At 42.5% G+C, this 131,718-nt stretch overlaps 6 protein-coding genes across 7 annotated transcripts in view; 4 read left to right on the top strand and 2 right to left on the bottom strand.

Moving 5' to 3' along the window:
- Nucleotides 1-12,101: 12,101 nt before the first annotated feature.
- eaf2 (ELL associated factor 2) lies at nt 12,102-16,490 on the top strand. Its single transcript, XM_079170875.1, has 6 exons — nt 12,102-12,256; nt 13,196-13,290; nt 13,683-13,819; nt 14,339-14,508; nt 14,875-15,162; nt 15,367-16,490. Exons 1-6 carry the CDS (start codon nt 12,154-12,156, stop codon nt 15,408-15,410), a joined length of 837 nt encoding a protein of 278 aa, XP_079027001.1. The 5' UTR covers nt 12,102-12,153; the 3' UTR covers nt 15,411-16,490.
- A 949-nt stretch (nt 16,491-17,439) lies between these two features.
- cyp27a3 (cytochrome P450 family 27 subfamily A member 3) lies at nt 17,440-30,638 on the top strand. Its single transcript, XM_079170860.1, has 9 exons — nt 17,440-17,714; nt 19,597-19,787; nt 21,527-21,726; nt 24,569-24,766; nt 25,692-25,855; nt 26,811-26,977; nt 28,207-28,288; nt 28,375-28,581; nt 29,584-30,638. The coding sequence occupies exons 1-9, from the start codon at nt 17,499-17,501 to the stop codon at nt 29,698-29,700; spliced, it is 1,542 nt and encodes a 513-aa protein (XP_079026986.1). The 5' UTR covers nt 17,440-17,498; the 3' UTR covers nt 29,701-30,638.
- A 5,172-nt stretch (nt 30,639-35,810) lies between these two features.
- On the top strand, nt 35,811-53,364 carry slc15a2 (solute carrier family 15 member 2). The gene is made up of 22 exons (XM_079170859.1): nt 35,811-35,899; nt 36,903-36,990; nt 38,840-38,981; nt 40,415-40,507; nt 41,067-41,166; nt 42,277-42,367; nt 42,444-42,521; nt 43,513-43,595; nt 43,717-43,800; nt 44,619-44,708; nt 45,345-45,389; nt 46,476-46,511; nt 46,771-46,859; nt 46,994-47,075; nt 48,238-48,363; nt 49,491-49,649; nt 50,278-50,324; nt 50,424-50,531; nt 51,265-51,364; nt 51,597-51,740; nt 52,158-52,262; nt 52,795-53,364. Exons 1-22 carry the CDS (start codon nt 35,894-35,896, stop codon nt 53,005-53,007), a joined length of 2,109 nt encoding a protein of 702 aa, XP_079026985.1. The 5' UTR covers nt 35,811-35,893; the 3' UTR covers nt 53,008-53,364.
- A 1,037-nt stretch (nt 53,365-54,401) lies between these two features.
- Nucleotides 54,402-61,295, bottom strand: hspbap1 (hspb associated protein 1). Of its 2 annotated transcripts, XM_079170866.1 has the most exons (8): nt 61,268-61,295; nt 59,932-60,130; nt 59,110-59,297; nt 57,794-57,930; nt 56,933-57,104; nt 56,366-56,449; nt 55,468-55,569; nt 54,402-55,245 (listed from the first exon to the last, which is right to left on the bottom strand). In XM_079170866.1, exons 2-8 carry the CDS (start codon nt 60,125-60,127, stop codon nt 54,808-54,810), a joined length of 1,317 nt encoding a protein of 438 aa, XP_079026992.1. In that variant the 5' UTR covers nt 60,128-60,130; nt 61,268-61,295; the 3' UTR covers nt 54,402-54,807. The 2 variants fall into 2 exon arrangements, with proteins under 2 accessions (XP_079026992.1, XP_079026991.1); XM_079170865.1 differs by lacking the exon at nt 61,268-61,295 and having other exon boundaries at nt 59,932-60,695.
- A 240-nt stretch (nt 61,296-61,535) lies between these two features.
- On the top strand, nt 61,536-93,304 carry slc49a4 (solute carrier family 49 member 4). The gene is made up of 9 exons (XM_079170861.1): nt 61,536-61,934; nt 64,585-64,678; nt 67,162-67,436; nt 68,310-68,439; nt 72,918-73,026; nt 77,524-77,591; nt 84,271-84,398; nt 86,205-86,387; nt 92,218-93,304. The coding sequence occupies exons 1-9, from the start codon at nt 61,640-61,642 to the stop codon at nt 92,331-92,333; spliced, it is 1,398 nt and encodes a 465-aa protein (XP_079026987.1). The 5' UTR covers nt 61,536-61,639; the 3' UTR covers nt 92,334-93,304.
- Nucleotides 93,305-110,667: 17,363 nt separating this feature from the next.
- sema5ba (sema domain, seven thrombospondin repeats (type 1 and type 1-like), transmembrane domain (TM) and short cytoplasmic domain, (semaphorin) 5Ba) overlaps nt 110,668-131,718 on the bottom strand; it is a gene marked incomplete at both ends in the record, with an annotated part of 79,089 nt that continues 58,038 nt past the window's right edge. Inside the window, 11 exons of the mRNA XM_079170475.1 lie at nt 110,668-110,844; nt 116,936-117,141; nt 117,860-117,904; nt 119,252-119,389; nt 122,183-122,353; nt 123,990-124,202; nt 125,203-125,428; nt 126,082-126,229; nt 128,367-128,510; nt 130,359-130,543; nt 131,078-131,195. Of these exons, the coding sequence (XP_079026601.1) occupies nt 110,668-110,844; nt 116,936-117,141; nt 117,860-117,904; nt 119,252-119,389; nt 122,183-122,353; nt 123,990-124,202; nt 125,203-125,428; nt 126,082-126,229; nt 128,367-128,510; nt 130,359-130,543; nt 131,078-131,195 (1,771 nt within the window). The remainder of the gene's footprint in view (nt 110,845-116,935; nt 117,142-117,859; nt 117,905-119,251; nt 119,390-122,182; nt 122,354-123,989; nt 124,203-125,202; nt 125,429-126,081; nt 126,230-128,366; nt 128,511-130,358; nt 130,544-131,077; nt 131,196-131,718) is intronic.

The following is a 131,718-nucleotide window of genomic DNA, read 5'->3' as shown; positions in this document are numbered from 1 at the left end:
CCGCGTCGCTGCTCCGGGCGACACCAGCTTCTATAATTCACGAGGACTCCACGGTCGGTTTAATAATTCACAGGCCGCTCGCTCTGCTGGTGAGTCACGGACGAACCTTTTACTGAGACCAGAAGACACGAGGAGGGAGCGAGGGAGACGTTTGAGGGGTGCAGCTTGCCTCAGCGTTACCCTTTGAGAGGAGCTATATTTAGCTCTGCTTCCATGACTCAGGGGAGGAACAGAGGCAGCTTTTAGTGTCGAGTAAGAAACTCTGGGAGCCCGAAGGCCCCGAGCTCCCTGCTGCAGTTTAGCTGACCGGACGCTCTGCGGTTCAGGAAGTGAAACTGTCGTTCATTCATTCACGTCTCAGGAAGCACCAGACTCTTTGAACTCTGGTGCTTCCTCGTTGTGTTTTACTTAAAAACGGTTTCAAAGCTTAAAAAGAAATACCGATGAGGATGGTAAAAACTCAAGATGACTGGGACAAAAAACAAGATGGCGACTGTTCTATACAAAGATGTTGACAACCAAAAACCAAGAAAACCAAGAAAACCAGACGGTGAAGGCCAAAAACCAAGATGGCGACTGACAAAAGGTACGTCTCAAGTCTCTTAGTTGCATCCTCGTTTCCCTCACTTGGGTCCTTTCCTTGCGTCTTAGTCCCTCCCACCAGGGATGCACGGAGGAAACCATGCGAGGAGAGAGGAAACAAGGAAACATGTTTTAAGAGACACGAGACGTTCTGTCCTCTTTGCATTGTGGGGCGTCGTGGGGCACAGCGGGTCCTGTGACCCCCACAGTGGATAGAGAGGTGGGTGGCTGAGGCTGAGGTCAGGGTGCACAGAGGAACACAGTGACACACATTCAGTAGAGCAGACACTATATTTAGAACCATTAACCATAGAACCATTAACCATAGAACCATTGTCCGCTGGAACAAAGCTTAACCAGAACAACGTGTGTGTTCGGTGCTGTTCTCGTGTTTGTGGTGGAAGCCTGCGTTTGTCGAGAAACACAACAAAAACCTGCAAATGCTTGTTGATTAAATCACAGCGAGCGTCTTGATGAGAACTTTACTAAAGTAATATTAAAAAACAATTCAATTACAACCTAGAAGCATCTAAAGCAGCTTTAGAAAGACTTTTAAAGGATGTAAATGATTGAAGGAGGCGGGACAAAGATGTCAAAGGCTGGAAATGATAGAATTTAACATTCCAAAAACAGAGTCGGTGCAAAGTCTATCTCCTGTTTGTCGGGTGATCTCTGACTTATTCCATTCCAACATCATCATTTTATTTTTCATCCAATCACGTTGATAATGTGTAATCCTTTGATGTACGATCACCTGCAGAACATTGTGTGTTTAGCGCTAAGCTAAATGCTAACGTGGAGCTTTGTTTCTGCTCTTCTACGTTCTTCCAGCAGAGCGGAGTTGAGTCGCATCATGCATGTGAAAAAGCATCATGACACACGTTGACCCAGCGGGCTGAAGGGACGGGAGGCGGCGGGTGAAGTGACCCACATTCCTCTGAAAGCAGAGAAAACTGCTGCTTCATCCGCTGACGAGCGCTCAGACTCACACCACTCATCTGTGCATTCAGTTCATCTGTTGGTTATTAACGCTTTCATTTATAAAATATCAGATGTAGTCAAATGTAATTTCCTTTTACATTTTCCCAGACACCGCGCTGACGTCTTTAACTTGTTTATTCTGACCAACAGTTGAAACCCAAAGATTTCAAAGAGAGAAAGCTGGAAGCAGACAACACACCGCTGACGTGTAGTCCTTCAGCACGACTGGTGTCCGCTGATCAGGAAATCAATTCACGGACTAACGTCATCATCGCTGACAGCAGCAGCACTCAGAGCCTCCGTTAGTCTATTCTCTGTCAAACATGGACGCCATTTGTAAAAAAAGGCCAAATATGCAGATACGTGGAGTCATAGGAGCGCATTAAAAATAACAAATCTGTAAAAGAAAATAAACGTGGAAATATAACAAAATATAAAATAATAATTAGAAGCTTTTGCATTTATTTGTTTCTTTATGTATTTATTCTTTTTTAGAAAATAAATATTTATTTCTTAGCATCTAAAATGTATTTTATCCTTTTATTTTCCTTATTGTGACCAGCAAAAAGACTAAATAAATGACATTATACTAAAATAAATAATTACTTTTTAAATACGCAGTTAATTGATATGAAAGAAATGGAAGAATTAATTTACACAGAAATAAATGTGAAAATAAATGAAAATGCTAAAAGAAAGAATCCTATTATATCTTTATATTTTCAAACTTATTTGTTTGTTTTTTATTTCCACTTTTATATTCGTTTATAAATGTCACTGTGTTTTTATTGCACCAGGAAGGAAAACCGGGCAGCACGTCATCCATTAACCTCATAAGCTCTAACAGGTCTGATGTGTAACTGCAGAACCTCTTTAAACTCATTTACATGTCGGATGTTAAAGGAAACTCTTCTTTCCTCTGAAGTGTTTGTGAATGAGTGAGTGTACACGATGTGTGTGTCTCTGCACATGCTCCCTCCTGAGCTCCTCATTGGCTGGTTTTAAGCTCAACAATCAGTCCGCCAGCAGCTGCACAGCACACTGAATGAACCCAGCGCTCCTAATGGGAAGCTTTAAAATCCAATTTGACTTCCTGCTGCACAGTTTAGCACACAGGCCCTCTCACAGCTGCATCGCTGGTCCACACATCGACATGTCTCTGATCATCAGGCTGCTCTCCTCCACATGAAATATCACCACAGAGAGAAAATACAATGCATCGGAATAAAAAGGAGCCAAACACGAAGTCTGCTGCTCTCTCTGCAGAAACACCACTTATTCATCTGCAAAACGGACGTCTCTCTCTTATTCAGCCGAGATGAATCCTCTCAGATATCAGTGCCTCATATCTGCAGATGGACTGGACGTACTGGGAACACTGGCTGGATCACATTCAGTCAGAGCACGATTAGCCTCCGAGAGAGATCGATGTAACTGTGACATCTTGTTGAACCAAGATGGCGATCAAACACCAAGATGGGACGGACGAAAACCAAGATCGCAACTGCCAAATACGAAGATGGCAATAGCCAAAAGCTAACATGACGACGACCAAAAACCAAGATGACAACGGACGAAAATCAAGATGGCGATGACCAAATACCAAGATGGCGATGCCCAAATATGGCGATGCCCAAATACCAAGATGGCGACAGCCAGAAATGAAGGGGTGACAGACATAAAGATCAGCCATCAAAATTCAATCTTCATAGCAGGAAGCTTCAGACACGTCAGCATTTACACATGAATACAGGAGGCTGTTTGAGAGGTTTTATCAAGCAGAATATTCAGCCGAGGCTTTTTGAATCTCAATGACTTAAAGGAGAAAATCACTCTGCGTGAGCGGGCGGTCCGTGTGAAACATTATGCAGCGACGGTGAACAGAGGAGCCAAAGAAAGAGCAGGAAGCCGACAAGAGCGCTGCTCTTTGACTAACGGCTCATAGCCAATAGGAGACCTCGGTGTGTCTCTGGATGAAAGGGTGAAGCTGTGGTAATACAGAAAACCAGGACGGAGAGAAGTGCTGTTTATCTGAAAAGAAACATTTTCTCCTTTAACTGTAGGAAACAAGGAGCTAGTTATAGGGTCAGGATGGCCCATTGGTTCAGGGCTCAGGTCCTCAACCAATCAGGTAACGGCTACCTCACACGAGCATGGACGCCCGGCCAATCCCAGCGCTTGAATGCTGCGCAGGGCGGGTCTAAGATTTGAATACATAAAACTCAAAAATGCTAAATAAATTTGACAAGAGAAAAGAAGAAAAGAAAGACTGTGGAGGGAGAAATACTCTGAATATACAAGAAAACACCTCATGAAGTCTTAAATTTAAGATAAAAACTAAACCGCTGGTGAAGTGATGTAATTCCTTTTTTTTCGTCACAAGTTTTCTTTTGTAATTTTGTGACTTTATTCTCATAAATGTACCGTTTTAATCTCAGAGATTTGTACACTTAAATGTTTGACTTTATGATCTCAGAGAACATTTGAGAGTTTCTTCTCATAAATTTGTGTTTTTGTTCTCGTAAATGTAACATTTAATGTCCACCAGCTCCGTCATTAGTTATTGTTTACGATGGCTGTCTATATTGAATAAAGCGTAGAGTAGAATCTCTCCCAGTTGATGAATATCTTCTGGTATCTATTATCATAAGAACCATTTAACTCCACAGTCACCACTGCAGCTACAACCACACGGTTCCACCAGGTTTGTTGTAACGCCTTCGTCTCTGCGCATTCTAACAGGGAGTCACTTTATCTCTATATCTCCTTTTAGTTCATCTTCAGTGGGGGAAAGAAGAACAGAAGAGACGGATGAAGGTCTGGACGGACAGCATCATCGGAGCGTAGACCGAAGAGGAGGGTTGTTAGTGAGGAAGAGGAAACGGGGTCGATGTGGACGGAGAGCACAGCTGGAGACGGATGGAGCTCTAACCGCCGTGTTTTTTAAACGAGGACTCTGCTGAGGAAACGCCACAGTCTGTCGGCCCCTGAACGCATCACAAAGCCAGGTGACCCGGTGATGCAGCGAGCGCTAAACACACATCAGGTCAACGTGGAGACATTTTCAGAAATATTCCAACCTGCTGTAGAAGAGATTGAACTTTAAACACGCCTCTTTATTTGTCACTGCTCACGAGCCTCAGCTGCAGGTTTGTGTTACTGTGAATGCTAATGCTATAAAGCTGAGGGGATTATTCAGGCTGAGCCAGATAATAAAATGATGGGATGAAGGCCACATTACAGAGGCTTTCACACAGACATTACAAACGAGTGAGATAGTAAAACACTCCTCATGTAGACAAGTTAATGACAAACTGAACAGAAAACAATGAATTTAAAGAGCAGAGCAGAGACGATGAGCGTCCAGCTAAAGAGCTCCAATGGGCAGGTTTATACCCTCTGAGATTATATGTTCATTGATTCCTTCTATTGTGTTTCCTTAGAAAAGCAACATGTGAAGTCTGCGTATGGTTATATGACATCTTACCAAAAGTTACTCCTCAGTTTTCATACAAAGGTCCAGCAACACGTATCAGTTCCAGCTCTAGATGATGAAATAAACTGATGTAATGTTCTTCATGTATTTATGACTTTATATGCTGCTGGTAGTTTATTCTAGAATATTACGTCATCATTAATAATATATATATATATGATATGAAGTCTGAGCTGCTGACCGTGAGAGACAGACAGTTGTTCAGTTTACCTGTCTCACTGACAGCATGGACTCTCATTAGCATTGTAGAAGTGACCTTCCTGCTCTCCAGTCGGCCCCTCGTCTTCTTCGCTCCAGTAGAGACACAATAAGAAGCCGTGTGTGATCTCTGAGTGGGAATGTCTTCGTTAATCACCTCCAGCAGCTGCAGCGCTTTTTAACAACGACGCAGTTTATCGCTTCCACAGCTGCCTGATTCTTAATTACTCTGCTGGTAATTAGAGGTTGTCCGTAATTGGGATAGGGGCCGTCATCTACCCACAATGCTCTTTGTTGATGGTTTGTTTGTAAAAAGGGGGGGCGGGGTACTCACACACAGCAGAGGACAAAGAGGGTTCAATGTAAGAGATCGGATGCTGATTCGCTGCTTTGAACAAGAAGAGTGAAGTCAAAGCTTCACGTGTTAAAGCTGCATTCTCTCTAGTGTCCACCAGGGGGCGACTCCTCTGGTTGTATAGAAGTCTATGAGAAAATGACTCTACTTCTCTCTTGATTTATTACCTCAGTAAACATTGTAAACATGAGTTTATGGTCTCAATCTCTAGTTTCAAGTCTTCTTCAATACAGCATGATGTTCATTTAGTAAATGATGGTCCATTTAGAGTCACACAGACCATAAAGCAGGGGATGCTTTAGGGGCGGGGCTACACAGTGATTGACAGGTCTCTACCAGAGACGTATACGCCGTCTCTACGTCACTCCTCCTCAGTCCACATATGGTCACTTCCTGTTCACCGGTTGCAAAAAAACAAGATGGCGACGACCAAAATGACGAACTTAAGGCTTCAAAACGTCTTCTTCTTATATTCAGTCTATGACTGAAACGCACTCCCGTCATCATCATCATCATCATCATCACCACCCTCATCACCACCCTCATCACCATCATCATCACCCTCATCATCACCCTCATCATCATCATCACCACCCTCATCATCACCCTCATCATCATCATCATCATCATCATCACCCTCATCACCACCCTCATCACCATCATCATCACCCTCATCATCACCCTCATCATCATCATCATCATCATCACCACCCTCATCACCACCCTCATCACCCTCATCATCACCCTCATCATCACCCTCATCATCATCATCACCACCCTCATCATCATCATCACCCTCATCACCCTCATCATCATCATCTTCAGCTGGATTCCTGACGTCCTCCTGAGCAGCTATCAGCAGCCTGAACACCAGAGACCTTTAATCTCTGTGGCCTTGAATGGAGCGGTTTCCACATTCTTCTTTCTATTCTACAAAAAAAGTTCATTTTCCTGCATGTGAACAAAAAGCTGCAGCTGGAGAAGTCTGAGGTAAACGCTGATTCCAGCCAGGACGAGGTCTGGACCCTCGAGAGGACCGGAGTCACTACAAACAGCTGGAGCTGGCTGCTGGAGGCACACAGTGTGTGGCTGAAAGCGTCCACTCATCATCTTCAGGCCACCGTCTCATCATGAGGAAGATCATGAGGAGGTCACCAGTCTGACACAGAACTCAAGGTCTTTTGAGAACAAATCAAATCGCTCAACAGAACTGTAAAAGTTCTAAACAAAGAATAACACAGAACCTCCTCTATGAATACTGTGTTCATGTGTTCATCAGTGATAAACAGAATAAAACACGACTAATCAACTAAAGACAGATCAGGAAGAAGAGAGTGCCGCCCTAATTACATTATTAATATCAACGCTACAAGCATTTTAATAAATCATTATGTTGAAGTTTACACTGCACTCATAAACAGCTCAGAACCTGAACACCACACTGATCTCAGCCGATACGCTGATGGAAGGTAATTAAGCTCCGAAGCAACACCAGTACATTAAGATGTCCGTCACGTGTTCTCGTTAGCCTCAGAGAGAAACCAGCAGCATCGACCCGACTCATTACATCTAGTGTTATTGACTCCTGTTTACAGTAGAGGGGCGTGTGTGTGTGTGTGTGTGTGTGTGTGTTAAGCTAGCGGGAAGCTGTAGTTTGACCTTTTCATCACCTCGCTGTTGAGATCAGATTCTACAACATCTCCCGTCTTGTTCAGTTAAAGGTTTAAAAGTTGATTTATTTACGTTACGTCTAAAATCATGTCATGAGTCCAGATTCCCAAACACAGCATCACATTCCTGAGAGATGTTTGTCCCGAGAGCAGCAGACAAACCTCCAACGCGTCAGTGTTAAAGCTGCATTCTCTCTAGTGTCCACCAGGGGGCGACTCCTCTGGTTGTATAGAAGTCTATGAGAAAATGACTCTACTTCTCTCTTGATTTATTACCTCAGTAAACATTGTAAACATGAGTTCAGGGTCTCAATCTCTAGTTTCAAGTCTATGAATAAAAACATGCAGGACTTGTTTTATGTCTGTTGACATAATGTGGTACGATAATGCCTCATTTGCATATTTAAACATAACATTTTCAAATAACGTGTTAGCATAAAGAGTCTTAATGTAGGTTAATGAATATGTGGAGTGTCATGGTGATGTCACACATAGCCCTGAAAATAACCATGAAATGGTTTGTCCGTGAACGCATCACATTCCAGCGTGCTGATTTCAAATAGCAGAGACAAGAGACGAGGCCTTGGTGTGAAACAGACCATAACTAACACAATAATCACATTCTTCTTGATGAAACATCACGTTTCTCTGTGACAGCATCACTCCAGAAGGTTTTCCAGTCACGTGACCCTCTAAACACTCCAGGTCTGTTTCCATCAACTATTCATGCTCCCGACCTGACGTTTCACCGTTTTCCTGGAAAACAAAGAAGCTGCTGCTCCTGCGATAACTCGCTGTTTTTACCGTAGATTCATGAACATTATCTGATGTGCAGACTGGAAGTCAGCCAGCAAGAACTCCCATCAGCCCCGGAGGCATTTCCAGTCACAGCTCTGGATGCACCTGCCTGCTGCACAACCAGTCAACCCCAAAGCATGCTGCATTAAAGGACTCCTGGGAGACTCCAGAGACTCCTCTGAGGATCCACTACTTCATTCACTGAAACATAGAGACGCATTCAGGGGAAGCTGGTTTTTTAAGAGCTATTGTCCTAAAGGTGTGCAGGCTGCAGAGACAGAGCTCCACCTGGCAGCGAGCTTCAGGTGAGACGTTCAAGTGATTTAGTCAGAAACCAAACTTTAGTCTGACGTCCATCAGAAGAGATTTAATAATCATTTATGTCATTGTTAAAAGACTAAAATAACAAATATTGTTACTTTAGTGTACGTGTTTCATTTAATTTCACATGTAAATGTTGAGACTGGCTGAATAAATCCATTGAGTAGCTGTTCTGGAGCTTTCAATCACACTACATGGTCTTCCTCAGCAGATATGAAGCTGTAAATAATCAGATTTCCACTTTTTTGTCCGTTAAACGTTGATATTGAAGGTTCAAAATATCTTAAAGCAAGCTCCATAAAAGAGCCAATGCACATATATATACATACATGTAGAAATATATATATACATATATACATATATGATCTTATTATCAATATATCTCAACAAGTCTGAGGTTTTATTGGATTATTAATCAGATTTGAAGACATTTCTTCATGTTCACAGTGTGATGAGCATGTTTGTCCTTAAACAGATTAAAACCAATAATAAATCATAAAGAGATTAAAACCTTAATATCTGCAGCTTCTGCTCCACGCGCTCACATAAAGAGAGGAGATGATGTTAAACCGAGGCTGCTTCAGGTGCCTCGTAAAGCAGAGAACTGTCTCCATGAAGCAGGTACATCGCTGTCTGTGTCTTTTTTCATTATTATAATAACATAAATATCACGCGTGTCATTCTGCGGCTCACTCACAGACACTTTCAGGACGCTTCGCCCTCCATCAGCCCGTCAGAGAGGAGGATCTCTCGGTGGATCCGGATCCAGGTCCTCACCGCTCCTCTTTATTCTAGAGACCTGATGATGATCCTCAGACCGGGATCTGACCCCCCACAGACCGGACCGTGATGGATGGTCCTCCGGTTACTCTCGTGCCGGTCTAAGTGTTTTCTGTGTTATTACCGGAGGATCCCGGTTAACGACCTCGATCCTTTGCGGGGTTCTCCTTGGGAACTGTGCTGCCTTCACGTGCTGCTCGGAAATTCAACACTCCTAGTTTTACGTCTTCTGTCTCTGGTTGTAGTCTGATTACATCGTGTTTATGCGATGACGTTTGATTAGTTTCTAACATACAGAAAGATGAACCTCAGGATCTACTGAAGGAATCTCACTCAATGAGCAGATACACTATATATACAATATATCATACATTCAATACAATAACTTCATCTCAACATAAATTAAACAATAATTCATATCCAGTAAGAAGAGTGTTCTCAAATAATAACAAATCAAATAAGATCTGAGGAACAGAAACGTGTTTATTAAATGTGTGAGGTGTGATGTGTGTTATTATATTAATGATAATAATAATAACAATAACTTTATTTATAAAGCACTCTTCTCTGACAGACAAAGCAAAGAATAAATATACAGAATACACTTCTTATATTTCCGACAGCCGGTGAAGGCAGCACTAACCATAGCACCATCGCTCTCACTCTGCTCCTGATTGGCTCAGATTAAAGACCCCCCCCCCCCCCCCCAAAGAGCCCGGATCACGGTGGTCTTCATCACTCAGTCTGATCCGGATCAGTCTGATGGATCCTTTTCTTTCACAGAAACCTTGAGATGATTCTTTATTCACAACCAAACAAAAAGTAATATATTAATATAAATATTATTGATATATAAATATATAATAGTGTATTTATACCATAATGTTTGACTATAATAATAAGTTATGTAGAAATAAGACTTTACATGTAAACACAACAAGTGAAACTGATCAGATATTCTAATATTTTATAACTATTAATAATCTTCTATAATTCTTCATGTTCTCTTGAGGATGAGAGGTTTGCTGTTTCTTTATTGACTTTCACTGTTTCACTGTTTTCTTTTCTATATTTATGTTGTGGACAAAATAATAGAAACACCTTCTGATAGACAAAACATAATTAAAGGATTAAACCTGAAACCTGCACGTTTACGTGTCTTGTGTAACGTTTCTATCTGTTGTGTAGTTTCATGTCTCGTCCTTTAATCGTCTTCATGACATCATGATGAAGAGGGTTTCTATGGTAACAGTGGAGCAGTACCCCCCCCCCCATTAAGATATGCAAGTCCTCATAACTTTATTATATTAAGGAGAGATTATGGTCTGTTTATCCTCCGTAACTCGTCTTCTTTCAGACGAGAGGAAAGAAAACATTTATTTCACACTTTGTCTGTAAACAAACCTAAAGTTACATCACATAATGCCTCATTTGCATATTTAAACATCACATTTCATTAAACGTGTAACACAGTAACTCCTCCTCTTAGTGTGAGTGATGAAGTGGTGAAGCTTCATGGTGATCTCTATGAGTTCATGTGTTAACTCTTCACCTGTAGAGTCTCTAAATGTCTGTAATGAACTAAACGTCTCTTTAAAGGACGTTTTCTCTCAATGAGTTTGTTCTCAGACTCTGATGATAAATCTCCTTCAGCAGCTCTTACACACACCAAACTTCACACGTTCACTTCTCTCTATGTGCTGAAGGTTCACACACACTCACACACTCATTCATACATTTAATAATAACAACATGGATTTATTCATCTACAGTAGAATCCCTCCTTTGACTCAAATGAAACAATAAGAATGAAGCTGGTTTTATCCAACGGTGACTTCTATGTTGTGAAAATGTATGAAATGAGCACACATTTGATAAGATAATGCCTCATTTGCATATTTATAACATAACATTTCCTAAAACCTGAAACACAAAAATATTAGTTTTAATGTCAGTAATCACAGTGATATCTATTGTTTTCTATTGTTCATCTTTACACTCTGAATTATTATTATTATTATTATACTGGAGGTGAAAGGTTTCATTAGCTATTGTGTTTCATTAGCTATTGCGTTTTATTATCTATTGTGTTTTATTATCTATTGTGTTTTATTATCTATTGTGTTTTATTATCTATTGTGTTTTATTATCTCGTGTTTGTTGCTCTATAATCTCTAATATCTCATAAACGTCTCTCCTGCACACGAACACGGAGATGAAGCTCGGCGTTGATCCTTTAATGCGTCTGAAGATGAAGAACATTCAGAGTTTAAAGCAGAGATTATTCTCACGGTTGAGTTTGAGCTTCACAGACATTCAGTCTCGCTCACAGCTCGTGATGCTGCTCGTTCATAACGTTTTTGCTGCAGCAGCATTTATAGAAGCAGGTACAGAAATACAAATAACAGAGTCAAAATATTAAATATGAAAATGCACAATACAAGAAATACAATAATATTAAACTGAACTAACTAAACAATACTGCAAATATTTAAACAAACAAACAACAACAACAACAACCGTGTAACGGTGTTATAGTCGTAATTATTATTTGTTATTTTTATTATTTGAATAATACATTTATTATTATTTATTTAAATAATACATTTTATTTATTATTATTGTTTCTCAGTGAGTTAGCCTGAGTTTCATTAGATGTTTAAATCTAAAACATTCACCAGTAAATAGTGCGAAAGTAAAACATTAATAGATTTATTTTCTCTGAATAAATATTAATATTAATAGTTATTTCTGGTTTTATTAGATAAAAGAAATACTAAAAACATGACATTTCCCTTGTAGCTGCCTCGTCATCACAAACTCTTTGATTGACAGACGTTGAACCAATCAAACAAGTGGCTAGACCACTTGACCAATCATAACGGAGAGGAGGCGGGACTAGAGCTCTGCCGTACATGGACGTCGGATAAAGAAGAAGAAGCAGAAAGTTTACAGCTCATGAAACTCTCAGAATGAACGGAACGACGTATTCAAACTTTGACAACCAAGAGCACGTCTTGAAGTTAGGAGAGACGTTTGAGAAACACCCTAAAAGCGGATACCACACGGTGCGATGTAAGTTCCGGGGTTTTGAATCTCTGGGCTTTTTTTACAGTAGCTAACAGTAGCATGCTAACAGTAGCATTAGCTACAGTTAGCATGCTACCAGTTAGCGTTGTAGAGTTAGCTTTGTAGCTACAGCCGAAGGCAGCTGTTTTCGACGTGTAGCCCGGTTTACGTTAGCCGCGTTGACGTCGTCGGTCTGTTTTCTGTCCTGCTGTTGGTGTGTTTTAATAATATATATAATAAGATGACAGTTCTGTCTGCTCTGTGTCGTTTTAATTAAGTTAAGTTATTAACTCCAAAGTAACAAACAAACCGCTGATGAGCGAGCTGTCAGAATGTTAGCTAATGTTAGCATTGCGTCTATCTGTACACTACCGCCATCTGCTGGTGACGGTACGCAACTGCAGCACTGCGTTTTATTTAGTGTCTACATTTAAAATGTATTTTCAGTTTTATTTTACTTAATTTTATTAAATATTATTGTTAATATTCAGCATATAATGTATTCAAATATATATAAAATGTACAAATACAACAACGTACTTTTAAATATTGAGTGCATAATTTATATTTAAATATGTATACTATTTATAAATACAACACACTGTTAATATTGAGTACATTATATATATATATATATATAATTCTCATAAATACAACAACGCTACTGTTGTCACGATTGAGTATTTGGTCTATATATTTAAATGTGTATAATCTTTATTGGTCTATATATTTAAATGTGTATGATCTTTATTGGTCTATATATTTAAATGTGTATAATCTTTATTGGTCTATATATTTAAATGTGTATGATCTTTATTGGTCTATATATTTAAATGTGTATAATATTTATTGGTCTATATATTTAAATGTGTATAATATTTATTGGTCTATATATTTAAATGTGTATGATCTTTACTGATACTTTGTGTTCTTGTCTGGTGACAGATGACTTCAAGCCGGCCTCCATCGATACGACGTGTGAAGGAGAGCTTGAAGTGGGGAAAGGAGAGCAAGTCACCATCACTCTGCCCAACCTGGAGGTCTGTGACGCCCACTCACTGCTTTACTCCTCCTCTGTGTTCAGGGACCAAGATCCCAATGACGACACGTTAATAACTGCTCATCATGTTTATAAACATAAACATGAATAACTGTTAATAATGTTCATAAACATGAATAACTGTTAATAATGTTCATAAACATGAATAACTGTTAATAATGTTATTTATATAACATAATATATATTATTTTATATATATATTTATATTATATAACGTTATTTTTGGTGTGTGTGTGTGTGTGTGTGTGTGTGTGTGTGTGTGTGTGTGTGTGTGTGTGTGTGTGTGTGTGTGTGTGTGTGTGTGTGTGTGTGTGTGTGTGTGTGTGTGTGTGTGTGTGTGTGTGTGTGTGTGTGTGTGTGTGTGTGTGTTAGGGTTCGAGTGCTCCGGTGACCGTCTTCAAAGGGTCCAAGAGGCCGTACATGAAGGAGTGCATCCTCATCGTGAACCACGACACCGGAGAGTACAGACTGGAGAAACTCAACAGCAACATCGCCGTGAAGAAGACCAGGTGGGTTCTCTGTGGTACTGCTCTCATGTTCCTGTTGGACCAGGTGGGTTCTCTGTGGTACTGCTCTCATGTTCCTGTTGGACCAGGTGGGTTCTCTGTGGTACTGCTCTCATGTTCCTGTTAGACCAGGTGGGTTCTCTGTGGTACTGCTCTCATGTTCTGGTATCTTGTGTACACGAGTCTGTAAAGACATGTTAACAGATGAAGAAAGTTTACAGCGTCAAAGTCAACTTATCAGTGAAACAAGTTATTGTAATCTTTGTCACATTATCACGATACCATATGTTATTATTTTATATATATATATATATATATATATATATATATATATATATATATATATATATATATATATATATATATATATATATATATATAAGCTTCAGAAGGTATTTGTGTTGCACATCAGTCTCTGAGCGACGTCTGGCGCAGGAGGACGTTTGGCGCTCACAGGGACACGGTGTGGTAGTCGGCTGTGTGGACGTGTTTGCTCAGCCATCTGTGTTGATGCGTTCACAGGGCTGAGGGCAGCAGTAAGATCCACTCTCGTCTGGAGCAGCAGACCAGCCGCCTGAGCCAGCAGGTGAAGACCAACACCAGCAGCAGCAAGACCTCCACCAGCTCCAAGAGTCCCCCCCCGAAAGAGAAGACCTTGTCTCCAGCGTCTCCCATGGACGACATCGAGAGAGGTAACCTGGTGTAACATCTTCACCTTATCTTAACGGTGTCATTATGTGGTGGACTTGTACCAGTGAGCTGCATTCTCTCTAGTGTCCACCAGGGGGCGACTCCTCTGGTTGTATAGAAGTCTATGAGAAAATGACTCTACTTCTCTCTTGATTTATTACCTCAGTAAACATTGTAAACATGAGTTTATGGTCTCAATCTCTAGTTTCAAGTCTTCTTCAATACAGCATGATGTTCATTTAGTACATGATGGTCCATTTAGAGTCACACAGACCATAAAGCAGGGGATGCTTTAGGGGCGGGGCTACACAGTGATTGACAGGTCTCTAGCAGAGACGTCATGCTGTGCGTCTGCTTCCTGTCCTCAGAGCTGATGGCGGAGGCTCGGGTCATGGACCAGCTGAGCAGCGGTGACAGCTCCTCCGACTCCAACAGCTCCTCGTCCTCCAGCAGCGACGACAGCAGCAGTGATGATGAAGGTGAACGCACTTCTTCTTCTGCTGCTGCTGCTGCTGCTGCTGCTGCTGCTGCACCGGCACCAGCCAATCACAGCATGCCCATCATCACCAGCAGCACCATCAGCAGCAGCACCATCAGCAGCAGCACCATCAGCAGCCGACACCAGGAGAGCGGAGGAGGACTCATGAACACTCTGAGTGAGTATCTCTCTCTTTGAACACACGTACTGTTGCTCTGTTGCTCTGTTGCTCTGTTAATGTTTCATTGTAGGTTTACTGGAGAACACGTTGGTTGACGTGAGTTGTGGACGGTGTAGCAGCTTTATCTGTGTGACGAGGACGAGGAGGACTCAGTGTATCGCTGTGATGACAGGATGACGTTTTTATCTGTCTGTGTTTCAGAGAGCGACCTCCAGCTGAGTGAGTCCGGCAGTGAGAGTGACTGAACCATCAGCAGGTCTCTGAGGACCCGGGTCCAGACCTTAAACTAGCTGCACACTCGGTGTCGGTGATTTCCCACTAAAGACCGACGCTCGTCTGTGGTTTAAACCGACCAATCAGAGGCGAGCGTTCGTGAAGCCTAGACGGATGTTTGTGTTTCAGCTTTTGCAAAATTTAGGAAGTTAAGTTACGTTGTGCCTTTAATAGCTTCAGTTCAGCCAAACGGTTCCTTCAGGAGGAGCCGCTCTGATCTCAGTCGTACATTTAAGTTATTGTAAAGTTTAGCTGTTGAGCCTTTTCCACTGAAAGCTTTAGGAACAAAACAAACCTTCTGCTCTCATCACAATGTTCATGAACTCAGCCTGAGGTTCAGTTCTCACTCTTTAGCTGCTCCACACTGGCCTCCAGCTGCTGCAGCACTTCACTTTATCTGGAGACAATAACGTGTTTCAGGTTAGCTGAAACGTGTTTCAGCTAAAATGTTCTGCAGCTCTTTAAAGAGACAGACGTGTGTTTGCATGTGTTACTTCAGTAAAGTTCTGCTGTGGACGTATTTTAGACTCCTAAAAGATTCTATATCAGTTTAAGTGAACGTTCTATTTAGAACATGTTCTCCTGTTCTATTTAGAACATGTTCTCCTCTTTACCCTGCGTGTGTTTAATGTAACGAGGTGAACATGTTGTGGATCCGCTCACTAGTGATGGATCCTCGTGCAGCAGCACCTCTGCAGGACACGCTGTGATGAGTGATGTTAATTATTAATTTTGCAGCTTTAAGAGTGAAGAAGTCAAACTTTATTTGATGGTCTTGTGTTTGAGTGAAGAAGTAGAGCTCAGTGCTGCGTAGCTTCAAACCTGCAATACTTGAATCAAATTATTTATATTTAGAAATATACTCGACCAACTGAACTGCTTAATATATTTGATATGTATATGAAATATATATTAATAGTCAAAGCAATTGGAAGTGCAAGTTTGTGTGAAACCAGCAGGATGCGTTGAGCCTCGTGAGCTCTGATCTACTTCCTGTTTAGCTTCATGTCGCCTGAAACAAAGATGGAGTCGTGAGACGTTTGAGCCTCGAGGACAACGAAAAATAAAGATTTTAATAATTTATTTGGGTTTTTGCATTCTTCATTTTGCGTCTTTGTAATTATTCTGAGCGCAGAGTTCACTTTAGTCTGAACAGTCGAGTCCTGAAGAAGTTACTCTGACGCCTTATTACGACATTTCTGCTTTAAAGAAATACTAATGATGTAGATATATATATATATATATATATATATATATATATATATATATATATATATATATATATATATGTATGAAACATACAGAATGTTAAAGATTAAAGTCGTACGTTCATGTGAGAAAAAGCTCAAATCTGTATTTCAGGTCAAAGTATTATTGATGAACCTAAATCTGATGATGTCAGCAGAAATAAAACAGAATGACGCAGTGGTTCCTGGAAAATAACAAAAACTTCGTTTTAATAAATTAGTGATTTTATAATTATAACTTTCATCTCAGAGAATTGGTGAGTTTTCTTTTTTCATGTTTATGATTTTATAATAACTTTGATCATAAATGATTTTAACCTAAAACAAATACATTGTTGATGAATCATTTGGTGAAATATGATCTAAGTTTCTCTAAATGAGTGTTGTGATATTAAGATATTCAGTTTAATACATAAAAGAATGTCTCAGGAATAATGAAGTTCAATCTTATTAAAAGCAGAAAATCTCAAAATAAAAGTAAAAACTGCATTTTTTGACATTTCTGCATGAAATGTTTTCTACTGTTAAAGGTTTAAAGATGTAATTCAGGATTCATTCACATTTTAATTAAAAGAAAAGAAACAAGGACCTTTGTGCTCTGTTTATGATCAGTAATCTGTTACAATGTGTCAGTTAAACATCAGTAGAGTTTATGACTCAGCAGCCAATCAGAAGCCAGCTTGTCTCAGAGGCTGGACTCATAAGCGCGCTGCTGTGAGCCTGCAGCTTCATCATCATCATCATCATCATCCGACAGACCGGGACCTGCTCGGACCAGACTCCGCAGACTAACGGACCGTTTCCCCGGTCAACATGCTCAGGAGGACCGCGGTGAGCGTCGGCCTCAGACTGACGGCGGGACCGAGTCCTGGACGTTATGGAGACCGACACGCGTCCGCCAGCAGCTCCACCGTGATGCGCCCCAGCAGCCCGCTGAAGACCATGGAGCAGCTGGGGGGGCCGAGCTTCCTCACCACCCTAAACTGGCTCTTCGTGAAGGGATATTTCCAAACTACGCAGCAGTTGCAAGTGAGTGAGAGGAATGTTGTTTGTGTTGCACCTGACCTATATTCCCCTTTCAGCCGCTCACCCACATAGATATTATTCATATTTATAAAGGATCAGTTCACCCAGATTATTTTACAGCTAGGAGATAGTGTGTGTGTGTGTGTGTGTGTGTGTGTGTGTGTGTGTGTGTGTGTTTGTGTTTGAAACGTGACATTTTGAACAGGTAGCCTACAGAATCTCTTTAGCTTCTCTGTGCAGAAATGAACCAGAACCTAATGTTCTCAACAGTCAGCAGAGTAGAAATAGAAAAGAATAGAATCTCTTTATTGTAAAACAAACAGTAATAACAATAAAGAATATCAAATATGTGAGCTATGAAAACAATAAGATGTTGCACATTTTGAGTTGTATCGACTCGAGAAACAGGTTATGAATAAATATGTATATTATAATGTATTATAATGTACAAATGAATAAAGTGCAAAGTGGTGTCTGAACGCATGAAGGTGGGACTGAATGTTATATTATATATATATATATAATAATAATATATTATATTACACTTTCACTGTTTCTGGAAGTTAAATGTTTCAAAGACCTTTTGATCCTGTTGAAGGAAGTTTCTTTCAGGTTCAGTTCTGTGAATGCTTCAGATCACTTTTATTCACAGAGACAGAAGTTCACAACAAAGCTGTAGAACCAGAGAGTCCATGATTATATACAAGTAAACTTACATTTAAACAAAGCTGTAGAACCAGAGAGTCCATGATTATATACAAGTAAACTTACATTTAAACAAAGCTGTAGAACCAGAGAGTCCATGATTATATACAAGTAAACTTACATTTAAACAAAGCTGTAGAACCAGAGAGTCCATGATTATATACAAGTAAACTTACATTTAAACAAAGCTGTAGAACCAGAGAGTCCATGATTATATACAAGTAAACTTACATTTAAACAAAGCTGTAGAACCAGAGAGTCCATGATTATATACAAGTAAACTTACATTTAAACAAAGCTGTAGAACCAGAGAGTCCATGATTATATACAAGTAAACTTACATTTAAACAAAGCTGTGGGTCCGGCTGAGCTTCTCAGGTGTGTTTGTTTTCAGTCCAGGAACTGGACTCTCAGGTCAGTCTGGTGGATTTGCATCGGATCAGTGCAGGTCTGTCTGGAGATGAAAGGCCTTTGATAGGTTGAGGTGAGAGCTCTGGTCTGGTTCTCTTCACACGACACTACAGACAAGATATAAAATGTTCTACCATCACATTCACCTCCATTGTTTTCTTTGGTTGAGGCAGAAAGGTCAATGAAATAGTGTTAGTTTAGCTGCTGGGTTGAAGTCATATTTTCATATTTTCATATTTTCACTATACCGCTGCTGATAAACCTTAGTGATCAATCCCAGAGTGATCAGAAAACAAGACCGCTGCTGCTGGAACTTTGCCTGGTTTATGAAATACATATTGTTAAAACTATTTGTTTGTTTTGCATGAACACAGTTGTGCCGTCAGAGCGTTTTATTAAAGAGTAAGAAAGCTATTTATCCTCATTACACAGACATTTTAAAAAGAGTTGAGAAAACTCAATGAATGGAACCATGAACCGATCTTAATAAGTTCAGCATGCCACCATCACCACAGCAAACATACATGCAGTGTTTTAAATGGACTCATATTTAACTAAATAAATGGGAGAACATTGAAGACGTCTTTTGTCCAGTCGGTATAAGAGATGTCCCGTTGGAATAAACAGCAGATCATTCTTCACCGTTTACTAGAAGTTAGTGGTTCATGTTAGCGGGCTGTGGTTTGGGTGAACTGGCCCTTTAAACCGATCGTGACCTGATGAGTAGAACTGATCGCGTTATTAAGAATCTTTGTCTTGTGACTGACAGATCGAGCACAGCCGGATCTACGGGCCTCTGTGGAAGTCAACGTACGGCCCTCTGGTCGTGGTGAACGTGGCCAGCGCCGAGCTCATCGAGCAGGTTCTGAGGCAGGAGGGGAGGTTCCCGGTCCGGACCGACATGCCCCACTGGAGGAGCTACAGAGAGCTCCGGAACCAGGCCCAGGGACCGCTGACCGAGTGAGTGACCCACATCTTCAGAGTTTAACAAACTAGTTTAAACAACTAAGAAACAAGGTGTTGTAGCTTGTAAGAAGTAATACGATCTGCCAATGGAACAACTGATGATCTGCTTGTTAAGATTCCTTTAATTAGGATTTTATATTTCGGCCTTTCAAGATAACATGTGGGCCTAAACTTAGCTGTGAAAACTCATTTTGAGCTTCTTGTTTTTCACTAGAATTAGGAATTGTTGTGACGATGCTGCAGTCGTGGAGGACGGACTGTAGCTGTGTTTGCTGTGTCACTTCTGTGCTCATCTTCAGAATCTAGCTTGTTGTTTTCTGCTGTTTTAATTGTGTCGTCTTTGTGGTAAGAACATCACATCTCAGTCCAAAAACACTGAAACTAAAGTATTTCACCATCTTTTATTAAACAGAACTAAGTTTTATTTTGAAAAGACTGTTTTCATGTAACGAGCAGAAATTGACCCGTGTTGCTGGACTTTTATGGGAAAACACACTAAAAATTCGGAGTAACTTTTCGTTAGATATACAAAGTCTTGTATGAGGATCCGTTGGATGTACTAATACATGATTAGCGTTAGCTGCTAGCGCCCTCCCTCCTCCTCCTGGATTCTTCTCCGGCGCTCCCGTCTGCTCGGTAACAACTAACCAGCCAGAACCAGCCGCAGTGCTTTGAGATATTCTGACTAGTAATCATACAAAGACAGGAAACAGTGAAACACATGAGAGCAGGAGGATCCTAAAGGAGCAGAGAGTTGAGGCAGAGAGCTGCTTATTTAGCTGAGTTATTGAGTTATTGAAGTGATATTTGGATGTGATTGAGCTGTGTTGAGCTGTGATTGGCTCATAAAGGCTGTCCTCTGCTGGTTCTTGCCCTCAGACTTTGATCCGTCTGAATCCTGAACCTTAAAACAATAACTCGTCTGTTATATTCACTATAACTATAACAATAGTTTAGATTAAAGATTAAAGACGAAGAACGTCCCCACTTCATACTGAGAGAAACTAACTAGAGTCCACATGAAGACGTCTCTAGTTTCATGATGAGACCGCTCTGTCTCTGAGCTGAGTTCAAGTTATTCAAGTTATTCAAGTTATTCAAGTTATTTATGTTATTTATGTCACGTTCACAGTGAAGAGAGAGAAGCTCTTCTTGTTAATCTTCTTGTTCTTCTTGTTCTCCTTCTTCTCCTCCTTCATCTTTTTCTTGAGTCCTTCAACAGTTTCAGGAAGTTATTTTTCTCTCTGTTTCCTCGTTGTTTTTCTTTCAAAATAAAAGTCCTGCTCTTCTATGGAAAGCCATCGTGACTAGAAGAAGAGAGAACTAGAACATGTCTTTAGTGCAGAACAACACAGTTCTGATGACTTGAATCATGAAGAAGAATGGAATCTGTTCCTGAGACCAACATTGTGAGTTGAGGCTCCGCCTCCTCTTCACACTGAGCTGGTCACATGTGTTCTCTCTGTTTGAGTGAACATCCTGAAGTTCAGCTGAACTGTTGGTTTAACTCACAGCTTTATTCATGTTTCGTGATCTGGTTCTGTTGAGAAACTTAGACGACAGTTATTGTAATGAAACGTCACATTGTATGATTGGATTTAGATATCTTCATCTCACAGCTTGTGGTGATGATAAATGTTATTTTGGTTGCTTTAAAAAGAAAACAGCATATCTGAGCTTCATGTTGAAGCCTTTCCCAGCTTCTCAGAGTGTTCCTGCTCGTGGTTCTGTAGAATGGGGGTGAAGTGGCAGCGGATCCGCAGCATCCTGAATCCTCGGATGTTGAAGCCCAAACACGTGTCGTCGTACACCAACACGGTCAACGAGGTGGTGAGCGACTTCGTCTTCAGAGTGAGCCGGCTGAGGGAAACCGGCGGCGGCGGCGTGATGGTCAACGACCTCACGGCAGAACTCTACAAGTTCGCTTTCGAAGGTCAGCCGAGAACAAACAAACCAAACGGTCCTGATTAGAACGAGCAGCGAGTAGAAGAAGAATGTCACCTCGTGCTTCTATTCTACACTTTAGTTCAAAATGTGCTTTTATTTCTGGTAATCTTCACCAAAGAGGTTTATCTATATATTATATTTTATATGTTTATTGATAAGACATAAAATTGTTGATACGACACGACTATTTTCACCGCTTTACTTTGCTGTCAGACGGAGAACTGAAGCAGAAATCCACCAGACTCCATCGATGGAAACATTCATTTTACCTCACAGAACACAGAGTTGCCGGTTCACTGCTGCCTTAGTTTGTTTGTGTTATTGAGTGACTTTAGTGTTACGAAGGGTCAGTTCAGATTCACCAGCCACTCAATAACACAAACAAACTAACCGATGGAGGCAGCAGTAGACCGGCAACTCCTGTGTTCTGTTGATATAGATGGATAGGTGTATATATATATATATATATATTAAATATGTTGTTTGTTTTTTTAAATGTGTATATATATATAATTTAATAAATAATAGGAATAATATAAAAATAAATGGATCCAAATAAATAAAATAAATATGAAAATAAATGAATAAAAGCAATTTACTGACCAAAATTAGTGTGTGAATAAATAAATATATATTTAAATAGTTAAAAGTCCTATTTTCAGAAATGCTACTTGAGCAAAAAGCAGTGATTTCATCAGACAAATGCGCTTAAAGTATCAAAAGTAAAAGGACTCGTTATGCGGAACTTCACCGTTATATTACGATAGAATATTATTTCTATTTGAATGTTTATTGTAAACGTGGAGCCAGTTGTCAGCAACACGTTGATCTCCAGCTGGAGCAGAGGATCCTTCAGCTGTCTGTAGATCAGAGCTGCTTCTTTCAGGCGTCGAGTCTTTTGTCCTCGACGGCTGATTAGATATCGATCAGATGATCCTGAAGCTTTACGACATGAACTCTGAACCTTCTCTCAGAGCGCTGACACGTCACGCTGTTTCATTTCATTCACAATCATTTATTAATCGCTGGAGAGAAGTTTGTTCGTTACAGTTCGTCTTATATATAAGCATCAAGAGATATAAGCAAATAAAGGAATATGTCAAATATAGATACATGTTGTGTACAATATAGATACATGTGTACAATATAGATACATGTGTAAAACATAGATACATGTGTAAAATATAGATACATGTGTAAAACATAGATACATGTGTAAAATATAGATACATGTGTAAAATATAGATACATGTGTAAAACATAGATACATGTGTAAAATATAGATACATGTGTAAAATATAGATACATGTGTAAAACATAGATACATGTGTAAAATATAGATACATGTGTAAAACATAGATACATGTGTACAATATAGATACATGTGTAAAACATAGATACATGTGTAAAACATAGATACATGTGTAAAATATAGATACATGTGTAAAACATAGATACATGTGTAAAACATAGATAATGTGTAAAATATAGATACATGTGTAAAACATAGATACATGTGTAAAACATAGATACATGTGTAAAACATAGATACATGTGTACAATATAGATACATGTGTAAAACATAGATACATGTGTAAAACATAGATACATGTGTACAATATAGATACATGTGTAAAACATAGATACATGTGTAAAATATAGATACATGTGTACACTATAGATACATGTGTAAAACATAGATACATGTGTAAAATATAGATACATGTGTAAAACATAGATACATGTGTAAAACATAGATACATGTGTACAATATAAATATATGTGTACAATATAGATATATGTGTAAAACATAGATACATGTGTAAAATATAGATACATGTGTAAAACATAGATACATGTGTAAAACATAGATACATGTGTACAATATAGATACATGTGTAAAACATAGATACATGTGTAAAACATAGATACATGTGTACAATATAGATACATGTGTAAAATATAGATACATGTGTAAAATATAGATACATGTGTAAAACATAGATACATGTGTACAATATAGATACATTTTGTGTAAAATAAGATTTTCCTGCTTCTTCTCTGTGGTTAAAGAAATAGAAATATGCTTATTTGCAGAGAGTTAGATGAGGAGATAGAAAGCGCTTAGCTTAGCTTAGCATAGCATAGGTTAGCATAAAAACTGGAAACCAAAATCAACTTCTAAAGCTCATTAATGAAATGAGTTGTTTGTTTGGTTTATATGATAGCGAAGTTTAAAAAGTGGGTTTCCAGAGCTTTATGTGCCGGACTGATCCAGGCTAGCTGTTTCCCCCTGTTTCCAGTTATTGTGCTAAGCTAAGCTAGCAGGCTGCTGGCTGTAGCTTCATATGTAACAATTATATTTTAAACAGTTTGGGGAAGACGGTCTCCTGTTTCAACAAGACGATGCTTCCTCAGTACAACATGGAGTCCTAGTGATACACAAACGTGGAAATATAAAGAAATGACAAACGGATAATATATAATACAAGCATTGATATGTTCATTTATTTCTGTTATTTGTGTACACTTTTAAATATATATATATATATATACCTTTTTTCATATAAATTATACAAATATATGTATATATAATGTAAGTCATACATTTGTGTAGCAAGAGGAGGAATAAAAAGCCAGAAGTCCCACTTTGTTGTAGAAGTCCTGAAGTGACCCGACAGCAGCAGACTCCTGTTTATTTAACGACGTGTTCCACAATCACTCTTCTGGGTGAAGTCATGAAGTCCTCCTGGTTTCTGTCCCTCAGAAAGCTGAAGCCTCTTAATGATGATAACGTTCATCATAATAACGGTTCTTTGTGAATTTAGGGATCTGCTCCGTGTTGTTTGAGACGCGAATGGGCTGCATGAACGAGGAGGTGCCCGAGGAAACCCAGAAGTTCATCTTCTCCGTGGGGGAAATGTTCCGTCTGTCTCCCGTCATCGTCCTCTTCCCCAAGTCCGTGTGGCCCTACTTACCCTTCTGGAAGCAGTTCGTGGCGGCCTGGGATCATCTCTTCAAAGTCGGTGAGCGGCTCGTTTGAACGAGGGTTCCCTTTAATATGTGGAAAGTATCACATACTGTATATATATATATATATATATATATATATATATATATATATATATATATATATATATTTATGTCTCATGAATTCAAGATTCAAGATCATTTATACGACACATCTCAGCACGACTCAAACAGTTTTACATCAAACATGAAAAGCATGAAGACAAAGTGCAAAAGAAACACATTAATACAAAGATGAGCTCATATTAAAACCATGAATAAGCTCAGAGAATAGAGAATAAAAACATAATGAACCATACAGTATAATAATATAAGAGTATAATATGAACAGGGCTAGCTAGCTGTCTTCATTATTTCAATTACATTTTGATTTTACATTTTTAAATAAATGTAAAACACTAATTTGTTTTGGTAACTTTGTTTTTGATCACAGTTAAACTGTTCAAATACAACATGAGATATGATACACATTGTTTGACTCACATCAAGTATTCTGATGATAAAAGTGTTTTGTTGTGTTAAAGGAAAAGACGATCTATCAGATAAAGTGGTTTAAATCAGCTCCTCCTCTACAGTGAGAGTGAAGATGAGATCCAGCGTCTTCACTCTGCGTTCAGCAGTCTGAAAGGATCACATTGTTGTTCTGTGGACCAGGTTTCAGGAGCTCTCGTGGTCTTCGTGTCCTCTGCCGCTCCCCGTCTCTGATTGTTGTCACAAAAGGTTACTAAAGCTCAGGCTTCAAGGCCGTTCGCTTTATCAAACCGTTTCAAGGTCTCTCGACTTCAGTGACTCCCTCAGAGTCACAAAGTTCACGTCCTTTTACTCCTCGTCAGGAGAAAGTGGGTTTTATTTCGCCATCTAGTGGGCCGAAGTGTGGCGTGCTGGATGTCCCGTGATGAACCTGTCTCTGGTGTCTCGTAGCTGAAGAGCTGGTGCAGCAGAAGATGGAGGAGATCCAGGAGAAGGTGCACCTGGACCAGAGCGTGGAGGGAGCGTACCTGACTCACCTGCTGCTCAGCGAACAGATGACGGTCACGGAGATCCTGGGCAGCATCACCGAACTCCTGCTGGCCGGAGTCGACACGGTGAGTTGTGTTGGGTTGTTTTGCCCTTTTTGACGTCGTTGTGTGTCTTTTTCTAGAGTTTTAGTGTCTTTTTGTGGGTTTTTTTGTTTCTCATTGTAGCTGCGTTGTTGCTTTTGGTGTCTTTAGAGCTGTTTTGGTCTCTGTAGTGTGTTTGTGTCTCTTTGTGGTCGTCCTGTGTCTCTTTGTGGTCGTCCTGTGTCTCTTTGTGGTCGTCTTGTGTCTCTTTGTGGTCGTCTTGTGTCTCTTTGTGGTCATCTTGTGTCTCTTTGTGGTCATCTTGTGTCTCTTTGTGGTCGTCTTGTGTCTCTTTGTGGTCGTTGTGTGTCTCTTTGTGGTCGTCTTGTGTCTCTTTGTGGTCATCTTGTGTCTCTTTGTGGTCATCTTGTGTCTTTTTGTGGTCGTCTTGTGTCTCTTTGTGGTCGTCTTGTGTCTCTGTGGTCGTCTTGTGTCTCTTTGTGGTCATCTTGTGTCTCTTTGTGGCCATCTTGTGTCTCTTTGTGGCCATCTTGTGTCTCTTTGTGGTCATCTTGTGTCTTTTTGTGGTCATCTTGTGTCTCTTTGTGGTCATCTTGTGTCTTTTTGTGGTTGTCTTGTGTCTCTTTGTGGTCATCTTGTGTCTTTTTGTGGTCATCTTGTGTCTCTTTGTGGTCATCTTGTGTCTTTTTGTGGTCGTCTTGTGTCTCTTTGTGGTCATCTTGTGTCTCTTTGTGGTCATCTTGTAGGTAAAGGCCTCTCCCCCGGAGGGCCTGTTCAGTAATTCATCCATGATTATTTCGCCTTAAATTGTGCTTCACATCAAGAATACAGCCATAGAGATGTTTAAACAGCAGTTTTGTATAACTTAGACTTCATATATCATTGTTATTTATATCATATTTCGCTCAGTGAGCGACCGCCGAACTGAAGCGTCGCCTCACGAGCAGAAGATAACAGCGTGTCCTCCTCTCTGTCGCAGACCTCCAACACCATCTCCTGGTGTCTGTACAAACTGGCGAAGCTGCCAGAGATCCAAGAACAGTTATACCAGGAAGTGATGAGCGTTTGTCCCGGAGACAAGGTGCCAAACAGCGAAGACATCAATCAGATGCCGTACATGAAGGCCATCATCAGAGAGACGCTTCGGTCAGAGAGTTTCTCTTTTATCAATATGTTTCATTGACAGGATGCAGGAGGTTTGTTCTGGCTGAAAGGACCATGTAACCATGTGACCATATAACATCAGTAGACTGTAACATGCAGGTGGTGATTTCAACATATCGACCCAGAGGAAGAAGCATTATGTATTTTACTGAACATAAGTGACTCTTTAAAGTGTCATGTTTAGAGGATATTGGGGAACATAGAGATGCTAACACAGCTAGCCTAGCTCTGTCCACCAGCACCTTTAAAGCTCACTAATGAACACATTATTAATTATTCATATTTGTTAGGGACATAGATTGTATAAAGAAGTGGACGTAGTCGTCGTGACGTCTCTCGTTGGTTTTTGGATGTTTTGAAGCCTCGAGCTCGGTGTTTTTTCTTTCGCCATCTTGGTTTTGTGTGATCAGTGAACAGGAAGTGACATATCTGGACTGAGGAGGAGTGACGTAGAGACCTGTCAATCACAGTAAGCCCCGCCCTAAAGCATCCCCTGCTTTATGGTCTGTGTGACTCTAAATGGACCATCATTTACTAAATGAACATCATGCTGTATTGAAGAAGACTTGAAACTAGAGATTGAGACCATAAACTCATGTTTACAATGTTTACTGAGGTAATAAATCAAGAGAGAAGTAGAGTCATTTTCTCATAGACTTCTATACAACCAGAGGAGTCGCCCCCTGGTGGACATTAGAGAGAATGCAGCTTTAACACGTGAAGCTTTGGACTCTTCAGAACCGGAGGTTGACGTCTGCTTAGGGACAGAAACAATCTCCACAGACAAACTGAAAACAGCAAGTTTCATAATGTTTGTATCGGATAGTTTGCGACAGACGTCACCAGAAGATCAGAACAACGAGGTAAAAAGGTCAGACGGGACACAGCGAGATACACTGAAGCACTTAAAAACGTTACAGAGGTGGAGAGACGTTCTGGTTGCTCTATTCGAAGTTTGTGGCAACTTTCAAGTTGAGTTTTATGTTTTTTTGTTTAATCCAACACATTGTTTGTTTAATTCAAAACCCAAAGTGTAAAAGACATCAAATTGTTGTTCTATTATATATTCTGTGTCTTGTGAAACGATGTCAAAGGACTGAGTTTGTGTTCACATTGTGTCTCATGAGACAGTAAAGTCTCTCATGATGGAGTGGGTTCAGTCCCAGAGTTGCAGTGGATCCTGGTTTCTGACCCTGTTCTGTGGTCACCAGGTTGTATCCGGTGGTACCAGGAAACGCTCGAGTGACCGTTGAAAATGAGATCGTGGTTGGAGATCATCTCTTCCCCAAAAACGTGAGAAATCTTCACCTTTACCTTTTTATGCTCCCTTCATCTGAAGCTAGTAAGTACGGACGTATGTGCACGTTTGAATCCCACAGACGCTGTTCCACTTGTGCCACTACGCCGTGTCCTACGACGAGAACATCTTCCCCGACGCCCACGCCTTCCTGCCTGAGCGCTGGCTGCGAAGACCCGAGGGGAAGTCCCGGCAGCACCCGTTCGGGTCGGTGCCGTTCGGTTTTGGGATCCGGGCGTGTCTGGGGAGACGGGTGGCCGAGCTGGAGATGTACCTGCTGCTGTCGAGGGTAAGACGTCGTTCCTGCTGCTCAGAGGGAGAAGGAGAGGGTTCTGCAGAGAACCGTGTTTCAAATGACACCACGTGGACTAAAGCATGGAGTCACAGGAGCGACGTCAACACGAGTCCGTGTGTTAAAGAATAAGAACATAAATAAAAAAACAAAAGTCAAAATACAGAGAATTATAAAAGAATGACTTTAAGCATTTCATTTGTTTTCTCATCTGCTTGTTCATTTATTTCTGTATGAATTAATGAATATATTTAAAAATACATATTTGTTTGCATATAAAGTGGTCAATTTTGTTCTGTATATTTTTTTATTGTTTTTATTTATTTATATTTATGAAATGTCAGTTATTTATTTTTGTTTGTTTATTTTTATTCTTTTTGTTTTTGTAAATAAGAAAGATGAAAAATAAAGAGACAAAAATGTATAAATATATTTATTTTGAAATATATACAGAATAAATATATTATATATTTTAAAAATATATAATAAAATAAATATAGAAATATCTTTCCCAATTTTCTTTATATTTCTTTTATTTTGAAAAGGTTTCCTTTCTATTAACTTTTTATCATGATCACCTTTTTTATTGAATTTATCACATGACGATTGTTCAATAGACGAGGATTCCTGTACACACACACACACACACAGACACACACACACACACACACACACATCAATACTGCTTTACAATAAATAAACAACATTAACTGTTTTTAAATGTTTGCATCAGCGACTTCTGACTCTCAGGTTCAACTTTAAACACTTTTATTTCCTGTAAACGAGTTTATATTTATGTTGCATCATGATCATATTTTAGCCGTGTCGACTTGTTTTTCGACGTGTTTGTGAATTGTTTGTTTAACATGTGGAGCCGGAGGTCTGGCTCTTCTTCTTCTGTTGATCTGTGACTCAGCGCTGTGTTGAGTCTGTCATCATGGACTCTGAACGTCTGCTGTGTCATGCGAATAAACATGCTTCTCTTCTTTCATCCCACAGCTCGTGAAACACTACGAGGTGAGGCCGGATCCGGCCGGCACCGAGGTGAAGCCGATCACCAGAACTCTGCTCTGCCCGGCCAAACCCATCAACCTGCAGTTTGTGGAGCGGCAGTAGTTCAGCGTTCACACCGTGTTTCCTCCACAAACCCGGCGCCGTGACCCAGGAACCAACCTGAACTGTGCCTCTAAACAGACCTGGAGACCTGCTGGCTTGTACAGATGATACAGATTATACAGATTATACAGATTATATAGATTATAAAGATGATATAGATCATAAAGATGATATAGATCATAAAGATGATATAGATTATAAGGCTGAATGTACAGTTTGCTTGTTGTTTCATGTAAATATGAAGACTTTAAATGAATCCCTGGAGCTCTGTTGGAGGTTATGGTCTGTTTTTCAGAAACTATTTAGTTTCACCAAACACCAAAATAAAGAGTTGTTCTGTATTCTTCTTATTTTTTTATTTTCAAACAACCAAACAGAAGAAATCAGGAGAGGAACACATGATGTCATATTTTTGTACCGCTGTCCTGATGTACTGCTGAACACACGTCTCCTTCAATCAGATGAATGAATGAATCAACAGAACATCATGTTTTCTTCTTACTGTCAATAAATCAAATGAAGTTGTTCCTTTCTTCAGTGCTAGTTTCTCTGATTGTTACTCACATGTCACTGTGTTCATGTGTTTTAAATAGTTTTCATGTATTAGAGAGCAGCTGTGTGACGTGATCTGAGCAGCTTAACATCGATCAACACAAAGAACACAAAGAACACAAAGAACACAACACCTCAGCTAACCTCTGTAACCTGAGCCGCTTCATTACATCAAATACTGATACTTTACATTTTCATTCCATGTTGTAATGCAAGAAAATAGGAAGAAACATGTCGGTGGTGAACGCTTCTACATGTTGCTGTCGCCTTAAACTTTATTGAACAATTCAACTTATCAAGAAGCTCCTGAAGGCAGTTTGGGTCAAATGTCAAGTTTTGTGAAACACTTTTCATCCTCAATCTGAGGCGAGTTCCGCATTAAAGAAGTGGACTCACAGGATCTGGTCTGTCTTCCTTCATAACTCGTCTTCTTTCAGACTCGTGGAAATAAAACTCTGATTTCACTACTTTGTTTGTTTACGTCCTAAAATCACCACAAGTTACCATTAGGCCTACATAATGCCTCATTTGCATATTTAAACATCATATTTCAGAGAACTTTTAATACGAAAACAATCATCTTAATGTAAGAAATGATCCGGTGAAGTTTCACGTTGACTTCTGAACGTTTGTCTGTTTGGTTTTGAATGTTTTGAATGAGTTGTGTTGGTAGAACAGTGCTGCCCCCTGCTGGGCTGATGGGGAACTACACGCTGCTCTGATTCACTCATTCATTGGTTCATGTCTTTAACAGGTTTATTAATAACAGATGTATTAATGATTAACAGTTATCACCGCCTACATCGTTTACATCATGTCAGCTGCTCCCACATGTGATGACGACGTGTCACAGGATCTGAGTAATCTATTACACGTCAGGACATATTTCATCACCTCCTGTCTGCTCTCCGTTCACTGAGCCTGACATCATGATTCATTCATGATTCATTTAGTGTGTTTATATCTGAGGTCGGGTATCAAAGAGCAACAAGCTTCTTTAATGTGTTTTATTGCCGTTTCATTGTTATTATGACGCGTTCACCCCGTAGGGTTAGTGTCTCTTTAGTTATTGTGTGTTTGTAGTCATTTCATCTTGTTTTGGTCCTTTTTTGTCTCCTTTTAGTGACTGTGTGTCTTAAACTGTTCTCTCATTTACGTTTCAAGGAATCTAATCTTCTTCCGGACTGAACGCAACAAAACAAACGTACCGTGACATTCTGCGGACTCAGCTAAAACGTATTTGTGACGTCGAGAGCAAAAGTGATCAAAATACTTCACCATCAAATGTTCTTCACAGAGCAGCGATGTTGAACGGTAGCGTAATCTTTATAGTTAGAAATACATTGTTGTCCTCATACTACCTGAACACACCTGTGTTCACCCTCCTGTCTCTTTAAGAACCCCAAAAACAGCCCCGTCTGCTCTGATTGGCTCGGGAGGAAAACATAGTTTACCTTCTCAAAGGTGGGCGGAGCCTGCAGCACCTGTGTTTTCCTTTGGCGTAGCGCTTCTCTCTCGTTGTTTTCAGCAACTTTTATACAAACGTGAAAGTTGAAACATTCCCAACTTTTTAGCGAATCAAAATCCAGCAAGAGGCGGGCTTTGCTTCTTTACTACTGACTTCCTGTTGTGATGCGGTCACATGTTCCCGTATATCCAGATGAACAAGCAAAGTCATATGTGTCATGATACGCCCCCTTTAGTTAAAAGTAGAGAAGTAAAAGTGCAACTTTTTATTTAAAGCTACTAATAGAAACGTTCCTTGTTGTGTTGATTCTGTCGCCCCCTGTGGACGAAGGTGGTAGTGTCTCTGAGCACCAGACCTCATTGTGCTGCAGCAGGTCTGACAGTCTGCCCCTCCTGGTTCTATAGAAACAGACATCTTCACTGATGTAGGTCATATAGACTCTATATCAGAGGTCTTCAACGTTTTTCAGGCCAAGGACCCCCAAACTGATAGAGAGATGGAGCACGGACCCCTGACTGTTGTAGCGTGAACGGATCTCGCCGCGTTGAAAACCTAACACGGTGTCACTCCTTCGGCTGTTCCACCTGCGAGGATATTCATTCCTCTGAGAGGTCTCAGGACATTGCTGTAGGCCTCTTATCTCACCCCGTAGCTGAAGCGTTAGGATTTCTGATGAATCGTCTGAGAGTCTTGTGCGGCTTCGCCCGCGGCGCTCTCAGTAGGATGCAACCTTAACACCCAGTATGAGTAGTAGATCGTCTATACTTTACTATCGCCTATTATGAACATTCTCACTGTTTATGACTAACACTGCCAAGTCTTCACCAGGGAACTCACCTTAAGCTCCTCTGGTAGAGTCGGTCGTCCCCTCTGCATCACACGGACGGGGGACGGGGGACAGAGAAGAGGCTCAAACTGTTCTAAAGACCAGAGTCTCTAGTTTGGGTCCAGACACTTACACATAGTAAGGCTGTGGTTTTATTAAAGTTTATCCAAAGCACTTACATACAACAATTTAAATTCAATGAAACAGTCTCAGTACCACAAATAAATGCAAAATGTATCCCTTCAAACCGAGGCGTCTACTTCTTAAGAGAGAAATCTGTCCCGTCTCTAGCGATGGGGCAAAGAGCTCCAGCTCTCAGTTCTTCTGTTTCTTTTATGCTCCTCTGATTCTAGAGCCTCCCCTAATCACATGCGTCACACACACACACACACACACACACACACACACAGGAGGCATCTGGTACCAGAGACAACAGAGTGAAACTGGATGTAACTGGTTTGGTCCGGACTAGAACCAAAGCACTGTTCAGGGCTAAAGAGACGAGATAAAGTGTCTGAGCAGGCTAGATGCTTCTATCACCTCTATCATCAAATAAACAGTTTATGATCACAATGGTTATAATAAGTGAACAAAATATATGTTTGTGATGGTTATACTTTTATGCTTTCATCCTTCTCTACGATCTCTCAACACGATATATATTGTATAAGATTGTGTTTTATATTAAACTAGCACCATGTATAAACACATCTCTTTATTGTGCATTCAGTACTAAGCTCGTCAGATAACACACAGGTTGATATGTTCACACACCTTCAGCTGATACCAATGATACCATCAACATCATCTGTTAATGAAGATAATCATACGAGCTGTTCAAAGTCACGTTTTTATTTTAAACATAAATGTGGAAACTGAAGTGTGTGATGTCCTATTAGTGCCACTGCCTGCACACACACCTGTTATCATGCATACAACACTGAACTGTTAAAATAACACATTCATGTTGGGAAAAAAGTAAAACAATTACAAAATATAAAAAATATAAAAAATAGTCTAATCAACCAAAAATGTCACTACCCCCCTGCAGTACCTCCGCGGACCCCCTAGGGGTCGCGGACCCCCTGTTGAAGACCTCTGCTGTAGAGGATCAGGACTGAGACTGATTCACAACCTGGTTTTAAAGTTAGAGCATCTTTCATTTAACAAGAGGGTTTAAATCAGATCCTCAGACTGAAGACAAGGAGCTGCAGAGGATCCACACAAACCTCCATGTGGCTAAAAATAGCAGCTAGAGGACGGATGTTATGATGTCATGATGTCATGATGTCATGGTGTCATGATGTCACGATGTCACGGTGTCACGGTGTCACGGTGTCACGATGTCATGTCATGGTGTCATGGTGTCATGATGTCATGTCATGATGTCATGGTGTCATGGTGTCATGATGTCATGATCTCATGGTGTCATGGTGTCATGGTGTCATGATGTCATGATCTCATGGTGTCATGGTGTCATGATGTCATGATCTCATGGTGTCATGATGTCATGATCTCATGGTGTCATGGTGTCATGATCTCATGGTGTCATGGTGTCATGGTGTCATGATGTCATGATCTCATGATCTCATGGTGTCATGTCATGGTGTCATGGTGTCATGGTGTCATGATGTCATGATGTCATGATCTCATGGTGTCATGTCATGGTGTCATGGTGTCATGATGTCATGATCTCATGGTGTCATGTCATGGTGTCATGGTGTCATGATGTCATGTCATGATGTCATGATGTCATGGTGTCATGGTGTCATGATGTCATGGTGTCATGATGTCATGTCATGGTGTCATGGTGTCATGATGTCATGGTGTCATGATGTCATGGTGTCATGATGTCATGGTCTCATGGTGTCATGATGTCATGTCATGGTGTCATGATGTCATGATCTCATGGTGTCATGATGTCATGGTGTCATGGTGTCATGGTGTCATGATGTCATGGTGTCATGATGTCATGGTGTCATGATGTCATGATGTCATGATCTCATGGTGTCATGGTGTCATGATGTCATGATCTCATGGTGTCATGGTGTCATGATGTCATGATGTCAAGATCTCATGGTGTCATGGTGTCATGATGTCATGTCATGGTGTCATGATGTCATGGTGTCATGGTCTCATGGTGTCATGATGTCATGGTGTCATGATGTCATGGTGTCATGATGTCATGATGTCATGGTCTCATGGTGTCATGGTGTCATGGTGTCATGGTGTCATGGTGTCATGGTGTCATGATGTCATGATCTCATGGTGTCATGGTGTCATGGTGTCATGGTGTCATGATGTCATGTCATGGTGTCATGGTGTCATGGTGTCATGTCATGGTGTCATGATGTCATGTCATGGTGTCATGGTGTCAGACTCACACCAGCAGAATAACGAGCAGCTGTTCTCCTCGAGGCCATCGGACCAAATAAAGAACACACACAATGTACAACATGCATCTTTAATGTTTGCTGCTTTTGTATTTTCTTAGATGCATATTTGTTTTGCTTCTTGTTGTATGTATTTGATTATATTCTATATTTACTGTGTATTTTCTCACAGAGCGACAACAAAACATAGAAACATTTTTCATTTCATCTTGACTTTAAGCAAACGTACAAAAGTATCATTAAAATATATAAAGTAAAGTACATGTGAAGCAGAACATTATGTTATTGTAATATTATAAATGCATTAATGTGTTTATCACTTAATGTTGCAGCTAAAGATGGAGCTCATTATTAAGCTGCTGAGTCAATCAAATCTTTCATCTTATTTATTTATGTGTTATCATATTATTTTTAAATCACCAAAGTTGAACAACATCAGACTACCTCAATATAAATGTACTTATCTTCATTACTCACAAGTTAGACTAAATGTGGAGATGACTGAAGAAAAGGAACTGTTGTCAGAGGGTGACACACACACACACACACACACACACACACACACACACACACACACACACACACACACACGCGCGCGCTCATGATGATCAACACTTCCAGTTCATGTGGCCCCTCCATCATTCACTGAGAGCCTCACAACGGCTCTATTGTCCCGCCAGAGAGGCTGCGGATCCCGGCTTCCCCTCCACCGCCTCTACCGGACCTCCTGCGGCAGTGCACCCCGAATACAGAGCTTCTCCTCCGGCTGAAGTTTCAGTGAAGCTCCTGAAGCAGCAGGATCAGTTGTTTTTGTTGGCGGTGGAACATTAACTCGTTCGTGAGCTTTAAGAGGAAACCTTCAGTCAGCGGAGCGGGGCGGAGCGGGACGGACCTGGATTTGGATCAGAAGCTCCAGCAGAGACCTCCTCGAGATCTACGCAGATCAAGACAGACATGAAGGTAAAGAGCGTGCACGTGCAGCAGGAACCGAGTCGCTCTGTTTGGTGGCGGAACAAGTTTGACTTTTTTAAAATTTACACGTAAAAATAAGAAAAGTTGTTGCATCGAGTTGAAGACGTGGACGCATGGCAGCTGCACACAGCCGGACACAAAGAGGACGTGTCTGGTGCTTGCAGGCAAACTGAACTCGTGTGTGTTTAGAATGTTGTTCTCTGGGTTCAGGTCTCTCTGATCCGGTTCTTTAAGTCATCACAGACATGATGCAACAGGCTGTTTGGAGAAAACGGGTGGAGGCGACTTCTGAGTCATTTAAAGGCTCATTTCATCCAAACTGGTCTTCTGTGCACAGTTTAAATGTTTGTATTCTCACTGCGGAGCCAGTTTTCACTAAAACTCTCCTCTGAGTAAATAGTTCTGCTGACAAACAACATCCAGGTCTCTGTCCCAGGTCACATGAGCCTCCTCAGTTACAGCTCTTTACAGCTGCGAGGAAGTCGTAAACGTGAGGCTTTATCATCACATTCTGAGAAGACTGCAATCAAAATCACATTCATCTCTATTGTAGAGTTTGATGTCTGAAAACAGGACAAACAACCCGAAATATGGATTCACATCAAAAGACCAGCAGACAAACCTCCGGTTCCTTAAAGTGAAGCCAAAGCTTCATGTGTCAAAGCTGCATTCTCTCTAGTGTCCACCAGGGGGCGACTCCTCTGGTTGTATAGAAGTCTATGAGAAAATGACTCTACTTCTCTCTTGATTTATTACCTCAGTAAACATTGTAAACATGAGTTTATGGTCTCAATCTCTAGTTTCAAGTCTTCTTCAATACAGCATGATGTTCATTTAGTAAATGATGGTCCATTTAGAGTCAAACAGACCATAAAGCAGGGGATGCTTTAGGGGCGGGGCTACACAGTGATTGACAGGTCCCAATTGGTAGTCGTAGCGTTGATGTTGTTACTTTGTATTCATTGTCTCATCCTGTATGTTGCTCTGTCAGAAACTATGTGGGACCAACTACCCGGTCAGCATCTGCTTCATCGTGGTGAACGAGTTCTGCGAACGCTTCTCCTACTATGGAATGAAAGGTGAGTCCAGATCCTCCGGAGGAACCAGATCCAGGTCTCTCAGAGGACCTCCAGGGTCTTTGACTCTTAATGGAGCTCAGCTGGTTAAACTGGGTGAGCTCACTTATAGTCACACGTCTGTCAGTCACATGACTTCATGACTTCAGTCAAGCTGCGTTTCCTCTTCAAGCTGTTTACCAGAAGTTTCATTGAGCGGATTAGTCATCGATAATTATCTTTAAATCAGTCGTTTCCTGCATGAATAACAACAATATTAAAGAATCCGTTCAGTTTATCACAAGTTTCTCTCGAGTCCAGTGAAGTTTTTACAGTGTTAACAATATGTTGACAATGATTGAATTCTCTGATAATCGATTCAAATGTGCCTTTGTGATCATTAATAACGTCGATAATTTGAGCTGAGTGTGAAAGTTTGTTCATCATTTACATAAAAAATAAATCAAATCTGAGCTCAAGGTCCTCTTACTAGCTTTCTATCAGAGCTTTCAGCCGTTTGAAGTTACTTTGTCTTTTATTTAGTAAAACTTTACATCCTGCAATCCCAAAATGTTTTATTGCAGGTAAATACGATTTGTGATCAAAGATGTATAAATGTGAAAAAACAAACTTTAAAGTTTTCCTTTCTGTCGACATGAACGTAGACGATGAGCTTCTTTATGTTCTGAAACAAACTAAACTAACACGTAGTTCTTGTCAACATCAGACTTCCATTTCTCCAAATACAAAAACACGTCTGATGAAACACGAATTCACAAACACTGAAGAGTTACGTTTTCCTCCTGAAGTCCAGCAGCACGGGTCAGATTACGGCTCCTTACGTGAATACTTTTCAGAATAAACTTCGGTCTTGAAAGGAAAATACTTAGTTATGTTTAAAAAAAGGTGTTCGTCAGACTCTGTGACTTAATGACTGAATTAGCGCCTCGTGAAGTAACATCTGTGTGTCATGAAACACCTCCCTGCTCCAGATGTCATCTCTTCAGTCTCTGTCAGCAGCGTGACGAACGCGTTTCATCTTCAGTCAGAACTCTTCACAGAGTCAGAGGAGCTAAAGGCTCCGTGGACCAAACAGAGATGCGTTCAACGAACACATTTCACAAACAACCGTGAACTCGTTTCCTCGTTTAAACTCCACCGACCTGCAAACAACGCTTCAGATCTGCAGCACATCATACAAAATACTGCAAAACACGACTTCAGAATGATTTAGTTTAGATGGTGAGCAGAGAGAAGCTGTGGAGGGTAAAGAGAGGAGCACCGAGCGCTCCCATGAGATAAGAACCACAATCATTGACCACAACGTCAACCAGATCTCTGACAGACGATGGAATCTAAGGAATTTGTTGTGTTATGTAAGAACATATAACAAATAAAGGAAATAGAAGCACATTGCTGCATTTCTGGTTCCTTCTTGTTGTAAATACTTAGCAGGTAAAACTGTGTTTTTCTGTAATGAAAGAGTGATGTCTGTGAAACCATGAACCCTTCTGTGTCCTCTGTTCTCTGTTCTGTAAGTCTGTGTGTTGTGAATCCTTCTGGATCAGAAGTGCTGTGTGTGTTTGTGTGTGAAGTGTTCTGGTGGTTTGAATAAGTCAGAAGCACGTCGGTAGAGTAACAGCAAAGCTGACGACATCTGACTAAACTATCAGAGCACGTTTCATAACCCTGGAATGTCCGTGACGACTAGAACTCAACACTGTGTTTTATTAGGTTTTATGGCTGAACCACTTTTTATCAATCAGAAATATTTTAATGTCTTGTTCATCATTTTATACGCATTCCTCCAGAATACACAGTGTGTGTGTGTGTGTGTGTGTGTGTGTGTGTGTGTGTGTGTGTGTGCTCACAGCGGTGCTCACGCTCTACTTCCTCACCTACCTGCACTGGGACAAGGACCAGTCCACCGCCGTCTACCACGCCTTCACCAGCCTCTGCTACTTCACTCCCATCCTGGGAGCTCTCATCGCTGACTCCTGGCTGGGGAAGTTCAAGTGAGTCACAGTTCTTCAGAAGAAGAAAATCATCAAGGAGTCAGATCACCAAGTAGCTCACAGTGACTCACATTAACACACAGTAACACATTAACACACAGTAACTCAGTAACACACAGTAGCTCACAGTAACACAGTAACACAGATGACCCACAGATGTGTTCCTTTAAACAGATACTGACCTCTACGTGGTCACAAGGGCTGATCGATGCTGAATTATGAGACAATAAGCTCCTACAGACATGATCTGACTTCATAAACCACCTCCAGCATATCGGAGCAAGACTCACTTTGTTATTGTTTTGTTTCTCTTTGAAGTTACTTTGAGTCTCTTTGTAGCTGTTTTGTGTCTCTTTGTAGCTGTTTTGTGTTTCTTTGTAGCCGTTTTGTGTCTCTTTGAAGTGATTTTGTGTCTCTTTGTAGCTGTTTTGTGTCTCTTTGAAGTGATTTTGTGTCTCTTTGTAGCTGTTTTGTGTTTCTTTGTAGCCGTCTTGTTTCTCTTTGAAGTGATTTTGTTTGTCTTTGTAGCTGTTTTGTGTTTCTTTGTAGCTGTTTTGTTTCTCTCTGAAGTTGTTTTGTTTCTCTTTGAAGTGATTTTGTGTCTCTTTGAAGTGATTTTGGTCTCTTTGAAGTGATTTTGTGTCTCTTTGAGGCCGTTGTGACTCTCTTGTAGTCATTTTACTTGTTTTGTGTCTTTGTGGTAATATTGAGTCTCTTTGTGGATGTTTTGCCCCCTTCTGTAGTTTTATATCTCCTTATAGTTTTTCTTGTCTCTTTGTTGACATAATGTGTCTCTCTGCAGCTGTTTAGACTCTCTTGTAGTCATTTTGCATTCCCTTGTAGTTTTGTTAGTCTGTCTCTGTGTGGTCATTGTGTATCTCACTGTCGTTGTTTTAAATCTAAAATCGACATGAATCTAAAATGTCGTTATATTCGTTTTGTGTCCCCTTGTAGTTTTCCTTGTCTCTTGGTGGATGTTTTGTCCACATTTTGTATTCTCCTTATAGTTGTTTTTGGCTGTTTGTTGTCATTTTGTGTCACTTTGAAGTCATTTTGAGTCTCTTGTTGTGATTGTGAGTCTCGTTGTGGTCCTCTTGTGCCTCTTTTTGGCTGGTACGTGTCTCTTACAGTGACATTTTGTAGATGAAGGCTAAAGGGGCCCCTGGGTCTGTGCCTGGCGGTTTGGAAATCCAAAATTCAAACAGGAAGTCATTCCTGTTTGAATTGAACGATGCTGATTTCTTCTCTTCTTGTTCAGCTGTTCAGAGGATCTTTGTCTCTCTCAGATGAACCACTGATCAACGTTTTGTTCTGCATCTACTAAACTGAATAAAATGTCTTTCAGTGTTTCAGCCCTTTAACCCGAGAGCTTTGTCTGAACTGTGTGACCCAGCTGTTAGTGGAGGTGACTCACTCTGATAATACGTCTACAGGACCATCATCTATCTGTCCGTCGTCTACGTGATCGGCCATGTGGTGAAGTCGGTCGGAGCCATTCCCACTGTGGGAAACACCAACGTGCACATGTGAGTTATCTGCATGATTCAGCCGCTTTAAACGGGCTCAGATCAGGTTTACAGATGTCTGAGGTCCTTCTACTCCACAACATATCACAGAGAAGTATTGCTGTTACTGTACTACATTCATCTGACAGCTGCAGGTACTTTATAGATTCCTGAACACAAAACATATGAAAATACAGCTGAAATAAGCAGTCGATTCATGACATTTATTGGCAATAATTTAGTGATTTTTCATGTAAAACCGTTTGTTGGTTCCAGCTGTAACAATGTTCTAAATGTTCATCTGGTTTGGACTAAACAAACATTGTTAAAGTGCCATTTCTCACTATTATTTGACTATTTTTGGAAATAATAAAAATACCTCACAATATGTTTTACTTTGAAGAAACTTTGCTTTATAAATGACTTCATTTATGAACGGATGAATCAGATGAATCACTAGTTCTTCAGATGATCCAGTGTGTTGGTGTCGTTGGACGGATCAGTTCATAGATTCATACGTTCACGTCCTGCATACGTTCATGAGTCCAGCAGCATCACCAGCAGCGTCTTGTTCCTGCAGCTCTCTGTCCATGTTGGGTCTGATTCTCATCGCGTTCGGCACCGGAGGAATCAAACCCTGCGTGGCGGCTTTTGGCGGAGACCAGTTTGACGAGGAGCACGTGAGTAACTTCCTGTTTAGTTTGAAGACACGGAAACTCAACACGGTCAGAAGAATGAAGTCCTTCAGAGGACCGTCTATTATACGCTGTTGATCGGGTCATTAAGTACACTCACGTCATTAATATCTATTAATGTCTTTATTATGTGAAGAAACAAGAGATTTGACAGCAAAACTTTCCACATTAATTCATTAAAAAACTAAGTTTATTCCGTTGAACATAAATGTGAGATTCAGAAATGTATTAATAAAAATCAAAAGCTCCAAAAGTTGATCTTGATTTGTATTAATACATTATAAATCACTAATGTGCAATATTAATACCTGTTTATGTCATGACGAGATCTCCAGTCACAAGCTCAGTAATAGTGTTGATTTCTATTCTAACCACATTCATTCTCCAGTTTAGAGGTTATGATTTCATTATTGTTTGATATTTATTGTCGTGACCTTCTTTAACCAAAGATCTTCCTCACTGACAGCGTTTCTGGTAAATCTGGTTCAGTTTAATGAATCTTGAGTAAAGAGGTGAAAGTCAGACACCAGAGTACGTTTTCTTGCCATTTGTAAGTGCGTTCAACCTTTCAAGTGTTAAATGTAAATTAAATAACTGAGCTGTTTAGTTTGGTCACATAGTAGAAACACAACGTAACTCCAGACACTCGTTCATGTGATGATGTTGAAATAACCTGTTTAACTGGTGGTTTGATGTTTCAGTGACACTAAAGAGACTAAAGAGACTAAATCAGAGTAAATATCAAACGAACATCAGGTCGAGTAAAACAGAACAAATGCAGCTTTCCTTTAGGACGGTTAAAGAGACGGTTAAACAGCATCCTACTGTTCCCGGGTTTATAAAGTAAAAATAAACAAACAGAGATAAATAACAGGAAGAGGCAGAAAGCCAACTGGGCTGATTTGAAGCCTCCACCTTTATAATATAATAATATAATAATATAATAATATAATAATATAATAATATAATAATATAATAATATTACAGAGAACATAACATGAATATGCAGAAGATATGACGACGTACATTATTATTGACAAGATGTTTTTACATATGATAACAATATCAGTACGTTACCTCAATGATCACCTGCAGGGCAGCGAGAGGCAGAAGTTCTTCTCCATCTTCTACATGTCGATCAACGCCGGCAGCCTCCTGTCCACCGTCATCACGCCGATACTGAGAGGTGAGCGTCTCCCTTCTTTAACGCTGTCGGAGCGCCGAGGAGTTCAAAGACGTTAACGCTGCTCCTTCTCCTGCAGGAGACGTTCAGTGTTTCGGAGGCGACTGCTACGCTCTGGCCTTCGGGGTTCCTGCTGCTCTGATGATCGTAGCTTTAGGTGAGTCAGGCACGATGGAAGCTGCATTCTCTCTAGTGTCCACCAGGGGGCGACTCCTCTGGTTGTATAGAAGTCTATGAGAAAATGACTCTACTTCTCTCTTGATTTATTACCTCAGTAAATATTGTAAACATGAGTTTATGGTCTCAATCTCTAGTTTCAAGTCTTCTTCAACACAGCATGATGTTCATTTAGTAAATGATGGTCCATTTAGAGTCACACAGACCATAAAGCAGGGGATGCTTTAGGGGCGGGACTACCTAAAATACACTGCCTGTAAAACATGTTTGTACTTAATTTATCACATCTGGCAATTTAATCTGAATTGATAAAAATAAGACCATCGATGCTGCTGCTTCTGTCCCATCATTGTTTAAACTGAAGGTCATTAAAGCTGCTGGAGCGGCTCAATGCTCAGGAAGCGTGAACGCAAACACAAATCAAATAAATCAAAGCACCTCCAGCAAATATAATAAAAAGACTGCAACGTGATGTTGACTAGTGTCCGGATGAGCTGTGACATTTCAGAAGGAGAGACGGCGGTCTGCGTGTTTGTCTAACCCCCCCCGACCGTCCCGACCGTCCCGACCGTCCGTTGTCTCTGCAGTCGGATCCCCTCTGATCCTCTGATCCTCACCAGATTCCCGCTCGGCTCACTGCTCGCTGGGAAAACAAGCGCTGACTTTATTACCGCGGACAGATCTCAGTGAGGAGGTTCAGACAGAGAGCAGCACGACAGGGTTTGACAGAAAACCTTTAATAGGAAACATAATGGTCTTCATGTGAGTCATAAACTGGAGTTTCTGTCAGTTGTACGTTCATGAGGTCACAGGTCTGACTTATCGCCACAGTGTAACTCCTGTCTGAAGCAGAATGGACCAATAGGATGAGAGGACTGTGTGCAGGTGCTCATGGGAGTTGTTGAGAAGTCAGTAATACTTTATATTTATATATAAATGCTTCTTCCTCACTCTTCATCCTTCTCTTGCAGTGGTCTTCGTTGGTGGCAGCGGTCTGTACAAGAGGAACCCTCCACAGGGAAACATCCTGCTGGAAGTCTGCAACTGCATCGGGGTGAGTCACCTCCCTGTAGTCCTGTAGGAGCCGACGGATGTAATCAGTTCTATCGACTGTCTGCTAATGTAATATGTTGCTTCTGCTTCTTTTTATTCCTGTTCTATTTTGGTTTTTACAGTTTGCCATCAAAAACCGCTGGAAGAGATCGAAGTATGACTCTAAGAGGAAGCACTGGTTGGACTGGGCCGAGGAGAAGTACTCGGTAACAGAACGCCGACTATACCGAGTTCTGCAGGAATGAGTCTTAAAATCAGGAATGAGTCTTAAAACCAGGAATGAGACTTAAAACCAGGAATGAGTCTTAAAACCAGGAATGAGTCTTAAAACCAGGAATGAGTCTTAAAACCAGGAATGAGTCTTAAAATCAGGAATGAGTCTTAAAACCAGGAATGAGACTTAAAACCATGAATGAGACTTAAAACCAGGAATGAGACTTAAAACCAGGAATGAGTCTTAAAACCAGGAATGAGTCTTAAAACCAGGAATGAGTCTTAAAACCAGGAATGAGTCTTAAAACCAGGAATGAGTCTTAAAACCAGGAATGAGTCTTAAAACCAGGAATGAGTCTTAAAATCAGGAATGAGTCTTAAAACCAGGAATGAGTCTTAAAACCAGGAATGAGTCTTAAAACCAGGAATGAGACTTAAAACCAGGAATGAGACTTAAAACCAGGAATGAGTCTTAAAACCAGGATTGAGTCTTAAAACCAGGATTGGTTAGATGCCTGAAATAAGCACACGACTAAAGTTACTACAGCTTTCATGTGGTGTTGATTCTGGCGCCCCCTGTGGACTACAGTGGTAGTGTCTCTGAGCACCAGAGTCCCTTTAGAAAACCTCTCATGTTACTGCAGCAGGTCTGACAGTCTATAATAATCCAAAATCCTTTTTGTGGAGGAAACAGTTGGACTACAGAAATACTTCATCCCTGCAGAACTCTAACAGCTCTTGAATGCATCTCTGTGTGTTTGTGAGAGAACCTTCATCTCGTCGATAACGCTTCATGTCTGTGTGTTAACAGAAGCGTCTGATCCAGGAGATCAAGATGGTGCTGAAGGTTCTGGTGCTGTACATCCCGCTGCCGATGTTCTGGGCTCTGTTTGATCAGCAGGTAAGATTGAAGACTTCTGTTTAACGTGTTAATGTCCCGACTGATCTGAAATATCTCAGACGGTTTGATGGATCCACATGAAAACACGACATTTAAGTTCTGTTTTATCTGAAGGCCTTTTCACACCAGGGGAGGGTTTTTCCTGATTCATGTACGTTTTTTATTTCATTCTCTCTGTAAAGTTCCCCTTTGACTCTAATATGTCAACAAAATGAAACAAGAATGTTGAACCTTCTTTTATCCAATGTTCACATTCATGTTCTGGATAGTGCATAGTTTGCATATTTTACCAGGTGCAGAAAACGTCTAATGCGAAACATAATTGTCTTAATGTGAATAATAAAGTGGGTCAGTTTCATGTTGATAGTTTATATAGTTTGTGTTGGTTCATGAGGTGAAGGTCTTCTAACATCACAGATCTGTTTTCTCCTCTGATGGGAGAAAAACCTCAAAGCCACGTTCAACATTCAACATTCCTCATTTAGAAACACGAGTCGTGCCAAATGTCGACCTGCTCTTTGTCTCCAGCAGAACCCGCAGTCTGCTGTGGTTAGCGGTGCATTATGCTAAGCTAACAGTGAAGCTGAAGCCTTACATTTGGTTCCCAGTAACAGTCGGTGTTTGTGTTTGCTGCAGGGTTCCCGCTGGACGCTGCAGGCCACCAGGATGAACATGGCTTTTGTAAGACATTTAAGAATAACCTGATAACATCTTTTATTGCACTTTGATATCCGTGGGTGGGTTTTTATACTCATGTTAATGCACAAACAGTCTTGTAAAATGTCCCTTTTATTCCGGTAAGATGCATCGTTTATGGTCTTAATAAACATGCACTCGTCTATTATTGTGCAAACCCTGCACATCCTGTCACAGTCAAGTTCTTTTATTGGGCAATTCCTTTTGAGGCCTTACTTTTAGGCCTCTGCTCCAAAATGTCATTCCCATACTAAAAAGAGTGTATCTCTGCAACCACAAGGTCTGTTTGACTCATTCTGATGTTGTAATAAAGGGAACACTTGTGAGATTTGTCCAGATGTGAACAGTCTCTCTGCAGAGTTTGACTTTGATAAAGTGAAGCAGAACAAAACGAGAGATTTTATTACAGAGAGGTCAGACGAGGTCACCAAAATGGTCATCTTGGAACCAGCTGTTCCATTGTAATTTCCTACACGAGAAAAGAAAAGATTGACAGCACTCTTAGCCAGTCAGAATGAAGAACGCGGCGTCTCTCGCGAAGCGTAAAATCTGATAAGCCGAAAGTGAAACTCCTCCCCCGGCTCAAACTCCTCCCCTTTCTTCACGCAAACAGATTTATGACAAACAGGACATCCGTAGAACAGATATTTGCGTTTCTGATAATTATCGATAAAGCGGTTTGTGGTTCTGGTGCTCGTTGGCTCATATCTCTGTCATGGTGCTTTCTGGTATCTCGGTTTTCCGTGTTAGCTTGTAGCTTTGTTTTGGTAGCTTTGTCCGGACTGCGGGGTCGGATCCCTCATGGCGAAATATGAGCGATATTATGGTAATTCCTTTAGTTGTGTAGAACTGTGTTTGGAGTGTGTAAACATAGCTTACATGATGTTGTAGCCCAGACTTTTTTCTTTAACTGGGTATATAACATGTGTTAACATCATTATATTCGTTCCTGAACAGTGCTTTGTACGACACGCTGTACGCTAAACTTTCCGATGGAACCCAAATGGTCCGCGGTCGGTGTAACCGGTAGTTTAAATGGTGTTAAGATGAATTCTTCTTCTTGTCTTTCAGGGAGATTATTTCATTATTAAGCCTGACCAGATGCAGGTAGGTCATATGTGCAAATGTCATATAATTTACATTAAATATGTGCAAATATCACATTACATTCTTTAACTTTCATCATTTCCATTCAAAGAGCTGCAGCACAGATTCAAACAGCGTCGTGAAGTCTAAACCTCCAGTAAAGACTCGTTTACAGCCCTCCGTCTCTTTGCTGATGACGCTCTGTTGTTCACGTCGAACTCTTTAATCTTTATGACTTTATGACTCGTTTAGCGCTGAGTGTTTCTCTCCCGGCCTTCAGATGCTGAACGCTCTGCTGATTCTCCTCTTCGTTCCCATCTTTGACCTCATCATCTATCCGCTCGTTGGCTTCTGCAGAATCAACATCACGTGAGTAGAAGCCTGTTGTTCTGGAAAACACCGTCTTTTATTGGAGACATGAAGCCTCTTAAACTGGAAGAGGAGCCTCGTGACGCCGCTCTGAATTCAAGGTCAACTAAAGAGTTGAACGTTTGTTCCTGCAGGCCTCTGAGGAAAATGGCCACGGGGATGATTTTTGCCTCGCTGGCCTTCGTAGCGGCCACGCTGGTGGAGGTGAACGTCGTGGTGCGTATGAGAGCAGCCGCCATGAATCCTTCCTGTTGTTACACTAACACAGACACACACAGGACAGAACACAGGAAACACACCTGCACAAAGAAAAGCTGGAAGAGATTCAGAACAATACGTCCTGGAACACACTGAGCTGTTCTAACAGAGTTAAACCATCTGCAGAAAAGGAATCTAACGTATGTTTTATTCTGTGTTAAACAACTAAAACTATAACTTTATATGTTCGTCAACGACCTTTTATTTCATGACGAGACGACACCAACGAACAGTCACGATATCAAACATGCGACATCATCGATTAAAAAAGACTAAAAACTCTTTATATTCGTCATCTTCCTCCTCTTCCTCTCTCTCCGTCTCAAACACACAATAATCATTTAATAATGAAGTCCCATCACGACTAGACATGAAAAGTTCATATCACGATTATTCTGGCAAATAAATAAATGCAATTTACCAAATGATGCCAATAATGATCAGAATATGCTTAAAAGTCATAATACTGGAATCCAATCACACGTTAGCATTCTGTCCCAGAGGACAACCAATCAGACGATCCCAAAGAAGCTGATCATCAGTAACAAATACAGGATAAATAGCGTGAGTCTTCATGATAGAGAGCTATAATATTTACTATTAGCACCACCATCACTTTATTGAGTGTTTTCTATCCATAAAAAGCTTCGTTCTTAATCATTCAACCTGTTTTTTATAAGATAATTATAAAATAACATGACAAAAGGATTGTTTTGGTTAAACTAGATTAATTTAAAATATTCAATATAATCTCATGAAAGGTTTGACTACATTAAGAGAGAAAATATTTTGACTAAATTAAATTGTTTAGATTAAAACTATGAACGGTAGAAACGACAAAAATGTGACTAAAAACTAATTTTCATCAAAAGACTAATTGTTAAACTGCGAAGTTTCAGTTGGCTGCAGTCTGTAACTTCACCACTAGATGTCTCCATATTCAACACTATTTTAATATCTATTGACATCAAATTCTTCTGAGCAAACAACACGTGGAGCTTGTGTGTTTTCCATTTCCTGTCACGATGAATATGCATCCCAGAATAACGGTAACAAGCAGCACATACTGTACGTCTTTGTGATGTAATATATTCATCACTGATTTCCTTCCGTCTGGTAGAAATCGGTGGTGGCCCCGGTGCCGGAGGGGAAGTGTCTGCTGCAGGTCTTTAATGTGGCTGAAGGCGACGTGATGCTGAAGATCCCCGGCAGCGACGCGTTCCCACATCCGATCCGCTACCTTCAGGTAACCACAACTAAAAACCACGTTCCCCAACTGTTTATATGCAGATGCATTTTTGCAGTTTGCGAGCCAGCGTGCGTCTTACCCACAATCCTTTGCACCGCTTGTATATATGAGCAAGAAGGTCAAAGTTCAAGAAGTGACGAAGTCTGTATTAAATGAGACTTTGTGAGAGCAGCTGTGATATAACAGAAACCTCATCTAAACGCTCTCAGGAGCTACAGAACATACACAGCAGATGTATTATGGGATAGATCAAATCAAATATGTAAACAATAAACAGGATCATGTTTAAAAAAGGTACAGAACAGCCTGAATGTTTGTGTCTCAATGAACCCACGAAGATCAACTTTAAGCTCCAGAACTAGTTTAATTCTGACTCGTGTGATATGAGGCGTCAGGATTCAGCTTTGTAAACAATTCTAATCGATCTCTTTAATAAACTGTTAATAATAACAATAGTTCAGCAGAGTTCATCGGATCACAGCCGGCGTTTAGTCGTGTTATTATAATAAATATTCACTGATGACAACAATATTTACATGTTTAGGATTATACAAATACGACCAGTTCAGCAAGTCTTAAACATCTAATGAGAGTAAATCTGTGTCAAACCAAAGAGTTTACAGGAAGGTCAACCTTTGCTCCTTTATAACACATTTAATACATGTCATGTAATGTCATGTAATGTAATGTAATGTGATGTAATGTAATACTTCTGTCTTCACAGGGTTTGTATGAAGGTGATGAAGTAGTTTATGAAGATGAGATAACTCCTCCTCTCTGTAGTGGAGGTTAGTTTATGGGGTTTAGCTGGTTCCACTCGTCGTCTTCTTGGTTCTTCTCAGTTGGTTTAGTCTGTTCGTCGTCTGGTGTTCCAGAGAATAAAGCCACAAACAGCAGAGCTCCGTCTGTGGAGCATCACTACGATGACGAGTTCAAACGATAGCAGCAGCACAGAGCTCTGATGAAGGCAGACAGAACCTCAGAGTGAGGCTCAAAGGGAACCGATCTACTGATGACGGCATTACATTGTGCCATCAGTGTTTCCTTCACAAGTTAAAGGTGTACTGCCACTTTAAGAGTCTCAGAACCACTGGAACCTGAACCCTCTGGTCTCTGTGTGTCAGGACAATCTCACGTACGAGACGCTTCCAGCATCCGGCGAGCAGCTGAAGCTTGAAGTCGGCTTCAACGGGAAACAGTCGGAATGTAACTTCACGTGTGACCAGCAGGAGGCGTACAGCCTCATCCTGTTCTCTGACTCTACGGGAGTCCACTGCAAACGTGTGAGTACGCTGCAAACACCCGATGACACAACATGAAACATCAACACAAGCTTTCCACAGTTCATGTACATCTCAACAGACCTGAAGCCAGAGCTGCACGAAGCCAGAGCTGCATTAAGAGCTGCATGAAGAGCTGCGTGTGTTCCGATCAGCACACGTAGAGACTTCCATCCTTCTTTTAGGAAACTATTTTTTGGGGTGAAATATCCCACAGATCTGGAGTCTCACTCTTTTGAAGCCACCTGTTTTTTCTTTATTCGATTAATTTAATAATTTTATACGCCAAATTTCTCTCTTCTCAACTGCTGACTAACACACATATACATATCTTCCTTTTTTTGTAACGTAATTGTCCTTTAATCCTTTGATCTTATTGTGTGTGCGTGTGATTCGACCTCCGTATGTTCTGTATGTGCTGCTAATGTTTAATTCTTTATTATCAGTAAATAGCTTATAATAAATAACGTGCGTTCTTATGTTTACGGAACTTTGTATGAGAATGTAACGTCAACATATTTGCATTTTTCCCTATTTGACATTGTAAGAACAGCAGTAAGCTCATCAGCATGAGGAGATCTGTGGAGATCTGTGTGACTGACTGAAGCTCTCTGACCGTCTGTGCTTTCAGGTCAACGACCACATAACGAAGAATGAAGACGGGAATCCTCTCCTGAGGTCAAATCACTGTAACCTTTCTACTCTCACTGTGAAACATGTTGAACTCAAATGTAGGTCGACTGAACAAACTTCAATACGTTTCCTGTAACCCAACAGGTTCCTCAACACGCGTTCAGAGGCCATGAACCTGACCGTTGGAGACGTGACCTTCCAGGTGTCTTCTGGTTTCAGCATGTCTCCGAACCAGACGGTGGACCGGGGCCAGTGAGTGGGACCGCAGGTCCAGACTGCTTTAAACAGCCACTTCCTGTCTCTGTTACCAGGAAGTAGAAACCTTTGTGCTCTGAACACGTTATTAACGGTTGTAATGGAGACGATCTGGTGGACGTGGTGGAGCTTTTAGCAGCTAGAGAGACAGAATCCTGGACAGACATCCGTCACAATCTGGTCTCATGGAAACTCTTTACCCTCAACTTCAAATGAATTCATCACTTTTACACCTTCAGGATATTTTAGAAATGTCACCTGATCACGTTTTAATGATGAAGCATCTGCTCTAGTTGAAGGGTTTTATTCTCCTGTCTGTTTATCTGCTCGTAGTTTGTCTTTATTCGCGGATGTCTTTAATGATTTGAATCATAAAGGGATGAGACGAGTTATTTACACGTTTTAACAGCGATTGAGCAGCATGACATCGTGGTGCAGAGGATTATTCTGAAGCACAGCATTTAATCATCTGCATCATTAGTTCTCGGTGTGCTTGTGACAGAACGTGGACCTTCTGGCTTCACTTCGGCTTGCTGGAAAAATAGTTTTTATGTTCAACAAGAAGATCAGATCTTCATCTAACGCTGCAGAAAAAGAGCAAAACCTGAACTTCAACCTCCAAAATCAACTCCTCCTCCTCTTCAGAACTGCTCTGAGTGACCTCGTTGTTTCTTGTTTGTGCATCTTCTTCAGGTTCCTTCATGTGTTTTGTTGCTTGCTGTCTCCGTAGATATCCAGATGTGAGAGGCTGCTCGGCGTCAGACCGCTGCTCCAGTCTGGACCTCGGCCTTCTGGACTTTGGAGCTTCGTACACCGTCGTGCTCACAGAGGTCAGTCATCAGATACAAATGCTAAAAGATCCAAAAGGGATAAAAGGGATAAATCTATCAGGGCGTCACAGCTTGAGTTGATGGTAAACTCTTCAAACAAACCGTTTGATGAATGTACGTCCAGCATTCCTCCTCCTGAGATGAATGTCTGTAGCTGCTAGAAGCTCCACTCCGTCCACCAGCTGGTCTCTGGTGTGGCTGATCTCAGATCGTGTCTTGTGTCTTCCGTCAGGAATCAGGGGTTACTGTGGCTCACAAGATGGAGGACGTGAAGGCCAACGACGTTCACATCGCCTGGCAGATCCCCCAGTACGTCCTCATCACCATCGGAGAGGTCATGTTCTCCATCACGGGCCTGGAGTTCTCCTACTCACAGGTCTGAGGCTCCACAGGGTCACAGGGTCTACTGTAGTCCTGATCCAGCACACACACAGTCACCAGAGGGAAGAGGATTCATGCTCTGCTTTACTACAATCATTCATATTATTATTGATTATAATTATTTATTTCTCAGTAATTTCCTTCTTTTTATTCTTATTTGTATTTCCTCATATTTTATTATTAATATTATCATTTATTTTTCTCAGTAAATTGTCATTAACTCCTGAACTCCTCCTACAATATAACATATATATATATAAATATAAGGAAACAATATATTTACCATATATTATTTACTTTAAAACAATAAAACAGAAACAGACGGTGGTCTTCTTAGTAAAAGGAGAATATTGCCTTCCATCAGCTGATTTAGTATTTTTATGAAATACTCTGTAACTCTATCGTCCTCCAGGCTCCAGCCAACATGAAGTCGGTGCTGCAGGCCGGCTGGCTGCTCACGGTCGCGTTCGGAAACGTGATCGTGTTGATCGTGGCTGAGGGGGCGGGGCTTGAACAGGTAGGACGAGTCACATTAAAGTGTCTCACGCTGCACGAGAGAGGAGGAGCTGCTCACCAACGAGATTACATATATCTATATTTATAAGGTCTTATGAGATCCAAACAATTCAACATCAGAGTTTGGAGGGAAGAAGGGTGAGGAATAAAGGGTGAGGGATGAGGGGATGAAGGGTGAGGGATGAGGGGAAGAAGGGATGAGAGGAAGAAGGATTGAAAGGATGAAGGGTGAGGGATGAGGGGAAGAAGGGATGAGAGAATGAAGGGCTGAGGGGAGGAATCAGGCTGGTGGATGGATGGAGGAGAGTGACGATGGTGTCAGCTGAAGGCAGGAAGACGGGGGAGGAGTCATCTCTTCATGTCCTCTGATTGGTCCATGAGTCCCCAACAGTTTCCTGTATTCAAATATGAGAGAGAAGAGGGGGGGGGGGGGGGGGGGTAAAACTACATGAATCATATAAAGCTGTATTTGTATTGATCGATCACCTGATCAGAGACCAGCCCACTCTAACCGGTTCACCTCTTTGTCCCAGTGGAAAGAGTTCCTGCTGTTCGCCGGCCTGCTGCTGGCCGTCTTCATCATCTTCTCCGTCATGGCGTACTCCTACACCTACATCGACCCCGACCAGCTGGACAAGAAGCACCGGGAGGAAGACGACGACGACGATGACGACGAAGATGACGACATGAAGAAGAAAGCGAAAGATCTTCAGCTGAACAAACCGGGGAAGAGCACCAGATTGTAACGGTGTACCACATTGTTCACAACACCGCCGCTCTGTAGCTGATTAGCATGTTTTATTGTTTACGTTACTTTCTGTGTGATGATGAAGTACCAGGATGTGATCATGAAGTACCAGGATGTGATGAAGAAGCATATTTTAACAGTCACTTAAAAAATGTTTAACAGTTTTTTTTTTCTGAATACATGAAAGTGTTTTTATAGTGTAATTTCAACACACCGTGATCAACAGTGTTATTACACATGAATATTAAATATTGTGTGCTTTATATATATATATTTTGTGCATATTACTCCATGTCAAAATGTCTTGTTTTCTATGAAGCTGAATAATAATCATAACCTTATAAAGTAAATGTACTAAAAACAGGACCTGGTGGTTTGTCTGTTTGTTTATCGCACATCTCGAGAACCACGCAATGCGCCTGCTAGCAGTTAATGCTACATGTATGAAGTATGTAGCCTGCTAGCAGTTAATGCTACATGTATGATGGATGTAGCCTGCTAGCTGTTAATGCTACATGTATGATGGATGTAGCCTGCTAGCTGTTAATGCTACATGTATGATGAATGTAGCCTGCTAGCTGCTAACACTACATCAATGCTGGATGTAGCCTGCTACTGTTAATGCTACAGGGATGATGGGTGTAGCGTGCTAGCTGTTAATGCTACATGTATGATGGCTGTAGCGTGCTAGCTGTTAATGCTACATGTATGATGGATGTAGCCTGCTATTTGTTAATGCTACATTTATACTGGATGTAGCCTGCTAGCTGCCAATGATATATGGATGATGGATGTAGCCTGCTAGCTGCTAGTGCTACATGGATGCCGGATGTAGCCTGCTACCTGCTAATGCTACATGGATGATGAATGTAGCCTACTAGCTGCTACATGGGTGCTGGATGTAGTCTGCTAGCTGCTAATGCTATATGGGTGCTGGATGTAGCCTGCTAGCTGCTAATGCTACATGGATAATGAATGTAGCCTGCTAGCTGCTAATGCTGCATGTATGTAGCATTACAACCGAGCTTTTCTTTGCCAGTGCTTCATGTGTTAAAGCTGCATTCTCTCTAGTGTCCACCAGGGGGCGACTCCTCTGGTTGTATAGAAGTCTATGAGAAAATGACTCTACTTCTCTCTTGATTTATTACCTCAGTAAACATTGTAAACATGAGTTTATGGTCTCAATCTCTAGTTTCACGTGTTCTATGAAGTCCTGTAACAGCTGATGCTGTAACTTGTTTTTGTGTGTTTTCATTATCAGTTTTAATAACTAAAGAAGAAATCTTCTTGTTTTCATGTTAAAACTGAATATCTTCAATCAGGTCTCCAGACTTCTGTTCATGTCGGCGGAAAACAAAGTGCTGGACATCTAATTTTGTAAACATATTTAATGTCTTTATTTATAAAAGATCTCATTTATTTTGTTCTCGTGCTCGTGCACATCTTTCCTCAGCATTACGTGGTCGTCCAACGACACGGAGACATTATGCACCAAACATCTTCAACATCTCGGCTGTATCATCTTGAATTAGGAGGCTCATTAGCATACTAAACTGATTCTGGTGGCCATGTTTCTGAACCCAAACCAAATTATCGTTGTGCAGGAAAACAACACGAGGAAACGTTGGTGTCACGTTACGATTAGCTGTGACTTCTCACGTCCGGTTAATCATCTCAGGGGGACGAGGCGGGAGGAGACAGGAAGTCACGGTGAAGGAAGCATCACAGGATAGATTTCTGCAGCCGTAGCATCTTTCTCTCTGCACACTGTTCTCTGAAACCAGCAGCTTTGGGCTCATTACATGTCGTTGGTGCTCCTGGGACTTCCTGTGTGTCTTTCCAGTAGTAGCTCCGTGACCCGGGCGATGACATCCGGGTGCAGCAGACAGTCCAGCAGGTCGTTAGTGGTTATGGTGTCCAGTACGAGCTCCTCGTGGGTCCCATCTGCAGGGCCAGCTGGTCTACATCGAGTTAAACCGTCTCTACGTTCTTCTTCCTCTTGCGATTTGACCTCCAGATGTTTCGTGGTTTCCGGTGAGACCGCGATGAGATGTGGTCCAAAGGGAACCCTGAAGGCCACAGAATCCTTGATTCTTTCCTTTATTTGTCCTCCAGAGTCCCGCTTGAGCGGACCGGCGTCTCTCTGGTCCCGGGTCGGTTTGTTGGGTCTTTGAGCACAAGCTCTCAGGGCCAGGTTCACACTCTGCATGTTGTCCTGATGGGACGCTACGCCGTCCTGCAGGAACACAACACACACCAGATGTTACAGAGAGTCCCCTCATGGTAAAGTTGTGATGGCTTTTATTAACCTGTTATTGCCTCTCTGTCAGTCATATCGATAGAATTCCTTGAAAGTGAGTAAAATATTTAACGTTTTCTGACATCACAGCCTCGACTTTCTCGAAGTTTTAGATTGTTCTTGCGTAATAACGATGTGAGGAAGTAACACCTTCATCACCTCAGTGGGGTTGAGCCAGTCGTCGGGGTCGTCGTCTCTTTTAAAGGCACAGGCGACGGTCCGGGTCACGGCCTCACCGACTCGCTCCACATCGTCCTCTTCCTGTGTCGGAGCAGAGAACACGAAGAACATGAAGAACATGAAGAACACGAAGAACACGAAGATCAGGAAGAGCACGAAGATCGCGAAGATCGCGAAGAACACGAAGAACACGAAGAACACGAAGAACACGAAGAACACGAAGATCACGAAGAACACGAAGATCACGAAGAACACGAAGAACACGAAGAACACGAAGATCATGAAGAACACAAAGAACACGAAGATCATGAAGAACATGAACATGAAGATCACGAAGAACATGAAGATCATGAAGCTCACACGATGGAGACGGTTTGATCTGTGACTTACAGGCTCTACGGAAGCCCTGAGAGGACAGTGAGAATGAAACTAATCAAAGTGTTTGTGACTGAAGAACGGCGTTATCTTTCTGGGATAATCGGTAAAGTTCCTTTACGTTTGTTTTCATCTGTGAAAACCAGTGAAAAAGTCTCAAACCTCAACTATGATAATAATAATAATAACTTTATTTATTTAGCACCTTTAAGTTTACAAAGTGCTTTGACAGACAAAAGCAGCAAAAGCAAGACAACAACAGAAAGATCAGTGAGAGTCGATACAAAGAAATAAAGGTAGAAACGTTTGACGGTATTTTAATTTTTCTCAGAGTAATTTTATGTTCATAAGAGGCTGAAGTGCACACCACTAACTCCTTCATGCACTCTGAACTAAAGAACTATTAAATATAATATTGTGCGTTATTTCCTCATCATTTCAATGATGATTGTTATTCTACAGCATTGAGTCTACGCACTGAACAGACGTGATTGATTCTCACCAGCTCGATCCAGGAGTTGACGCTGACCGTGACGGGATCCAGAGACTCCACATAGTGCCACCAGTGTCTGGGCACATACAGCACCTGAACAGGTAGAAACACAGTCACTCACCTGAACACACGACTGTACTGATACCAGCCACTAGAGGGCAGCAGAGCCCGCATTCAGTCATTCTGTGACATCATTAAAACATATCGATTCACTGCCTCCTCAGCAGTGATGCATTCATGGGACAAGAGGAATCATCTTCTGATTTACAGAACGAGTCATTCTGTTTAAAGCAGTTCAAAGAGAATCATCTCAGTCAACTTTCTCACTGATTTGGAGATTTAAAGGCCAAAGACTGCAGGACTCCACAAGAAGCTACAGATTAAAGCTATAGATTAAAGATAGATAATAAATAAACACAATCTACAGAGATTTGTAAAAGGAAGGTTTTGTGTTTGTATCTCACCTTCAGAGAAACTGGTTTTATATTTCTGGCCCAAGAACATAATTAGTTTTTCGGTCACATTTAGCAGATAATGTGATGATATTTCTACATTATTAAAATCAAGAGTCCTGACCTGTCCAGGCTGCAGAGTGACGACGTGAGCTCTGGATCCATGAAACGCTGGGAACCTCCTCAGGTCCGGGTGGACCACGTGGACCCGGCTGAAGACGCTGGACTCCTCGTAGGGGATCCTGGTCGGGTAGAGGTTCACGGTGTCCTCTGGAGGAAACAGGTGCCAGCGCTTCCTACCGAAGGAAACCACTGTTGTTACAAGTTCATCCAGATGTTTGGTCGGGAGGTTTAGGAGCTCCTCAGGTTCACGTGGTGGAAGAAATGTACTTCATGTGTAAATCTGTGCACACGGATCAGTAAACTTTGGGGATAGAAGTCAAATATGCACGTTTTGGTATCGTTAGAAAGATAAAGTTCTAATCTTTCATTTGAACCGGTTTCTTTTAGACGAGATGTCACTGGATGATGGATAATAAACAGATTTCTGTGTGCTATGAGCTCTAGGAATAAAACCATAGACGGCGTAAAATGTAAGTATAAAAGTAGCTAGTAGCCAATTCCAGCATTCTTTAATGCTACACTGGTTACAGAAAGTGAGCCAACAAGTTGTCACTCATCTGATAGCAACTGTAAAACCTCCCCTCAGTGAGTCCACGTGTTACCGAAGTGTGTTGTGTTTATTATGTGGAAGTTAGCCCGCTACACCGGTATACATCAAAATGGCCGCCGCTTTGACCATCCTGCCACGTTGATGTGAATGTCAGTTTATCAGTTTTGTATCGACCGTCTCACTGAACTTTCTGTTATTGTTGTTCTTGTCTTGTTTTTGCTGCTTTGTCTGTCAAAGCACTTTGTCATCTAAAGTGATTATTATTATGATGACTTTAGTGCATACGAAGCCTCAAACACACGCTCCTCTTACCGTCCCTGTACCTGCAGCACCAGGTTAAAGCCGTACGAGTCCAGGTGACACGGGGTGTTGGCTCCTCCTGTTCCGACCCATAAGGTGCTCGCTCTCCCGTCACGGCCCTCAAAACCAAAGTCAGACCACTTCACCTCCTGCGCGCGCGCGCACACACACACACACACACACACACACACACACACACACACACACACACACACACACACACACACACACACACACACACACACACACACACACACACACACACACACACACGACAGAAAAAAAATATTATAATAAGTTAGACTTGATAATAAATATATTCCCATGTCTAACTTTCTATCTCATAGTTTCGACTTACCGTGGGGAAGTCTAACTTTTCATCTTGTTGTATTTATTTTCTTGCTGTCAGAAATGGGCTTTCATAAATAATAGACCCCAAATAATGTAAAAGAGTAAGAAACGAGTGACTTTTGAATGAAACGGTTCTCTTTGTCTGACATGCTGCTTTGACAGGACCCATTATAACCAATAGACGTCTCTGAGGAGGAACTGTCAATCACAAAGGTGCAGCCATCAGGAATAATGAGGTCATTACCGAACAGGCAGACAGCAGTAAATGACAGACGGGTCACTCGAGTTTCCTCCCAGCCTCCATTCATCCTGCCCACCGTCTCTAAGGCATGAAAGTCAGCTGGAATAATTGCCCCAATAAAAATGTATGGCCGAGATTAAGAAAAGAAAAGAAATGAATCTGCGTGCGGTGTGTTTGGAGAAAGGATGGAGCTTTAATGTCCTCACCTATCAACAGGACGACAATAGAGAATATAAAGTCGTTACGAGCAGGAAGCTCAACGTGTAATTGAAAAATGTCACAACAAAGAAAAGAAAAACGCAAGAAAATAAATGAGAACTTTTGGAGAAAAAAAGACTCAAAAGTAATATTTTAACGTTTAGTTTGTTGATAAAATGAAGCGCATGCAAACAGAGTAGAAGTGAATCATAGTTTTATAATTAAACTTTAAAGGAACCAGCTCTGAAACTGCTTTATTACCATCTTAAAGAAAATGTACGCTGTATGTGATGTCATCTTTATATATATATATATATATACACACACAGTATATGAAGAAAATAACTCTGTATGGGCTTACAGAGCTTTCATGCTGTTTGTGAGGAAGCTGATTTTAATGTATTTATCACGCAGCATGATCACAGTAAGCAGAAAGTTCATATTCATAGGTCTTCAGAAGCTGATTGAACGCGTTGTGTGCAGTGAGATAACTGACCCGACGTCGTCACATTTTATATGAATGCAGGAGGCCGATTACCTCAAACATGGAGGGCCGGTCTTCAAACAGCATTGCGATGTACTTGTAGTCGGCGTAGGCCCAGTACTCTGCGTTTGGGTATTCACAGAAAGGCCCCGCACGAGGAGGTCCGGTCCGGTCCCGGGTCCAGCTGAGAAAGTCCTCCAGACGGGCCTCCACGTAGGAACACTGGGTTTCAAACAGAGGGGCTGCAGAGAGCAAGAAAGAGTTTCTGTGAAACAAAAGGCTGAAAATAAAAACTAAATATACAATTCATGAAGCAGAATCGCAGCACGATGCGTCATCACAGAGGCATGAAATTTGACTTCACTGGTATGAGAGGAATACAGCACACGGAGCGACTCCCTGTTTGTCTTTAGTAAACAAAGTGTGTCTGCGGCTGATTGATGGCGTTTATAATCCCTCGTGAGCGATGCCCCGCTGTCAGAAAACGTGATTTAGAAATGTAATTATCAGAGGACACGCTCTCCGTGATTCATCACAGGAGGAGTCGTTACCGGAGTTTCTTTTACAGCCACGAGGACGCAAAAAAAGAGCACAGCAGACGCTTCTGTGACGTTCAAAATCAGGTCAATACACGGCGATCAGGTCGGTCTGAGGATCTGTGCAGCTCATCAACTTACAATATACTGAAACCGATCAATGATCAATGATCCAGGACGTTGACGACGGAGATGAAGATAGTTTGATTGCTTCTGACTGTTTCTGGATTAATGTCTTAAAGAGTGAATCATTTCAAAACAATGTAGGCAGCTTTAGGACAGTAGAAAACAGATTTTAAGGAATATGTGTGTGTATATATATATTAATCTCTGTTCTTACTGTTCTTCTGCTCTTTTCTTCCCAGTCTGAATCGGAGGACTTTGTCTCTCAGACAGTGAGACAGACGCTCAGCGGTCCAGAGGAGAGCCGGCCAGCCGGCGGCCATGTTGGTGAAGACTGAGGGCGTCTGCAGATGATGAAGGATCCTCTGGGTCTCCTCTGGACCGAAGGGTTTGGTGGAGGCGGGGTCCGCCATGACCTGCAGAAAACACCGATGAGTGTGTTTCATCACAGACAAAGGTTAGCTGATAGATACGCTGGTGTTGAACACGTCATTACCAGACGCTACTCGAGTTAAGACACGTCTTATCTTCTGTAGGACGAAGGTGAACAACAACAAAACCAAATAGTTCATCACTTCACGTGACTGTCACAGATATTCACTGATAAAAACACTGTTGATATATCTATTAGTTTTTAGATGCTTTAGAGACGAGAAGTGTTAAAAATCTACATGTGAGTAAATATGTATCAGCCAAATCAAACAGTGTACAGGATGTTCAACCTGTGTTTCTTTATAACACATTTAATACTTGACTTCTTTCTTTACAGGGTTTGTATGAAGGTGTGGAGTATAGTGGAGGTTAGTTTATGGTGTTTTTGGAGGAACAGCTAGAGTTTGTGGTCAGATCTCTGAGTGACACTCGTTGTCTTTTTGATTCTTCACAGAACATTGTGTTGTTGTTTGTTTCAGAGAATAATGCAGCGAGTCTAAACGCCTCCGTTCATGCTCGGAGTATAAACAGAAGCAGCTCTTTGGCAGGTTACATTTGACACAATGTATTGGGAGTACATTAAAGACTACTTTAAACGTGACTTTACAACACATTAAATACTTCACGTGGGATTGTGCTATATGTATATATATATATATATATATATATATATATATATATATATATATATATATATATATATATATATATATTGTTATTTTATTGTATTCATTTTTTATTTATTTGTTGTTGTTTTCTTGCTTCCGTTAATGCGCTTCCATGAGTTCCTCACTGTGAAGCACTTTAATGAAGCACTTTAATGTCAGTAACAAGCTAACTAGCTAGCTCGCTTTACGTGACAGAATAAGCTGCAGTGGCTAGCTTTTAGTAGCTTAATAACTTTAGGGAGCATTTAATTGACAAGACAATTCGGAAAGGACAAAGTTAAATTCTCTAATTGTCAAACTATCATCACCGGAGATTAGTTTCAGCTCTATTTATAAACGGTGTGCTGGCTAACAAATGAGCTAACCCTCCACTGTCAAGCTAGCAGCTATCCCAGGAATGCTAACGTTAGCTTCGTGGAAAAGAGAAGAGTGCCTCTTTCATAAACAACTCACCTTTTACTCCACGTGCAGCTGACGTTCGGGCAGGAAGTAAACAAACATCACATGACCCGCTTCCGTCTTACTTCACCCAACGCCTCACTTGTGTGAAATCGACTCCATTGCGGCTCTGGGGATGCCACAACGTCCCAACTCCAGCTAATGCACCAGACGAGCCAAAATGGCGGCGAGAGCGACTACAGTTTCCTCGCTCTTACCCCTAAACTATTTCCGTTCGAGCATGCGCAGAAGTACATTTAAATGACAATAACAGAAGCCAGTATCGGTCTGTTTGTTATTTAGTGTGATCGACTGAAAGCCCGGTAAAAACGTGCGTTTGACACGGGCCGTTAACACCGTTAACACCCCCGGATTTTAACCGTTAAAATGGGCGCCGGGGGTTCGAGCACCGAGGCCGAACGAGAGTCGCTTCTCGTGCCCTCTCACGCGGAGCCCGACAGTCCGGTTCACAGCCGGGTGTACGGGAGAAGATGGCTGGTTCTGAGCCTCTTCTCGCTGCTGGGCTTCATGCAGGGCATGGTGTGGAACTTCTGGGGGCCCATCCAGAACTCTGCGGTCCAAGCGTTCGGCTTCAGCAGCTCCGACATCGCGGTGCTGGTTCTGTGGGGCCCGGTGGGCTTCGTCCCGTGGCTGCTGTTCATGTGGCTGATGGACAAGAAGGGTGAGCTTTGGGTACATAGTGTCCTGTTCCAATATTATTATAATGTGTATATATACATATTATAATATGTATTGTGGTGTTATTAGAAAGTCTCCGTCTCCCAAAAATATATTAAACAACATTAAAAAATAAGTTTATAAAGTTTATAAAAAATAAAAGTTTAGAGATTAAATACTATAAGTGATAATAATATGAATGTCACCTATCAACCTCAGTTAAACCCTGAAATCACATTTTAAATGAAGTTAAAATGAGATAATATAATACAGGTCCACCTCAGTGAACCCTGCTTTATGAATGAATGAGTAATAATAATATAATATATAAGAGTACAACATGGGACGTTTTTCTGTATTTTAGTACTTTTAATATTTTTAGGTACATTTTCCTGATCACACTTATGTACTGAAGTAGCATTCTTACTTAAAGGAGCGCTGTTAGCAACGTTAGCTATGAGCCGGCTCAGACATCGCCATCTTGAGAGCTGTTGAGAGTCAATCAAAGATGTTTTTAATCTCGTTTAGGGTTTATGTCTTTATTTGACAAAACAATCAACGTTTTAATATAACTGAAGTCAGAATAGAAACAATCAAACTTATCAAGTCAAACGTTCCCCATCTTAAAGGAAGCTACCCGAAGCCTCCACAGAGGGAGGAATATATACTGTGTGTGTGTGTGTGTGTGTGTGTGTGTGTGTGTGTGTGTGTGTGTGTGTGTGTGTGTATGTATGTATGTATGTATATATATATATATACTGTATGTGTGTGTGTATAATATATATATTTTTAAGCTGTTACTATTCTCAGACATCTGATTTAGTCTAAAGATTTTTTATTATTAAGTTATTATTTAATTGTTGAGAATCAATAAGCAGCAAATGTTTATTTGTTGACGGTGACTTGGTGACTTGGTGACTTGATGGTCGGACTGGTTGGCTGAGCGGTTCACGTGTCTTCATGTTGTCTAGTGTTGCATTGATCTTCAGCGTCTCGTGGACCATGTGAGCCTTTAAAGTGCTGATTCAGGATCAGTGAAACTCACAAAGGTCTTCAAACCACAGAGCGCTCTTCACCTCACCGGTTCCTCTTCATCACATGAGCTGACGATGATGAATCAAAGCCCTCGAGCTTCAAATCGTGACGAGAAGTTTCACAACTCGTCTTGTGATTTTAATTTATAAAATGAATTTGTGGTTTGTGGATGTCGTCACGTTATGTCTGAAGAAACGGTTTAACATCAAGACACAAACGCATGTTTTCCTTAAAGAATCCCCAGAATAACACCGTTCCTCTGTTCTATTATTATTCACTATGTGCTGAGGACATGTGTGTGAACAGCATTTAAGGTCAGAGGGATTTACAGAGTTTTTATAATGTTTTTATAATTATCGGTAAAACATCTTGAATCGTGTTTATTTTGGCCTCGACAGTCGTCCCTGAGTTTCCCATCAGGATCGGTACATTTAAATACAATAATTAATAAATGTAACAGAGTTTATACTCGCTGATCAAAGCTTCAGTAGAAACGAGACAGAAGAACAGGAAGTGAAGAGAGTTCCCTTAAACCGCCGTCATGGGGCTGAAACTGAGAACAAAGACTTCTGTCACACAGACCAACACTTCTTAAAATAAATATATATATAAATATATATATTTATATATATATATATATATATACACACCACAGTGTATTGGCTACAGTTAGCTGAAACTAATGTTGTTGTTTTGGAGGTTTGTTTTTCTGTTGAACTTTATCGGTTTGTATTGACGGGTGTATCTATTTTTTTGTCCACCCCATTTAAATCAATGAGGGTGAGTTAAAGAGCCGAGAAACCGTTCTGTGTATCAGCAACAAACTACATCCTCTAAAAGGATCACACGGCTGAATCCACTAATCTAAAACTCAACATTATAACCTTCATGATGTCAAGGACTCAAGGACTCAAGGAGTCAAGGACTCAAGGAGTCAAGGAGTCATGGATTACTTATTGTCATTATGAAACACGGGGATGCACAACACAATTCAGTTGTAACCTTTTTTCAACACAAACAAACAAATCTAAACACAAACAGTGGAACATTCACGTAGAGCATTTCTTGAATGAGTATCATACGGAATGTAAACTATATAAATAAAAGATGGCCGACATCTTCACATTAAGAGTCCACATGAGGAAACATTGTCCTTCATCACCAAACCTCACGACGTAAGCAAAGGTCACAAAGGTTATTTTATTACCAATAAACAGCAGGGTTGCACAACAACAACAACAACAACAACAACAACAACATGACATGTGGAGGAAACGATGAGAGGACAGCAGCTGCTCTGGAGTCAGCTGATGCTTGTGTGTCTTTACAGACGCTGGTTTGTGTTTTAATCTCCTTTGAGCTCTTTGCAGGCGCCTCACGTCACCAATACCAAGTCAGTTTGTTCTCGTGGTCGTTCACCTCTAATTTATTATGTTTTTACATTTTACAGACTAAACATAAATCAAACGTACAAATCAAGAATGAAATAGTGATTTTAATTTATTATTTTTATGTTTTATAGACTAAACATAAAACAAACATATTAATCAAGAATGAAATAGTGATTTTAATTTATTTGTGTGTGATTTATAGAATCTAACGGCCCGTGTGCTCTGCAGGTCTTCGGGTGGCCCTCCTCCTCTCGGCGTTCTTCATGCTGCTGGGCTCGGCTCTGAGGAGCATCCCTCTGACGGAGCCGCCTCTCAGGAGATGGTGAGAACACGGGGTGGTGATGATGATGAGGGTCGTCCATGGTATCTATACATAACCTTCATCCAACAAGCTCACTACACACAGAGGGGTCGGTCTGAAACCAGGTCTCAGTCCCGTGTGGATCCTGGTCTCTGTGGATCCTGGTCTCTGTGGGTCCTGGTCTCTGTGGATCCTGGTCTCTGTGGATCCTCCCACGTCAGACCGGGAAACATTAAAAGAACCAAATCATTATTCTGAGCTTCACTCAGGAGCTCAGAGAAGGTCACTGAGTGATTCCATCTGTGATGATTACTGTCAGTGAGGAAGAACATCAGACCGACACGTGGAGCAAATGTATTCATATCGCTTTCACTGCACACGTTTAAAGGACCTGTTTAAATAATGTGGTGCAGCGATACGAGCTGAATGTAAAAGGCCTCTGTTAGTTTATTAAAGAAGAAGAGCATCAGTTTAATGTTTAACATCGTGTGTGTGTGTGTGTGTGTGTGTGTGTGTGTGTGTGTGTGTGTGTGTGTGTGTGTGTGTGTGTGTGTGTGTGTGTGTGTGTGTGTGTGTGTGTGTGTGTGTGTGTGTGTGTGTGTGTGTGTGTGTGTGTGTGTGTGTGTGTGTGTGTGTGTGTGTGTGTGTGTGTGTGCGTGTGTGCGTACGTTGGATTAGAGGCATGCAGCACCCTGCATCACCAGCAGATGGTGCTCTCTGCTTTCTAGTGTGTGTGTGTGTGTGTGTGTCTCTCTCTCTCTGTGTGTGTGTGTGTGTGTGTGTGTGTGTGTGTCTCTCTCTGTGTGTGTGTGTGTGCGTGTGGTTTACTGACCTCCTCCTGCAGAACGGAAGATCAAACCCGGCTCGGATCAGGAAACTTCCAACGTGTCACTTCCTGTTTTCTCCTCATGACTTCCTCTCTGTTTTGGGTTTCTCGGATCCTCTGAAAGGAAATCAAAGGAGTTCCTGTCTTCTGCTTTTAGAAATCGATCCTCTTGTTATGATAAGAAGAGAAAAGGCAACGTGACTCACATCAGAGACATTTATTGATGAGATCAGTTCATTGTGTCCGTAGTGAAGGAAAAGATGTGATCTCGACCTGCACGTCGTGCACGAAGCGTCCTCGAGTGGTTTATGAATACAAGTTCACAGATGTGGAGGTTTGGTTTCACTCGTCGTCTTCTTGATTCTCCTCCGTTCCTCCGGCCTGTTGGCTCTCTGGTGCTTCTCAGTGTGAACGTGTTGGTGCTCTTCATGCGTTGGAGGATCAGGAGGACGCTCAGCCTCCTCGTCTCGTCTCTGTGATGAGTTGTTGTCTCATCAGCGCTCAGTGCTCTTCTGTGACTCCTCAGCGCTCCTCAGTGCTCCTCTGTGACTCCTCAGCGCTCCTCTGTGACTCCTCAGTGCTCCTCTGTGACTCCTCTGTGACTCCTCTGTGACTCCTCTGTGACTCCTCTGTGACTCCTCTGGTTGCTACAGAAACACTTCTGGTCTGTTAGTGAAGTCAGATTGTGGTCTGTGGGACCCTGAAGGCACCGTCTGACAGGCTCCATCAATACGGATTAACTTAATCATCTCTCCTCCTCTTCCTCATTAAAGCAGCTTCTACACGCTACAGACTGGACTTCTGAATCCAGAAGCAGCGTTAGAATAGAAGCTGTTTAGTTTGTAGGTGAAGACTTGAAGCTCTGCAGGAGGAAGAGCTGAACATATTCTCAAAGCTGAATCAGTCTTTATTTAAAGTGGCATGTTTGACCTTCAGTCACGTGGAGGTCAAGTTTAAGAGAACGGTGAACACGAGCTGGAATATCCGTCTTTAATGCAGATCTTTTTGTGTTTATTTGTGTTTATTTGGCTTTAATCGCCTCTTATCGCTGCTTTGGTCACGCAGAAGTCCCAGAAACTAAACGGACACATTTAATAGTATCGCTCTGATGTTCATGTACGTTTGTATTTCTACTCTATTGTTAACTCTTTGATCAAACTCTGGCACAATAAGTTTTATGTCATCTTATTATTTCTTAGCTTAGATCTAAATGTGGAGGGTTGTCGTACGTTCTTGGATCTAAACTTTTATTTTAATAACCTAATTGGTGATTTACGTCCTTCAGATTGGTCTTAACGAGGTCCTACAAAGGGTTAACGAGAACTTGGTTAAACTTACAAACATGCAGTTTTCTCTTCCAGCCTGAACTCACTTATGTAGAATAAAAATCATCTCAGCTGTCAGATTTACAAACTAAAAAAACAAAAACTAAGATCCTCCTCAGCTGAGCCTCACGCTGCTCTGAGCTCTCAGCCAATCAGCAGCCGCGAGGCGTCTCCTGTCTGCTGATTGGCTGAGAGCTCAGAGGTCACCTGTCTCCGTGCTCAGGGCCCCGGACTCTCTCAGGGATAATCACGCCTTAATAATAACAAAAGCTTCATTTCTTCATGACTTTTTATTTAATCTCGATAGATGTGAAGCCACGTTTGATTGTTGAACATAATTATTATTATTCCAGGTTGATCCACGGAGGTCACTTCCTGAACGGTCTGGCGGGCCCCACCATCATGAGCTCGGGCCCCTTCCTCTCCACCACGTGGTTCGCCCCCGACCAGAGAGCCACCGCCACGGCCGTGGCCTCGCTCTTCTGCTACCTGGGCAGCGCCGCCTCCTTCCTGGTCGGCCCTCTGGCGGTGCCGGCCCCCAACCGCACCGGGGCGGCGACCGCCACCATGGCGGCGGCGGTTTCCGACAGCTCCATCCGAGACCGGATCCAGCTGGTGATGTATGCAGGTACCGACCGCTCGGAGGATCGATAGCACATCGCTTCTTACATCGTGTCGAGGGACAACAAATACAGTCAGAAAAAGCCAATTATAATGTTCATAACCGCCCCGCGTGGAGGAATGGATTTGTGTTCTGCTTAACTGATTCAGAAGATTAACAGAGAAACGCGCTGTGATAGACGGCGGCTGCAGCTCTTGTTTAACCTGCAGGGTTCTGTAGGTTCTGTAGTTCTTAAAGCTAAAGGACGGATCAATGAGCTGTAATGAGCAGCTGCTGCTCGATCAATACGACGCACAGACAGACGTTCAGACGTTCACTGCAGTGGAGTCAGAGAGGAACGCACCGACCGCCATTCATCAAGATTCTGATCCTTCATCAAGATTCAGAGTATTGATCAATATTCAGATTATTCATCAATATTTCTTAAATTTCTCAGATTCATTTAACAGTTCATTTACCAAAAATGAATATCTTAAACGTGTCTATTTTATTTCGTCGTCTTCTCTTATCAAACTAAAGTCATGGAATATTAACCTAAAATGTCAGAAAACTAAATTCAGAATTATTGCTGTAACACGTGATTTATTCTTTTTACTTAAAGGTACAGTGTGTAGCATGTATGGGATCTATTAGCAAATTCAATATAATATTCATAAGTCTATATATCTTAGAATGAGTCCTTCATGTTTCCATGGTGAGCGGGAGGCGGCCATGTTTCTACAGTAGCCCAGGAGGGACACAGCATCTCATGGATTATTTCTTCATGTTCACTTCAGGAGACTTCAGCGTGTCACAGTGACTTTCTGTAAATGTTGAATTAGCCCGTCTGTCTCTGAAACAACCCGTCTGTCTCTGAAACAACCCGTCTGTCTCTCTCAGAGCTGTCTGTGATCGCTGTTCTCTTCACGGCGGTGCTGCTGTATTTCCCGTCTCGCCCTCCGATGCCTCCGAGTGTAGCAGCAGCCAGTCAGCGCCTCAGTTACAGGAGCAGCATCTGTAGACTCCTCAGGTAACACACACACACACACACACACACACACACACACACACGGACGGACGGACGGACGCACAGTCACACACACAGTCACACACACAGTCACACACACACACACACACACACACACACACACACACACACACACACACACACATGCATGAGCTGCCTTAACTCTTTATGTGACTCAGAGGCAGAATTATCTGCAGGCTGATTATGAAGCTGAGCGTTTACTTCACAGGTGTGAAGAGAATCTGGAGTATTTCACCTCATCACTCACTGAAACCACCACACGTACCACAAATATATATTTATATATATATATATAAAAGTTGGAGAAAGAAGAGCTAAAATAAACTGATTGAATCTCACTGCAGCCCCCCCGTCACTCCACATCGGCTGAGCAGAGAGTCCTTTGGCCCGACTTGTGGAGGAATGAAGCCCGTGGCCAGGGATTAAAGGGGGGAGAGAGGGAGGGAGAGAGAGAGAGAGGGAGAGGGAGAGGGAGAGCTGGTCTGGCTCTGCTGCTCTCGGTCCTCTGCAGGATGAAATAGCTTCAGTGCAGCACCGTGCGGCCCACAGGCCTCTGACCAGCTTAACATAGTTGAGAGCTGCCTCACATACACGACACGGACCAAAGCTGGTAGCACCCGAATGCATCGTTCCAGACAGACACACACACACACACACACACACACACACACACACACACACACACACACACACACACACACACACACACACACACACACACACACACACACACACACACACACACACACACACACACACACACACACACACACACACACACACACACACACACACACACACACGGACCGGCCAACTGAACTAGGTCATCCAGCTGAGAGCGGCTCTGTTCCACTTGTGATAGGCAGCCTTCCAGAGACCTGATGTGTGTCGGTCCAGCAGCATCAAGCTGCAGCATTCTCCTGCTGGTGGACGTGTGTCCTCTAACAAGAGGTGCACAAATACTCTATTATTCCTACTAATCTGTTTCCATGGCTAATGAGTGTTAATATTCCATGCAGCCGTTGATATTCAGATGAACATAAAGTCTCTCGTCCTCATCACCAGTGAATCCACGGTGACGTCGTTCTCTTCTGTGTTTGACGGGTCGGCGTCCTAACACGCCGTTCATCACGTCTAAACACGTCAAAGTGAACATCGGGAGCTAACAGATAGAGAGAGATATATATATATATATATATATATATATGTCCAAAGAATGGTCCTAGAACCTGAAGAACGTCAACATATAACGACAGTGATGAAGGTGATTGGTCGATACCTGCTCCGCTCGTTAAGGTGATGCAGAGCTGATGGTAGTGACAGCAGGCGGTCGTCCACTCGTCAGTTCCTCCTCCTGACACGTTCCCATTGATTGATCTGATCCTCTATTCAGAGTCTGAGCGCCGGTTAACGATCTTCAGCTTCCAGCTGTTCACATCTGCCTCCTCAGCAGCCGTCTAATGAGACGCCCTGAATGTGTCTGCACGAGGTGTAGAGTTGTCATTGTGTTCTGATCACAGTGAGGGAGAATACTAACCAGCCTGAGTATTGACGCCCCCCCCCCCCCCCGACCCGACCCGACCACAGTCGGGCTCACTTTAGCTCCCAAACTTGTCATCTTGATGCATCGCTCTCCAGCCGGGTCTGCCAAGGACAAAAAGCACTTAGCTGATGACGCCGCCGCCGGCTTTGAGACGTCTTCGGAAGTATTTCATCACCAGCAGGAAAAGAAGAAGTCTTCCTCGGCAGCAAAGCGTCTGCCTGCTCACATTTGGTTTGTCTAAATAAGCTCCCCGGACCAGGAAGAGGGTGCATGGATATTGATTTTCTTGCAGTTATGGCAAGGTTAATGAAAAGGGAGCAGAGACGGTGCTCCATCACGGGGCTTTTTACGAGCGTCCCTCCACGCTCTCCTCAAGGCCGAGCAGCTCCAGGCTGCTGAGGACGGGTTAGTGTCTCTGTGGAGTCCAGAAGAATACGTTTACAACTATTATTCAGAATATATGACCATAATCTGAATTTATTATGGTTCATGTAAACATTATGTTCTGTAGCTCTTATAGTGAATCGATCATGTTGAGATGACAACATGTGATTATTGTTCATTAAGGCTGTTTACATACAAGAATAACAAAGAAATGTGGACGCTGTTCTTAATTTAATGACTTTTCTTTCTCACAATATAATTAAAAAGAACCAATAAGGAACCGAACCGGTGAGCGGTATCGACAAGGAACCGATAAGTCGTATCGATATTCGTACTAGTATGGATGAACTCCTAACGGTACTCGTCTCTAACAGCCACAGAGCTCTTTGCTGTTCAGGTTTTTGTGTCGGAGAACGAGTCCCTTTAAGACTTATGGTGCTTTTTGGAGCCGTAGTCTGGATCAGAGGCCCAAGGTTCTCCAGATGTCCCCTGCTGATACAGCTCAGGACTCAGCATCCCGATGAACGAGGCGGAGCGGGGAATAAATGTCCGGGAGTTAAAACGGCGTCCATGAAAGCACAAAGGACAGAAAACAAATGTATGAATCCTCCAGACGCCGGCGATTCTAATCATGTCGTCGAGGGTCGAGGAGGCGGCGCTGATTCAAATCAGCACGCCGCCTCGTTGGGCGAAGGTGATCAGTGTTGGTGTTCCAAGTGATTGTAATTGTGTGTGTGTGTGTGTGTGTGTGTGTGTGTGTGTGTGTGTGTGTGTGTGTGTGTGTGTGTGTGTGAGCTGATTAGATATTAGCCGATGACGTCTGCAGCCTGAAGCCGTTAATCACAGCAGGAAGACGGAGCTTGTTTTCAGGATTTCAGCTGATAATCAGTTATTAATACACTCGGGTAGTGTTGAGGAGATAAGATGATTTATTCAATTTAGGGAATGAGCAGAAAAAAAGATCAATATTCATTTTATGAAGAAAAACATTCTCTTGGTTTTACACTTTGAACTTGGTTATGTTGTTGAATATCTTTTGGTTTTACTGTGAACAACAAGCTATTTGGATAAATGTACCGATATGACATCGTGATCGTGAGACGTGGTAGATTGTGTCTTAATGTGGCAGAAGTGTTTTCCTGCTTTTAAAGTTACGTTAAAGCAGACGTATGTTTAACTTGCGTTATGATTGGAGGCCATGTTTATTGGATCCTTTATTTTCTAGCGCTGGAACGTTTGCTCAAAGGATTTGTTCTTCGTCTTCCACAGAACTTCTTTTTAATATCTGCACCCTGGTTTCGTTCCAGTCCGTCCATTCTTGATTCTAAAGCTCTGTTTTCGTTTTCAACTTCTGTCTTTTTTTTAGAGCAGGCCATGTTATTGTCGGACTCGATTTGATTGGCTGAGTGGCGTCGTGTGAAAACCCGCGCTGGTTAAAATAGAAACGCAAAACGTAAGAATTCTCAATAACTTACGGGTTATAGATCCGTGTCCGCCTGTCGTCATCTTCTGAATAATACTAAAGACTATTTAATTTAATTCAACAAGCTAACATTATCATGTTAGCATGCTTACCAATAGCATGGTAACACGCTAATGTTTAGCAATCGGAGAAGCTAACATCACGTTAGCACCCTGATCGTGCAGCTTGTGAGGGCATCGCCAAAAAGCTCCAACGATGACATCATCTTATGACATCATCTTATACAGACGCTCATCTCCACATATATCCACCAGGAAGTGATTTCATGATTGATCACCATGAGGCCGTGTGTATCACCTTCTTATGCAAATGAACAGGTTTACACGTCAGTATTTCTCTTGATTCATGGAAACGGAAGCGTTTAAAACGTCTGCGCTCGTATCCGACTGTGAACTTTGTCAGTTCATTAAGTCCATTAAAGTGTGCGACAGTAATAAACCCTAAATCATCAGACGCCTCCTTCTCGTCCGTCTCTGCCCGCTAGTCATAACTCATAACATGCAGGCTCATAATGTTTGTAATCAGTTATTTCTATGTGAGCTTTGTGACACCAAAATAACATAAATGTACACATCGGAGGTATTAAAGTGCTGCATAAACTCCGACTGTCAGCCACAGAAGTTACTTCAGTCGGTCCTGATGATGCAGGACGACGGTTCACTCCTCTGGTTTCACTGCTCAAAGTCAGCGTGAACTAGATGCCCCGGTTCAGACCACATGAACACAGCGTTATGTGTGAGGGCGCCCCAACATGCACATCTATGAATATCAGAACGTTTGCCCCGTTTGGTGCAGTGAGAGACTTTAACCGTAGAGGTGAAAATACTGTGTTGGACTGTTTAAATGTTAGCGTAGATCTGCCTGTTTCAGTTTTAATTTGAGCAAACGGCTGCATGTTAAACTGTGTGAGTCATGAACATGTGTGTGAACATCGGGCTGTGTGAGGACGGTGACCGGATATAAGGAATAATCTGTTTTTAAGGAACATGTTTGTGTCAGTGGGTGTAGTTCGTAAATGAAATCTTAAACCTCTTAATGTGTCCTCTTCAGCAACCTGCGGTTCCTGATGGTGGCGCTGGCCTACGCGGTCCCCTCTGGAGTGATCGCTGGCTGGGCGGGAGTCCTCGACATGGTCCTCACGCCGGCCAAAGTCAGCCAGGTCGGCAGCAAACCCGCACACCAAAACAACTTATCACCAAGAAATAAAGTCAAAGTAGAACGTTTCACTTTCAAATCAACGTAGCGGGATGTTCAGAGCGGCGGCCATCTTTGTGTATCGTAGCGGGCTGACTTCTGCACAAACTAAACCGACGTACGGGGAGAACATTACTAGTGCAGCATTAAAGCATGGTGGGCTAGCAGGCTAGCTAGCTAGCCACTAAATGAGTCAAATTTAGCATTTAGAAATTCAAATGACCACGGAAAACTCTTATTCTACTTCGATGCATATCACCTTTGACCTCGTTCAACCGAGCTCACTGAACACTGAGTGCAGACACAGTGCAGAGCTTCTGGCTTCTGTGCACATTTCCTGCAAAGATTCAAAAATTCTCTAGTTTTCATCTTTAGTTGGATGAATTGCAACAAAATGTGAGACACACACACACACACACACACACACACACACACACACACACACACACACACACACACACACACACACACACACACACGGCCTCATCTTGTGTTTTCTGCATACAGAACAGAAGCAGCACGAGCAGCACGAGCAGCACGCCAGTTCATTTACCGGGTTTTATTTTCTCATTTCAAAGCCTCCACTGTGCCAGCATTTTGCAAAGCTTTTCACAAGCTCGCACGAACAGCGGGATGAGTAGCTGGTGAGGTTTCGTGGCATTTAAATGTCCTTTTAGGACATAATAGAACTATATAATGTCTCCTGAGAGCGGAGCCTGTTTGTGTGCAGGTGAAACTCTTTTAACGTGTTTTAAAGTCGACCTGATATACAGGAGGTGATTAACCCCGAGGAGGAGGAGGAGGAGGAGGAGGAGGAGTAGGAGGAGGAGGAGGAGGAGGAGGAGGAGGAGGAGGAGGAGGAGGAGGAGGAGGAGGAGGAGGAGGAGGAGGAGGAGGAGAGGCCTCCAGTCTGCTGCAGCAGTTTATCAAATCGCTCTTGTGAAAACACTTTAAAACGCTCTCTCGCTTTCTGTGTTTCCACGCATGGAAACGCTCTCCGATGGTTTGAGAACGGTCCAATCAGCTGCAGTTCACCATTTGCATTCCTGCTCGCCGTCTTCAGCCTGAGACCGACACAGGCAGGTCGAGCGCTGCAGAAGAACAGCAGCTGTGCATAGTTTCATGATCCAGGTCTCAACACAGCAGCATGTCAGAAGACAAGAGGAGGAATCTCTGCACGGTTACCACAGAGAGGAGATCACACGCCTCCTCTCTGTGGACCTCGGTGAGGAGGTGGCAGAGCGACGCCTCACGCTGCTTCCATTTCATCTGTTCTGCACAGATTTGTTTCTCTTCCTCCACATCTCTTTTATCCGCGCTAGTTAAGAAGTGTGTGTGTCTGTGCATCTAAACATGGAGAACCAAGGCAGGAGGAGGTTTCTCTGCGTGGAGATGTTTGTTCTTCAAGCGGAGTTGAGCGGAGGGAAAGTAAATACGTCTGCGTCTCCTCTTGTGTGTGAGCTGGCTGTGAACCCTCAGCTTTACCTCCTCTGACTCTACAGTCTGCTGAGAGCTCTGTGGATCCAAGAACAGCTTCAGAAACACGTCGTTCAGGGAGAGGCTAAATATAAAGACCCGCTTCCTCCCTCTGTCTCTAAACTCCTAATGCATTTTTCATCTCAACAAACATTCCAGCTTTCCCCTCTTGTTCCCCTCTTGTGGATTTTTTATTATCTTTCAATCATCCATGAGAAGCGTTCCAGAGTGTGACTGTTTCTCTGGTAATTTAAAGTACGCAGAGAGAGAGCGAGCGCCTCGGGCCGAGGTTCAACGCATCGACGGCAAGATAGCAATTTCATACTTTCCGTTAATGTCCTCGTGCTTTCCAATAATTCGGTGCAAACAAACGCGTGTTCACCTCGGTGCTCCTTTGTTTTCCTGATAATTGCTCCATTGTTCTGCTGCTCGGTGTGTCGTGATATGAACCTCCAGCTGTCTGTGCTCCAGATCCTTCACTGTCATCATGTCGCACTCACGGACTCATCTGATGCAGTGCTGCACAGTTCCTGCTTCTATCCTGCTTTATTTCTACCGTCTCTCTCTCTCTCTTCTCCCTGCAGCCGGTCTGCTGCTGAACACACACATTCAATCATGACCTCTGTGTTTCAGATGTCAAAGGCTGTTTTTTTTAAAGTGGATTCATTTGACAGCTCTGCTCCACCTCCGCTTCATGCGGTCGTTCATCGTCGGTCTGTCGATCTGTCTCTGAGTTTTTCTTCTTGTATTTATCTCTCATCTGTTTTCTCAGCCGGCCGTGCAGCAGTCTGATGTGTTTAGTTCTTATTTAGTTGTTGCTGCAGAGTTTCTCACAACTTCCCCCCCGAGATTAGTTCAACTTTGGGGACGTTGCAGCGTCAGGAAACGGTCGATCACAGCCAGCAGATATCTTTTATTCCTTCCGTGAATATCATTCTACGGTGAACATGTGGAGGATAAATGAAACGTGTTGCTGCAGGACTACCTGGAGCTTCACCGTCTGGACAACGACGTCACAACATCATAAAAAGGTCAAACTGAAGATGACAAATGCAGTAAAACCTTCAGTGCTGTTTTGACTTTATTTAGCTCATTATTTAGTATTTAGGCTTACTGCTAGATTTCTGCAGCTTCATCATCATTGCACCATGCAGGTTGCCAGCTGTCTGGTTACAGCCGCCATGTCTTTTAAATATGCACCTGGTGTGTTTTAACATTTGGCAGCGATTTGATTAAATGAATGAAAGGCAGCGGAGAAGAGGCACGCAAAGATCAGCTGCTAAATCTGAAAGCCACAGCAGGGAACTCTTTGAGGTTTTGTGTGATGCTGAAACTGTATAAACTTCAGGACTCGGACTGTTTATAGGAAGTAGACGTAGTCATCGTGACGTCTCTCGTTGGTTTGTGGACGTTTTGAAGCCTCGAGTTCGGCGTTTTGGTCGTCGCCATCTTGGTTTAATGCAACCAGTGAACAGGAAGTGACCATATCTGGACTGAGGAGGAGTGACGTAGAACATCATGCTGTATTGAAGAAGACTTGAAACTAGAGATTGAGACCATAAACTCATGTTTACAATGTTTACTGAGGTAATAAATCAAGAGAGAAGTAGAGTCATTTTCTCATAGACTTCTATACAACCAGAGGAGTCGCCCCCTGGTGGACACTAGAGAGAATGCAGCTTTAACACGTGAAGCTTTGACTTCTCTCTTCAGAACCGGAGGATGTCATCTGGTCAAACTACTAAGTCCAAGTCTACAGAACTCTGCCAGGTTTGGAGTTCACCTCCATGTTGTTTTCTCTCCGGGCCTTTTTTCTCCGTTGACCTCCTTCCTACAGACACAGCGGTTGTTTTCTTTGACAGAAACTCGGATTGAGTTTTATTCTCAGATCCAGTCACTCATGACATCATGCTCCCACTGTGTTTGTGTGATAAGTAGCTGAGAGTCTGGATGAGACCAGGACTCAGAGTCTAAGATGTATCTGGTCTGTATGTGATCTGATCTGGGATGGTGTAGGATCTCCTGGGCTTTGCTGTGTGAGCTCTGCAGGAGGAAATGTGCAGACAGAAGGATTTAGCATCGCCACAATGAGAAAGACTCAGAACTCTCACTGTTCCCTCAGTGGACCCTCAAAGTCACTTGTGAAGTTCTGGATCTCCGGTTAACTTTAGGCTCCGCCTTCAGAGGGAGCACTTCCCTGCTATTAAGGATGGTTGTGTGGATTTTGTGGGATTACATGCAGTAAAGGAAACACCATGTAGAAGCAAAGCTGCGGAGAAAGTCTTTGATTATTGGCTTAAAATGGCTTATAACTAGAGACGAGGAGCGAGGGAGAGAACGGGCAGAAACAAACGCGTTAACGTGTCAAGAGCAGAGAATCCGGTCTGTTCAGAGCTCGTCTCAGGCTTATTGACTCCGTCACAGTCCAGCAGACACGACTAAGCTTCAGATCTGACCTTCTTTAGACTTCCAAGGCGCCGAGAACGCTGCTGGTGAGACGGCGCTGGCGTTCTTGTTGCCATGACGTCGTGGGTGTTTTTGTTTTTAATAACGTTAGTAAATCGATCAGAAGACGTTTTTACATAACTTTGATAGTCCGTCTTCATCATAGAGCTCCGTGACGGGGTGGTGCTGAGCATGATGAAGCATCAGATCCTGTGTTTACGTTCTGCTCGTCCTGCGGCTGGTCGCTTTGGTCGAATGTTGAGTTTCTAGACTCGGAGAGATCGATGGGAACCAAACAGGAAGCCTCTCGTCTGATTGGTTCAGTGTGTGCGCTGGTTCTGCTGTTTGTTCTAGTAATTTATAGTGTTTTAGAGATCGGATCAGAGACTAGAAACACATGTTCTACTGAGTCAGTAAAACTTTATTTACACTGCGATGGTTAACGATGAACTGTACGGATCTACTGCGGTCCATTACTCCAGTAGTCTCTTCTCTTTATCGCTCCTTCCTCACTCTTTGTTCTTCTTTATTGTTCTCACAGGTGGACGCTGGCTGGATCGGTTTCTGGTCGACTGTTGGTGGATGTGTGTTTGGAGTGGCGATGGCCAGGTAAGCTCCTGTTCACCTGGATGCTTTTATTACTGTGAATATGGTTTAATAACAGATTTATTACAGTAACAGAACAAATCTCTTTGTAGTTTGTGTTTTATCTGATACCTTACAGAATATATATATATATATATATATATATATATATATATATATATATATATATATATATATATATATATATATATATATATATATTAAGTGTGTTGCCCGATATCCTCTGATTGAAGGACGACCCGCTCTACCATTGAGCCACAGTCACCACAAACCGCTGAAGTTTTTATATGTTAAAAAGTGTTTTCCACTGATGGAAACTAAAGGCCAAGAACAGCAGCCTGTGAGCCTCTGTGATCGTGTGACTTTCTCAATGTCTTGAGGACGTTTGAAGTAACTTCAGAAGGAAACCTAGAAACAGAGCTTGTCTTGCTTCCAGACCTCTCGTCTCTTATTTCGGCTCATACTTCCTCAGCTCAGTGGAGACTCGATGGACTCTGTGAAGCATCAGATGAGACCATAAGTTCTTCCTGTAACTCCTCATTTACATCTGCAGCTGAATCTTAAATGTTTCTAAGACGGTCAGAATACCAGACGGGTTGTTCACAATATGAAGGAAAGTCTTCATCACTTCTTTTTATCCCTAAAGCAGCTTATTATTAAACATTGACTTCAGAGGGGAGATAGATTATTTGTTGAAGGAACTATAAAGAAGTATTTTTTCTTCACCTTTGCATCTGTAGAAATGATTAGAATCAGACACAGAAAGAAGAATCAGCGTTGAATTGAACCGCTCATAGATTCATTCATTGTGGGTCAGAAGTCGGTAAACTTTGTTTAAAGGGGACACAAGCTAAGAAGAAGTTGGTAACCACTGACTGAGGTTGAGATGAAAGTAAAGAGATGAATTGACTTAAATATGTAAAAGTGCAGCTTTTAGTAGTAGAGCTGCTGGGTCCATACAGTCTCTACATTTATACTCATCAGTTATTAAAAAAACAAAGTACAAAAAAATAAAATAAAAACTAAAACACAAGTCGATGCATGTTTTATTGACGAGTCCTCAGGCAGCTGGACTTTATCGGTCCTCTCACGTTGGACTGACTGGACGCTATAGTGACTCTATATCGCCTCTCCAGGTTTAAAGTGGTATTACAGGAAGGGCCGGGCTAGCTTAGCATGCTAACTTCAGTAGATATAAGTAGTTCCTGGTGTTTCTCTAACAACGTAACCTCTTCACAGTCTGGTGATGACGTTCATTTATAATTGCTTTAAACTAAGTCTGGACACGTCTTACACATTTTAATATTGTTTGCATTGTTCAAATAGAAAAAAGGATAATTCCAACTCTCCTCAGCTGTAATAAAAACAGGACGGTTCATTGGTTGAATGAACGTAAACGTGACACAAAAGACGGTTGTGAACAAAGTCTACATTGAAATAATCGATTCATGTTCTGTTCTGCTGCCTCACAAACACGATTAGAATCTAGAGTTGTGTCCCTCCAGTCACATACTGTACTACTCTAACGTGATTAATAACTAATACATCTCACACAAAGATCATTTGAAGGTTGAATTGTCTCTCTCTCTCGCTCCTCTAATCTCATCTCTTTAATATATGACCTGATCCAGCCACGCTGCCATAGAGCGGGGGGAACGGATGCTAATGCAAAAGCCACTTCTCCTCTGTTGATGGATAGCGAGCCGCGCCGCAAAAGACAAAAAGTGTAGAGTCAGCAAAAAGCGAGGGGGATTCATTCCCCGCTCCGACGGATATATGTTCATCGCAGAGCCGAGGCCCAATCAGCACTTCCAGGCAGGCCCAGTGTTTTCTTAAAGCTGTAATCAGGGAAATGAGCCCATAACTCCCGCTGTTAATCAATGAAGCCGTTAGCAGCACCAGATGAAAGTGTATGTAAACAGAGCCGTTGAGTTATTGGTGTTGATTACAGAGACTCTGAGTCGCTGGAGGGATTGATTAGTCAGCTGCCCCCCCGAACCCCAAAACCCGTCGGCGGGATCGAGAAACACGTTTTAATCCAACATTCGACAAAACTGAATCAGTCATTATCGTCAGATTCTCATCTTTCGGACCGTCCTTGAACACATCGTGTGTGACGAACGCTTCCATTGGAAAACGCGACCGAAGCTAAGCTTCAAATATTTCATTAAAAACATTTTATTCAACGTCTCATTCAAAATCTCCTCCCAAATAAAACATTTGCTTTAAACCGGTTAGTCTGGAGTTACTGAGAGAATAACTAATAATATACAACAGGATCCACTCTAATGCACAGACATCCACTAAACGCTTTCATTTCTCTTCTTAAGGGGACCAAACTATTTCAAATATAAATATCTTAATTATCCTGTTTTTTTTAAATATCTCTGTTCAAACGCATTAAAGAAAACGGCTGATTTCACACTTTAAGTAGTTCTACAACATTATTTCATCACTATCTCCACACCATTTAACTAAACACCCATGTGTTGTAGACACATATCTGTCTAATTAATAATGCTATGCTAAGCTAAGCTAGAACATACTTTAAGCTTTAACCTGATGTGTTTCTCTCTTCTTCTTCTCTTCTTCTTGGTTTTGTTCGTTGGTGGATTAAACCCCAGATGTAATCTGACAGTGATTCAAACTGTTTATTTATAAATAGAAGAGAGGTCACATGGTCCCTCTTCCAGAAACGTGACAGGATCTGGTTCTGGAGTTGTGTACCAGTTGTAGGCGGGACGGGGACCCAGTAATCCCAGCACACAGCCCAGGAGTCCTGGGAGGAGTTAAAGACTTCCTCAAGATCTTTGAATGAGAGAAACCGCTTTATTTTGGCAAAAGTACGAAGCTTTTACTTCTGCACTGACCTGATTGTCAGACCTAAGAGGCGGAGTCAAATATCCCGCCATGGTTTTTTGACATGTTTAACGAATAAGGACAAGACTGTCTGCCGTCTCTCTGATGGGACTGATGACATCAGACCGCTCATTTGGTGTTTAGGAGGTAAAGCGGAGCGTCGTCGGCGTAAAGGCTGAGCTGTATATTGGGGAAACTAAACGCTTCCTCCCTCTGGTTTTATTCCTTCTTCTTCACCAACTTGCTTTGATATGGCTTCACTAGATACATTAAGAAACAGTATCCGGGAGGATGACCGCTGGATCAAAGATAAAACAGATGGGTCCACACACCAAGTATCTCCCGTTAGAAGGCTTTTTATTGCTCTGCCTCAGACTTTACTGCCTTCACCAGAAGCTTTGTATGAGGCAGGTACAGAGAGCCGTCTCTGTCTCTTGTCTCACTAGCAGTCTTTAAGATGTTAATGTCAGGATGTGACTTATTATGTGCCATTAGCTGTCCCTCTCCCTGCAGGTAGCACCACACTGAGTCAACTCTGAGCACTTAGTTTGCCGCAAGGGAGGCAAGAAAATTGCCTCCTTTTTTTTAAATGCTTTTTGTGCTGCAGGTGTTGCTGTTTCACGTTTTTTAAATGGCCGATACTCCTACAAAGTTAAATCTCTTTGGGGATTGGTAATTGCCCTTTGCAAAAGAAAAGAAAAGAAGAAGAAGATGCAAACATTTCATTGCCGCTGGATAGTCGAATGCTTGATGCACCCGTCGTGGAATTATTTGAAAAAACAACAAGTGTGGCCTTGGACAGAAGCTGATTGGATGATTTTTCTCCCCGAGGAATGAGGAGGAATCACTAACGAGCGTTCCCTCGTTATCTTCCCATTACAACCCCCGAGAGACGAGCAGGGAGAGGTCTGAGCCAGGCAGAACTCCAGGTTAATGAGGAAACAGAGCAAACACCATCAGCCACTGCCTCGTTTGTTTGGCCTGCAAGAACCGGACAGTCTGTGATTGCACGCTGGTCCTGGTTATTATTCCGTCTCCGTGTATTTGGTTATTTACTGCACGTCTGTCTCTAAAAAAACGTGGACGGGCCTAATTTATAATATAGTGGAGAAGATATTTCATCGTTCCCTGCAGGCACAGGGAGAGCAGAACATTTAATCTGATTCTACATGACTTAAATGATGCTATCTTTATGGCCGATAAATCCTGTTAGAGCGGCGTAAGAGATAGACTCTTAATTCTGCCGTTACCTCATGAGATGACATGACCCTCTTCACTCAGCGAGCGCTGCCACGCCGCTCTGAGCTGCACCACGGAGGCGTTTCAAAGTCTTATCTTCAATAGGATTCTGGATTTTCTTTGGTTTCTACTGAGGATGTCAATAATTAAAGGAAACACTGTGATATAGATATTCCTTAAAGCAGCTCACTGTCGTTTCTGTGACTATTTTCAGAAGTGGATTAATCCACATCTGGTGCTCTAGTTTATTTAGACGTGATCCCACACACACCATCCTGCTGCTGCAAATACTCACTAAAGTGTGTGTGTGTGTGTGTGTGTGTGTGTGTGTGTGTGTGTGTGTGTGTGTGTGTGTGTGTGTGTGTGTGTGTGTGTGTGTGTGTGTGTGTGTGTGTGTGTGTGTGTGTGTGTGTGTGTGTGTGTGTGTGTGTGTGTGTGGTCCCTTCGCTAAGTCCCGCCCCTCTAACAGAGACTGGCCAATCACAGCGTATCGTGGTCCAGCTCTGATCAGGAGCTCTGCTAGACTCAAGCAGTTTGTACTCGACGTGCCGTTCATGAATTTATTCTCTGAAACTCCAGAAGACGTACAAACAAAATGAACCGTGAAGAATCAACGAGTGTAACAAAACACCATGAAGCAGCCTCCACTGTGAAGAGAAGGGATTATAACGATGTAAACTCACATCTCATGTTCATAAACTACTTTATTACCTTCATACAAACCCAGTAAAGAAACAAGTCAAGTATTAAATGTGTTATAAAGACACAAAGGTTGAATAAAAACTATTTACTATAAACTAATTGACCTTATTTGTAAAATCCTCAAACATGTAAATAATGTTTTTATAGTGAATATTTGAGACAGTCGTGTCTAAAAAGATCTTTAGTTATTTAAGGCTCATAAACTCAGAGGAAGGAGAAACTGTATATCAGTGACTTGTTGGTGACATTCAACTATCAGCCAAACTGTTTGAATCAAACTGTGTCATGCACATAACTTCACATCAGTGGCCGAGCTCTTCATCAGACTCGGGACCATCGGAGCTGCTGTGGGGAATAAGCTACTTATGGAGTTCCTGCTCAGAGGATCAGATTGGAAGCGATACAGAGCTGTGATCCTCTCTGCAAAGAGATGAGGGCTTGTCTGTCTGTCGGGGGGGAAAGGCTGAGGATTTCATCCCTCTCTGGCACCGGAGGACGGTGGAGGGTTTGATCCAGTCTGTGGCAGATGGGCCGGGCAGATTTGAGGGGCGTCGCTGTGGGGAAGAGAAGCCAGACGCCTCTCGGACAAGACAACCAAGTGCAACCAGCTCAAGCTTTCAAACTGAAATATATAATCTGTTTTCTCAGAGTGAGCCGGAGTCTAAAGCAGGAGACAACCTCCGGTTCTTTAAAGTTCTTCAGAGCTTCACGTGTTAAAGCTGCATTCTCGCTAGTGTCCACCAGGGGGCGACTCCTCTGGTTGTATAGAAGTCTATGAGAAAATGACTCTACTTCTCTCTTGATTTATTACCTCAGTAAACATTGTAAACATGAGTTTATGGTCTCAATCTCTAGTTTCAAGTCTTCTTCAATACAGCATGATGTTCATTTAGTAAATGATGGTCCATTTAGAGTCACACAGACCATAAAGCAGGGGATGCTTTAGGGGCGGGGCTACACAGTGATTGACAGGTCTCTACGTCACTCCTCCTCTGTCCACATGTGGTCACTTCCTGTTCACTGGCTGCAAAAAAACAAGATGGCGACGACCAAAATGCCGAACTTGAGGCTTCACAACGTCCACAAACCAACGAGAGACGTCACGACGACTACGTCCTCTCCCTGTAAACAGCCTGTGGTCTAGAGGTAGAACTCAGAATGACAGCTCATGAAGTCTCAAGAGACATGGATGTCGTCTACAGACGCCACGCTGCAGCGCTCTGAGCGGCGTTCTCATTATTCCCCCCCGGTCCTCAGCTCACTGACAGAACTTCACCGCCTAGCTGAACTAATCAGCCACTTCCAACACTTCTTCTTCTTTTTATTCTGCCGTTAACTTCGCTGTCAAGTTCAGCCCTCGTTTTACCTCCGGAGCATCTCGTCTGTGAGCAACCAAACAAAAGTAATTAGTGTCTGTCTCTGTGCTACAGGGGCTTCTGCTGTAGCTGCATCTAATCTCTACACCAGCAAGCATATGCACACACACACACACACACACACACACACACACACACACACACACTGTGAGGAGAGGAGTTAATGAACTATGAGGGTTTAGAAAGGGCTACAAAGGAGAAACAGCAATCCTCCAGAGAGACGGAGAGTCTGGGAGTCGGCCCGGTGGCTTGTCTTCCACAATATATTATAATGTGCATTTCAAGTCCGCCTCGCTAAGCCGGTGAAACAAATTGAATCAAGTGTCTCTGCTCGTGTAACGACAAGCAGAAAGAAACAAGGAGAAGGATCCGGGTTGAAACAATGCGTGTCTCCTCTGATAGACGACACCGGCAGACGTTACCGCGCAGAGCCGCTCTGTGTTCATGACGGACGTCGTTGTCTTCAGGTCTTAACGGTTTCACTGTTGTTGTTTCCCTCCCAACAGGTTTGCGGACTCCATTCGGGGGATGCTGAAGCTGATCCTGGTGCTGATGCTGGCGGGAGCCTCGCTGTCCTCCACCTGGTTCACGCTCACCTGTCTGAGCTCCTTCACCCACCTCCCCTCCACCGCAGGTGGGTCCACGAACACCAGGCGGTCCAGAGACCAGAACCAGAGTCAGGGGGGTGTTCGGGGGTTATGTTATGAGACACACGCAGGGATTCAGTTCATACAGTCCAGTTTATTGTAACCTTCACCACGGTTATTAGGTTTAAAGACGTTCAGCTTCAACCTGAGTGTTCATCAGACGAACACGTTGGATTGAAGTCGTTGTCATTAGAGATTCAGATCGGATCAGCACGAAATATAAAAGGAAGCAAATATAACTTTTAGAGATCTCTGATCACGCTTTTGTGCCGATTATTGATGATAAAACGTGTTTTCTGTTACGCCAGAAGACATCAAGTACAACTCCTCAGTCCACATATGCTCACTTCCTGTTCACTGGATGCAATAAAACAAGATGGCGACGACAAAATGCAAACCATCGAGAGACTCCGTCCACTTCTTATCTTCAGTCTATGGTGAAAGTACTCGTGACAAAAACAACCGTTTTAAAAAATACATCAATGTGAGAATCAATTATTATCCAAATATCATGTTGGCCGGTTATAAGGAGTTAAAATAATCTTAAAATAGTCATTTTCAGCCCTCAATACAAAGATTTGTAGACTTGCAGTTTAATAGAAACGTCTTCCTGTCACATGATCCTGAGCTCACCTTCTCTTCTCCCGCTGCCTTCTGGGAAATCTTTGTCAGATTACCTAATTCAACAACCTTGAATCATTAGTGCTGAATAAAGACGAGCGGGGGGGCGGCTGCATGAGTGGCTCCTGGTCTCCTGGTCACGGCCGAGAGGCCCTCAGAGGCCCTCAGAGGCCCTCAGAGGCCCTCAGAGGCCCTCAGAGGCCCCGTGATTAAAGGGCCGTGAGGGCTAATGGTGGAGCTCATTTGCTCCAGAGCTGACGGCTTCATCTGCACCAAACGGTTCCCTCTAGACTCCAGACTGACTCAGCACGTCCTGGTTTCACATGATCACATCCACCATCATCATGTTCTCCTTATAGTCCACTAAGAAGTGCTCCCAAATGAATCCGGACCACATCTTTACTCCGACACACTTATTGTAGTTCAACGAGTGAAGAAATGAGTTTTTAATTTACTGTGGAATCCATGAAATGAGTCGTAATGCTGAGCACCTCAACTAAACACAGACGTTTACTGATTCTTTCAACTGAATTGCTGTCAAAATGTGAGGATTGCTGTGACCCTCGATGGAGTAGAGGAGAGTCGGTCCTGATGGAGGAGACTCCGTCCTGATGGAGGAGAGTCGGTCCTGATGGAGGAGACTCCGTCCTGATGGAGGAGACTCCGTCCTGATGGAGGAGAGTCGGTCCTGATGGAGGAGAGTCGGTCCTGATGGAGGAGACTCCGTCCTGATGGAGGAGAGTCGGTCCTGATGGAGGAGAGTCGGTCCTGATGGAGGAGACTCCGTCCTGACGGAGGGTTATGAGATGTGTTGGTTGCAAATTGTCCAGTTTCCATTCGTTTGTGTCCCTTAAATCTCAACCTTGAAGAGACTGAGGTGATGTTTGCGTGAGGTTCTCCTCAGAGTTCTCCTTCAGTAGATGTTCTGCTGTGGACGTATGTTAGACTCCTAGAAGATTCTATATGAGTTTAAGTGAACGTTCTATTTAGAACATGTTCTCCTCTTTACCTTCATGACGGTGAACTGAAGCTGTTCTCTGATCTCTACAGACACCAGACTCCATGTGAACAGGTTCATCCTCAGAACTCAGGAGCTGCTCTGAGTCTGTGATGTTCAGAGACTTCAGTGAATGACTCACCTTCACCAGCATGCTGTCCTTCTCTGTTCTCAGCCATCCTGTACACGTCCTGCATCCTGGTGGGCATCTTCATCTACAGCAGCGTGCCCATATTCTTCGAGCTCCTCATCGAGACCGTGTACCCGGTCCCTGAAGGCATCACCTGTGGAGTGGTCACCTTCCTGGGGAACCTGGTGTCCGGCCTGCTCCTCGTCTTCCTCACCTTTTACTCTACAGGTAAGACGGGAGTGTGATGAAGACGATGTAGCTCCGGTGCAGGTTTAGAGTCGCTAACGTAAGTTCTGGTCCGTTCGGAAGCTTCCTGTCCTCCATTGTTCTCATAAATCCAGTTCATGAAGCTGCAGATTCTGCCGATAAAAAGGCGGACGGACGGAAAATGAGGCGACGAAGAGAATCTGCACGAAGAGAGACGCGCTCCTCTTTTTGTACTTCAGATGAATCTTTGATTTAGTGATCCAGGACCTCTGCAGAGAGGACGCCATGTTGCTTCTCACATCACTCGGCCTCCACCCGTCCTCTGCAGATGCACCGTCCTCAGCCTGCATCAACCATCATCACTGTGTTATAACATCAGAGCCGAGCTCACTCATTTAGTTGTCAAAGTCAGGAAGCACAGAAGCTGAGGGACGACTCAACGTGTCCCCTGTTGTGATCCAGATGACCAGCGATGTTTAGAGCGAAGCAGCCGAGCGATGAATCATAGATGAGAGGCCGGAGCTGCAGGTAGAGGGACTCATGAAGAAAACATGACGATGACGATGGTGGTGAAGGTGTGTGTGATGTGCTGAGATGCATCCTGACGAGTTCGCTACGACAGGAGAGCCTGAGGTGACGGAGGCTCTGAGGTGACGGAGGCTCTGAGGTGACGGAGGCTCTGAGGTGACGGAGGCTCTGAGGTGACGGAGGCTCTGAGGTGACGGAGGCTCTGAGGTGACGGAGGCTCTGAGGTGGCCGGTCCGTGCTGTCAGCAGAGGAGCTCTAACAGATGTTTGTGTGACGACTGAAGGTCAGAGCGACGCCGACGCTCTGCAGAACTAAACTAGACACAAAGTGTCTTTGCTCTTATAAATGCACATTCTACAGGTTTGTTCTGCGTGTTAAATATACACACACACACACACACACACACACACACACACACACACACACACACACACACACACACACACACACGCACACACACATCTCCAAATGTATTGGCAACAGAAAGATGCATTTATTTCTAGAATTCATGTTTTTATCCAACGAAACTGATTCAATCCATGTTTGTTGGCATTTAGCCTTAAAAAACAGTATCTGCAGTCAAAAAGTGTTCTCTAGCCTGCTGCTACACACACACACACACACACACAGACACTCAAAGACACACAGACACACACACACACACACACACACACACACACACACAGAGACACACACAGACACAGAAGGAGGCTCACGACTGCTTTAACAGACATCCAGAGCTCCATTAAGAAGTGATAGCAGCTTTAATGTGGAATATAAAGATGCTGGTGGAGTGAGCTGATGAAGATGCTGGTGGAGTGAGCTGATGAAGATGCTGGTGGAGTGAGCTGATGAAGATGCTGGTGGAGTGAGCTGATGAAGATGCTGGTGGAGTGAGCTGATGAAGATGCTGGTGGAGTGAGTTGATGAAGATGCTGGTGGAGTGAGCTGATGAAGATGCTGGTGGAGTGAGCTGATGAAGATGCTGGTGGAGTGAGTTGATGAAGATGCTGGTGGAGTGAGTTGATGAAGATGCTGGTGGAGTGAGCTGATGAAGATGCTGGTGGAGTGAGCTGATGAAGATGCTGGTGGAGTGAGTTGATGAAGATGCTGGTGGAGTGAGTTGATGAAGATGCTGGTGGAGTGAGCTGATGAAGATGCTGGTGGAGTGAGCTGATGAAGATGCTGGTGGAGTGAGCTGATGAAGATGCTGGTGGAGTGAGCTGATGAAGATGCTGGTGGAGTGAGTTGATGAAGATGCTGGTGGAGTGAGCTGATGAAGATGCTGGTGGAGTGAGCTGATGAAGATGCTGGTGGAGTGAGCTGATGAAGATGCTGGTGGAGTGAGCTGATGAAGATGCTGGTGGAGTGAGCTGATGAAGATGCTGGTGGAGTGAGCTGATGAAGATGCTGGTGGAGTGAGCTGATGAAGATGCTGGTGGACCGTGAGGACGTCTCACCTTTAAACGTGTGACTGAAGTAAAAGATGATTTAGAACCTAATGAGAACATTTACTGCAGATACAAGATGTTTATCAGCTCAGAGCTGCTGATGTAAAAGTCAGGATCCTTTTACTTTAGTTCTCATAAAGGAGAGATATATTCTGGGATGTATTTAATAGATATATAGATATATATTGTCGGTAAATCCCATAAAGAGAGAGGAAAGGTCTCAAGCCTGGAAATCGACTGTGATTGTTGCAGCTTGTGGAAGTGAAGCTCAGAGAACATGAAGCCGGTTTAACTGGAGGTCAGTTTGTCTCCGGTGAAGCCGAGCGGAGCCGAGCGGAGCCGAGCGGAGCCGAGCGGAGCCGAGCGGAGCCGAGCGGAGTCACACTGATCCGCTGACGAGCAGCCTGTCAGCACCGTGATGCAGCTCAGAGAAGACACACTCATAAATATACTGTCATACTTTAATAACAGGCTCATAAATATAGTTTCATACTTTAATAACAGGCTCATAAATATAGTTTCACACTTTAATAACAGGCTCAGCAGTTTGCATGAACAGCTGGTCACTTTGAGTTTGGACCCAACACTCACACAGGACACACACACACACACACAGTGGGACTATTCTCAGATGCACATTAATCCACGTTTGGTGCTCCAGTGAGTGTTTGTATGAGGGATGAGTCAGAATATCAGAAGCAAAGGATTCTGGGTAGAACCCGCTTGGACCCCCTATTTCTAAGAAAGTGATTTAACTTTAATGAACGGACACAACGTGATGCAGAGATGTAAAAAGTCTGAATTCATGTTTTGTTAGTTTTCTCCTCGAGACGACGAGCGAACCGCTTTTAAAACGCTCTCTACTCTACTCCACCTGGATCGATCGGTGCTATGCTAAGCTAACATTGTAGCCGCTCCGTCAACACTCAACGTAACGTCATAAAGGTGTAAATACGTCAGCGTGTAGACGCTCTACGCTCTAACTCTCTCATGTGTCACTGTGTGCTCTGTGCTGTGGTAGATCAGCTGCTCTGCTGGAGATGAATGTGATTATGATGTAAATTCCCTTCTGGACGTATTGTAGCGGGGCCGTCTCAATACTCTCAGAGAAATAATTGCAGAAGTTTCTTTAGAGCAAAGAAGTTTCTGCTGAACTTTTACATTCTCATCAGAAGTGAAGATGCTTTGAGAGAGACTGTGGAGGTTTCTTTGTAGAGCTCCGTCACTCCTGAGAGAATAAAAGCCTTTTCTCACTTCCTGTTTGTTCCCCGTCACTCATCATTCAAAGCCAGAGTGAGTGACTTTACCCTTCTAACCTGACCCCCCCCGCCCCTCATCCCCTCAGAGCAGAGAGCAGAATGAGTCTCTATCCTGACTCCTTGATGCTTCAGGTCTGTGTCAGACTCCTAACCAGACGTGGTGACGTCTCTTAGTGTTTGTGGATGTTTTGAAGCCTCCGGTTCAGAGTTCATGGTGCTGAAGCAGCAGATGGATTGTCCTCTTAGCCCCGCCCATCTGTTGGTGTAGTCTTGGATCTATAATGTTCTCCGTTTGATAGTCGCCGTGTCGTCCTCTTATGTTAAGAATCCTCCTCCTCCTCCTCCTCCTCCTCCTCCTCCTCCTCCTCCTCCTCCTCCTCCTCCTCTCTGTTCAAACTTTACCTGCTCCCTCCAAACTTTGCTCCGGTCTTCAGAGATCGGAGTACTGGAGCAGCTGATTGAGTTACGATGATGAAGCTCCTCGTTAGCGTCCGTTTAGAGCCGACTGAGCGTCTCCGGCTCTAAGCGGGCGAGACGAGAGGACGGCGGGTCAGATAAACACGACTCCATTAACCCGCCTCCACGCCGGGTCTCCTGCTGTCCGGCTCTCACGCTCCTGATTAATGACGCCTCCCTCTCCTGTCCAGCTCCTCCTCCACCTCCCCCCTTCGCCTCCGTTTATCCTTTCATCTCCACTCCTCTCGTCTTTGGTTCTTTCTCCTCGGTGAAGCACACAAAGGCTTTTTCATGCATTGATCAGCTTCATGTCTGCAGATAATTGACGATATCATGAAAATCAAGGTCAAAGTGGAGCCACATTGTTCTGGCAGAGACGTGTTTTAATCAGAATATAAGAAGTAGACGTAGTCACTGACTGGTTTGTGGACTGATGCCATCTTGGTTTTTGGTCGTCACGTCTTGGTTTTTGGTCGTCACGTCTTGGTTTTTGGTCGTCACCGTCTTGGTTTTTGGTCGTCACGTCTTGGTTTTTGGTCGTCACGTCTTGGTTTTTGGTCGTCACGTCTTGGTTTTTGGTCGTCACGTCTTGGTTTTTGGTCGTCACGTCTTGGTTTTTGGTCGTCACGTCTTGGTTTTTGGTCGTCACCGTCTTGGTTTTTGGTCGTCACGTCTTGGTTTTTGGTCGTCACGTCTTGGTTTTTGGTCGTCACGTCTTGGTTTTTGGTCATCACGTCTTGGTTTTTGGTGGTAGAGAGCGGTACTTCTGGACCACAGACTGTTTAAAAGAAGTGGACATCGTTATGGTGACGTCACTTGTTGCTTTGTGAATGTTTTGATGACTTAAGTTTGGTGATTTCTCCATCTTGGCTTTTTTGTGCAACCAGTGTACAGGAAGTGACCATATTAGGACTGAGGAGTGACATGGAGACTACAGTGTAGCCCCGCCCCTAAAGCATCCCCTGCTTTATGGTCTGTGTGACTCTAAATGGACCATCATTTACTAAATGAACATCATGCTGTATTGAAGAAGACTTGAAACTAGAGATTGAGACCATAAACTCATGTTTACAATGTTTACTGAGGTAATAAATCAAGAGAGAAGTAGAGTCATTTTCTCATAGACTTCTATACAACCAGAGGAGTCGCCCCCTGGTGGACACTAGAGAGAATGCAGCTTTAAGATGTTTATGACCTGGTTCCTCAGTATTTAGCCTGCAGATCCTCATCGTCTCTATCAGGATTAAAGGCCTCCGTCTCCTGCGTGGTGTTGGAGGCCTTTAATCGGCTCCACAGCGAGCGCTGCTTTATGCATTTGAAAGAAGCAGCCTATTGATTTTGGTCCAGGCGAAGGCTGCACGGAGAACTAGAAGAACAAGAGCTTATCTGTCTTGTGAGCTGTTAGTCCTCCAGACTCAGCATCACCGCTGAGCTTAATGGAGCCTGAACAGAGCGGAGAAAACAGAGCGACTCGTTCTGCAGCGGCTTCAGGTTCAAGTGAAGGGCAACGATGACGAGGAACACCGAGCCGACACCACCGAGTTCCTCCCGTCACGGTGAACGACAGCGTTCCTGTGAGGAACGTCAGGATCCCGACTGATCAGCCGTTAGTCCTGTGATGCTCATTCAGCTCTCAGAAGGCTTGTAGATGATGTCATCGTGAAGGAACACGAGGTCATTTCCTGTTTCTCTGAGTGATGCTTCCACAATGGTTTACTGATCAGGTTACATTACAGCTGCTCCCGTTCTGATATAGAACTATATCAAATATAAAATATGTGCATCGTGCTGCAATAAATATGAAAATAATAATAACGCTGAAAATGGAATCTACGATTAAGTGTGTAAAAAATTCAAGACTAGTATAAATAAATCAGAATATGAGTTCAGATGTACAGTAAGTATTAATACCAGAGAGCAGATACTTGTTATTTTACTGTTTGTTTGTTGACAACTTAAAGACAAATGTTGTGAATGAACGATGACGAATGATTTCATGTTGAAGATTTCCCTTCTGATGTGAGTTTATCTGCAAAGAGAATATAAATATATATCTCTCTCTCTCTCTCTCCCTCTCTCTCTCTCTCTCTCTCTCTCCCTCGCTCTCTCTCTCTCGCTCTCTCTCCCTCCCCCCCTCTCTCTCGCTCTCTCCCTCAGATCTGTCCTGGTTGAACTGGTGTCTCACCGGTTCGTGCCTCTTCAGCCTCGTCCTCGTCCTCTTCTTCAGGGAGTCTTACGACCGTCTCTACCTGGACGTCTTCGTCGCCGTGTGACGCCGCTGAGGATGCACAATAAAACTGAACAAAATAATAATAATAATAAAGGACTGAATAATAATTCTTGCACAAGGAAAGAGGAAAGAAAAGGGAACACTAAGCGTCGGGCTGCAGACGACGCTCTTCTTTGTGTGTGAACGGTTTCATTTTGTTAACCAGACGTGACGGACGTTCAGTCGACCGGATGTTCGGAGCCTCGCTGACTCCAGATCAGCTGTGAGGAAGTGACGACCGGCTGCTTCGGCCAATCAGAGAGGACCTGGTGGTGTTCTAGAGCTCCAAAGTGACCTTTAAAGGATGTTTCATCGCCCTCCCAAACACAACGTTATGCAAAGTGCTGGATTTGGGGGAACCTTCATTTATATTCTCCTCCCACCGGAGGAGGAAGCAGCGTCTTCTCAACTGAAGTTGGGTTTTGTGGGTAATTAAGCTAAATAATGGGAGAAGGTCTTTTTTAAATCTAACTTTGTTTTTAGTGTTTTTTAACGATGTGTTTCCTCTGAGCCAGTATTTATAGAACGTGTCTCAACACTGACTCAGTTTCACTGAAGAGTCTTCTGACTGAAACACCTGAAGGGAAAAAGAAACGAGCTTCAGATGGAGACGAAGGAACACGAAGAGTCTGTGAGTCTCTGAGTCTGTGAGTCTCTGAGTCTGTGAGTCTCTGAGTGTGAGTCTGTGACTTTGTCTGTGTCTCTCAGCAGCTCTGAGTTTTACCGTGTTTCTTCCTCGGAGGTTCGTCTGAGCCGCTCATGTTTCTGCTGCGTCTGTGTTTTCCTCGTCTTTGACCTCCTGACGTGTTGCCTTAATGACCCGAGCTGTTCCTTCAGCCTCCCTCTCCTCCACACTGGTTTATCTGTGTATTTATATACTTATATGTATAATGTTCTCCTGTCCTGCAGCGCTCTCTCTCTGTGGTTATAAATGTCTTGTAGAAAAGGAAAAAGAACATAAATGTGACTGTTAAATATTCCAGCACCTTATTATTGAAATAAACATTTTTGAGATGATCTGAGGTGTTTTGTCTTCACTCGTATTCTCACGTCTACGTTAACGTCGCTCTCAGGTGAGCCTTTAATCGAGGTACGAACCAATCAAAGCACTTCCTTACATAAATAATAATTGACAAACCAATATGAATAAATGTGAACGAGGTCTACAAACTACCAGAGCACAGAAACTGACTTCCTGTTGGAGCTGATGACTTTCTCCAAGATGTCCGCCTTGACCTCAGTCTTTAGTCCTCACTTCCTGCTTCCGTCTGATCTCGTTCACATTCCAGGTGAGACACAACTCATCTCAGAGAGCCTATTTTATCTTTCTTTTACCCACAATCCCTTTGGGTATTTGCTGTGAAAGCAGCCGTCTGGTGTCGCCGTCTTTTGCGTCCCCCGTTGTGTCTCTGGAGGCTCAAAGCCACCCGTGTGTCTCCTCCTGAAGCCTCCCTCGAGCTCCACAAGTGCCTTAATTGACTTCTCAGGATTGTGAAGAACGAGCTGTGCTTCTTTTAGAACGGCTCATTTAGCAGACGTCACTTTATCTCCAACATATTAGGAAATAAAGTGATGAGGAGCGGTGGGAAGATACCGCCGCCTGACAGCTGGCCCATCATTCACCGATTCATCACGGGGGAAGGTGAGGTTCATGCTGCGGGGAAAGAAAGCACAAAGAAGTATTAACGGTATTAATAACACTAGAAGTATTAAAGGTATTAATAACACTAGAAGTATTAAAGGTATTAATAACACAAGAAGTATTAAAGGTATTAATAACACAAGAAGTATTAAAGGTATTAATAACACAAGAAGTATTAAAGGTATTAATAACACAAGAAGTATTAACGGTATTAATAACACAAGAAGTATTAACGGTATTAATAACACTAGAAGTATTAAAGGTATTAATAACACAAGAAGTATTAAAGGTATTAATAACACAAGAAGTATTAAAGGTATTAATAACACAAGAAGTATTAAAGGTATTAATAACACAAGAAGTATTAACGGTATTAATAACACAAGAAGTATTAACGGTATTAATAACACAAGAAGTATTAACGGTATTAATAACACAAGAAGTATTAACGGTATTAATAAGAAGTATTAAAGGTATTAATAACACAAGAAGTATTAAAGGTATTAATAACACAAGAAGTATTAAAGGTATTAATAACACAAGAAGTATTAAAGGTATTAATAACACTAGAAGTATTAACGGTATTAATAACACAAGAAGTGTTAAAGGTATTAATAACACAAGAAGTATTAAAGGTATTAATAACACTAGAAGTATTAACGGTATTAATAACACTAGAAGTATTAACGGTATTAATAACACAAGAAGTATTAAAGGTATTAATAACACTAGAAGTATTAAAGGTATTAATAACACAAGAAGTATTAAAGGTATTAATAACACAAGAAGTATTAAAGGTATTAATAACACTAGAAGTATTAACGGTATTAATAACACTAGAAGTATTAACGGTATTAATAACACAAGAAGTATTAAAGTTATTAATAACACAAGAAGTATTAAAGGTATTAATAACACTAGAAGTATTAAAGGTATTAATAACACTAGAAGTATTAATGGTATTAATAACACTAGAAGTATTAAAGGTTAAGGTAAAACATGCTTTGACTTCCTGCCGGCGGGTTTAATACCTTTAATACTTCTAGTGTTATTAATACCAATCGACAGAACTACAGTTTACCAGAGAAGCTGCAAAAACACTAAACCCAAGTTCATAACTTTACATTACAAGTTTATAAGTTTATAACTTTAAGTTTATACGTTTATAACTTTACATTACAAGTTTATAAGTTTATAACTTTAAGTTTATAACTTTACATTATAAGTTTATAACTTTAAGTTTACAACTTTACATTATAAGTTTATAACTTTAAGTTTATACGTTTATAACTTTACATTACAAGTTTATAAGTTTATAACTTTAAGTTTATAACTTTACATTATAAGTTTATAACTTTAAGTTTATAACTTTACATTATAAGTTTATAACTTTAAGTTTATACGTTTATAACTTTACATTACAAGTTTATAAGTTTATAAGTTTATAACTTTAAGTTTATACGTTTATAACTTTACATTACAAGTTTATAAGTTTATAAGTTTATAACTTTAAGTTTATAACTTTAAGTTTATAACTTTACATTATAAGTTTATAACTTTAAGTTTATATGTTTATAACTTTACATTATAAGTTTATAACTTTAAGTTTATATGTTTATAACTTTACATTATAAGTTTATAACTTTACATTACAAGTTTATAAGTTTATAAGTTTATAACTTTAAGTTTATGTTTATAACTTTACATTATAAGTTTATAAGTTTATAACTTTAAGTTTATAAGTTTATAACTTAAAGTTTATAACTTTGTTTATAAGTTTATAACTTTAAGTTTCTCCTCAGGAAGTTCGTTGTTGTTTTTATGATTGAATAGTTTGAAGGTTTGTGACGTATGAAAATGTCGTGATTATTCTGAATCATTTAGATTCACAATTGTATCCTGATAATAATCAAAACTTTTAAAAAGACATTTAAAGATGAAGGAATCTCTTTAATTAGAAGAAAACTGTTTTTATTTCATAAAGCTTCACTGCGTTATTTGAGTCATATTCAGGATAATATGAAGTCACAACCAGCGTTTATATAACGATGCGTGAGGAATGAATCTGTGGAGTCATCAGGAGGATGAATTCATGACTTCATGCAGTGTTTCATCATCATGTGACCTCGTCTGCAGAGAGAAAGTCAAATCCTCTCTGATGAGATTCAAGCTCCTCACGTCTGTTTGAACCTCAGGTTCCACGTTCAGCATTCAGATCAGATTATTCAGTTTCATTCTAAAGAAGAAGAACAAATATCAAATGAAAACCTGAGAGAAGGTCACGGCTGACTGAAGATGTATTATTCCTAAAAGAGGAAGAGGAAGAGGAAGAGGAAGCATCTACCTGTGAAGGAAGGAGGACGCCCGTCATGTCCTGAGGGAAGGAAAGAGGAAGGATTCGTTGTTTCATTGATTTAAATGTTTTCATCATCAGTTGATAGTTTCAGTTGTTTTTCAAGCAGAGCTGTGAAAGGATCCAGTCTCCTGTGATTCTAGAGGACTTCCTGCTGCTCTTCGTCACTGAGCTGAATATCTTTGTGTATTTGAAGACGTGTTGTCGGTTCTGTAGCAGGTCAAACACTCGTCTCTAGTTTCTACTGATGAGGATCAGCGAGGTTTGTTCTGAGAGCAGCAGCAGGTCAGAGAACAGAGTCTCAGAGCCCCTAAAACCACAGTGTTGACCCGACGGCAGAACATTACAGCAGGTGTGTGTGTGTGTGTGTGTGTGTGTGAGAGTCTGTGTGTGTGTGTGTGTGTGTGTGTGTGTGTGTGTGTGTGTGTGTGTGTGTGTGTGTGTGTGTGTGAGGTGAATACTGAAGAGAAACAGAAGGCGGAGCTTCAACTTAGAACCTAAATCTCCATAACGTCGCTCCGCTGGTCTCAGATCTTCTCTTTTGACTCTTTTGCTTCGTTTGTTGAATGAAGCTGATCTCAGATCGATTCCATCAACGTAGAAGATGAACGTCTGTCTTTTACGTTACGTTTCTGAATAATAAACAATAATATAAAGATACTTACTTTACTCTAAAAGGTCTTCAGTTTGTATTGTATTTGTTTTATGGTATCGACTAAACAATGAATGGAGAACAATAGAGACACAAACATTCAAAGAGCTCAGACTCAGACTTCATCGTGGTTCAGACTCTTCTGGTTGATTTGTGTCTCTTTGTGTCTTTGTTGTCATTTAATGTGTCTTTGTGGTAACGTTTGTCGATTTGTACTCACTTTGAATCTGTGTGTGTCTTTGTAGTTGCTGTGTGTGTCTTTGTAGTCGTTTTGAGTCTCTTCTTTGTTGGTACGTGTCTCTCTGAGTGACTTTACTTGAAGGTCTTGGGGGCCCCAACCGGCAGAAATGTCCTCACCATTCAAAACTTGATTTAATCCTCAGAAAGATAGAAGAACAAGAGAACACACACACACACACACACACACACACACACACACACACACACACACACACACACACACACACACACACACACACACACACACACACACACACACACACACACACACACACACAGCAGGCGGTGTACATCCATCTGAAATCATTTTAGTGGAGCAGATCTTCATTTTTCACACAGTGAATGTTCAGTGAACCAGAGAACCTTCTGATCCGTCTCAATGAGTCCTGCTGGTGGTGTCTGAGACCCGGGTTCGCCTCCGCCTCCGGCCGGTCTTCACCTGAGATTCAAGCAGAGGAGCAGAAGATGAACGCTGCTCCCAGAAACTATCCTGTGATGCTCCAAAAGCTTGCAGCTATTTCTGTTCACAACTGGGATGCAGAGCAAAGCTGTACACAGCCAGACTGCAGTTCTACGCATTCGAGTCTCTCAACGCCCACATGCAGCGCTCATCTCACCGGAGGAGGAAATCAGTGTTCTTCTGTTGTTTTCTGCACTTTTCTCCACAAAACAAGCCCGGTTGTGTCTGCAGCAGCAGCAGCAGGTACAGAGAGGCAGCGTGACTCATTTCAGATGAATACTGTACGCAGCACGGTGAGTTATTGCTGTGCAGCTGAATTAGTGCTGCAAGTAATGACGGCCCGAGGCTGGACGGGAGAAGAGGGATGCTGAGGAATCACCTCGTGGTCCATTCATTAGCTGGTGTGTCTGTGAGCGCCGCGTCGCATTAAGACGAGTCTTCAGAGGTCAGAGCGAGTGCTTCTGGGTAAACACGCTGCTGTGAACACAATCTCTACTTTCTCTTCTTGTAGACTCAGTTTGATTAAAACGAGCCTTTTAATCCGCTGTGACGTCTGAAACGTGTCATAGCAGCTTTCCTTTGTGGGCAAATTGTCAGTTAATAGAACACGATGGCTTTGATGTGTGTGTGTGTGTGTGTGTGTGTGTGTGTGTGTGTGTGTGTGTGTGTGTGTGTGTGTGTGTGTGTGTGTGTGTGTGTGTGTGTGTTTCAATGACATTGCAGGAAAAGGCATCAAACAAGCACAAGGACGAGGACGTATCGGAGCGTGTGGCCTGAAACCACTTTGCAATTACTTTGTCACTTTTCTCATTTTTTTTAAAACTTGAATTCTCATGTTCCTTGTTGTGTGTCTGTGTGTGTGTGTGTGTGTGTGTGTGTGTGTGAGTCTGTGTGTGTGTGTGTGTGTGTCTGTGTGTGTGTGTGAGTCTGTGTGTGTGTGTGTGTGTGTGTGTGTGAGTCTGTGTGTGTCTGTGTGTGTCTGTGTGTGTGTGTGTGTGTGTGAGTCTGTGTGTGTCTGTGTGTGTGTGTGTGTGAGTCTGTGTGTGTGTGTGTGTGTGTGTGTGTGTGTCTGTGTGTGTGTGTGTGTGTCTGTGTGTGAGTCTGTGTGTGTGTGTGTGTGTGTCTGTGTGTGTGTGTGTGTGAGTCTGTGTGTGTCTGTGTGTGTGTCTGTGTGTGAGAGTCTGTGTGTGTGTGTGTGAGTCTGTGTGTGTGTGTGTGTGTGTGTGTGTGAGTCTGTGTGTGTGTGTGTGTGTGTGTGTGTGAGTCTGTGTGTGTGTGTGTGTGTGTGTGTGTTTGTGTGTGAGTCTGTGTGTGTGTGTGTGTGTGTGTGTGTGTGTGTGTGTGTGTGAGTCTGTGTGTGTGTGTGTGTGTGTGTGTGTGTGTGTGTGTGTGTGTGTGTGTGAGTCTGTGTGTGTGTGTGTGTGTGTGTGGGGCTCTTTAGATGGCTCACGTGTTCCCGTCTGAGATCAGGTATCAGTGAGGTGATTCTGTGTCTGTTGGATGCTTTAAAGCTGCTCCATGCAGAGTTTAACAGCCTCAGACTGAAGAGAAGAAGAAGGCGTTTCGGCCGTCGCCATCTTGTATTTTCGCAACCAGTGAACAGGAAGTGACCATATTAGGACTGTAGCAGAGACGCAGCTGGTAAAATATAACATCATCGTGATGTGTTCACATGTAGTCTGTAAAATGTAGTTTTGGTGATAAACTTGAATAAATCCAGTAGTTTGAAGATGTTTCTGAATATAAAATAGATATTAGAGATGAACTATGAGCTGTTTAACTTCTAACACACTGAGGAGCTCTGAGAGAGAGAGAGAGAGAGAGAGAGAGAGAGAGAGAGACACAGAGAGAGAGAGAGAGCGAGACTTCACTCGTCTATTTGTGTCCTCTTGTGTCTTTTTCTCTCTGAACAGCGGCCAGCTGTGGTCAACCTGGTGATGAATGTATCTTCTCCCATGCCATGCACATTATGCACTGAACACAGACTTCTATTCGCCAAACCTGTAAGGTAGTGTACTGTACTGTTTATATGTTGGTTGAAATTAAAGATATGTGTAGTTTTGGTTTTCCAAATGTGCAAGGTGTTGTAATTAATGCAGTGCTTAATCTGAATCAACACTACAGGGATACGGAATAAGAGTTTTTCAAATAAAAATAAAGTAACTAAGAAAGTAACTTTAAAAGTAAAGTAACTTTAAAAATAAAGTAACTTTACTTTTTTAGTTACTTTTTTAGTTACTTTACTTTTTTAGTTACTTTTAAAGTTACTTTACTTTTAAAGTTACTTTTTTAGTTACTTTACTTTTTTAGTTACTTTTTTAGTTACTTTACTTTTTTAGTTACTTTTAAAGTTACTTTACTTTTAAAGTTACTTTTTTAGTTACTTTACTTTTTTAGTTACTTTTAAAGTTACTTTACTTTTAAAGTTACTTTTTTAGTTACTTTACTTTTAAAGTTACTTTTTTAGTTACTTTACTTTTAAAGTTACTTTACTTTTAAAGTTACTTTTTTAGTTACTTTATTTTTATTTGAAAAACTCTTATTCCGTATCCCTGTAGTGTTGATTCAGAGTAAGCACTGCATTAATTACAACACCTTGCACATTTGGAAAACCAAAACTACACACATCTTTAATTTCAACCAACATATAAACAGTAGGCTCCAGGCTACCTAATGTTCATCAGGCCTTATCCCGCCTTTCTGTCCTGCTGTAAAACTGTCACCTTACTCTCCTGATATCAAAGCCTTTTTGTACTACTGCACCTGACCTGCATATAGTTTGATTTATTTTAGGTACTGAAGTTGTAAAAGTTCCTTTTAAAAGAAAATGCCTTTTGTAAATAGTAATTACTGCAATTTAAATATTTTCCTTTATTGTTTTTATATTATGCATATAAGAACATGAAAGTGTATTTTATTACAGACGTATTGTTTTTACCTTGTTTTCATCGGTCAGTTTATGTATTGGATGCTTCTGGACTTCCGTGTGTTCAGTGAATTATGTGCAAATGCAGTAAAGAAAAGAATTTAATGATGAAACCCAATTGTGTTTTTTCAGTTTGTTCTACTGGGGTTAAAGTTGAAAAACAGTCAAAAAAGTCATTCAATCAGGAGAGACTTCATTAGAATTTCACAATCATTTATTACACATTGTACAAATGTGAATAGTGCAACGTCTTTGGCGATTGGACTCCATCCTGAAGGAAGACAATCGATGTTGATGAAGGGAGTTGCTGCGGAGTTATAAACAGCATAGTATAGGATGTCGAAAAAAGTCATGAAAAAGTCAGTGTACCATGTCGAAAAGTCATAACTTTACTTAAGTTACTTTATTTTTAAAGTTGCTTTTTTAGTTACTTTATTTTTAAAGTTGCTTTTTTAGTTACTTTACTTTTAAAGTTACTTTACTTTTAAAGTTACTTTTTTTGTTACTTTTAAAGTTACCTTTTTAGTTACTTTACTTTTAAAGTTACTTTTTTAGTTACTTTACTTTTAAAGTTACTTTTTTAGTTACTTTACTTTTAAAGTTACTTTTTTAGTTACTTTACTTTTTTAGTTACTTTCAAAGTTACTTTACTTTTAAAGTTTCTTTTTTAGTTACTTTACTTTTAAAGTTACTTTTTTAGTTACTTTACTTTTAAAGTTACTTTTTTAGTTACTTTACTTTTTTAGTTACTTTTTAATTACTTTACTTTTAAAGTTACTTTTTTAGTTACTTTACTTTTTTAGTTACTTTTAAAGTTACTTTACTTTTAAAGTTACTTTTTTAGTTACTTTACTTTTAAAGTTACTTTTTTAGTTACTTTACTTTTTTAGTTACTTTTAAAGTTACTTTACTTTTAAAGTTACTTTTTTAGTTACTTTACTTTTAAAGTTACTTTTAAAGTTACTTTACTTTTAAAGTTACTTTTTTAGTTACTTTACTTTTAAAGTTACTTTTTTAGTTACTTTACTTTTAAAGATACTTTTTTAGTTACTTTACTTTTAAAGTTACTTTTAAAGTTACTTTACTTTTAAAGTTACTTTTTTAGTTACTTTACTTTTAAAGTTACTTTTTTAGTTACTTTACATTTAAAGTTACTTTACTTTTAAAGTTACTTTCTTAGTTACTTTATTTTTATTTGAAAAACTCTTATTCCGTATCCCTGTAGTGTTGATTCAGAGTAAGCACTGCATTAATTACAACACCTTGCACATTTGGAAAACCAAAACTACACATATCTTTAATTTCAACCAACATATAAACAGTACAGTACACTACCTTACAGGTTTGGCGAATAGAAGTCTGTGTTCAGTGCATAATGTGCATGGCATGGGAGAAGATACATTCATCACCAGGTTGACCACAGCTGGCCGCTTCACTCCTCTGTGTCGGAGCTGTCTGCTGCCTCGGTGTTGTGGGTCAGCATGTAGTTGTCGATGGAGGGGCAGTTGTGGATGGAGTAACGCAGACGCTCAGCGAGGATGGCCTGGCTCGTGTAAGGGGGCAGGCGAAACAGGAAGAAGCAGGTCTGTGCAGTAGGGAGGCCGTTGACGGGCTGTAGGACATGATAGGGGGAAAAAGTTTAGTAGTTTGTACTATTGATATGTTTGCCCTCGTCAACAGGCTCGTTATTTCCGTTAGCGATGACCTCACCCTATCAACCTTGATGATTTGGAACTTCTGCGTGATATCAGCTGGGTTGGAAGGCAACCTGGACCGGCCAGAGACGAAACGGAGGAAAAGCACTCGCTCCTCATTGGTGAACTCCTCCAGGCTACCTAATGTTCATCAGGCCTTATCCCGCCTTTCTGTCCTGCTGTAAAACTGTCACCTTACTCTCCTGATATCAAAGCCTTTTTGTACTACTGCACCTGACCTGCATATAGTTTGATTTATTTTAGGTACTGAAGTTGTAAAAGTTCCTTTTAAAAGAAAATGCCTTTTGTAAATAGTAATTACTGCAATTTAAATATTTTCCTTTATTGTTTTTCTATTATGCATATAAGAACATGAAAGTGTATTTTATTACAGACGTATTGTTTTTACCTTGTTTTCATTGGTCAGTTTATGTATTGGATGCTTCTGGACTTCCGTGTGTTCAGTGAATTATGTGCAAATGCAGTAAAGAAAAGAATTTAATGATGAAACCCAATTGTGTTTTTTCAGTTTGTTCTACTGGGGTTAAAGTCGAAAAACAGTCAAAAAAGTCATTCAATCAGGAGAGACTTCATTAGAATTTCACAATAATTTATTACACATTGTACAAATGTGAATAGTGCAACGTCTTTGGCGATTGGACTCCATCCTGAAGGAAGACAATCGATGTTGATGAAGGGAGTTGCTGCGGAGTTATAAACAGCATAGTATAGGATGTCGAAAAAAGTCATGAAAAAGTCAGTGTACCATGTCGAAAAGTCATAACTTTACTTAAGTTACTTTATTTTTAAAGTTGCTTTTTTATTTACTTTATTTTTAAAGTTGCTTTTTTAGTTACTTTACTTTTAAAGTTACTTTACTTTTAAAGTTACTTTTTTTGTTACTTTTAAAGTTACCTTTTTAGTTACTTTACTTTTTTAGTTACTTTTAAAGTTACTTTACTTTTAAAGTTACTTTTTTAGTTACTTTACTTTTAAAGTTACTTTTTTAGTTACTTTACTTTTTTAGTTACTTTTAAAGTTACTTTACTTTTAAAGTTTCTTTTTTAGTTACTTTACTTTTAAAGTTACTTTTTTAGTTACTTTACTTTTAAAGTTACTTTTTTAGTTACTTTACTTTTTTAGTTACTTTTAGTTACTTTACTTTTAAAGTTACTTTTTTAGTTACTTTACTTTTTTAGTTACTTTTAAAGTTACTTTACTTTTAAAGTTACTTTTTTAGTTACTTTACTTTTAAAGTTACTTTTTTAGTTACTTTACTTTTAAAGTTACTTTTTTAGTTACTTTACTTTTTTAGTTACTTTTAAAGTTACTTTACTTTTAAAGTTACTTTTTTAGTTACTTTACTTTTAAAGTTACTTTTTTAGTTACTTTTAAAGTTACTTTACTTTTAAAGTTACTTTTTTAGTTACTTTACTTTTTTAGTTACTTTTTTAGTTACTTTACTTTTAAAGTTACTTTTAAAGTTACTTTACTTTTATAGTTACTTTTTTAGTTACTTTACTTTTTTAGTTACTTTTAAAGTTACTTTACTTTTAAAGCTACTTTTTTAGTTACTTTACTTTTAAAGTTACTTTTTTAGCTACTTTACTTTTAAAGTTACTTTACTTTTAAAGTTACTTTTTTAGTTACTTTACTTTTTTAGTTACTTTTAAAGTTACTTTATTTTTAAAGTTACTTTTTTAGTTACTTTACTTTTAAAGTTACTTTACTTTTAAAGTTACTTTCTTAGTTACTTTATTTTTATTTGAAAAACTCTTATTCCGTATCCCTGTAGTGTTGATTCAGAGTAAGCACTGCATTAATTACAACACCTTGCACATTTGGAAAACCAAAACTACACATATCTTTAATTTCAACCAACATATAAACAGTACAACCTGTAAACCTTACAGGTTTGGCGAATAGAAGTCTGTGTTCAGTGCATAATGTGCATGGCATGGGAGAAGATACATTCATCACCAGGTTGACCACAGCTGGCCGCTTCACTCCTCTGTGTCGGAGCTGTCTGCTGCCTCGGTGTTGTGGGTCAGCATGTAGTTGTCGATGGAGGGGCAGTTGTGGATGGAGTAACGCAGACGCTCAGCGAGGATGGCCTGGCTCGTGTAAGGGGGCAGGCGAAACAGGAAGAAGCAGGTCTGTGCAGTAGGGAGGCCGTTGACGGGCTGTAGGACATGATAGGGGGAAAAAGTTTAGTAGTTTGTACTATTGATATGTTTGCCCTCGTCAACAGGCTCGTTATTTCCGTTAGCGATGACCTCACCCTATCAACCTTGATGATTTGGAACTTCTGCGTGATATCAGCTGGGTTGGAAGGCAACCTGGACCGGCCAGAGACGAAACGGAGGAAAAGCACTCGCTCCTCATTGGTGAACTCCTCCAGGCTACCTAATGTTCATCAGGCCTTATCCCGCCTTTCTGTCCTGCTGTAAAACTGTCACCTTACTCTCCTGATATCAAAGCCTTTTTGTACTACTGCACCTGACCTGCATATAGTTTATATATTATATCATAACTTTACTTAAGTTACTTTATTTTTAAAGTTGCTTTTTTAGTTACTTTACTTTTAAAGTTACTTTTTTAGTTACTTTACTTTTTTAGTTACTTTTAAAGTAACTAAAAAAGCATCATAAAGCAAAATTTATACAAAACACAAAACACTGGTGTGAGGCCTGAACAGACGAGCCATCACACCTCGACTGAAAGACTTCAGTCTTCCAGGAACCCGTTTGCTGGAGAGAACGTAATCGTTCCTCCTCCTCCTCCTCCTCCTCCTCCTCCTCCTCGTACAGTCATGTTGTTATGTGAAGTGTGTCTTCAGTCTCCATCTTTGTTAGTGTTCTTCTGCTTGTTTTGTCGGTCAGTGAATGAAACCGTATCAGATTAGAGGGACAAACCTCAATAGACAGGTTGATTATGTTTCTACAACAGATTGCACTTTGGTGGCTTCTTGACTCCCTTTGATTACATTTCCAATAGAACCAATTCCCTCAGAGTTCCTCCCAGACGTTCTCTGCCCAGTCTGAACTCAGACACTCCAGAGAACCGGCCAGAGGATTACTGCTCGATGAATCACATCAGCCCCGTTTCCTCCCATAGAGAAGGACGGAGACGTCCCACGGAGCATTTGTTCTGTTCGTCACTTCAGACGCCGTGTGATCTGCCCGTTCCTGTTGTTGTGAGAACACAGACGCAGCCTGTCTGTCTGTCTGTCTGTCTGTCTGTCTCTCTGTCTGTCTGTCTCTCTGTCTGTCTGCCTGTCTGTCTGTCTGCCTGTCTGCCTGTCTGTCTGTCTGCCTGTCTGTCTGCCTGTCTGTCTGTCTGTCTGCTGGTCGCCTCCCGGGACGCGGAGCAACAAGCATGAAACAGAACCCGTCTGCTCCGTAAACAGGAGGAGGTGGAGTAGAAACTGGTCACATCCTGCTGCTGTGATCAAAGCTGTTTCTCAGGCCGACGCTGCTGCTGTCCAACATTCATCACTCGAAGGGTTTATGAGTCAACGTATCATTGACATCAATATAACCATGAATCAAAAGGCCAACGTTCGGGTTGCCAGGTTTGAAAAGGCACTTTGGCTGGAGTATATCCTTCAGTGCCATACATAAACAATAATGTGTTTTATATATGTATAAATAACTATAAAGGTACAATAACTAGAACATTATATATGTTGATGTACTCACATTTAGGTGTTTTCGAACTTGAGGACCTTTTTATTGTGTCCGCACCACAAGAACAAAGAACAATCGTAGTTCCTAGAAAGCTGTTTTATTGTGCGTCTAGTTAAAGGACATTGTTGCTCTCAGCAGAAGAGAAACCGTGAGAGACGAGTGATTATGATCGTACACTTGAGCCAATACAGAACTGGAAACCGCCATTTTTAAAAACCTGTTCGTCATGTAAAGACCAGACAACACAAAAAACAAAAAAGAAGCTATGGGCTCTGAAGTCCAGAAGTTAACTCGTTCATGAGCACACAACCACTGAGCCACAGAACGAGTGAGAGCTGCTAATCAGCAAGCTAACCCAGTAGCACAACAACTAACCCAGTAACATTAGCACAAAGGATAACTCAGTAACGTTAGCACAAAGGCTAACCTAGTAACATCAGCACAAAGGCTAACCCAGTAACATTAGCACAAAGGCTAACCCAGTAACATTAGCACAAAGGCTAACCCAGTAACGATAGCACAAATGCTAATCCAGTAACATTAGCACAAAGGCTAACCCAGTAACGTTAGCACAAAGGCTAACCCAGTAACGTTAGCACAAAGGCTAACCCAGTAACGTTAGCACAAAGGCTAACCCAGTAACGTTAGCACAAAGGCTAACCCAGTAACATTAGCACAAAGGCTAATCCATAAAAAAGACAAACACTGATGTAGAAGATGTTAACCACAACAGATACACTTTTGCAACCCAGCAAATCAAAAGTTGTTATTAATGGCTTATTACTAATTCAACAAGAATAATCATGATTAAAAATGAAACAAAAACCCTGTAGCTTTATTTAATAAAGTTATTAATTGTGCCTTAGTAAAACCTGGCACCACCATTTCTAATAAAAATGTACATACAAATTAAATATTCATAATCACTGGATATGATGAGGGGTTATTCCTGCCATCCTCTTTAATGTGGACACATTTGCAAACAATGGCTCTCAGGTAGCCAATCATGTCATAGATAAGCGGTGATGAATGTGTCTCTCATCGCTGGTATCTCTGTTTTTTAAACAAAACTCTGATCACCATCACGAAGCCGAAGCCGCTGTTTTCTTCAGTATTATTCTCATTCCTCACTGTCACGCCGAGGCTGGATTATAAAGCCCAGCATGCATCCCTTCTCCACCCCGTCTCCTCCTCGCCGTCTTATCTGAGTGGCCTCCTTCACCGCTTCCTCCTCGGCGACTTCCTCTTGGCCGCCTGCCAGAGAGCCGATCCCAGAACCTCTTGTCCGTCAGCAGAATACCGACTGATTAATGCTTTCACTGCGGCCATTAATAAAACCGCAGAGAGGCCGCTCCTCTCTAATTGAGAGCTACAGCGACGGCTGCATTGAACCAAATGAGGAGGACATCACGGGCGGCTGTTCTGACAGCCGGTGATGTAGCTGCTTCAGTGCAAAAAACACAAGCAGTGCACTTGTTTGTTTTTGAGAGGGCTGCAGACTTGGAGTGTACGCACAATGTTTTATCAGGTTTGATTTAGTGTCTGTTCCCGTCCCGTGTGACAGCAGCTTTGGTCTTGCAGAGTCATTGTGGTGCGATGATGAAGCGCCGGTGTCGAGGCCCCCGCTGGCTCCGGCGGTGATCCACGGGGCCTCTCAGCTGGACACGCCCTGACTACTTGGCTCGTTTGGTCCCATCCATCTCGTCTCAAACGGCGAAGGATTTTCAGCGCCGCAAAATCGTTTGTTCTCGGTGGATGAAGGGATGAGGATGCACTTAGCAGACTCAAGTTGTGAGCTTCACCTGGAGGCTCTAAGCATTGATTGTGTTCAGACCGTATGTAAGAAGTGGACGTAGTCGCTGTCTTGCACTCGTTGGTTTGTGGACTGACGTTTTTAAAGCCTCGAGTTTGACGATTTGGCCGTCGCCATGTTGGCTTTTTGCAACCAGTGAATAGAAAGTGACACGTACACTTCTCTAGAGACCTGTCAATCACCGTGTAGCCCCGCCCTAAAGCATCCCCTGCTTGATGGTCCACAACCTCCGGTTCTGCTTCATGTGTTAAAGCTGCATTCTCTCTAATGTCCACCAGGGGGCGACTCCTCTGGTTGTATAGAAGTCTATGAGAAAATGACTCTACTTCTCTCTTGATTTATTACCTCAGTAAACATTGTAAACATGAGTTTATGGTCTCAATCTCTAGTTTCAAGTCTTCTTCAATACAGCATGATGTTCATTTAGTAAATGATGGTCCGTTTAGAGTCAAACAGACCATAAAGCAGGGGATGCTTTAGGGGCGGGGCTACACAGTGATTGACAGGTCTCTACCAGAGACTCAGTCCAGATATGGTCACTTCCTGTTCACTGGTTGCAAAAAACCAACATGGCGACGGTTGTAATTCAAGATGGTGAGGCTGAATAACATCAGTGAGTGACGGCCCCATGACTACGTCACTTGTTCAGTCCGTATACACAGTTGTTGAGATGGAGACTGAAGGATGTGAATGGTGTTCATGTTGTTTTACTTTCTGCAGATCCTCGTCCCTCTCAGGAAGTCCAGCTCTGCACCACAGTCCAGGTCTCTGCTGACTCTCCTGCCGTCCTTTGCAGGCTGGAGACGGACGAGATGAGATGAGCTTCACTATTTATGACTTTTTATGACTTTTTATGACACACTAAACTATGATTTAGTATTAGTACTTGTATTACTAGTACCACTAATCTAAAGTATTAGTTGAGTGTTCTTTAACACAGTCGGTCTTCGTCGCTGCGAGTTCTTCGTGTGGGTTTGATGCGTCTGGAACTTAAGAACTTGTAGAGATCTTAAACATATCTCAGATCCTGCTGCTGTGTTGGCATCAAGGTTTATTATCCTTTTATAATGTACAATATACAAAAATATAGGGTACCAAAAAATTCACAGTGTCTAAAAGGCAGTGATTACAGTCTACATGACAGGTCTAACAGTACACCTGGTGAGTTGCATAGAAGGGCACAGAGCCTCACGTCTCCGGGGACAGAGCTCACAACGGACCAATCAGATGACTCGCTTTCAGTGGAGGCGGAGTCTAAACCACAAACTCTTACTTCTGAATTCAGTTTCTCCATCATACGAGACTCATTTGCAGCCGATACTATTGGATAGCGTCTCGTGTCTTCAGTGCTTAGATGACTTCTTCTCACTCTGGTGTCACGTGATGTGTGAACAGCTGTTCACTGCCCCGGAGCTCCGCCCCCAAACAAACCTCATGGTCGGTGTGTACTTTAGCTGCTGCACTTTTTTTAAACAACTATAAGGCCTTTTTCTCTTTTTTTTCTTAAACAAACAGTGTTAGCTTTACAATGTACAGAAACATTTACACGACCCCGCGGGGTCATTTAAATGTGCTGCTGCTATTTACAGATAGAGCATCTCGTGCATGTACAGAAGTGAAAAGCATCGCTGGGTTAGCATTCATCAATCAGGCAATAATAATAATAATAAAATATAGCTGTGAAAATGCCCTTTATAAACCAAGCTTTGACTATAAATAGTGTCAGTTCCACCTCGGCAGGAAGCAGAGCAGCGATGCTTTAACTCATTAACATCTCATGAAATATAGAAAACAAACCAACAGTAGAACGTGTGTCAGGATGTGGAAACACACAAAGTACAAAAACCTTTGATCATTCAGACACACACACACACACACACACACACACACGTTTGATCTTCACACAGCTTTTGAAACTTCTAAGCAAGCAGAGTTTATCAAAAGTGATGTTTTGTTTCAGTCATTCTTTGTAGAAAACGTCTTCTTCTTCATTGTTCTATATTTGTGTTAACATTGTTTACGTTGTTGAAGATGAAATGTTCTGAACGTCTGAATAAAAAATCAAGAGAAACTAAAGGAAAGTGTTCATCCACTAGAGGAACGATGACTCAGCTCTATCTCATTTAAACTAATAGTTGCTGCTACGCTACAGCTGGACTGAGAACAGATATCTGATGAAACCTACGAGCTTCTTCTACGTCACAGAGCTGAGCGGCTATTCAGCACCGCGACCAGAGAGCCGATCGATCCACGCTCTCCACAGCGTCTTCAGTGTTCCTGGAGAAAAGAATAAGACTGAAGAAATAGGAAAAGAACCCCCCCCCCCCCCCCCCCCCCGCACTCTGTTGCATTCAGGCACCCAAGGCATTCCCAAAGCTTTATGTACAGGTCAGCCCCCCCCCCCCCCCGTAGAAGGTCCTGGTGAACAAAAGACAAAAGACGAGCGACTCGTTTAGTGTTGAAGTTCTTTTCTCCATCCAGGCTCATATCTCTCCATCCACTGTTCTCCGTTGTTGTTGTTGTTGTTGTTGTTGTTGTTGTTGTTAGTAAACGAGATCCAGATCCACAGAAATGTCATCTTTGATTGAAATGTGTTCGTGTGTGGATTCTCGTCTGTGTCTCAACAAAGAGTCTAGACCTCTCCACCAGATCCTCACATGAAGCTCTGATGAACCCCCCCCCCCCCCCCCCCCCCCCCCCTAAACTGGTAGCATAAGTCCCAGAATGCACCAGGACACGGGCCTCGTCGTCCAAACATCTCCTAAATGGAAAGTTCCAGAAACACAAACCCAACCATGCGGGGAGCGACCAGAGGAAGCAGAGGAACCCGTTCAGCGCCGTCTCCGTGGCTCTGGGGGGCTCGGGGGGCTCAGCTGTTGTTGTTTTGGTTGTAGGTCCTGCAGGGCGAGGGGGAGGAGTTGGGCTGGTAGTCGTACTTGCCGAGCGCGGCGGGGTAGTAGGTGGTGGTGTAGACGTTGGTCTGCTGCAGCGGCGTCGGGTAGAAGTTGGATCGCTCGTCTGGCAGCAGGTTGTTCTTGTTGAGCGTCTGCAACGACACAAAGAAGAGTTAAAGGTTTAAACGTATCTAACGCACGTTAACACCTTCATGTAGTTCCTTCTGAAGGAACAGAACAGTTTATGGGAAACATGCTGGAAGATGTTTTCACAAATAAAGCTTTGAGGACTCGATTGACTTTTGGAAACATTTTCTTTAAAACTAAATCAGCCAGAAGATGTAAAAAAGCATCATTATCGTCAGATCTCCGTCTTTCTGACGGTCCTTGAACACATCATGTGTGTCGAACGCTTTCTAAAGAAGACGCACAAAAACAAAGCTTTAACTTGTGGAGGAGAGAGGAGAGGAGAGAGGAGAGAGGAGAGAGAGGAGAGGGGAGGAGAGAGGAGAGGAGAGAGGAGAGAGAGAGAGGAGAGAGAGAGAGGAGAGAGGAGAGAGGAGAGGAGGAGAGAGAGAGGAGAGAGGAGAGAGGAGAGGAGGAGAGAGAGGAGAGGGGAGGAGAGAGGAGGAGAGAGGAGAGAGGAGAGAGAGGAGAGGAGGAGAGAGGAGGAGAGGAGAGAGAGGAGGAGGAGAGGAGAGAGGAGAGAGAGGAGAGAGAGGAGAGGAGAGGAGAGAGGAGGAGAGGAGAGAGGAGAGGAGGAGAGAGAGAGAGGAGGAGAGGAGAGAGGAGAGAGAGGAGAGGAGGAGAGAGGAGGAGAGGAGAGGAGAGAGAGGAGAGGAGGAGAGAGGAGGAGAGGAGAGAGAGGAGAGGAGAGAGGAGAGAGAGGAGAGAGAGGAGAGAGAGGAGAGGAGAGGAGAGAGGAGGAGAGGAGAGAGGAGAGAGAGAGAGGAGGAGAGGAGAGAGGAGAGAGAGGAGAGGAGGAGAGAGGAGGAGAGGAGAGGAGAGAGGAGAGAGAGGAGAGAGAGGAGAGGAGAGAGGAGGAGAGGAGAGAGGAGAGAGAGGAGAGGAGGAGAGAGGAGGAGAGGAGAGGAGAGAGGAGAGGAGGAGAGAGGAGAGAGAGAGAGGAGGAGAGGAGAGAGGAGAGAGAGGAGAGGAGGAGAGAGGAGGAGAGGAGAGGAGAGAGGAGAGAGAGGAGAGAGAGGAGAGGAGAGAGGAGGAGAGAAGAGAGGGGAGGAGAGAGGAGAGAGAGGAGAGGAGAGAGAGGAGAGAGGAGAGGAGAGAGGAGGAGAGAAGAGAGGGGAGGAGAGAGGAGAGGGGAGGAGAGAGGAGAGAGAGGAGAGGAGAGAGGAGGAGAGAAGAGAGAGGAGAGGAGAGAGGAGGAGAGAAGAGAGGGGAGGAGAGAGGAGAGAGGAGAGAGAGGAGAGGAGAGAGGAGGAGAGGAGAGAGGAGAGAGGAGAGGAGGAGAGAGGAGAGAGGAGGAGAGGAGAGAGGAGAGAGAGGAGAGAGGAGAGAGAGGAGAGGAGAGAGGAGGAGAGAAGAGAGGGGAGGAGAGAGGAGAGAGAGGAGAGGGGAGGAGAGAGAGGAGAGGGGAGGAGAGAGGAGAGAGGCAGGAGGAGAGAGGAGAGAGGAGAGGAGAGAGAGGAGAGGGCAGGGGAGGGCGGAGAGAGGAGAGAGGGGGGAGAGAGAGGAGAGGGGAGGAGAGAGGAGAGAGAGGAGAGAGGAGGAGAGGAGAGAGGAGAGAGAGGAGAGAGAGGAGAGGAGAGAGGAGGAGAGAAGAGAGGGGAGGAGAGAGGAGAGGAGAGAGTCTGTAAAAACCTGGTATCTGTGTTGTGCACTAAAGACTGCTCTACTTCTAGTCTTGATGGATCTGTTCCATAGAGGAGCAGAACTTTATATTACAGAGAGAATAAAGAGCACAGAGAGAAACACGTGAGGAAGTAAAACCCCAGATGGTTAAAGACAGAATAGTCTTGTTAAAATAAAGACTTTGCAGCGTTTTGTAATGTTAAAATAATTGGTGCCCACAGGTGAATACAACACCTCCAGCAGCCTCCAGGCACCAAGAGTATTCATAACCAAAGCAAACCAATTTAACCAATTTAATTTAGTTCATGTCAAGCATACTCAATGCACTACTATACGAGATGGGCGGGAATTTACTGCGGCGCTGTTAAATAAAAAACAAGTCTAAAACCCACATTTTATTCTAATGTAATTGCTGAGTCTCTGGTAAAAGCCGAGCAGGAGGTGAAACACTTTCCAGGGGAAGCATTAGACTAATGTAATCCATCTGAACGGCTCGGGGGACCGAGGCAGCAACATAATCAGGTTAGAGTCGCTGAAATACTCGGCGGCCGGCAGCCTAAATTGGCCTGGAGGAGAAACGGGGCTGTGGTGGTTCACGGTGACATCGGCTGGATAATGAGTTCACATCTCTCAGCACCACGACGGCTGTCAGCACCACACAGCAACAATAACAGCAGGACAACCGGAGTCAAAGACACAGGGGAGGCTGAGGTTACATGGTCACTGTGTGGACACTGTGTGGACACTATAAGGACACTATAGGGACACTATAAGGACACTATAAGGACACTATATGGACACTATAAGGTCACTATATGGGCACTATAAGGACACTATAAGGACACTATATGGACACTATAAGGTCACTATAAGGACACTATATGGACACTATATGGACACTATAAGGACACTATAGGGACACTGTGTGGACACTATAAGGTCACTATATGGACACTATATGGACAGTATAAGGACACTATATGGACACTATAAGGACACTGTGTGGACACTATATGGACACTATAAGGACACTATAGGGACACTGTGTGGACACTATAAGGTCACTATATGGACACTATATGGACAGTATAAGGACACTATATGGACACTATAAGGTCACTATAAGGACACTATATGGACACTATATGGACACTATAAGGACACTATAGGGACACTATAAGGACACTATATGGACAGTATAAGGACACTATAGGGACAGTATAAGGACACTATATGGACAGTATAAGGACACTATATGGACACTATATGGACAGTATATGGACACTATAAGGACACTGTGTGGACACTATAAGGACACTATATGGACAGTATAAGGACACTATAGGGACAGTATAAGGACACTATAAGGACACTATATGGACACTATAAGGACACTGTGTGGACATTGTGTGGACATTGTGTGGACACTATAAGGACACTATAAAGACCATATTAGAAAGTCAAGTGTAGTCTTTGTGTATTGGGGTGGAACGGGTAAAATAAATCAGTTGACGTCAGCAGAAACATCAGCTTAACGTTGACAACGTGAAGAAAACATCCAAACTCATCAGCTGCTTCATCAGACGATGAGACTTTACAGAGAAGCTGATGAGCTCAGTGACATTAATGTCATTTAGATGTGAAGTAAACGAGTTTCTACCAGAACTGTGTGCTTGTGTGTATTTGATTGTTACGAGCTGATTCAACATGTCAACACGAGTGATACGACTTCATTCACACCGTTCTACAGGACGCAGAGACAGGAGAGGGAAGGTCAATGTGTGCTGATGAAAAGGTGATCTAGTACTGAACTTTCATCAAATTCACAAGAAACCGATGTGTTTATTCAATAACAAAATGTCACATATTGATCACGGACCATCATTAATATTCACTGAGGTCACAGCTCGTTTCTACAGCTGGTCGTGTTGTCACTAAGGAGGAAGTTGGCCTCACGTTGGCATACAGAGAACACACCAAACAAACAGTAATCAGGTCAACTAGCTTTAGGAAGTGACAGGTTTTCTTGTTATGTGTGGTGGATCTACTTTGTGCCGCTGGGAACAAGGGTCATGTAGATTTAAAAAAGAAACTGATGAATATTTAAAGAAACGGTAAAGTGTGACCTTTAACCCCTCCAGAGACACTATCTGGTCTGGTTCAGGCGGGTAGAGCGTGCAAGCTGCTTTCCTAGTTTGTTCATCACCATTTCCTTGACTTTGTCTTTAAGCGTCGGCCCTTACCGACAGAAGCTCCCGAATCTCATGGTCTCATTTCCGTCGGCGTCTTTGTGTAACTGACCCTCCTTCTTCACCCTCGGACGTTTGTGTTCTTCCAGGTTTAGCAATAAGGAAGAGTTAAAAGAGGAGATGTCACGCATCATGCTTTATGGATGAGAATTACAATCCTGCTGTTATTGAGAAGATATTCAATAAAAGACCAGAAACAAACGCTCTCTATCTGAAGAACGCCCCCTGTGGTCTAAAGCTGTAGTGTCTCTGAGCTCCAGACTCTCTTTAGTAAACCTCTCATGTTACTGCAGCAGGTCTGACAGTCTGACCCTCTCAGTCCTGGTTCTGGTTCTCCCGTGCCTCCCTTCACTCCAGCGGGTCCAGCAATACGTCCTGGGTCTCCAGCAGAGAGGTGTCGGTGTTGACTCCCAGAGAGGAGAAGCTCTGCTCCTGGAGGAGGAGGATCTGGGTCTGTCCACGGTGGACCGGTCTCTGCTGGAGTCTGAGCTGAAGGAGGTTCTGGTGAACCTGCATGAGTTCATCTGGTTTCACCAGAATCCGACCCGGTGGCTCCGATGACGAGCATTAAGAATAACTCTATAGAAACAGACCATCTTCTCTCTGATGGTCTCTTTACTGATGGAGGTCTGATAGAGGATCAGGACTACACTGAGACTGGTTCATATAGAGGATCAGGACTACACTGAGACTGGTTCATATAGAGGATCAGGACTACACTGAGACTGGTTCATATATGTGATATTAAATGTCTGGAGTCAGTTCCTGGTTTTGGAGGAACTGAAATGAATCCGTGGTTCATATTTGTGAGTGAAGCTCTAGAAGGAGGTGACAAAGAAGAAACTCCTTTCTTTGGGGTTGAGGGTCATAAAGAGTTCATCTGCAGCTTATTATCCTGCGCTCCGTCTCACTCTGCGGACAGATCAATGATAATCTCCCGGAGTTAAACTAGTTCAGAGAGACAAACAACAGAAGTCAAAGCTGCACTAAAGAGTGAAGCAGCTCCTCCACGTTGTGTGAATGTGAACGCACAGCTGAGCGATGGAGACGGGAGGTGGAGGGGAGCTAATGGGAGCCATTAATACGCACTGGGTTAGTGTGTGCATGCTGGGAGGGTTAGTGTACGAAGAGGAATATAAAGAACGTGAGCAGTGATTCATCTGCTGAGCTCATTGAGATAAACGCACCAATAAAAGCTCGAAATAAAACATGAATCACTTCCACCTTAAATCTGAATCTTTTACAGCGTGTTTGTTTGTGTGCACGTGAGTAACACCAAGTGCTTCTTTTGTTGTGATTTAAAGGGACAGTGTGCTACACGCACAGCGAGCAGCTGGCAGATATGGAATATAACATTCAGTGTATCATCACCTGAAACTAAGAACACTGGTTCATGTTTTGGTGTCTGTCAGGTTCAAATCAGTTCTTAGAGGCATTCTCTCATCAACCATTACCACTCAATGCAAACAACTGGACAGGAGGACAGAGGACAGAGGACATGAGGACAGAGGACAGGAGGACATGAGGACATGAGGACAGAGGACATGAGGACAAAAGGAAAGGAGGACAGAGGACAGGAGGACATGAGGACAAAAGGAAAGGAGGACAGAGGACAGGAGGACAGAGGACATGAGGACAGAGGACATGAGGACAAAAGGAAAGGAGGACAGAGGACAGGAGGACATGAGGACAGAGGACATGAGGACATGAGGACATAAGGACAGGAGGACATGAGGACAGTGGACATGAGGACATAAGGACAGAGGACATAAGGACAGAGGACATAAGGACAGAGGACATGAGGACAGAGGACATGAGGAATGACTGGTACTGACTGATATCTGTGTTCTTTATTCTTTATAAACGTCACGCAGACATGTTATTTATTTTATTAACATTTTACGTTTGTTTCCAGTGAAATATTAACGACTTTATAAAGTGACTTTTCTGTTGTAAATTTAAATTATAAATAACTATATATATATATATATATATAAATAATCGTATTGTGAATACATTTGTTTTTAGATACTACATGTGTTGTTTAAAAGCAGAGGATCTAAAGAACCTCTCTCCACTCGTAGCTCTCCGGGCGTCGAGCTGGTTGCAGTACACAACGTCACCACCAGATGTCACTACAGCTCACACACTGCTCCTTTAAACAGGTATCTACAGGGGGCCGTACCTTGAACTCCATGGGCGTGTACTTCTCGTTCTTTGGCGTGGTGTTGCCCTTGTAGTTGAGGTGGTTCGGGGTTGTTGGGTGGATCACGGCCGACTCCTGCGAGGGTTTGTGGAAACGTTGACAGTAGACGTAGATGAGGAAGGACAGAAGCCCCGCCCCCAGGAAACAGGACACGCCCGTGGCGATGAGGTGTATGGAGGTGAATGCTGGGAAACGAAGGAGACACGGAGGGTTAGCGTTACTTTATCACATGCTGTATTTAAACTATTCTGAGTACGTTTAAAGAAACATTTCACCCACAAAATGAGATTTTTATTGATTATTCACACATTTCTTAACTTTTCTTTGTGGTGAACTTTGATGGACCTTTAAAGGAATACTTCACCCTCCACAATGAGCATTTATATCAATGATTACCCTTTGTTACCTTGAACTCTGGAATGGAACTTAGCATTTCTCTCGTGGTGAACGGAGAATCTAAAACCATAGAAGAAGTCTAGAAGTGTTCCAGTGAAGATGTGTGAGGACGCGCTGAGATACTCCTCAGCTTTAACAGGAAGAGAAGACTCTCCAAAAGCTTTCACTCACAGTTACTGAAGCAGTTGTATTTTGATCTTTATGTTCTCAAGGACAGGAACATGAACTTTGGTTTGTTTTTTTGTTTTCTTAAAGAAATGAATAAAAGTCTTCAGTTTGGATGTGAATCAGCTGTTTATTGAAGTCTTGAACGGGTCGACTCGTTCCATCACATAAAGTGTCTTCCTCTTCTGACAGAATAAATAAACACACACACAAACACATGAAGATGCACATATAATGCATGGAAACACACACACACACACACACACACACACACACACACACACACACACACACACACACACGCACACACACACACAGGAACAGAGCTGCTTGTCCACTTACCTCCACAGTGCTGGTCCTTATCAAAACCAGATGCTGGGAGGATGACTGCAGAGAGGAGAGGAACACAGGGTCAGACACACAGACGAGCATGCACACACACATGCACACACACGCACACACACGCACACACACGCACACACACACACACACACTCTCAGAACACAGCGACCATGGACTGTAACATCGGGGGAGTCGACATGCAGAAACACAAACAGTGATTGTTGGGTTTTTTTCAGTGAATTTAAAAATCCTGGATTCTACAATTCCCATAATGCAACTGGACTTTAAAGAGCCGTCTGTCTGTCTAGCAGGTCACTCAGTGATTCTGTTCATTCTGCAGAGGACACGCTGCTAAAATGTCAACCATCATTAATAACCGGTTCACTGAGCCAGACTCTAAAACACGCCTTCTTAAACGCTGTTGATTCTTCTTCATGATAATTCACAAATACTTCACGTCCCGTCTGCAACAAACAGTAGCAGATAATAAGAGTGTGTGTGTGTGTGTGTGTGTGTGTGTGTGTGTGTGATTAACATCTCCTCTCAGTGTGACCTTAACCAATCCGGCCACGGCCTCGTTGAGATTTGCAATAAAACTAGAAGTGTTTTTTGTAGTTGACTCATTAATATTAACGAGCTCGGGTCTGGACTCAGTCGGGATCATTTCAGGGAAACTTTCTGAGACCAGCGTCAGCAGAACGAGGAGCGGGGAGGTCAACGGGGTCAACGGGGTCAACGGCCGACCTGCTGGACTCACGTGGACTTCATTATGGTTCATTAACAGAAGCAGGTTGTTTTAGTGCAGGCTACACACACACACACACACACACACACACACACACGTGTTGATGTGTTTGTGAGTGAGGATGATGAGGATGAAGCATGATGGGTAATGTGTTACATAGTTGAGGATGACAGACAGACAGACGGCGTCCTAAAATCACAAGCTGCTGAAGGTTCGACCTCACAGAGACAGAACACGTTTACTTCCTGTTTTAAATTCCTACAAAGAGTTAAAACATGAAAGTAAAAAAGTATGTTGAAGTCATCAGACAAGACTTTGAGTGATCGTAGAGCGAGCTCATCAATCAATCATCCCTCTCTCTCTCTCTCTCTCTCTCTCTGTCTCTGTCTCTGTCTCTCTCTCTCATTGTATTTAAGTTGATTGTTTTTGTATTAATCACTTATTAGAGTTGTATATATTTATTTATATTGTACTGTTATTTGTATTAATCCACTGTTTCACATCTACATGTTATTCTAGTTTTTATTCTACTTTATGTCATTTTATCATTTTATTGTGTTGTCTGCATCGGTATTTCTTATCTTTGGCTCGTCAGTATAAAGCCACTTTAAAGCGCTGCAGTGCATTGTGGGATATTCAGGGCTCACCAGGTATCTCGTTGCAGTCTCTGCGCTGGGTGCCGTTCCCGACGCAGGGGGCGCCGCCCTGAGCGCCGCACGCCCGGCTCCTCATCTGTAGACCCGAGTCGTCGCAGGCCGACCACAGAGACCAGGCCATCCAGCCTCCTGAGCACAGACAACACATCAGAGCCCGACGCACCGAGCACAGTGTTTGTGGTGTAAACAGGACTGTTTGACATGTTTGTCTCCTGAGCCAAAGCTTTAGCGGCGTTTCCCCGCAGCAGCAAAACAAAGAGGAGCGAGAGGGAAACTCTCAGCCGTGCACTCGCTGCACTCTTTGTTTGACCAAAAGTAAGAAGCGAGCACAAGACTTCAGTGAAAGGACCCATGAAAGGAGTTGTGTTGTTCAGGCTGCTCTCGAGTGTGCAGTCCTGGCAGCGAGAGGCCGAGTCGATGCCGAGGACAAGACGTGTCTTTACCTCCGCTATCGTCTGCTTCTCCCCACGCAGCCGTCCACAGGAAACACTAGATGCCACATGTTTCTCTCTGTGGCTGTGATTTTAACTGTATTATAAAGTCCCGCTTGATTTTTTTTTTTTAAATAAATTGGAAAACAATGGATTCTATACATCCCACATTTTTTACAAGTTTCCACAAGTGTGATCCAAACGGTGTAGTTTTCAGCCGATTGTTTAAAGAAAACACTTTTCCGTCCCTGGGGCGGTCTTTGTGGTTCAGAGGGTTAATGGCGGTGCACCACTACAGCGCGCTTTAATTGCTTCATTTATTCCCATTTATTTTTTGTCAGCCGGAGCGACCTGCGTGATCGTACTGTTGAGTCAGACCTGAGGCTCCTCGTTAGTATTCTGTCTCTACAGTCCGTCCCGCTGTCCTCCATTACTGCTGCAGACGTTAATCAAATGACCTGCGACAGCAGCATCAAATATCCCCGTGACTGACGGCCGGCTCGCCTCCAATTACCCAGCGGAGCAGCGAGATGACCCCGATAGACGGCCGTCAATAACCGGACGGCTCGAGGAGAGGTGGTTAGCAGACAGTCCAGGGGACGAGTCGGTCCACGTCAGACATGAACCGGATAAAGGAGGAGGTTAGCATCCCGGGCCGGGGGAGACAAAAGGGCGGGAAGACGTTTTCCTCTTGTTTGTGTGTAATTAGTCTGTTAGCGTGACTCGAAACCACCATGTGAGACAGATTATCAGACTTATGATACTGTGCAGCCCCTCTCCTTCAACGGAGAGAGACAAACAGACGTCTTCACAGCTGTTTCACTTATTTTTGTTGTCGTCGTGCATCTCTTTGTTATTGTCTTTATTCAATTTTTTAAAATTACGTTTTGACTGTGGTTGTTTTTGTGTCTCTTTTGGATCACTGACGTCCTTCGGAGATGTTTTGTGTCTCTTTGAGGTCATTGTGTGTCTCTTTGTAGTTGGTTTGTGTTTTCGTGTGGGCATTTTGAGTATTGTTGCAGTTGTTTCGTGTCTCTTTGTGGTTGTTTCGTGTCTCTTTGAGGTAATTTTGTGTCTCTTTGTAGTTGTTTCGTGTCTCTTTGAGGTCATTTTGTGTCTCTTTGTAGTTGTTTTGTGTCTCTTTGTGGTTGTTTCGTGTATCTTTAAGATTATTTGATGTCTCGCTGTAGTTGTTTTATGTCTCTTTGTGTGGTCATAGTCAGTCTTATTGCAGTTGTTTTGTCTCTTTGTACTTGTTTTGTGTTGCTTGCAGTTATTCTGTGTCTCGTTGTAGAGTTTTATGTCTCTCTGTGGTCATTTTGTGTCTCTTGCTGGTTGGTAAGTGTCTCTTTGAGGTGACATTTTGAAGGTGAAGGCCCCTGACAGTTTGGGCCCCTGGGCCTGAACCCTGTAGGACGGTTCAGTAAACCGTCCATGACTAAACACATACGGTGAAACATTTTGGCTTCCCAGCTAAATGAATAGAAAGATCTCACTGTGCCTGTTTTAATGTTAAACTCTAGAATGCGTCTCTTTTCGTCTCTCCGGGTGGATTAGCAGACAGATCTCTCATGAATATTTCAGTGTCCTTGTGAGAGCAGAATGGTAATAGATGGGGAGACGCAGAGGACGTTGTTATACATCTCACATCTCATCATCATATGTGAGAGGAAGGCTAACCTCCAAGCTAGAAGAGAACAAGTCAACACTACTACACCGGGTTTAATTCAATATAACTTTACCGTTAGAAACTTTCCAGTCGTTTGCCTGAACTGACCCTTTAAAAACATATTTTTCTCACTTAACTACAGTAATTTATAGTTTTATTTATCCAGGTTTTAAGAAATATAGCTCTGACATTTCTCCTCGAGGTAAAATAAATTACATTAGTGCTGCTAACAGCATTGAGAATATTAATAATTCAACAGCAACGTGTCTTTCTGTTTAAAAGTGTTCAGTGGACGACCTCGAGCAGGAGGACGCTTTCTACTCTTCACTTCACCCCCGAATGTTCATCAACGACTCCCTCTGTTACCTTGAGTCCACGGGGGGGGGAACCTATACGAAAACATCTGTTTACAAACTCTCACAGCAGTAAACGTCTCTGTTCTCCAGACGTAGGAGCACGAATACCTGAGACACTTAAACGTCTCAAGTGTTTTTAATTGATCCAGAATTCAAAGCAACACAAGATGCTTCACTGGTGACAGAAGTTCTCCTTTAAAGGGCCATGAATGAATGTCATCAAAGACACACACCTACACCTACACACACACACACACACACACACACACACACACACACACACACACACCTCATTGAATTTGAATACTCCAGCATTAGGGGATGAGATATAAGATGAAAGAAGCTACGTAGCGAACGGGACGACGCAGAGACGACCCGGCCTGGGAGACGAGAGGAAGCAGTTAAAGTGTTTAAAGTTGTGTGTGTGTGTGTGTGTGTGTGTGTGTGAGAGTGTGTGTGAGCTCACCGTCACATGTGTGTGTGTTACACAGAGCCTCCTCAGTGTGCAGACCGAGGCAGATGTCTCCTCCGCTGGAGGGCGGCGGGCTGCTGCAGGAGCGAGAGCGCTGGTAGTGACCGCCGCCGCATCCCACCGAGCACAGCGACCAGGACGACCAGCAGGACCACGCCCCCTTTACTGGGACGAGACGAGACGTTATCCATCATGAAGGAGGTCAAAGAGGACAAGAGAAGAAACAAACAACAAATACTAACATAGATGAACATATCAACAATAGAACAACTGTAATGCTACTGACACCAACACCAGCTTTTAGGGGTTTAAGATTTAACAACAACTTCAAATCTGATGACTTTGCAGTTTGCTAACGATGACGTCACAGTTGACTTTGACACCACTTCAGATTGGACTCTGTGGTCGAGGGATTCACACTAATCAGTACTTCTCCTTTCACCGTCTGCAGGGACAGTTTCTAAAACACAAACTTTACTTTTTCAGGTCAGACGTTCTGATAATGAAACTTATAATTGAACTCAGGCAAACTGTGACTTACCGACGGACACAATGTCTGCCTGCCTTTTATCTCCCTCACACACACACACACACACACACACACACACACACACACACACACACACACACACACACACACACACACACACACACACACACACACACACACACACACACACACACACACACACTATTCATTTCAATCTCCACACTGATCTATATTGCCTCCGTCCTTCTCTCTAATCTCATCATCAATTACTATTTGCTGCTCATTCTCTCTTTTGTCTCCGGCCTCGTCCTTCTGTCCTCCCTCACCTGCGTCTCCGGTGAGACCGCCGGCTACACGTGACTCTCATGGCAAACAGCTTCCTGATTGGCCGCGGGGGGGAAATAATCCAAGGCCGAGCTTCCTCAGGTCACATGGTGTCAGCGGCTAAGCTAACCGTTACGGACGCTGACGTTTAAATGCAGATCGTCTTTGCAGCAACCGATCATAAATTCATACGGTAGCACTCATTAAAATCTGTTTCTAATGTGTGTGTGTGTCCTCTGGTGTAATACGTGTATCCTGTCAGTGCAGCAGTCTGTGGTCAGCTGATTATGATTAGATGGAACTTCATTAGGACTCTTCCTGCACTGCTGCAGCTGCTGCTAACCGTTAGCTAATGAAGCTAATGATCCAAACAGCAGTGTTTCATTGACCTTCCTCTGTGTGTCTACCTCAGTGTTCATCGATTCTATTCATGAACCCACGACACACTGACAGAGTTAGAAGTGTTTCATATACATATAATATATATATATTATATATATATATATGTATATATATTATATGCAGATTTTAATCTTTCCGAATGTCCTTGAACACATCATGTGAGACGAAAGGTTCAGAAAAAGCAGCCAAATCAAAGCTTTACATTTTGATATTTTATCAAAAACATTTCATTCTAAATGTCTAATTTAAATAAAGTTCACTTGAACCAGATTGTGTAAAAACATTAAAGTGTGAAGCTATGAAGCCTTGATTGATTCAGTCTAATATTTCACCACAGTTCAGAATAAACGATAAAGTGAAGAGAGGAACACACTTAAAGGTGTCGACATTAAGAAGAAAACATCATGATGAAACCACAGTATTTATTGTGCAACTGGTGTTTTTAACTCGGATTGGATGATTTGAAGAGAACTAATTCTCACCTGATTTGAAAAGAAAAATCTGACTGAACACCAATAAATAAAGTTCTTCTTGTGTTTTGAATGAGGAGCATGAACGGACATTGTTTCTGGTGTCTTCACTCACCGGGACAGGCCTGGACGTTACAGTCCTGGTACTCCACGGGCGAGCCCCGGCACGCCACGGGGGCGCTCTTCCCCTCCGGTCCGGAGCAGCTTCTCCGGCGGGTTCGGTATCCTTTGGAGCAGCTCTGAGAGCAGCTGGACCAGGTCTCCCACGAGGACCAGCCGGCACCCGCCACCCGCACCACGGGCGTCTTCAGGAGCTCCTCCACGAGCGCTGCCAGAGAGAAACCGTGGTTAGAAGTCACAAAGAAGAGATATATGTATACATATATATTAAATATAAATATATAAGTATATCTATATATATGTAAATGTGTATATATATGTGCGCTGTGAGATTGGGAGCTCAAAGTATTTCTGGAGCGATGTGAAGCTTGCAGATGTTTGAGTGGAAGTCAAACAGTGTTCATGACTTTGCCAGCAGCCATATTTCCCTGTCTGTCCTCGTCTCAAACTCTATCTGTCTCTCGGGCGTCACGCCGTCGATGTTTCATCAGCTTGTCAGAGTCGATGCAGCAGCTCACCCCCCCCCCCCAGAGGCTGACAGGAGGAAACGAGGAATCGATTCAGGAGAGCGAGGCGTGAAAAAGCCACCAGTGGAGAGCAGTGGACTGTGACCCAGTGTGTGTGTGTGTGTGTGTGAGAGAGAGTGTGTGTGTAGGTGTGTCTGTGTGTGTGTGTCTGAGAGTGTGTGTGTGTGCTGGACTGTGACCCCGTCACTGACAGGATGTAGGGGAGCTAACAGGTCTTCATGCTCTTCTTCTCTTCTGTTTCTGTAAACACTGACTCAGATAACTGGTTTGTTATCCAGCTGACATTTCTTAAAACACTTAAAACAACAATTCCACTTCCTCTTCTTCTCCTTCTTCTCCTTCTCCTCCGTCGACTCACATTTCAAACTCTGCTAATTACGGTGAAGAGGTTGAGGAGCTTCTGTGTGAAGTAACTGTTGTCAATCAGTGATTAGACCAACAGGAGGAGAGCTAGCACCGTTAGCAGCACCGCTAACGGCTAACCAACGGAGGTTCACTTCAGTGACATCATGATGCCTTCAGGCTCTGCTCAGTGAACACGAGTACTGGCTGAAGCTACATTATAACGTTATCATGATGTGTTCACATCTGTAAAATGTAGTTTTGGTGATGAACCTGAATAAATGCAGTAGTTTGTGGATCATCAATCATCAATAATCAGTACCGGCTGGTTGAACTTACTGTCCGTCTCGCAGGCTGCCGTTCCGTCGTTGGGACAGAAGCGCGTCTCCACCTTCCTGCGTCCGATCTGCAGCTCGTGAGGATCGGACAGGTGAGCTCGGCACATGTAGCGCATCCTCTGCTCCTGGCGGGCGCCGCCCTGCGTCACGTTGACGGGCATCCAGGGCGTCCAGGGCGTGTTCCTCTTCACCTCGGGACACGCCTCCAGGTTACAGGCCTTGTACTCCTGAATGAGGAAGAGGAGGAGGAAGAGGAGGGTTACAACTTGACCCTGCTAGAGGAATTCTAGACGCCAGTTATTCTGCTAACTAACCTTCAATACGGGACCAGTTTAAATGATATGATCCCCTTTAGTCACATGATGAAACGTTGAAGGAAGATCCATGAGGATCAATAGAATTCATCCTTCAGGGAACTTTAACATCCATTTACAGTGACTAGTTATTGAGATGTTTCTATTTCAACCTTCAACATGAGATCGACTTTAAATCGATCTCTGACTCAAAGTGTCTCCTGTTCCTATAAAAGAGATGAACTGTTGATTATTTCTCAATCTGTTAAGACCTCCAGCTGCTCCACAGAGACCGGCAGTCATCTCAGAGGTAACGATCAGATTTGAGTTTCCCACATAAAAAAAGAAGAAGAAGAACAAAGGTGACATTTTGTTTTTGACGTCACAGATTTCGTTGACATTTGAAGAGACGGGAGTGAAGCGTGGACGTGCTGACACCGCGTCGTTATCAACCACGCTGCATTACAGTTCAGCCTCGTCAGAGGATCAACACGCATGGATTCACATGTTCTCACAAAGCCACAGCAACAACAACATGTGTCCCTGAACACAAATGTGAGCTCCACGTGTCCTCGTATGTTTCCTACCAGAGCACATGCTGGACAGCTGTTTCCGTTCTCACAGGACCGGACTCTGGAGTGGACTCCGCCGCCGCACTCCGTGCTGCACTTGGTCCACGACCCCCACGGGGACCAGAAGACCGGCTGTGGACAGGAGACGCCCTCGTTGCAGAACCTGAAGAGAGAGCGAGAGAGTTGGGTTTGTAATTTATTTATATATATATATATATATATATATATATATATATATATATATATATATATACATACATCTATTTACTATTTGTTGTATGTCTATGTGCATATGCATATATACTGTATATGTGTATATATATACACATCTACATATATGTCTACTAGAGACTAAAGACCCGACCCACTAGAGACTAAAGACTCGACCCACTAGAGACTAAAGACTCGACCCACTAGAGACTAAAGACCCGACCCACTGGAGACTAATGACTCGACCCACTAGAGACTAAAGACTCGACCCACTAGAGACTAAAGACCCGACCCACTGGAGACTAAAGACTCGACCCACTAGAGACTAAAGACCCGACCCACTGGAGACTAAAGACTCGACCCACTGGAGACTAAAGACCCGACCCACTGGAGACTAAAGACTCGACCCACTAGAGACTAAAGACTCGACCCACTGGAGACTAAAGACCCGACCCACTGGAGACTAAAGACTCGACCCACTGGAGACTAAAGACCCGACCCACTAGAGACTAAAGACTCGACCCACTAGAGACTAAAGACTCGACCCACTGGAGACTAAAGACCCGACCCACTGGAGACTAAAGACTCGACCCACTGGAGACTAAAGACTCGACCCACTGGAGACTAAAGACTCGACCCACTGGAGACTAAAGACTCGACCCACTGGAGACTAAAGACTCGACCCACTGGAGACTAAAGACTCGACCCACTAGAGACTAAAGACCCGACCCACTAGAGACTAAAGACTCGACCCACTGGAGACTAAAGACTCGACCCACTGGAGACTAAAGACTCGACCCACTAGAGACTAAAGACCTGACCCACTAGAGACTAAAGACCCGACCCACTAGAGACTAATGACTCGACCCACTAGAGACTAAAGACCCGACCCACTAGAGACTAAAGACTCGACCCACTAGAGACTAAAGACTCGACCCACTAGAGACTAAAGACTCGACCCACTAGACTAAAGACTCGACCCACTAGAGACTAAAGACTCGACCCACTAGACTAAAGACTCGACCCACTAGAGACTAAAGACTCGACCCACTAGACTAAAGACTCGACCCACTAGAGACTAAAGACTCGACCCACTAGACTAAAGACTCGACCCACTAGAGACTAAAGACTCGACCCACTAGAGACTAAAGACTCGACCCACTAGACTAAAGACTCGACCCACTAGAGACTAAAGACTCGACCCACTAGAGACTAAAGACTCGACCCACTAGAGACTAAAGACTCGACCCACTAGAGACTAAAGACACGACCCACTAGAGACTAAAGACTCGACCCACTAGAGACTAAAGACTCGACCCACTAGACTAAAGACTCGACCCACTAGAGACTAAAGACTCGACCCACTAGAGACTAAAGACTCGACCCACTAGAGACTAAAGACTCGACCCACTAGAGACTAAAGACTCGACCCACTAGACTAAAGACTCGACCCACTAGAGACTAAAGACTCGACCCACTAGAGACTAAAGACTCGACCTACTAGAGACTAAAGACACGACCCACTAGAGACTAAAGACTCGACCCACTAGAGACTAAAGACTCGACCCACTAGACTAAAGACTCGACCCACTAGAGACTAAAGACTCGACCCACTAGAGACTAAAGACTCGACCCACTAGACTAAAGACTCGACCCACTAGAGACTAAAGACTCGACCCACTAGAGACTAAAGACTCGACCCACTAGAGACTAAAGACTCGACCCACTAGAGACTAAAGACACGACCCACTAGAGACTAAAGACTCGACCCACTAGAGACTAAAGACTCGACCCACTAGACTAAAGACTCGACCCACTAGAGACTAAAGACTCGACCCACTAGAGACTAAAGACTCGACCCACTAGAGACTAAAGACTCGACCCACTAGAGACTAAAGACTCGACCCACTAGACTAAAGACTCGACCCACTAGAGACTAAAGACTCGACCCACTAGAGACTAAAGACTCGACCTACTAGAGACTAAAGACACGACCCACTAGAGACTAAAGACTCGACCCACTAGAGACTAAAGACTCGACTTGTTGTGTTTTGACTGTTTGAATAATAAAGATTATTTTTATTATCCACCTCTCGTCCCGGCTCGGCCCCACACACACTCGTCCTCCGTGACGAGGCGACGGGTTGTTACAGGAACGCTGACGAAGCTCGAAGCCGGTACCACAGGAAGTGCTGCACTGTCCCCATGACGACCACGGCGTCCAGCCTCCGTTTCTACGGCAACAGAGACAAAGGAAAAGAGAAACGCATGAAGAACCTTTTAGATTATTCTAGTCATCACTAGAAACACACACACACACACACACACACATTCAATCTGTTTAAGTGCTTTGTTCCTGGGTAGCACTTCTCATGATTTAATTGCCACTTTCTGCAAAAGCACAATTCAATTTTAGGAAACCGCGGATTAAATCTTCGCCCGGCGAAGGTGGCCGAGCTCTTCGTCTGAGCTCTGCTCTCTGTGAGCTCTGATTGGACGGTTCCCTCTGCAGACAGAGGAGACGATAAGGTGTCATAGAGAAGCTGGATGTTCTGATGAGACTCCTCGCGTTGGCGATGTTTCTCGTGTTCTGTCGGGGCGTAAGTTGTGCCGTCGAGGTGGAAGCTTCAAAGTCAGTGAGGACGCAGAGATGTTGGAGGTCTCACTTGTTTCATGGGCTCCATTTCACTGAGCCACGCTACATTATAACCTCAATCTATGTATTTATGACAGATCTTATTGTTATATATTAGTGCTGGGAAAGTTAACGCATTCATTCATTAACGCCGACAATTATATTATCGCACGTTAACGCAGTTTTTTTATTTTTTCTTAAGCGGACATTTTTAACACAAAAACCGGGCAGCGAGCGGTGAACAGCTGCTGCGCACACACGACCGTCTCGTTACAGGATCGTGACAATATCAAAATACATATTGTCGTGTTTTTAAATAAACTTATAAGCACGAGAGAACTATATATATATATATATATATATATATATATTCAACATGTTAAAGTGTTTCTGATGATGGAAAACGAATGGAGGCTCCTCACGTCTACACTGATAAACGGTGTAGTTTTGGCGTTTAAAGAAGGGTTAAAACACAAAGAGGAGCTCTACACAGAGCAGAGGAATGTATCGGGGCAAACGATAAAACACAATGAAATCAATTCAAATAGAATAAAAATGAACTAAATTAAAACAAGAGCTGGCAATGAATAGCGTTTAAACAGTATGATTAAGATGTGATGGTTTCATTTGATGAAGGAAACTATCGGGTTCCATTTCTTTATATCAGAACAGAACTCTGCCCCGAGGCTGCCGAAGCAGCTGCATCACTTCATGATGGATTATTCTGTAGTTATCCAGCGGTTTGAGAGGATCTCAGAGCAGGATTTCATCTGCTTTGTTCTCGTGCTTCTCTAGTATTTTCTGAATGTGCCGAAGAATCATTTTTAGGAGGAAAGAACGAGACGATGAAGAGTTTCTCTAATGATCCTCGACCAATCACAGCTGTCCGTCTCTTCACATCGCACATGATGTCATCACGGTAGGAGGTGCCAGGAACCAAAATGTAAGCGCTAAATAAAAAGCGACTGTAACCTAAACCTAAACATCACTCCTCCTCTTCATCAATGTTTACGTATGAAGAGTTCTCTGAGCTCCTATTGGTCGAAACCACGTCGTGGAAGGCAAACAAAGAATCAATAACACCACCAATGTGTTTACGTCTTTCCTCTTTGTTTGTACATGTTTGTACTTTAGTTAGAACACATCTGTCCGTCTGGCACATTAATAGTTATATCGTCATCATTATATTATTATTTCTTAATTTTCTGAGATTGGACGAGTGAGTTCAAACCTTTATTGAATTAAATATGCATACAAATCTAGATTATTATGATTATTATGTGACAGTAATCTAAACCGTGGTAGTCTGATGTTTTTACTCCTCGTAGTTTGCACATAAAATACTTTATTTCTTGTCTTTTCTTATATCTGGCACATTGATAGTTCTATTCTTATATTTGCAGTGATTGCTGTGAGTAGTTCAGACCGTGACATGGAGGATTCCTACCTGGAGCAGTTGGAGACTTCGATGGTGGGGCCCTCACAGTTCCGGCCTCCACAGCGGGGGGGCGGGCTGTCACATGACCTGGAGCGACACAAGCACGAGCTCACGCCGTCCGCCCCGTCGTCGTTGTTGCACGGCTGCCATGGCGCCCAGGGGCCGAAGCCGCCGTTGGTGGTTTGGTTCCGCAGCTGGAAAACAAAAAATAGTGTTTATTCTGTCAGATCGTTTTAATTTAGACTAAATCATAAACTGTTGATAAGAAGTGGTCGTGGTCGGCGTGACGTCTCTCGTTGGTTTGTGGACTGATGTTTTGAATCATTGAGGTTGAAGGTGTGGCCGTCGCCATCTTGTTTTTTTGCAGCCAGTGAACAGGAAGTGACATATCTGGACTGAGGAGTGACGTAGAGACGCCGTATACGTCTCTGGTAGAGACCTGTCAATCACTGTGTAGCCCCGCCCCTAAAGCATCCCCTGCTTTATGGTCTGTGTGACTCTAAATGGACCATCATTTACTAAATGAACATCATGCTGTATTGAAGAAGACTTGAAACTAGAGATTGAGACCATAAACTCATGTTTACAATGTTTACTGAGGTAATAAATCAAGAGAGAAGTAGAGTCATTTTCTCATAGACTTCTATACAACCAGAGGAGTCGTGAGTAACGGATGATGACGACCACTGTGTCATGTGACGGATGACATCATCAGGTTCTTTAGTTACCGGACACACGGTGATGTTCTGCTTCCACTGGCTCATGTTGGAGCTCTCCTCCAATGAGGTGCAGCGACGCTGCCTGAAGTCCCACCCACAGTACGGGTCCCTCGCCTCCAGACACAGTCTGTAGGGGGGAGGAGAGAGGAGAGAGAGGAGGGAGAGAGGAGGGAGAGAGGAGGGAGAGGAGGGAGGAGGGAGAGAGGAGGGAGGAGAGAGAAGGAGAGAGGAGAGAGGAGGAGAGAGGAGAGGGAGGGAGGGAGGAGGATAAGCAAAATAAACTTGATTAAAAACGTGTTTAACTTCCAGTTTGAAGAACTCAAACACAGCAGAGATTTAACTCCACATCAGAATAACGTCTGGAGGTTAAAGTCACAATGTTCTTTGTGTTCTTTGTGAAAACACTTTGAAAAGGAAACGCTGTGGATCAAAGACCTGTTTATGAATGAATGAAATAAGAAGCCGTGTGACTGCAGCACATGTGAACTCTCCTTTTATCTGCATTGTGAACTCCTCAGCAGACGTCTGTGTTCCTCACACACGGTGATTAAATATGAGAGAAGCTCCTCCAGTCAAACAACGCTTAATGGCTGCTAATGAAATCTAAAGCCGGTAAAGACCACGCTAAGCCAGCTGAGCTATGTGGACGC

This window comes from Pholis gunnellus (genome assembly GCF_910591455.1).
Source record: "Pholis gunnellus genome assembly, chromosome: 12".
Taxonomy (NCBI): Eukaryota; Metazoa; Chordata; class Actinopteri; order Perciformes; family Pholidae; genus Pholis; species Pholis gunnellus.
Note: the sequence above shows the minus strand (reverse complement) of the source record. Positions and strands in the feature narration are given on the sequence as shown.

What these genes read in the sequence shown, in the direction of transcription:
- eaf2 (XM_079170875.1), top strand. Translation starts at nt 12,154, where the DNA reads ATGAACGGAACGACGTATTCAAACTTTGACAACCAAGAGCACGTCTTG. An exon ending in CGGATACCACACGGTGCGAT is followed by an intron (nt 12,257 to 13,195) that starts GTAAGTTCCGGG and finishes GTCTGGTGACAG; the next exon opens with ATGACTTCAAGCCGGCCTCC. An exon ending in TCACTCTGCCCAACCTGGAG is followed by an intron (nt 13,291 to 13,682) that starts GTCTGTGACGCC and finishes TGTGTGTGTTAG; the next exon opens with GGTTCGAGTGCTCCGGTGAC.
- cyp27a3 (XM_079170860.1), top strand. Translation starts at nt 17,499, where the DNA reads ATGCTCAGGAGGACCGCGGTGAGCGTCGGCCTCAGACTGACGGCGGGA. An exon ending in TGCTGGCCGGAGTCGACACG is followed by an intron (nt 25,856 to 26,810) that starts GTGAGTTGTGTT and finishes TCTCTGTCGCAG; the next exon opens with ACCTCCAACACCATCTCCTG. An exon ending in ATCATCTCTTCCCCAAAAAC is followed by an intron (nt 28,289 to 28,374) that starts GTGAGAAATCTT and finishes TGAATCCCACAG; the next exon opens with ACGCTGTTCCACTTGTGCCA.
- slc15a2 (XM_079170859.1), top strand. An exon ending in GGGCTCTGTTTGATCAGCAG is followed by an intron (nt 44,709 to 45,344) that starts GTAAGATTGAAG and finishes TGTTTGCTGCAG; the next exon opens with GGTTCCCGCTGGACGCTGCA. An exon ending in ATCCGATCCGCTACCTTCAG is followed by an intron (nt 48,364 to 49,490) that starts GTAACCACAACT and finishes TCTGTGTGTCAG; the next exon opens with GACAATCTCACGTACGAGAC.
- hspbap1 (XM_079170865.1), bottom strand. Translation starts at nt 60,160, where the DNA reads ATGAAACACACTCATCGGTGTTTTCTGCAGGTCATGGCGGACCCCGCC. An exon ending in AAGAAAAGAGCAGAAGAACA is followed by an intron (nt 59,298 to 59,931) that starts GTAAGAACAGAG and finishes TGCTCTCTGCAG; the next exon opens with CCCCTCTGTTTGAAACCCAG. An exon ending in TCACTCTGCAGCCTGGACAG is followed by an intron (nt 56,450 to 56,932) that starts GTCAGGACTCTT and finishes CTACCTGTTCAG; the next exon opens with GTGCTGTATGTGCCCAGACA.
- slc49a4 (XM_079170861.1), top strand. Translation starts at nt 61,640, where the DNA reads ATGGGCGCCGGGGGTTCGAGCACCGAGGCCGAACGAGAGTCGCTTCTC. An exon ending in CGCCGGCCAAAGTCAGCCAG is followed by an intron (nt 73,027 to 77,523) that starts GTCGGCAGCAAA and finishes TTGTTCTCACAG; the next exon opens with GTGGACGCTGGCTGGATCGG. An exon ending in TTTGGAGTGGCGATGGCCAG is followed by an intron (nt 77,592 to 84,270) that starts GTAAGCTCCTGT and finishes CCCTCCCAACAG; the next exon opens with GTTTGCGGACTCCATTCGGG.